This window comes from Triturus cristatus, chromosome 5_1 (assembly GCF_964204655.1).
Source record: "Triturus cristatus chromosome 5_1, aTriCri1.1, whole genome shotgun sequence".
Taxonomy (NCBI): domain Eukaryota; kingdom Metazoa; phylum Chordata; class Amphibia; order Caudata; family Salamandridae; genus Triturus; species Triturus cristatus.
In genome coordinates, this window is record NC_140587.1 from 741,648,345 (window position 1) to 741,792,523 (window position 144,179).

Sequence of the window (144,179 nt, forward strand, 5' to 3'; positions counted from 1 at the left end):
ATGATGTCTTTTATTCGTTGAAAAGGCTTTGGGCCAGTAATATTTGAGAGATGCCGCCAAATAATATAGTCTGATGTTTGGTAGTCCAAGTCTGCCTCTTTCCGCTGGTAATGTTAGAAAACAGTTTGCGCGACGCGTTTTTTTAAAAGACCAAATGAATCTCGCTATCTCTCGTTCAATCTGCTGGAACCATATATTATGTATTTCCAGAGGTGTTGTGCGGAAAATATATAATAGTTTCGGCAGGACTACCATTTTGATCAGATTGCATCTCCCAATAATAGATAGCTTCAAGTTGTCCCATCGACCCATGTCATTCTTAATTTTATGGATTATAGGGGTTATGTTTGCCTCTACTACCTCCTTAGTTTGGGCCCTAACTCGGATGCCGAGATAGATCGCCTCCTCCACTATTCTATCATCTGTAGAGATCATAAATTTATTAACTACAATCTGGGTTTTCTCCCTATTAAGCCTATAGCCAGATATTCGGCCAAACTTCTCGGCCAGCGTTTTGACTTCGGCCAGTGTAGTGGGTAATTCCGTGGTGACAACAGCGACATCATCGGCATAAGCCAAGATTTTGATATCTATATGATTTAAGCTGAAGGGGGATATATTCTCTGAGGCCTCCAGAAGCCTAAGAAATGGGTCCATATATAGTGCGTATAGCAGAGGCGAAGATGGGCAACCTTGTCTTGTCCCTCTTTCTATGGGGAAGGTTTCAGAAAGGCCTCCCATAATGTGTAACTGCGCTGATGGTTTATGATAAAGAGCCTGCATTGCCCTGATGAAGCCTTCTCCTAAGTTATTAGCATTGAGGCATTTCCATAGGTAATTCCAGGAAACACGATCAAATGCCTTTTCGGCGTCTAGGAGAGCCACAGCTAGTGGGAGTTTTAAGACATCAGAGGCATCCAGCATTGTAATAAGTCTCCTTATATGATCCTCAGTCCCCCTTCCCTGTATAAATCCATGCTGCCACCGAGAGACCAATCGCGGCATAACGCTGTTAAGGCGAGAGGCAAGGATCTTAGAATATAGCTTGGCGTCGCTGTTTAAGAGTGTTATAGGTCTGTATGAGCCCATATTTAATGGATCCCTATCTTTTTTTTAAAATATGACTATATTTGCCGAGCCCCAGGTCGTCGGTGGTGCATCTCCCCCCTTAACAGAGTTAAAGAGATCGAGAAGCTCCGCACTAACCTCCTTGAAAAAAGTTTTGTAAAATTCTAACGGTATTGCATCGGTACCGGCGGCTTTGGATGATGGTAGGTCGTATAGTGCTTTCTGAAGTTCTTTATCTGAAAAATCTTCTTCGAGATGACACGCCTCTTCGTCTAACAATTTTACTTTAGGCAGAAGCAAAGGGTCCCAGCCCTCACTAGGAAGCGGATCTGCAGTATATAGGGCCCTATAGAAGTCTTTAAAAGAATCTCTGATCTTGCCCTCGTCTGATATTAAAGCACCATTCATATTTTTTATTTGACTTATATGTCTGGCAGAAGTTTGTTGTCTGGTCCTGACTGCGAGTAATCGCCCAACAGATTCGCTATATTCATAGCATTCTTGTCGTCGCTTGACTAAGTATAATCCTGCAAGCTTATTTAAGTAAAGATCGTTTAGAGTTGATTTGGTCACTAAGATTGAGTCTAGAATTGCGGTTGGTTCTATTTTATCTCTTATATTTGCTAGTAATTCAATTTCAAGCTGGGAAAGTTTCTGATAATAGCTCCTCACCTGCTGGATATATCTCTTCCTTCTAAACGTTCCAAAACTGATAGTCTCCCCTCGTATCCAGGCCTTAAACGTGTCCCAGACCACTCCTGGAGATGCCGTACCCTTATTAATACTAAAAAATTCGCCAATCCTGCCTCTCATATAATTTCTGTAATCTTGATCTAAAAGAATAGCCCTTTCGAATGACCATTTTTTATGTTTATTTGCCATACCATCAATTAGGAATTCGAAAATCAGTGGATTATGGTCAGATAGGACCCTGGGGGATAATTCAATTTTGGCATCCTTTACTAACGATGATGAAACCAAAAAGTAGTCCAGCCTGGCACATTTCTTGTGAGGGGCTGAATAATAAGTGAAACCTGGGTCCGTACCCCTTAATTTAGGCCAAACATCGGTGAGCCCCACATCAGTTATTAGATCGTTTACTGCCCTGCGCACTTGTGGTTTACGGTCCGTAGTTCCAATGCTACCAGCATTTTTAGCCCCGTTAATGTTTAAATCCCCACATAATATGTAAGGCTCTGGCCAGGATGGAAGCTCACTAGATAGGAATCTCAAAACTGATGGATCATCTAACACTGAGGAGTATACTGAGCCCAGTGTAAGGTAACCCGATCCGCACTTGATAACCATGAATATCCATCTACCCAATTTATCCACACTTTTTCTATCGCACCTCACACTGTTATTTCTAGATAGCACAGCGACTCCTTTTGTCCTACAGTCCTGAGTGGTATGCGCTAGTCTCTTAAACCCCAGAGTATCTAACAAATTACAATCTTTATTAGCTATATGCGTCTCTTGTAGACATAACAAGTCTACCCCAAGAAATTTAAGGTCTTCCTGTGCCCTTCTTCTTTTGTTCTTATCGTTGAGCCCACATATGTTGATAGAAGCTATACGGAGATAAGAGCTAGCCATAATTTATTAACGTTGCTTTCCTTTAATATAATATAATAGAGTCTTTCTGATATAGTTCTTTAAATTCCTCCCAGCCTGCATTTATTAGAGACATAAACATAGACAATAATCCTACCAATTTTGGCATTCAAGTAACAATATAGAAAAAAAATCTTGCCTCCATCTAACTGTACTGTGCTTGCGTAACTTGCGAAACTTACATCATTTGAACTAAACAAGAGATTGTATTTTCCTCCCCCCATCCAGCCCCCCCGGCCCCCTCTGCCCCCCGAACCACCCTGAGCAGACCCCCTCCCCACCCCCCACCCCTACTCCCTCCCCATCCCCTTAAACATGGGAAAAGGACCAGTGGGTCCCTAGTGGTGTAGAGCAGGGGGGGCTCCCCTGTAGATATCCCAAAGAATACTCGATATACACCGGCTCGTACATAATAACAAAACTTGACTGGACTGGCCAAGATAAGAGAAAGAAAAGAAAATGTGATAAGTTTCAAGTCATATAGTTGTTGGCATTAAAAGTATACACCCTGGAACAGAAAGGCCTTTTATAATGTATTTAGAAATTCTTTAGCCTGAATTTCTGATAGAAAAAAAGATTGTTTTCCTTGATGCAGTATTTTTAGCTTTGCAGGATTGAGCAAAAACACTTGTGCGCCTTTCGCCTGGAACAGGGGCATCAGTGAGCGAAGCTGCCACCTTCGCTCGACTGTAGACTGACAAAAGTCTGGCCTAACAAAAAATTCTTGACCCTTTCCCTTTCTCTTCCGGTTAGGTCTGGCTGCATTATAAACTGCTTCACGGGCCAAAAAATTATTGAAAGAGATCAGGATGGCACGGGGTAGCGCATTATCTTGGTTTGGCTGTTGTCGCATCTTAAAGGGGAAACGATGAGCTCTTAATATTTCCGACTTCCAGTCCCAGCTCTTTAGATCCGGGAATTCTTCCATGAATAGCTCTACCACAAACTGACGCACATCTGACGTTTCTAGTCCTTCCGGTATCCCAAGAATGCGAAGGTTGTTCCTTCTCATTCGATTTTCTAAGTCAATGAACTTCCAGGAAACATCCTCCCTCTGATTTTTCAAGCTCTCCGTAACCCCTCTCTGTACACTCAGTTCATCCTCGAGTTTTGAGACCCGTTCCTCGACTTCGCATGTTCTAGCTGCAATATCTGCGCACGTTTTGGCGACTCTTTTGATTGAATTCTGTAGTTTGCGGCAGGCACTTTGGGCCCTTGAGCTTTCTGCCCTAGTCTCTGCTCTGTGCGCCATGATGAGCTGGTAGATAGAATGAAGAGTGACTTCCTTAGGGGCCTCCTGCTCCCCGCCAGGACCTAGAGTATCGCCCCCTTGTTCGGTAATTATATCAGTAACATTGCTAGAAAATGAGTAATCCCAGGCTAATGGTTCCTGTATATTATTAGCGAAAGGCTCCCCCAATAACCCATGTACCTTAGCTTTCCGGATTGTATCAGGTTCATACGGTGTCATTTCTTCCGGGTGATTTTCATCCTCAATAGAAGAGATACTATCACTATCCTCTTCATGCAGTTTCTTTTTGCTCTGGCTGCCGTCTTCAGATGATGTTGAGGGATCAGACATTGAATAGAATTTGTCCCCAGTTTCCAGCTCCTTGATGTGTTCAAATCCTGCAGCTGCTGAAGCACCCCCAGAAAGAATGCCTCCGACTTGATTATTTGTGCCACACAGGTTGTTGCTTTTAATTTTCTCAGGTATGATCACGAAGTCCGCCGACAAAACTACAGGGCCCACAATGCCTCTGCTGTGCTCAGTATCGTGCTGTCTTGGACCACAGCTCCCGACCTCTTTGACCTCTTCGACCAAGGGTGGAAACAATCCGAAATCGGCAGCCGGTACAGAGAGTGTCCCCCCCGCTGCTAGATCAGACGCGGTAAACTCCTGCACGGTTGCCGGTTTTATATCCGGTTTCGAGCTCTGCGATTTGAAGAGCGGGTGGATGCTTGTTTTGGTTCGGGCAGGCTTAGGTGTCGGCTCCGTCGAGATGCTATTTATTTTCTTAACAACCTTGGCCGGGCTGTTGGTGCCGCCTGCGGGCTGACGAGGCTTGGCGTTCTTAGGGAGAGCTTTCGGCGCCATGCCGATTGAAACTGACCAAGCCACTGGATTTTTCAATTGAAAAGCGCAGAGCGGGCTAAAAGCACTATGCAGGGTCCGCGAGTCTGTTTGTAGAGATAAGGCCAGCCGCCAAATCATTCCGGATCATTTTGCCGGTGTTTTTTTCCCGTTACTGTCAGCTAAAAGGCATTAGCAGGGAGCGTTATCAGGAGAGCCCGATGAACCTGCTCACTCGGCTGACTGACCAGCCGCCATTTTGCCCTCGTTGAAAAGGCTTTGATGTGAAGTGTGTCTCTGTGAAGTGCACTCTCTGTCCCGTATAGGTCATTGCATTCCTAAGGAGCAGCAGGGCAAGGCCCAGTGAAATTACTGATCACCTGGCTCTCTAATATTTATTAAAATTGTTGCTTTGTCTCATTCGTTTGAATTTGTGTAGTTCTTGCTTAGCGGCAGGGCTTTAAGTGGGCCGGGTCCTGCCGTGCTCAGCACTGGCAGTTCTAAAAAGCAGGTGCTGACAAAGGTCCCTATCTGGCTCTCCATTTTTGCCCTCACCCTAAGGGTGTAAAACAGATCTTAACTCTGCAGCAGTACCACCCTTCACTGCCTCTGAGGTAACTTCAAATAGACTCCTTATACTACTTTCAGTCTCCTCATGTCAGAACCGAAGGATCCAATGTTATATACAACGAAGCCGTATGTGGTGCTTATTTATCATATGCACCTAACAACCATTTACAAAGCCAATAGTCGTGGTCTGTTGTAGGTGTAATGGGCAAGGCCGAGCACTAGAATAGCGCGCGCCGCCATTATGGCGGTCGCACCGGTCCCCGGGGGCTAAGAGGAGGTAGGAGCACTCCCACCTCCTGTGAGGGTCCCACAGGCGGTGTACGGAGGGGCGTGAACCGGAAGCACTTTAGTGCTTCCGGTTCACTAGGGCGCCCAACTTTGGGGGTATGACCGGTTTAGTCCGGCCTGGCCCTTGCCTCCCCTTAAAAGGGGGGTGCGGGGAGCAGAACTGTCTCTTGTTCTTTGCTCCCCTCTGGTACAGCACCCAGGCCACCAGCGGCCCGTAATTTGTTTTCCCCACCCACCATCCCCTAAGGCAGGCATTTTTAAATATGTTTCTCGGTAATGTATTGGCTTTGTTCTTTTAACTTTCATTGCAAGTATCTCAGGAGAGAAGATTGAATGTAAATATGATGCTTTGGTGAATTTGTAATAAAAGTGTCGATATTTGTAATTATGTCAGTACAGGATTTTTTAATGCAGACTCTAGGTAGCTGAAATGTGTAACATTTATTAAAATCTCAGTAAATTAATTTTGGTTTCAGGCAATAATGTCGTATTTAGTTGTGTGTGTTTCCGGTCAGGCAGTAAGGTCATTATTGGTAAGCATAGTCTTCGGTCCTTAGAGGTCAGAACCATGTCACTCCAGGGGCAGTGACAGCCGGTAGGTAGGTTGTCGGGGTGCGGGGGCCGGGGAGACACTCTTCCCAGTGGGCCTGTGGCCACCCTCGCACGCGCATGCGCATCAGGGCGCAAGTATGCAGAATTTTGCAGCCCCCGTTTATGGAGTTTAAGGCACAGGGCATAGGGGGGGCCCGGGGGAGAATATCCGCCCGATAAGCTTTACCCCCTGCGCATTTGCAAGCCTTCTCCGGCAGAGTAAATTGTAGTTTGCTGTGATCTAGAGGCTGCCAGTCATTGACCTTGCCGTAGACTCTAGAGGGGAAACGCAGAAAGCGAATATATGCATTGTTAGATTTACGGTAGGAGTGTCGTGTGTATTAGCGTTTAAGGTTAGCCACGTTACATCATCTGTCTAACAATGTATCCGGGCTTTCTGCGTAATTGTACGTAATGTGAATAAATTATGTTTTTTAATTTTGTAATAAATACGGCCGGGGGGTTACACCCCCTAATCCAAAAAGTAAAGTTGGTGTGGTCTTGTTAATTGCCTTGAAGGAGGGAAGGAAACCCCATCCGTACAAGGGCTGCGGGTACAAAAGGTAAATAGGGGACTCGGGGTGTACCAGGCCATATGTTACTTGTACTATATCTCTGGATGTAATGACAGCAGCAGCAAAATACAAGTCGGGCGAAACAAATGCTAAGCACAGATTTTTAGCTTATGTGTTTTTTAAGCCACGTTCTTAGTTACATAGGCCCCTTTCAGAGTTTTTTCATCCCACTTAAAGTTCTGCTTAGCGGGTTAGGCCTTGTGCATCCAGTCCAGCAATCCTGTCCTGCAACGTGATCAGAATCTGTAAAATTAAGTAACCAATGGATGTTAAACATCGATCAAGTCGTTTTATGGTAGGATTAGTCTTGTCAATTATACGTTGATTTAGTTTGTTTTATTGTGATTGTTTGTGGAGTGTTGAACTATCGATGGTAGGAAGCAAGCACTGTAAATGCAAAGCCCCGATGGACGTAATGGCCAGCCAATCAAATACGAGAGAATGGATCAAAATAGATGCACCAGATATACACAGCATTGGCTGGTATTACCATGGAGCCGCGCGAGGTGTGTGCGTGTACGTGCAGATAATAGATTCTATAGAGTTTCATTCGTATTTCATATGTGAACTGCGCTGTTTTTATCATCATAAATCATTAATGTTTAAATATTTATTTCCTGTGAAATTAACTGGGTAACGACATTTCATATTTTTGTATGGGCTCACTTTTAATTTGGAATACATGTGTCAAATAGATATTATAAAACTTTAAGTTGTGCTAGGGAAAAACATGTTCAGTTTATTTTCTTTCTGTATTTATTTATTTACCCTCTATTTCATGCAAATTGCTCATATGTCGAACGGTTTTACGAGACAAGTCACTGAACTCGACTTGTTTAACCAATTTACTTTACCTAACTCTGTGTCACTGCAGGACCCACGTGAGCCCGACGGGGCTCTTTGCTACTCTACCTCAGACAAATGCATTTTACATGAACAGTGTGAAAGACGCTTTTTAGTACATAGTTATCAGAGGATGCACTTTTTAGGCAATGCGGATGCAATGGAACTCGTTGAATATGGAAATAAACGCACACAGCACCACGGCGGAGTGCAGGAGCGGCAGCCCGCGCGCCGGTTACCTCACCGTGCACGCGGCAGACATGAGCGAGAGTGGATTTATGAGGCCAGCCAGCTGTGAGAAGTTAAAACGAGGCAAATGAGAGTAGACAGACACACAGAGTCTGGCAGCAAGACTGACACGTTAGTTATTGCCTGAATTTAAATTAAATATACTTCTTTGTCATGTCTTCTGAAAAATGTCAGCCGGGTCACAGTTATATAAATAAACTTTGTCAAACGGCTCATAGGGAGTGACATTCCCTGCATCCTCTTGATCTGGGGTTGAGAACGCAGACTAATTGTCGTCCGCCAACAACATTACTTCCAGCCCTTTCAAAAACAAACCGTGACCGTGATGTGAAAATGATATAGACTGACAGATGCAGGGCACTAAATCTGCCATATTAAAGCTGGCGTAAGAAAAACACTGCTGAACAACCTCGCAAATGTGCACGGCTTGATGGGTTTTAAGTTTCTGCTAAAATATTTAGTGAGGGGTGATGAGGGAATTGTGCTGATCATCATGTTTGGGTTCATAATGGTGATGGTTGTTCATTTTTGAACAAGTTTAACCAAGGTTCCAAGTGAAGTGACTTTTTTTTCTTCCTCTTGGTCACAGAGATAAGAAAGAAGCAGAAACGTCCATACTTTGAATATTGATGATGTTAGGGACCTTCGTGCTATTAAACTTTAGTGCTATAACACCCTCGTCGTGTTGTTTTTATACCGCTCCTTGCTTGGTGCATATAGTTTAGTTCCCTTAAAAGCTACAATTGCATGGTTAGTGTATTTAGTAGAGATCTTCACTGATTTTCCATTTTGTTTGGTGGACGGTCATTTTTCCAAGTCTAAAATCATGCCTTTCGAAGGTGCCCACAATGCACTGCAGCTCATGGCTTAAAATGGTTTGAGCTTCTCGCAGACGGGCCTGACGCTAATCCATGCAGCCCGGGTTCTTGGCAGATCTCTGCTTCCACATGTATTCTTTTTCTTTGTGTTTTTTAGTGCTAACCATGTCACTTTTTAAGGCATATCAGAACACATTGTGGTGAACATAAAGGTTCATTGTTGCAGTGGTAGACGTTTGGTGACCCAGCATTATCAGCAAAGTGAGTAGTGTGTCATGCAACAATATGTTTTCCAGGAGGAATCTTGGATTAGCCTACTGGAAATGAGGGGGAAGCAGCCGTCAAAGATTTGTGTCAACATGCAGTTTTGATGGATTTTCTAAATTGTGGGTGTTTGGACCCGGGTTGGGAATTAGAAGTGTGTTCGGATTGTCACAGGTAACCAGTAGAGAGATTTTAGGGTGGATTCAGTTAATGTTTATCTCTTCATGCAGATGCTCAAACTAATCAGCGGCGGCTCCTCCGCTATGGCGGAGGAGCGTCGCCCCCGTTAGCACTTTAAAGTATAAAAAAAATAATAATAAAATGGTTTTAAAACCCGTTTTATTATCGTTTTATTTAGTTTGTGCCGGGCTTGGGTCGGGGTCAGGGTTATGATAGACTGGAGGGGGAGTGGTGGGCTCTACCTACTGCACATGTGGTTTTTGGCCTGTGGTCTCAGGCCGGTCAAAAACCACATGCGCAGTGAACCATCCCCAATCCCAGCTGCATTGCTGGGGCTGGAGAGAGCAGGCACAGACTCCCAGTCTGTCCTGGAGCGCACATCATAGGCGCTCAAGCCAATCTTGAAGCTACTCTCATGTGAGAGCTGCTTCAGGATTGGCCGCAGGGCAGGCTGCGAGCCTGACTGCAGCAGCGGAGAGGAGCGGAAGAGCATGACCTGATGCTGGAGGGCAGAAGCTACGTTTTATTTTTTATTTTTTAGTCTTTGTTCTCCCTTGTTCCCCCATCCCTGCCTCTTTTGTAAAGAAAAATGTATATCTCCGTTGTTCCTTGTTCCCCCCTTTCCCCTCCCCAGCCCCCTCCCCCACTCTGCCTCTTTTCCCCAATATCAGCCGGTCCTGAACTAGACGCTTGGTTTTGTGCACCTGGCAAGTGTTCAATTTAGTTTTTTTGTATGAAGATTGGTTATGTTTCCACAGTTTCCATGTCGGAGTATGTGAAGCTAGAAATGTTGAAATGGTTGCGATTACATTCAGATTATAATGACAAAAGCAAAAGTAGAAATTTGTTGTCACAAGAAGAGAAAGCCATTTACTCTTAAATAATATATCTAAATCAAGGGCTCTGTCCCCCAGAAAATCCAACAACTCTATCAGGATACTGTTGAAATTCCTCTTTCATTAGGCTAAAACTACTGTGTCCGAAGAATGCCTGAATGTTGTCCAGGGTGATATGACTGCACTTGTCCTCCTAGATCTGTCTGAGGCTTTTGAAATAGTTCTTCACCATATTCTGATCAAACGTTTAGGGGACTTGAGTTGGGGGTAGATAGTGCTAGCATTGTTCACCTTTTTTAAAAAAGCATTAAAATCAGTGATGCTTCCACCCTTTCATTCGTAATTACAGGAGATTCATTATACAGCCCGCCACAGCTCTCTTTTGTCACCTACACTGTTTAACGTTTACAAGCACCCTCTGGTAGCTCTGATCACATCCTTTGGAAGCACTGATGTCTCAATTGCTAATGACATGCAGTTGATTATAAGGCTGGACCAATGTGCTCCAGGATTCGCACAAAACATAACAATATTTCTTACAACAGTAGAATCTTGACTGTCTGTTAATATGGGAATATTGGTAAAATCCTACCATTGCATCCTAAACCTCTGCATGTGCAGGTAGTCTCAGCAATTTTGCTGTCTAGATTAGACTACTGCAGTCTAATTTATCTAATCCTAGTAACTATCTTTACAGAGAATTAAAATCTTGGCAGTTAGAGATGTATGTGGACTGAGAAAACATAATCACGATTCACAGGTTAGTGTCCATTTCAAATGGCTTCTGTCAAGCAAGTTCATCAAAAAGTGATGGAATGCACACCATTTCTCTCGCAATTGTTCATTTCATCTGTTCATCAAAATATGCGTGCACACTGGGCAAGCGCTTTGCCCCTCAGCACTAGTTAATCAAACGTGCTATGTGGAGCGAAGTAACACCCCAGACCCAGTTGCACATCCAAAGTAGATTTCTGTCAAGCAAGGCCATCAGTGATGTCATTTGAAATGTCATGAGTGATGTCCCTGACCATGTCATGAGTGATGTAATATGTGAGGTCATGAGCAGTGCATCGCACGGGCATAGTTTATAGTTAGCTCAGGTAATTATAACTTCTGAATTTCTTTGGTTTTGTAAGTGTACAATCTTAGCTTAACCATATGAACCCTGTAACCTTTGTTTTTTTCAGTGAATTTGTAAGTTTTTTAAAAATTCTGTTTTCTAACTGTAACGTCCCTGCAACCTTTGATTTTTTTAAGAGAATTTCTGTTTTTTAAAATTTTATTTCTTAACTATAATGTCCCTGTAACATTTGTTTTTTTCCTGTGATTTTCAAAGTTTTTTTTAAAAATTCGATTTTCAAACTATAACCTTCCTGTGATTTTTTTTTCCACAGGTATTTCTAGTTTTTAGTAAAACATAAAGTAATATTTAATTTCCATATGTTAATTCAACCGCCGCAGCGCACAGCCTTTTGCTGTTCGTGGTGGGGGAGGTTGGCCGCAGGGGCTGTGGCCAACCTCATGCAGCCCGCTTTCCCAGGGCCCAGCCATATTGTAAACGGAGAGGGGGGACATGCAACCTCCCTGTCCAGGCCGCATTCGGCCCCAGGGCCCCAATACTCCAGCCCAGCACTTTTTGCAAATGGAAAGGAAGCATGCACCCCCCCCCCTCCCCAGGCCGATATCAGCCCTGGGGACGCAATCCCCCTTGGCCTGAACAATGATTCAAGGGGGACGCAGGGCTCCCCCTGGTCGATTTTGCCCCAGGGACCCCATTCTGCAAGGCCCACCGAGTCATTATTTGGGAAGGGGGCACGCAGTATACCTTCCTGGGACGATATCAACCCCAGGGTCTACATCCCCCAGGGCCTGGGCAATTATTAAAGTGATAGTGTCTGAGTGGGTCTGTGAGTGAGTGTCTGAGTGGGTCTGTGAGTGGGTGTGGGAGTCTGTGAGTGGGTCTGTGAGTGGGTGCGTAAGTATGTGAATGGGTATGTAAGCGGGTGCATGAGTATCTGTGTGGGTCTGTAAGGGGGTTCTGCGTGTCTGTGCGTGGGTGTATGAGTGTCTGAGTCAGTCACTGAGCATCATTTTAATTTTTTTTAATTTATGGACAAATTTGTGGTCTCACTGCAATTTTACACTGGGGTCGTGCTGCGGATCACAGCTTATCCACAAAGTCCTACAAATGTAAAACAAAATGCTTAAAGGCCCATTTCCTTTCAGTCATGTGTCACTCTAACACCCCTATATTGCACACTTGAGGTCACAGTACGTCTACTCCAATCCCTTGTAATCAATTTTTTGTAAATTCTCAAAACCGTTTACTGTTCCATGCTATCTAAAATGGTGGCCGCAACTTTGCAAGTGGGTGCATGAGTGTCTGAGACTGTGAGCGGGTGTATGAGTGTCTGAGCAGGTCTGGTAGTGTGTGTGTGACAGTGTAAGTGGATCTGTAAGTGGGTGTGTGAGTATGTAAGTGGGTCTGTGAGTGGCTGCATGAGTGTCTGAGTTGGTCTGGAAGTGGGTGCATTAGTTTGTGAGTTGGTCTGTCAGAGGGTTTATGTGTGAGTGTCTGAGTTGGTCTGTGAGTGGGTATGTCAGTGTGTGAGTGTTATACTGTGAGTGGATGCATGAGTGTCTGTGTGATTTTGAGAGTCGGTGTCTGAGACTGTGGGTGGGTCTGTAAGTGGGTGTGAGTATGTGAGTGGTCTGAGTGGGTGTGTGAGTGGGTCTGTAAGTGTGTGAGTGTCTGAGTGGTTGTGTGAGTGTCTGGGTGGGTTTGTGAGTGGGTGTGTGAGTGCCTGTGTGGGTCTGTCAGTGGGTGTGTCTGTCTATGTTTCGGCCTGTGAATGAGTTTGTGAGTGGGTCTGTGAGTGGGTGTGTGATTGTCTGAGTGGGTCTGTGTGTGGGTGTGTGAAAGTGGGTTTGCAAGTGGATGTGTGAGCATCTGTGGGGTCAGTGAGTGGATGTGTGTGTGGGTGTGTGAGTATGCCTCAGTGCATCTGTTAGTGGGTTTGTGAGAATGTGGGCGGGTGTGTGAATGGGTGTGTGAGTGTCTGAGTGGGTCTGTATGTGGGTATATGAGTGGATGAGTGTGTCTGAGTGTATGTGTGAGTGGGTGTGAGAGTGGGTCTGTGAATGGGTGTGTAAGTGGGTGTGTGAGTGTCTCAGTGTGTCTGAGAGTGGGTGCATTAGAGTGTAAGTGAGTCTGTGAGTGGGTGTGTGAATGTCTCAGTCAGTCTGTGAGTGAGTGTATGAGTGTCTGTGTGAGTCTGTGTCTTCATGTGTGTGAGAGAGTGGGTCTGTGAGTGGGTGTGAGTATGTGAGTGGATATGTGAGTGTTTGAGTGTGTCTTTGAGTGGGTGTGTCAGAGTGTGAGTGGCTCTGTGTCTGGGTATGGGATTGAGTCTTTGAGTGGATGTGTGAGTAGGTCTGTGAGTGGGTGTGTGAATGGGTGTGGGAGTCTGTGAGTGGGTATGTGAGTGTCTGAGTGGGTCTTTGAGTAGGTGCATAAGTGTCTAAGAGGGTATGTGAGTGGGTAAAAGAGTGACTGTGTGGATCAGTAAGTGGGTGTCTGAGTATATGAGTGTGGACAAATGAGTATCTGAGTGGGTCACTGAGTGGATGTATTCTTTTTTAATTTAGGACTGGATTCACCACAATTTTAACCAGGGGGTGAGCTGAGGGTGTGGCATATCCACAAATTCCTACACATGGAAAAAATACTTATAGGCCCATTTCATTTCAATCATGGGTCCCTCATACACCCCTACAACTAATGCATACATGGGGTCAGGGTACCTCTGCCCTAAATCTTTCTATTCAATTTTGTTTAAGTTCTCACAACCAGTAACCGTTCCCTGCTATCTAAAATGGCAACTGCAATTTTTCTCTCAGGTTGTGGCCAATCATGACATTGTTGGCACACAAAGCTACGTCCCTAGATTTGGCCTGACCTTGCCATTAGCTCAAACAAACAAGGCATTTTTAGCTAAAAGGGCCCTCCCTTGCACATGCTACTGAGGTTTTTTTAACTCAAGCAGATTTGCTCAGCTTTAATGCAAAAGTACGAAAAGATGGTTACGGAAACTTTTTATTTCCTAGTCCAAACAAGTAGAAACTGAGATTTGTTTTTGAGACACATCAAACCAAACCCCTCGACAGAACACGTGAAACAAGAATTGCAAAAGGAAGTCTCAGACACTCAAATACCTTCCTGAACATATGTTAAAGAACCAAAAACACATTTATCAATATAATTAACTTTGTAGAAAATAGGAATTGTATTATGTTATCTCTTGTCATCCTGAAACCCCCAGACAAAAATATGACAAATACAAAAATCTGTTCATCTCATTTCGATATTTGTATCCCAGGAAGAAACTGCAAATGGTACTATGTCACAGATGCCTATTTTACTTTCAGTGCAAATATGCCACTCATTTATCACCCTACATTATCTTTCTTACTTTCTTCATTCCACAAGCACATAAGTGCAGGAAGTTTCCATTTCTTGTGCATTCCACAAAGATGCTTTATCAAGAAAGAACATTTCCTGCTTAAGCTTTTGGACCTGTGCAATGGCCTTTCCTATAAAATGCAGTCGCCATATCGAACACCACAAGGACCTTGGAGTATAGCGCTGTATTACCCATAAAGGGACGGAAAGATGTAAGCCAGCATCGTAAAAGTAAAGTGTGAAAGGGACGAGTCAGGATGAATGCTGGAAGAAGGAGAACCCTTTCCAGTGGTGACTCTGAGAAGGAAGAAGCTGGGCATCCATGTCTCCTATGGAGTTCAAGGGTCTGGATCGCTCCATTCCAGCCTGCATGATGGGGCCTGGGCTGCTCTTCTTGCCTCCTTGGTGGACTCATCTGGATCCCCCTGGAGCTGGCATACTAACTCCTCTGCCACCTTGGCTCCTTGGCCAGCACATTGGCAGCAGTCGCGGCCGGCATTAATCGCGGGGTGGGTCGCGCGGGGAGAGGTGTGGGGGGGTTAATATACAAATCAATAAAAAACGTACCTGTCCGCTGGCCGGACCCCGCATTTTCTCAGTGCCAGTCCTGCACGGCGCCTGCTCCTGCTCTCCTGCCAGGAACAGGAAGCAGGCAGCCTCCCTCCCCCCCTAAGCCAATCACAACACTGCAATGGCAGTGTTGTGATTGGTGGGGATGCTGCCCAGCCAGGGGCTTATGGGGAGGCCATTTTCTCCATGTAGGCTGCATTGCAGCCTGCATGGAGAAAGGGCAGAGTCCGCATGACTGGTTTTGGCTGCCCCGGGGGGCTGACCAATCCAGTCATGCATGCTCAGGAGTGGGCACACCACTCCTCCCCTGCCCAGCCCTGCTCACAGAGCAAACCCACTACCAAACCCTTCTGTTCTGCTTTTCAGCAGTTCGAGAAGTAGAAACATAAAATGGTAGTTATTACCATTTTATGTTTCTGTCTTGCACTCAGAGAAAGCAGTGGAGCGGCGCTACTCCACCCTAGTGGAGGAGCCACCCCAGGTTGGCAGCCTTGGGGTTGTGGATTCAGATGCTTTGCAGGACCCCACAATATCTTACGCAGTGTTCTTCAGCCTGTTTGAGGGATGAGCGCTAGCTGGCTCCATGCAGAGTCACTCCTACAGTATCAGTTCCATGGCCCATTTAAAAGAGAAATAAACTAAAATATCCACCTTAAAATATCAGGATGATATATTTTATCAATAGATACATCACCAGCTTTTTTGTGTTTTCATCGAAGGAATTACATATGAGACAAAGGGCACAGTTGGTTACTCTTCTTTAGAGTGGTGATGTTTTACAAGTAATGTTATTTTATAAAGCCTTTGACTGCCCCGAAGAGTGTCCTGGCTGGGTAACCACGAAGGCCTACCCAGACTGAATACCCTGCGCTTCGTTCCATCTTCTTAGGAGAGCTGCAGAAAGCTTCCAAAAGATCTGGTTAATTTATTCCAGGTATCACTTGAACTGCTTCCTAACAAGAGTCAGGCTCACAGAAGATATTTAATTTTTTGACACATTAATGGAGTTTAAGCTGACAAAAGTGATGCCGCTGATGATGAACAACATTATAATAATGAGGATGATGATGATGACACAAGGAATATTCACAGGCCATTTCAACAATGTATTTTTCATTTAAATACATGGAGTGCATAGATCCAGGTTAAGGGCATTGCATGAATACTGGATTTTCGATCTTGGTATTCACTGCAGGTGCGTAACAACAGTGAATATTCAATCTTGCTTTTGCTGATGTAACAACACATGGGGAAGTGGCCATTTGTCCACTCCTTGCCTGCATATTATTGATCTACAGAGACCTGCGAGAGGCAGTAAAAGGGCAGGCATTGATCCACCTCTTCAAGTGGGTCTACAGACACCTCGGGGAATGGTGGGATGGCAGATCCGGGGCTGCTATAGCTGAATCTTACTTTGCCAACTGATGGAGGGAGAACAGGAAAACAGTGAGCATGAGACCAATTTGCATATGGCTGGGTACAAACTGAGATGGCATAGTGAGCAAAAGAACGATGATGAGTTGGAGTGTTACCCCGAGCTATTGCCAGTGGTTAGACTTATTGTAAACAGCCTCCCATCACCTTTTGTGTGTTACATGTACAACGCTAAATGGCATGGGTATGCCCACACATGGGTCCCATTCACACTGTGTCACTGGAACTAAGCTGTACCTGGCTGATGAGCACATAACTAGGGTGAAACAGGTATTGGGTTTTTTGAGTGCCGGTTCAGTGAGGACCTGACTTGGCAGAGTGGGCTGGACTGTTCCTATGAGGATCAGCGTCAAGACTGGTTTAAATATGGCTGGTTCCATAGTTAGGTGGCATAGTGAGCAAAGAACAATGGGTTTGAGTGCAACCCCAAGCTATTGCCTCCTGGTCCTCTCGGCCGACTTCGACACCACACCCTGTGCACATGCCTCCACGACGCAGGGATCTGTGGCAAAACCCTGGACTCGATCCCCTCCTATCTCACCGTCAGAACCCAGAGAGTCCGCCTCCCCCATTCCGATCCAAAGCCACCACAATCACCTGCGGCGTACCCCAAGGTTCATCCCTCAGTCTGACCCTTTTCAACATCTACATGGCACAGCTCGCCAACATCGTACGAGCACACCACCTCAATATCGTCTCGTACGTCGACGATACACAGCTAATCCTATCCCTCACCAAAGACCCGGCCATCGCCAAATCCAACCTCCGCGAGGGAATGAGGCTGTCGCAGACTGGATGAAGACCAGCCGACTAAAACTGAACTCAGACAAGACGGAGATCCTCATCCTCGGCTCCACCTCCTCCGAATGGGACGACTCCTGGTGGCCTACCTCGCTGGGAGCTCCCCCGACACCTACTAACCACGCACCCAATCTAGGTTTCATTCTGGACTCAACGCTCTCTATGACCCAGCAAGTCAAAAAAGTTTCCTCCTCCTGCTTCAACACCTTCCGAATGCTCCGCAAAATCTACAGATGGATCCCCACCAAAAACTGGAGAACAGTCACCCAAGCACTCGTCAGCAGCAGCCTGGACTACAGCAACGCCCTCGATGCAGGAACCATGACTACACTCCAGAAGAGACTCCAATGCATACAGAACACCTCCGCATGCCTCATCCTCGGAATCCCTCGCCACAGCCACATCACCACCCACCTAAGAGATCTGCATTGGCTCCCGGTCAACAAGAGGATCACCTTCAAACTCCTCACCCACACCCACAAAGCACTCCACAACGCCGGACCATCATACCTCAATGAACGACTGTCCTTCTACACCCCGAACCTCCAGCTCCACTCCGCCGACCTCGCCTTCGCCACTGTCCCACGCATTCGCTGAACGACCACGGGCGGCAGATCTTTCTCCCACCTCGCCGCAAAGACATGGAACACCCTCGCCACCCATCTGCATCGGTCCCAGGACCTGCTGACCTTCAAGAGTCGTATATGAATCAGGGGGAGGGAGAAAGAAGGAGTTGCGACCCACTCAGCTTCTTTAACAAATATCTGAAATATCAAATGAGAGTGGATCACTGGTCCTGAAAGAACCAAAGTAAGCATCAACAGTTAATAAACTGTTAAGAAACCCTCAAGCACGTTTTCTGCAAGGTGGTGTTATAGCGGTATGTTCGATTATCCGCTGTGCTTAACAACGTGACAGCATCATCATTGGGTTACTGTGTGCTTCCTCCACCCGGAGGTTCTTGCCTCTGGTTTTTTCAGTAGTGATCATAAAAGGTGTGTGATAAAGGCATCCCAGTGAGTGTAGGTTAAAAAACTCGTAAAACCAGTCAAAAAATGTTTTAATAGGACTGGGTTCGGGTTTGGTTAAAAAATGATTTATGTGCAGAGTTAGACACTTTAGGGTCTGTTGCACTTGGTGAAAGTATTCAAAAAAATGTGGTCGACATGTTTCAGCCCGATCTAGTGCCCCTAAGGGTCAGGTGGGCTTTCTTCAGGACCAAATGTGATAGTGGAGGAATCTAAATATTCATAGGACTCCTTAGGAAGGGTGGAGTGAATAGTCCAACCAGCACGAAAGAGTTCGTTTTGAACCTTGTTTTCTCTAGTTGCGGAAAACCTTCGGGGGTAGGAGGCTAAACCTTGCTCTTGCGCATAGGTGTTGTCGACTTGTTCTGCCGCTGCCTCTTTTTCCCCGGTAAGTTTGCTGATAGTACCGGGTCAGCGTTTTAAAGGGGCAGGGTCGTCACGTGTGCAAATTAGATAACGGGGAGGTAATTAGGAGACTGGTTCTGGTTAAAGCTTGTTTGGAGATGTTATGAGATTTACACATCTATGTCAAAAAATATATATGTTGCTTAACAGGAAAAAACAAGGAAAAATATATGATACATCGGGCGATGCTTGTTGTTCATCTGCTGTCTCAATAAAATTATTGTCTCAATAAAATTGTTGTTCATCTACTGTCTCAATAAAATTATTATAATCATAGTAGCGCACGCCTCGAACTTTGTAGAGATTTTGCCATGTTGCACGCTCAATGTCTCTATAGAGATATAGTCAAATTCATAATAGAGGGGTGCTGCAGTTCTTTCAGGAATGTATTCGAAAACGTTAGTGAAGTGATGGTGTCATAATGTGAGTGCGCTCTCAAGGAGTATTATTTAGTGTGTTATGGTCATACTTGAGAGGATAGTTCTGATCTATCTCATCTTGGTTGGGGTGTACATTCCTCTGCTTTGATATAGTCAATGTACAATTGGCGCATCGTGGTTGTCATTTGTTGATGCTTAACCAAGGTATATTATCATTAAGTCCCTGTATATGGGTGCGAAGCCGGTGGACCCATCTTTGTTCTTTTTCAAAAAGAATTTTCTCGGCGTTGTGATTTTTAACAGTTAGGGCTTCTAGGATGACCCACTGGAGATGGTTAACTGTGTGGCCTTTTTCCAGATAGTGGCTACTCATTTTTGTGGTGCTCTTCTTGCATTTCACATTGCTCCTGTGTTCGCAGAGTCGTTGTTTTGCTTTTCGACAGGTCATTCCGATGTAGCGTAATTGGCAAGGACATGTGATCATATAGATCACATGGGTGGTATTGCAGTTGGTATGTGCTCGGATAGTCCATTTTAAGTCTGGTGAGAGTTGCAGAGTTTTTGTTGCCGTGGTGAGGTGACAAACGGAACACGTGCCACATGGATAATGGCCAGTAACTGGTGTATTACTCCAAAGGCTTAGGGTTGTTTCCAGAGTTGATTTAGGTGGTGGTCTTGTATGTACCAAAATATCCTTTAGATTACGTGTCCGCTTGTTTGAAAACCTCGGTTTTGGCCATTTCAAGGCTCCTGACGTGAGAATCTTCCAATTTTTGTTGACAATTTTCTTTACCTCATTGGACACTGGACTGTAAGTACTGACACAGGTGACTAGGTCTGTCATAGGCTCTTTTACAGTTGTTTCTAAGAGAGCCTCTCTCGGTTGATTTCTTGCCCTCTTTTGACATTTTTTGATGGTTCGGGGGGGGTAATCTCTGTTCTTCAGCTTCTCGCTCAGATCTTGCGCTTGTTCTTTATAATCTTGAGTGGTACTGCAGTTGCGTCTGAGTCGGAGGAACTGACCGTACGGGAGGTTCTCTCTCATTGGGCGCGGGTGGAAGCTGTTAAAGGAGAGTAAACTGTTCTTTGCAGTAGCCTTAAAAAAGCTAATTTCGTACATACTCCTACCAACCCCTTTATAGACCAGATCATCTTCTGGAAAAGGTATATTGACGATGTCCTGTTAATCTGGGAAGGTGACACAACAACATTAACTGAATTCCACCAATGGCTGAACACCAGAGACGAATGGCTGAAATTTACATACACATCAAGCCCAAACGAACTTGACTTCCTAGATGTCACCATCTTCATTGACCATAATACCATCCAGACTAAGACCTTTTTTAAGGCTACTGCAAAGAACAGTTTACTCTCCTTTAACAGCTTCCAACCGCGCCCAATGAGAGAGAACCTCCCGTACGGTCAGTTCCTCCGACTCAGACGCAACTGCAGTACCACTCAAGATTATAAAGAACAAGCGCAAGATCTGAGCGAGAAGCTGAAGAACAGAGATTACCCCCCCCGAACCATCAAAAAATGTCAAAAGAGGGCAAGAAATCAACCGAGAGAGGCTCTCTTAGAAACAACTGTAAAAGAGCCTATGACAGACCTAGTCACCTGTGTCAGTACTTACAGTCCAGTGTCCAATGAGGTAAAGAAAATTGTCAACAAAAATTGGAAGATTCTCACGTCAGGAGCCTTGAAATGGCCAAAACCGAGGTTTTCAAACAAGCGGACACGTAATCTAAAGGATATTTTGGTACATACAAGACCACCACCTAAATCAACTCTGGAAACAACCCTAAGCCTTTGGAGTAATACACCAGTTACTGGCCATTATCCATGTGGCACGTGTTCCGTTTGTCACCTCACCACGGCAACAAAAACTCTGCAACTCTCACCAGACTTAAAATGGACTATCCGAGCACATACCAACTGCAATACCACCCATGTGATCTATATGATCACATGTCCTTGCCAATTACGCTACATCGGAATGACCTGTCGAAAAGCAAAACAACGACTCTGCGAACACAGGAGCAATGTGAAATGCAAGAAGAGCACCACAAAAATGAGTAGCCACTATCTGGAAAAAGGCCACACAGTTAACCATCTCCAGTGGGTCATCCTAGAAGCCCTAACTGTTAAAAATCACAACGCCGAGAAAATTCTTTTTGAAAAAGAACAAAGATGGGTCCACCGGCTTCGCACCCATATACAGGGACTTAATGATAATATACCTTGGTTAAGCATCAACAAATGACAACCACGATGCGCCAATTGTACATTGACTATATCAAAGCAGAGGAATGTACACCCCAACCAAGATGAGATAGATCAGAACTATCCTCTCAAGTATGACCATAACACACTAAATAATACTCCTTGAGAGCGCACTCACATTATGACACCATCACTTCACTAACGTTTTCGAATACATTCCTGAAAGAACTGCAGCACCACTCTATTATGAATTTGACTATATCTCTATAGAGACATTGAGCGTGCAACATGGCAAAATCTCTACAAAGTTCGAGGCGTGCGCTACTATGATTATAATAATTTTATTGAGACAGTAGATGAACAACAATTTTATTGAGACAATAATTTTATTGAGACAGCAGATGAACAACAAGCATCGCCCGATGTATCATATATTTTTCCTTGTTTTTTCCTGTTAAGCAACATATATATTTTTTGACATAGATGTGTAAATCTCATAACATCTCCAAACAAGCTTTAACCAGAACCAGTCTCCTAATTACCTCCCCGTTATCTAATTTGCACACGTGACGACCCTGCCCCTTTAAAACGCTGACCCGGTACTATCAGCAAACTTACCGGGGAAAAAGAGGCAGCGGCAGAACAAGTCGACAACACCTATGCGCAAGAGCGAGGTTTAGCCTCCTACCCCCGAAGGTTTTCCGCAACTAGAGAAAACAAGGTTCAAAACGAACTCTTTCGTGCTGGTTGGACTATTCACTCCACCCTTCCTAAGGAGTCCTATGAATATTTAGATTCCTCCACTATCACATTTGGTCCTGAAGAAAGCCCACCTGACCCTTAGGGGCACTAGATCGGGCTGAAACATGTCGACCACATTTTTTTGAATACTTTCACCAAGTGCAACAGACCCTAAAGTGTCTAACTCTGCACATAAATCATTTTTTAACCAAACCCGAACCCAGTCCTATTAAAACATTTTTTGACTGGTTTTACGAGTTTTTTAACCTACACTCACTGGGATGCCTTTATCACACACCTTTTATGATCACTACTGAAAAAACCAGAGGCAAGAACCTCCGGGTGGAGGAAGCACACAGTAACCCAATGATGATGCTGTCACGTTGTTAAGCACAGCGGATAATCGAACATACCGCTATAACACCACCTTGCAGAAAACGTGCTTGAGGGTTTCTTAACAGTTTATTAACTGTTGATGCTTACTTTGGTTCTTTCAGGACCAGTGATCCACTCTCATTTGATATTTCAGACCTTCAAGAGTCGTCTCAAGACCTGGCTGTTGGACCAGTAGCTGCCCCCCTACCCCTCAGCGCCTTGAGACCCTCACGGGTGAGTAGTGCGCTCTACAAATGATTGATTGAATGATTGATTGAGTGGTTAGACTTATTGCAAGCATTCACCTTCTATCACCTTTTGAGTGACCCATCTAATGATATCAGATCTCCATAGTGTTATCAGTGGTGCCTGTGGAGCTTCCAATCCATAGCTATTCTATGTTTGACCAATAATAGTGCCTTCCACAAACCTACTCATGTGATTTCCCAGCCCCTGTTCATGGAAACAAGTCTAATAGGCACCCTTCAGGAGTGACCAATAGTTGGCTGTTCAAAACCACAATGAGTTTGGCAAGGACTTTGGACAAAGTGAGGTAGGTGCGAGGAAGATAGGTATAGAGTATCAGCTTGAATCTTCTATTTCTAGAAGTTTGGGCTAGTAAGCCACTACACTATCTTATTCAACTACCCAAATTCCATGCCTATAATTCTTTCCCATCATATCCACAGCCAGTAAGTAGCTTTCCCAAGGTTTCTATTGTAAAACTGTATAGATGTACAATTATTCTCAATCAATAGCTAGTGGGATTTCTGTTCATCCACCCAAGAATCTCAGGGGCAACTTGGGACACACAGCTTTTCTATTCAACCCAGCCATAGACGTGTATTGCATCTGTACTTAACTGTAGCAATCACATTCAGCTTGGAAACAGTGTGCTTCTGGGTGAATATCCCCATACAGGAATAGTCTGGGATGAAGGGGACGTTTAGGCCACATGCTGCAGTACTGGTCATATCTTTGAATACTTAGACCTTGCTTACACAGTGTAAGGCATAAACTAGAGCATAACCAAGAGGCATGAACAAACATGGTCCAGTGAGATTCGAGAAGGGGTCTCCCATATGTCTAGTCTCAGCTTTGTGCATAACTCGGTGACACTTATGCAATTATGATCAAACTCACTTTCCTCCTGGGTGGGCAATAAAGCAGGGTTTAGGGTCAGATGTACGATCCACCAATTTATGACTCACAAATTGCATCGCGTTTGCAACTCGCAATTTGCCACTCGCAAATTGGGATGTATAACAGTGTCTGAGATACTGTTAACGATTCCTAATGGGGTCGCAAATTGCATACCTCATGAATATTAATGAGGCTGTCACAATTTGCACACCCATTAGGAATGGCTAGCACTCCCATGGATGGTGGCCTGCTGGAGTAAGCAGACCACCATGTCTGGGACTGCTTTTAAATAAAGCAATCCTTTTTTTTTAAATGCAATGCATTTTCATTAAAGGAAATCAGGATGCATTAAAAAAATAAAAATAAAACCTTTCAGTTTCATTGTTTTAAGGGCAGGCAGTGGTCCCTGGGATCACTTCCTGCTGTTAAAAATATTTTCTCTCATACTCTCAAAGGGGAAGGGGTCCCCTAGGGATCCCTTCCCGTTTGCGAGTGGTATACCACCAACTTGAAGTAGGTGGTAAACTGCGAGTGTTTTGCGGCCGTTCATGCTGTCGCAAAACATTTGTACATTGCATTGTGACTCGCTATTAGGAAGGAACGCCCCTTCAGTGACTCGCAAATTAGCATTTGTACATGCCAGTACCCTTTTTGTGGTCGCAAACGGGAGGCTCTCCCGTGTGCGGCTGCAAAAGAGAATCGTACATCTGGCCCTTAGCGTATTACACCTCTTTAAAGAAACTTGGGGGCATATTATCAAGACCGGCGATAAAATTAACGCCGCTTTAGCGACAGAAAACTGCAGCTAAAACGGCGATAATGGGCTTGATAATATGCTCTATGGAATTCCAATTGAAGCCCATGTTAGATGTGAAGGACATCTAACATGAGCTTCAATTGGAATTCCATAGAGCATATTATCAAGCCCATTATTGCCGTTTTAGCGGCAGTTTTCTGCCGCTAAAGCGGCGATCATTTTATCGCCGGTCTTGATAATATCCCCCTTAATCTTCAAAGCAGGTTAAGCAGCTATTGTTCAGTATGAGTGTGAATTATGAGAATCTCAATGGAATGGGGCACCATGACAAACAGCGGGTGGGCCATCATGATTATTCCGTATGCTGAATGCTTAGCCTGACTGCTGCAACTGCTTTGAGACAACCAGACAATGCTGCAGCTACTGGATCAAGAGTTGAGGAGAAGTAGGCAACTGGTTGTTTGACCTCTCCATGGGTCTGTGTCAACGCAGATAAAGTACACACATCTTGCTCATGGCAAAACAGTATGAAGTCCTTGGTGTAGTCTGCAATTATAACAGTGGATGCACTGCAAAGTAAGTTTTTGAGCCCCAGGAAGGCTTTCATGCTCTTATCATCCCATGGTACTGGGCCATTGACATCAGTGTGCATCAGCCTCAGTATGGGGATCAGAGCAGACTGGGATGTAAATGGGCTGTGCAGAGCTTGTTTAATGGGTTGGAAATTGGGATATCGGGATTCCCTCCTTGCATCTGTATAGTCACAAGGGGATTTGAGGGAAAACCTGGTTTTGGACTTCTTGAGGTTCTCATTAGGGGTTTTGTTAACAGGGGAAGTTCTACTGCATCACAACCTTTGAGGCCGGGGCATCAATTATTGCTCGGTCAGGATTATAGTGGCAATCCCGCTTCCAGTGGCCAACCTTGCTGTATATGCGGCCTTTAAAGCACTTATGTTGGTTCCAGATATATTTTCCTGTCTCCTTCCCATTCCTTGGGTGTTTCCTCCATAAGACATGGAGACACCTTGCATGTTTAAACCTACGCTGGGATCGAGGTCTCTCCCTCAACTAAGCGTTTGTGACCCCTTTACAACTCTGTTCTGGGCCACGGGGTCTGGACCACCTTAAACGTTTCTTTCAGCCCTCTCCGTTTAGCATCTAACATGTTGCTGCAATCCTTTGCATATTGCAATGTCTCTTCTACAGGCTTGCTTTGCCCATAGAGGACACCTTTTATGATCTGATCTCTGATTTCAGGTCACAGTCCTTGCACAATGGAGGCAAAATAAACTCCCATGTTATGTCCAAGTGGGTCATTCAGACTGCTATGCTCCCTATACACCTGCATTAATATCAGAAAGTATGCATGTACAGATGCTTTGTTCTCTTGGGATGTTTGGGAAATCTTGAGCCAATTAATTTCCTTTTATGGAACCTTAGTCTTAAGGTGAGCAATGACTGTGTCATATTTAGTTTTAAGCAATGGAGATGGTGCTTTCGTATTTCTAACTCTAGTATGTTCCTGTCTCCGCCAATCCACAGGTCTGTTGCATTCTGCCCATCAATCCTGGAGCACATCCAAGTCCTCCCACAAGACCTTCAAAATGGTTACTATCTGCTCTATCAGGGTGTACCACTTGTCAGGATTTACCCTTAATTTGGGCAGAACATTTGTGAAATGGAAAAGGTCTGTTTGAGACCAGGAGACATGTACGTATGTTCCTCCCTCAATCTCGCTCAAATAATTTTCCTTTACTACTCTCTCCGTGACCTATCCCTCATCATCCTCGGTAGAATTGTCTTCTATTTTTCCTTTGACCCTTCCTTACTACACCACAATTCACAGAATTTCTCCACATCAGTCTTCTCCCTGATGCTCTCAATTAGTTCTTTCATGCCCACCTTCAATCCCTTTGTTTTGAACAATCTCAACTCTTTGTCACCCATCACCGTCCTGACCTTCTTTTGCAATTTCTTCCTTTGCATCAGATCAAACCCTCATTTGTAATCTACTTTTTCCATTTTCTCATACGCCCCTTGTGCACTTCCTTTCATCAGATAAAACATTTAATTCTGCTTATAATGTCCCAAGATATCCAATGCTACATTGCCCTTTATGATCTCTTCAAACGTGGTATTCAGTTTTGAAAATTAAGTCTCCAAGGAGTCTGTTCTCTGTGTTGCAGGGTGATGTTTGGAGTCATGTTGGACATGGTGCTTCCTGTAATAGAAGTTCGTAAGGCCTCTCTCTATCAAGTGCCTGAACCTTAAACACTGACTAAACCTATTGATTTCGGAGGCACATGGGGATTTTGGGGCAAACATGGACCCGGGTGGGTATGACTACGTGGCGTGTTAGTGATTGTGGTAATTGGGGCGATACTTGGGTTATCGGATGATTGTGTCTTACCTAATGCAATAGGTCTTGTGCTCTGGACAGGGTTTGAAATGGTAGTCCCAATGTATTTTGAAAGTGAACTAGCTTCTGGAATGGTCATGGCGACAGCACTGTTCTTAGCAGCTGTCTAAGCTGTCGCACCTGGTGCCGATGCTGCATTATATGGGGTATTCCTGCTATGCGGATTTTGTCTATGAAGGTGTCTTCCTCCTCACTCTCTACTTTTGTCTCATCCATTGGTTTCTTTTTATCTATAGGTTTTTCCTTCTATGTGTCTTCACTCTTCACCTGAAGGTAAGCTCCTGTTGTTTCAATCACTCCCACCCTCCATCTATTTTGCCTCTCATTGTCCTGTGAGCTTTTTCACAAATAAGCCACACTATGAACCATTTATGCAAATTACTTTCGCTTTTCATTTGTATCCTGTTCCCAGAGATTCAGGCCTGAAATGTAGGTGTCTAGGCTGGGCTCTTAAATAATACATTCTTCTTCTCAAGCTTACTATTCTCGGTATGTGGAAAGAGCCACTTAGTGGAAACTGTAATTTCCCATCCTTCACTGCGTATTTGTGCCATTGGCTCAGCCACATGCAGGTGTGTAACCCTTACTTTGACACCATTTCCCTAGCTGGTGTGCCTTCAGGTGGAAATTTATCTTCCTTATTTGCATCGTTCTCTGTTTTTTCAGAAAGGGATTTCCCATTCTATTAATGTTCTCAGTCACTCCTTCTTCCAATTTCACACACACTCTACACCACTGAGTTTGCGATTTTCCTGCCAATACCAGTGCATCTCAGTCAAAGATCACCTTACAGCAGTGTTGCTACGGCGGTCGCCACCCAATCCCTACATGGAACCTTATGATGTGAGCACCCGTCTACTAGCAGCTTCTCCTGAACTTGTTCTATTTTTCTCACTGTTAACATTTGTCTTCTACTTCTAAACAGAACATTTTCATGAAACAGAAGATACTATTCACTTACACCCAGTAGCAAATTCTCAACCTGCTGGAGTCTACCATACCCAGTGTGTTTACCCCAGTGCAACAAGAAATGAACAACCACCAAGTTTGTTTAGTACATTCACCCAGTAGAAATGCTTTGTCCCAAACTTGGTGTTACAGATAGTACCTCACTGTACACCTCACCTTAGCAGACAATTTCAACAACTTGACAACTTAAACTTCACACTATCGTTCTTAAATGTGAAAAAAATGGTCAAAAACTGCACCCATAAGTATAAGAACTGAGGCAATGTAATAATTGAATTCAAAATATGTCCACCGCATTTCACAACAAAAACACTGAAAATGCCAATACTGATAATCCTTTCAAACAAGTTTAAGCGCGGCTCATGAACACTCATCAATGTCAGCCAGAACTATTAAATAGTTTTTACTTTAGATTATTTTTTTCATTTCTATTGTTTTCTTTTTTGTAGATCACATTTCGACAAATATATACAACGTTACGAAAACACGGCCATAATTCTTAAGTCAACCTACAATAACAAAAGATCGCCACAATCTGGACTCACCTCACCAATCTTACTCACAACAAATTCAAGCATCCACAAACATCATACAATACTAGTTACATACCACACTCACTCGACACACACAACATACCTCTGGTCTCGTACCACATTTCACAGCATTTCAGTCCCAACATGTACTGCTTTATCTCGCTGCTCATTCGATTACCGCAAACATGCAAATCTCTATTGATACGTAATTCTTTCTGGGATACCAAAATAGCCACCTCATCTCCCCTTGATCTTCAGAAACTAGGATTGGGTCGGGCTGGGTCAATTCGACTCTCAGGGCTAAACTCCCTGAACCACGAAGGAGCAGTGATCGGACTAGGTCAAATCAGTACCGGACAGATCCACTCGGAGTCATGTTCTCTGCTACCAGATCTGTCAGTGCTCAAACCTGTGTCTCATCCTACTTGCCTAATGCACTCTAATAACTTGGACCGGGAGTGATGTAGTCCCTATCAAACTTTGCTACTCCCCAATGGACCTATCTCTAGTTCATTAAATCTCATACACTAGAATGAAGCTGTAGACATTCTTAATAGGAAATGGACAAGGGATAACGTTTACAAGTTTACTGAAAGAATATAAGTACAGAAATACATGAATAAGCTGGACCATCAATCAAATAAACATATACGTAATTAAATAATAAAATATAAAAAGAACTCGGTAAAACTCTACCGAAAATCCAGCATAGATTCACCATCTCAGAGAGGGTAAGGTGAGAGCAGTGGCGTCACTAGGGGGGTGCGGGGGGTGCGGACCGCACCGGGTGACACCCTCACATGGGGTGACACCAAAGGGCCGGTGTGTGTGGCAGTGGCTGTGCAGAGCAACGCAACCGCGGCGCAACGCAACCTAACCTGCTTTCAGGAGGAGGAGGTGCCTGTGCACAGTCACAGTACGCACTGTCTCCTCCTCCACCACGTCTGCGCGCATCGGCATCGTCACTAGAGGGGTGCAGTCACAGTGATCGTAATTTTGAATCCGGCCCAGGCCGGGAATCCCGCATGCGCATTGGGCCCTAAGTGCGCGTGACTAGTCGGCATCACGAGGGTCGAGGAGGAGGTCTCAGCAGGTTTGACCACCCGCCATAATTTAATTTTATTCTAAGGAGCCAGGCTTAAGGCTAGCCACCGACCGACCGACGTAGTTCCCCCCCCCCCCTGTCTGCCACCATTGCCAACTCAGCAGGTGAGTGTGTTTCTCCGGCACTGCAGACCGGGCGGCACCAATTGATTAAGCCATGTGGGTCAGGTGGCGGTGGGTGGTGGTCAAGCCGCGGTTATGCGGATCTCCGCTCGTGTCTGTCCCTCGAAGGGTGTTATACTGTGTGTATCTCTTCTTGTTGTAAATAACTTCAGGCCTCAGTCTCGCCTGCTAGCGCGGCAGTTCTTCTCTAGTCTGACTCTTACTGAAAACAGTGGCTGCCTGCAAGACGGGGTTCTCACTCTCTTTCCTATCCTTTCTTTTATTTGCACCCCTGTGAAATGGATCCAAAAAAGAAAATCACTTTTGCTGGAAATCAATGTCGTATTTTTCTGACATTTAATTCCAAAGGGCAGCATCGTGAATAAATGTTTAAAAATATGAAAAATGAATAACTAAATAATGTAAGACAGAGTGGTAGCAAACTGGCCAGATTTATTGTATTCACACCCAAACACATTAGCGCCAGTTTTACAGAGTTTGCCAGTGAAGCGCTATTTTTGTTGTCTTGGCTTTGTTTTCCCTGGGCTTGGAACTAGTGCACCAATCCTGGAGGTACTGCAATGTGAGGATTGAAAAACAAAATTTGTACTGCTGCTCTGCATCTAGGGATGTTGTCTTTTTTTACCATACTGCTTACGGTTTTGTAAGGATATAAACAATGGCCATTGAAATAGGTCCATTCAGGGCCCTGTAGTCATGTCCTTAACTTTTCAGACAAAAGCACTCACTGATTTCTGAACAGTGAGTGTAAAAACGTTAAGGTAACCATGTTGTTCCTGCTTACATTTCACATGGTTTGTGAAATTTTGCATCCCCTATGATTGTTTGCTTTTTCCAGGATGCTCTCACTTTTTTTTGTTGTAAATGTAGGCCACATATTGCTCTTGCCCAGTGTGTAATTTCAATTGAGCCGCATCCAGGTGTTTATAGCTGGCAACAATTGGGTTGTAGTTGAAGGCAGTGTGAGTTTTTCTCAGTGGGGCAGAATGGTGTTCAGTGTGGGGGAGAGGATGTGGCACTATGGCCAGAGCTGCTGAATTTGGAACTGGGGAACCAGGTTCAGCCTTCATGACCAGTCCATCAGACCACTCTACTGAGAGAGCACTATCTCATGCTAGACCTTATATTAGAAGCCCCGGTGTCGTAGCACCAGCAGGGAGACCATAGCATGACAAGTGTAGGTTAACTTTCAAGGCTTGTCCACCACTATTCATACTGAAGTTCACCTCCAGTCTTGAGGGCAGGCCTATGAAGCAGCACACCCTAGAACAACAGTGACCCTGTCACTGAGATCACAGGACCCTTGATAAGGGCCAGCTCTAGGGTGGCGCAACCACTGTGACCGCAGCAGGTGCTGACTTTAGGTGGAGGCATCATTTTTGCAAGTATATTATGGTTTTAAAAGTGCTTGCTGCCTCCTTCCTGGCCTCCAGTAATTTTCGGTAACAATAAAAATGTCATGATGACTCTGGTGATTAATGTTCTATGTAGAGAGAGATCGGAATTTTGTCTAATGAAAAATTTGACTCATGGAAAGGTAGCTCAGAGGGTTAATGTATCTGCTGCAAAGAACATGTACCATGCAGATCACAAGGTGCACATAATGTAAATAGGCCAGTGGGCTACTGCTTTTGTCAGAGAGATCCTTTTGTTACTTGCAGTTTATAAGTTAAAATCCTAACATAGAACAGTGAGCTATTAACTGTCATCTACTCCGCAGCAACACAAGTCACATTTTTTATTAACTTTTGATACGTTGGAGCTACAAACATTTTATTCGTTTAAATGGTCAGATCATGCTGCAGATCTTGCATTATGAGGCAAATATGGCAGAGCCATTATTATTTAGAAAACATTTGCAAACTAGGATTTTTAGCCATTCATGTTTGAACTGCTGTTGTGGAAAAGGGAGAAGTGCTGATGACAGAAACTCCATGGCTCGGAGACAAATGGCTTGTGCTTTTTATCGTATTTGGGGACATTCTGTGATTAGAAGTATATCCCACTTTGTGAATACATTTTTACTGTCAATAACTCATTATAACCTTAAATAATCATGTGTATCCATTGGTTGATTAAACTGGGCAGTCAAACCAAATACAAAAAATAGGGATGTTTGCGCATTCTGGCCACACCTCTGGCTCCGCCACTGATCCAATCCTTGGGTTATTCCTGCCCTCTGATTCTCCACCCACAGTTCCCCTACTTTTTTCCCCCCACTTCGACCACTGATATATCATGTTGCCGGATAGTGGGAACACCACACCAGTATAAAGTACCAAACCTATGATATTATAAATTCCAAATAAACTGTTGACTAGCAGGTAGTCCACTGTACAACCTGATTAATGAGTCATTATCACACTGTTGTTAACAGGCATAGGGGTCTTTGTCTGCTGAGGCACGGCTGGGCGCTCACTGTCTACACAGATTTGGGTGGTAGAAGAATAAATTGGTTATATTTAAATTCATGTTTCATGCTCGACATTTCATTTTTTAGTGTTCTCTGTAGGAATGTCTGTGATTTATGACTGGATATCCTGGTGCTCTATAAGGTAATCATTTACTATGCTTTAAAAGTTAATACAATCTAATATGTAATGATCAATGTGTTGAAAAATGCTTTGTTTTGCCCTTTCTGTCTCCCAAATTTTCTTGGGGTGGAGAAGTTCAACCCCCCAAACTCCCCCAAGTAGTGGTTGCTCACTGCGCTTGCTCGCTACACACCATGTGGGGGCTGGTCTCACTTTTACTTTGTTCCCTCTGATTCACTACTTGTGTCTATTTTTGGTGCTTTCTGAAAGAATGTCTATGGGTACATATGACTGGGTGGGTAACCTGATGTTCTTTAAGGTCATCATCTACTATTTACTGTGCTTTGAAAGTTGATACAATTTGAATATGTAATGAAAAATGTGCTGTAAAATTCACTATCATGTGACCTGGTGTCCTGGCAGCCATCTGTAATTTGAAATGTGAAGACGACACAAGGGGTGAATCTGTGGCGCTATCATTTTTCAGACCGACCATTTACTTCTGTCACTCCTATAAGAGTACAGGAAGGGGGGCGGGGGCTATATTTGGCTGCCCTTTATTGGGCATTTATGTGCTATTGATCTGAGACCTTTATTTGGAATAGCTTGTAGGAGCACCTCCCCCCGATGTCCATGCCTGGGTGGGAGGCTCAACTACGGTGTCATTGTCACACGACTCCACCATGGTGGAGAGCTGCCTGGCAGAAACGCATCCACCTGTTAAATCTGGTTAAACCGCCAGGCACGCCCTGAAATGAGGGGGAAGCCGGACTCGGAGCAGAGGAGGTCCATGCGGTAAGTCGTGAGGGGGTGACACCATGAGTTACCCGCACCGGGTGACACCAACCCTAGTGACGCCACTGGGTGAGAGCTAACCACCAGAAAATGCAGGCCTTTTTAAAGGACTTTAGACAAATCATTTAATTAATTCACTACACCAATGCATGGTTTTCAGAGTGCGCAGCGATGGGAAACAAGCAAGAAGAAACATTTCACCACAAAATACATTCGAAGAGTCTCTCATACTCCTACTACATTAGATTCAGATGTTCTCAGAGTCTATTCAAGTGACATGACTTTATACATAGAATACAACTTCGTCTGCGACAACAAGGTTGTCCTTGATTAGGTACATCACATTCAACGTGAATGGGAAAATCTCAGTCTTTCAGTGTAAAGACTGCGATTGTTTATCATAGCAAGGAAAATAACAGCGACAGTGATCCCAGGATACATTAAAATGTCACTTTAAAAAGGGAATTAAGCCAATTTGACTTAAGATAGCATGCGCTTGAGTTCTCATGCAAATAAATGAACTAAAAAAACAGATGCCACACCAGTGCTCTCTGTTCCTTTCCTTTTTCAGCAGATGTGTGCTGATTGGAGCACATCAAGGCAACATCTAGTACCACTGTGTTTATTTTGACCTCTAATGCCATTCTTGTCTCCTTTATTGTGGTTACAATATGGTCCAGGACATATGGGAGTCAGCAGCAAACCTTGTGACTATCTGTTCTTTTATATTTGCCCATTGTCTGGTCTCGTGGGAACATACAGGTGGTATTGATGTATCAGGACTGAAAAGTCCAGGTGGTTTCCTGCCACTCTGTCAGGTGTCCCAGGCTGTGATGGGTACATCCACAGATTCTCCCAGGTTGGAACATCTGTAAACTCTTTCAGGTTCAGGATTGTGTGCAGATTGGTTGCCCATTCCAACCCAACCTCACATTCCACAGACTACTCAGGCAAGTACCGATCTACGGGAGGGCATGTAGAATGTGAGCAACCAGTGTTCATTTTGGAGGTTGTCCCCACCATGAGAGAACAGCTTTCAGAATCTTCAGTTACTGTGCCACCCCTTAACAGGAGAAATGGGAAGAGGAGGATGAGGATGAGCTGGGGGGCATATGAAGCAAGCTTCTCTGCCTCATATCCTTCTGAGTGAGGCTCGCCATCAATAAGGTGCACCCATTGCTTGTCCACCCACTTGCAACCATGTTGACTCCTGCTAGACTGCTGCCCCTTACCAAGTCTCAATCTCCAGTGGTACACCATTGACTGAGCCACATCCGGGGCCATAGCTTTTGGTGAAAACAATCCTGGTGTCCTCATTTACAATGACCCACTTGGTCAGTGGTAAGCAGGGCTGTTGTTATATCGCAGTCGTGGCAGCCTATGTGTGACATGCTGTTGTCACCACCTTGCTGCCACAGGGCTTTCCTCTCAAACAAGCCCCACTCAAATAAGGAAAATGCCTTGTTTGGGTTTCATACTAGAGTTGTTCTAACCTCTGATAAATAAGAGCTATTGACTCATTAAAAGGAAGATGGTTAGTTTCAGCACAGGAAAATGCCGGATCAGGGGGTGGGGTGGCAGGCAGCAGTTGTTGAAAGCCCATTTCGCCGGCAATGTTGTTGGCTACGCCCCTACCTAGTGACTACTTTGAACAATTTATGTCACACTTACACTCTGATGTTTTGTGTAATGCATGTTCAGATATTTATATATTGCTTTACGGTTGCGATTTGGGGATTGATGTATGGCTGGCAGTAACTACACCTGCTGATTTGTGGTGGGATGCGTTCGTCTACTGATGGAAAATTCTCCACCAGGTGAGAATCACCCAGCAGAGTCACTTCTGGCATTCTATCCAAATGGCAGCTGTACTACTGCCAGTAGGTTCCCCACTAGCCAAGAAGCTGCCAAAAACAACTTTTTCTCGTTTGTCATAAATACCGCACCCTTCTTAATAAGCTTAGCGGCATATTATCAAGCGTGGCGTTAAAATTATTGCTAAAGCGGCAAAATTGGGCTTGATAATATGCCGCAGAGAATTCCAATAGAAGTCCATGTTGACACCAGAACATGGGCTTCCAATGGAATTCTCTAGGGCATATTATCAAGCCTATTATCGCCGCTTTCGCGGCAGTTTTCTGCCGCTAAAGCGGAGATAATGTCAACGCCGTTTCTTGATAATATGCCCCTTAGTCTTTCTCTGTGACAACAGAGCAGAGGCCTGCACAAGTTTTACGTCTCAGTCCTCCATTTCTGCTAATGCACATCACAGTGTGATAAAAGAAGGAGTTTTTGCCTTGTCTATAGACTGGAGAAAATGTAATACAAGTAAAGGATGTCCAACAGAGGGAAATGGATGTGGACTATCTAACTGGCCTGGAAGAAGAGCCGGAGCGAAAACGGCTGATTTACAGATGTGAGTGAAGGATACAACAAGATGCATTGTCACTGACAAAGGGTGGGCGCCAGGCGAACCTCTTCCAAATAACCACGCACGATAACATCGCCAATGTGATGGTAAAAACAAACACGGAGCGAGGTAACCTGTGGTTTTTATAAAGGTTGGATTTTTATGCTGCTGGAACAGAAAGAAGATAAAAACTAAATACTTTGACGGAGATATATACTTTTTTCTCGGAAGGTTTCCTTACTTCATATCAGCTGGAGGGATGACACACAATCGTTCTTATAGCAAGCTATCGGCTGTGCTATGATAAACAAAGGTTTGCTATTTGGTACTAAGTCGTGACATGACTTTAACCCCTCTAATGATGACAGGCAGGATTGCAAAAACTGCCACAGTCTTATTCATCTCCTCGAGTTGTCAAACGCCTCATCACAATTGTGGTGAAAGTTGGAGTCCTTACCTGCCTATAGATTGGAAGTGTGGAAAATTAAAATGTAGAATGCTCAACATAAGAAAGGTGATTAGGGTTCACTATTGGAGTGGAATTAAAGAGGAAATTAGAGAAATATTTTAAAACCATGCAATCGGGGAGAGGATGTGGTCTAGCCGGATAGGGCGGTCATCTCAGATCTGGGGAGCCGGTTTCAAGTCTCGGCAATGAAGCTCGGCATCCTGGGATTCTGGCCACATCACACAAACCTTCCTGTGCCTACCCCCCCCCACAATAAAAATGAATGTGTACTTCTGTAACATAACTAGGAGCAGATTTAGTTTTCGTGACATACTGGTGGCGCAGGGGGCTCCTCCATATTTACAAGGACAGGAAAAGCCACCCTGCGTGACTTTTCCTCTCCTTGTAAATATGGGCCCTTTACACGCAGCACTCTGCGTTGAAGGGGCGTTCCATGGATGTTGCTGTGGGTGTTCCCACGCAACACCCATGGAACCAGACACATTTCCAGATTTACGAGGAATCGTAAATCTGGAGATGCGTCTGAATGCTACGGCACCCTTGAGGTGGCAAAGCGAGGCGCAACGAGGAAAAATGTTTTAATTTCTCCTAGTTTTTTTTCCTCTCTCAATGCGTGCTGCATTCTACAGCACGCATTGAAAGAGGAAAATGCCTGTAGTGATTGTTTTTGTGCTGGAAGGTGCCCCTTCCTGCACAAAAACAATCTCCCCACGCGGCAGGCATCCTTGCACCATGGTACAAGGGTGCCTGCACCAGCACATGGCTGCAGTTTGTGCGTCAGTGCAGGAGAAAGCACAGAGATGCGACATATTCTTGTAAATATGTCGCATCCCTGTGCTTCGGAAGTGCTGAAGCGTGGAACAGCCAAAGGGCTTGCGGTGCCATGCTGCGGCACTTCCTTGTAGATCTGCCCCCTAGTGCTCATTTAAAGCGCTCCAATACCTTCGGGTCAATTTCTCCCTCTATAAAACCCCGAGGAAATAAAACAAAAATTAAGAAGTCACAGAAAATGAGACCATAAAAACAACTTAAGTCTGTTTTCTTTGTAGAGTGTACCAATTTTAGGAATCCATGCATCTTGCTATTTTCTGTAATTATATTTTTATACACTTTGTGACTACAAGCACCCTCGAGCAACTACTGCGATGACATACAGCAATATGCACTTGCAACAACATAACATCAAAATCAGACAAGAACATTTTGGAAATTCGTGTATCATTTTGTTTTTCACAGAGGGAACGTAATTTCGTTTTTATTTACAAAGTGTACAAACTGTCCATGTAAAGGCATACAGTATTTTTTTTGACAAAGTAGGAACACCTCATGCAAAATGGAATGCCGTGATGAGATGCATGTTGACACCTGAGACTGCGGCCTTGTGGGAAAGTTAGAGCTGATCCTGCCGCCGTTGTGAAATAATACAGGTCTCCTTTACTTCTTTGTAAGTAATTAAAATTTGTGGTCAGTATTTCGCAGGTACAATCCATTTTTAATTTGTTTTCCATTCAAAATCTTAACGCAGCGGGATCCAGTGAGTCTTCACTAAGCTGGCAGGATGGATTTAACATGTTTTTTTTTGGGGGGGGGTTTCATATAGCACAAACTCGACCCCATAGTGTCCTGCTGGACATGTTCTAGTGTTCACCCTTGTGCTATACCCACATTTTGAACTCACCCATCACAGACGTCACTGGTCAGGTGACCCTGCTAATAAAAGGGGCTGGGGGCACATGCCCTTGCCCAGTTTTGCCAGTACTGTACTACAGTGTCTGAATTCCTTATTTGCAAGTATATGGGCCGAGAGTCCACTACTTTACAATGGAAACGAGGGAGCCAATCCCCAGATGAGCTGTCGACTGCTTGGTGCTTCATCATGAGGGGAAGAATAGCCTATGTCTAGGGCAGCCCCTGCAGCATCTTCTGCCAGCTGTCGAGAGATGAGTAAGGTGGAGAAGCGTTGCAGCAAGTACCGCGCTCGAGGCGTCTCGGCGCTGCTGACCCTCATTGAATGAGAGGAGGAATCTTCCTGAGAAATCCAAGCCCAGGATGCTCCCTGCGGCTTACACGGATAGCCGCTGTGCAAGTGAGGCTTGTCCCTGACCTGTGGAGCAGATCTTCCCAGTGCCGACTACTGGATTAGCCCAGATTCACACGAGTATTACTTTTATACACTACATATTATCATATTCTGACCAATAGGTATAGCATAAAATAAAAATTTGCCAAACATTCAGAGAAATAACCACCATGACACCTCATGGGCACTGTAGCATTTGCTTCCCAACTATTCTTGGTCCCCCAGCTGAGTATCAACATTCCTCAGCTGGACCACACAGTCTCCCCTTACCACTCCTCTTGATATTCCTTTCAATGATTTTGTTAAACTTGACAGCCTCAGGGTGGTTTTCCCCCCAACCTTTTGCCTTCACTCCTGTTTTGCTGAATTCATTTTTGCTCTCACCTTTAAACATGGTAAAATTAGCGTACACCCGATTAGCACATTAAATTTACTCCCAAGTCCCTAGTAAAGTGGTGCTACAGTTACACAATGCCTGTAAATTAAATGCTACTAGCGGGCTTGCAGCACTAAATGTGCTATCCTCTTAAGAAGCCATTATAACACGCCCCAGGCCTGCCATGGCAGCCCCGGTGCGCAGTTTTAAACTCCCATGTCGACCTAAAAAAATAAACCTTTCAGAAGGCCAAAACCTTCCATTTTAATACTAACAACTCACACCTAGTATAGGCCCTAAACAGCCCAGAGGACAGGGTGCATTGTATTTAAATATTTTGGCCATGTACTATTAAGTTTTCCATGTCCTGGTAGTGAAAAACTCTCAAATTCCTTTTCCACTACTGCAAGGCTAACCCCTCCCATTGGATAACTTTCGGTTACCTTATTACATTTAATAAGTGATAACTTTTGATTGGGAGCAGGTAGGAAAGTCATGTTTGATGTTTGAGAAATTGCAATTTAAAACCTTCTTTAATGGGAAAGTTGGCATTTTCTGGTCCTAACCATTTGGTGCCTGCAAACTGTTCCTGGGTCACATGACTAAGTCTAGTTGGCAGTTGGCCATTGTATATTCCTCCCAGAGAGTAGGAGTATTATATCTGAGGGGGTTGGATGTTGGCAGAATGGGAATTCCCTGGTAGGATGGGGGCGCAAAGCTGTCACCTACCGCACCTGCACCTCAAAAGCACTGACTCAGCTCACACTGAATGGACTTCACACTAGCCTATTGTGCCCCCAGACAGACTGGTACCTGAACAGGGATGCAGGAAATACCAGACACCACTGTAGGAGGAAACTCCAGAAGCTTCTCCACTTTAAAGTGGGCACCATGTATAAAAAGGGGACCCTCAAACTCACTCTTCAGCACACTCCTTGACCTGTGGATACAACAGAAGAAGGTTCCCCTGCTGCCCGGCTGCCCTAGTCCTGCTTGCTGAGAAGGTAGACTGGACTTGCTCCCTTCATCCCTGGCTGAGTGGCTCCAAGGGTCAGCTGACTGACCTCCTGTTCTCTACGGGGACACAACAAGCTCCAATGGCCTCCCTGAAACTGACCAGCTGACCTGTTGCACTTTACCTGCCTGGATCTGCCTGGACCCTGCTGTCCTCTCCTGGAATGAGTTCCTGCTCCCTAAGTGGTGCTTCCCAGGTTTTAGGGACTTGGTTAGCATCAGAAAGAGCTCCTCCTGGCCAACTGAAGGTCCCAGCAAATCTGGCACAAAACAACATGAAGTCCTGGAAAGCCTCGTAGCGCAACTGTAAGCTTTATTGGAACCAGTGCAAAGCCCTGCAAAGCCACATCTCACAGCTGCAAGCTTCACATGCAAAGTGATGCAAAGCCCCAAAAAGCCTCACCTCATGGCTTCCAATCTCTTTGTAATCGATGGTGAGTGCCGCACAGAGCCTTGCCACCCCATTGTCAGTCTCATCAGAAGCAACACAAAATTATGCAAGGCCCTGCAAAGCCTCAGAGCTACGCAAAGCAGTGCCTCACAGACCACACACCAAGGAAATTTGGTACAATCCTCAGCCAGCCAAACTTGGTCCTGTGGCCAGCCTGCATTCTCTTAATTTGTGACTCTGTCTCGGTTCATTGTGACCAGATACCATCAGTTGATTGTGCTCTTTGGCAATACTTTAATCAAAATCGTTAAAATTGCATACCTCTAGTTCAACAGATTGGATTTTTGACGCTTTAGTCTCATATAATGTTTTACATTTTATTTTTCTAATTTGTTGTGGGATTCTTCTAGTGCTTTGTTTTTACTTTATTACAGTTTGAGGTACAGCATAAATATTTTACACCTTGCCTCTAAACTAACCTGACAGCTTTTATGCCAAGCTACCAGAGTTTTAAGCACAGGTTAATGTAGTGGCTCTTGCGATTCATTCTGACAAGAATTGGTTCTTGCTTGAAAAGGGCTCACACCCCTTCAAACAACAACCCAATTTCTCACATTGGTGTTCAGTGGTGGGATCCAGTTCTTGTGTTTGTGCAGCACTATACAGTGATTTGTGTGACACAAAGATGCCATATAAGTAATTGTATAACAGATTCAACATATTTTTTAAATTCTACTTGATTGGCCACTTTTGCTTTTTCCTAACTCACTCCCACTCTGCCTGACTGTGCCTGTGAACCAACCTGCAAGTATGGAGCTTGAGCTCAGCAATCTGGAGAGCTACACTGCAGCTGAGCTCAGAAGGTTCATTACAACATTCTCCATGGAGTGTAGGAAACTCACTAGGATTTCTCAGAAACATCAGGGTTAACTGAAACTAGATATGGAATTAGACAAGTTATCCCGGAGAAACCTCAAATTACATTTAGAAAAGTCAAATCTTTGCAAAGTATGTTAATCCCTATTGACACCATCAAGTATCACGATCCCTCGAAACAATGTTGCTTACCAATGGTACCTGTGGATTTCTTTAAATGTTGTTTTGCATTCATAACAAAAGACACTCTATTGCATCATTCATGAATTGTAATTCAATATTTTCCATGTATATAGTGTTCTGTTCCTGTGGTAAGATACATTTGGGTTCCACCAAAAGAACCAAAGCACAGGGATGGAGCTACTGTTTTACAAGCTGTTAAAACTCCTCCTAAATAAGTTTCAGAGCTAATATTAAAGGTCAGATCTGTTCCACTCACTTCTTGTCACTCCTTAGTGTAGTCCTTTTTCGTGACCTCTCTTACTGCATCTGAACTTTTGGGATTTCTATATCATAACTATTATTAAGGTGATCTGTCATTTGTTTCTGGAATTATTTTACTTCTGCTTGATTTGTTTACAGCATATATACATATATCTATAGATAGATAGATAGATAGATAGATAGATAGATAGATAGATAGATAGATAGATAGATAGATAGATAGATAGATAGATAGATAGATAGATAGATAGATAGATAGATAGATAGACCGTGCACAGCAAAACAGGAATCTCCTTTTTTAGTACAGCAATGTTCACCACAATATATAACGTTCTGGATTTCAGATAGCGAGAGGACGTGGTTTATTTGTCACCAAATCAAACAGATAAGTGGACAAGCTTTGGTATCAGAAATCTTGTTCAGAAGAGGTCCTCATATACGTTTTTATCCATAGTTAACCACCACATTATTGTGCATGACTTAGGTAGGAGAGACATGGAAAACATTATGCAAATATTCATAACTTTTGTTATACAAGTGTTTTTATGCTTATGGCATATTAATGAAAATCTGTTAAATAATTCTATAAGCATATTGACCCAATCACCTCCATTTTTGGATTTATGAAGCATTAATGAGTCATAAATCAACCAATAATGAATGACAATTTATATAGGAGAATCACGTTTTTGCCCAAGTGTGCTAGGTAAACTGTACATTAGAATTCTAATAGGTCAATTAATATCACTGCCTCAAAAGCAAAAGAACAGTAACAGATATTGTAGTGTTCCAAACTATCCATACTTCAAAAGCAGAATATTAAATGTGAACAATATTTACTTCAACTAAACCAAGTCTGGTGGACAAAAGAGAGGGTTAAACAGAATTTGCTGTTCATACCAATTTTTGCATTATTGAAATGATTACAGTAAGATATTAGATGAATCTTCGGGGTGGGTGTCTACCCACATCAAGGAATAGTCACAACCTTTGACATGGTCAACCCCAAGGGTCACTGAATTAACCTGAGATCATTCCCCTACTAGCTATTGCACAGGCTTAACTTAGGACATTGTATAAAGTAATTATGCAGTATCAAAACAGTAATAAAGTTGCAATGAAAACATTAAAATTCCCAATTTTGTTTAGGGCTTGGTAGGATAGGCATGGCTTGATTATAGGATAGGTGTCGGGCGGAGAGGACAGCACCATTCATCAATGGACCAGCTCAGTCCAATTGCTGTTTTTGGGTGGTGGGGTTGGGGTGGGGGGAGATGGAATGAGGGTGGGAGGAAAGTTTGGGCTAGGGGTGTGAAAGGAAGCATCAATTCAGAGGCGAGGAGGCAGAGTTGTGTATTGCTTAATGGTATATCAAGATCTTTATTTTCAGGGTGTCAGGAAGGTGGACTGTGGCAGACTTTTGTCAAACAATAAGATGGCAGGCACAGAAAATGGAGCCTGGGAGGGTAATATCGGGGCATTCAAGGTTGCATAATGTGGTAAGTAAGGTTATTTTGGGTAGGAATCTAGGAATACGATATGGGGGTATGATAAATTATCTGTCGCTACACTTAAAATATGTGGTTTAAATGACAGCTAAGAGACACCAGGCATCATTAGCATTTACGATGTGGAAGTTTGATATTATGTGTCTTCAGGAGACTCACATTCCTTGGTGTCAGAGAAGTGTGTTTTCTGACCTCGGACTGGACCTCTTGGGTTGCACACAACTAAGGGCCCGATTCCGATCTTGTTCAGAAAGCATACCGACCGAATCGGTTCCGGAATGCTTTCCGTACAACTCGGATCGCTAGAGTCCGACCGACCGAGTACAATGCATCTGTATGCATCCGGATCCGATCCGGTTGGACTCCCATTAACTTCAATGGGAGCCTGTGTTCCAAACAAGAACACAGGCTCCCATTGACAAAAGGGGTAGTTGGGGAATACCTTGCACCCTTTGGGGGGCACCCCATGGTGCCTGCCACACTGTGCATGATTGGGAAGAGGGGAACCATGGGTACCCTCACGGGCCTGATTCAGAGGGCCTTGGGTGAAGGGGGGCCTGCTACAGGCACCCAAAGACCCATTCCGGCAGCCATTTCATTCTGGGCAAACCTAATCGGAAAGGCTGTCCGAATCGGTCATCGTACTCTCTTGCTCTAAAACCGAGTCCATAGAGCTGTACGAATCGGCCCTGGAAAGAGTTGGTCTGTCCGAATGCCTTTTGGAACCGATTCGGTCAGCCCTAACGGTTTCTAGGCATCGTACTTGGTCGTTCTGAACTGGGAATGAATCGGCCAGAAACAAGGGCTCCGGATCGGATTCAGCAAACCTAAATCCGATTCGGAGCCCTTCCGACCGACAACAGAATCGACCCCAACGTTTTACATCTAGAGGGGTAGCTATACTTGCCAGACAGTCAGGTTGCACAGTACTTCGGAAACTACCAGACAAAATGGGTAGGTAGGTCATTATAGAATGTAAGATCGGGGGAGGGTGGTTCACGCTGTGCTCAATTTATGGAGCTAATACGGACAATGCTGATACTCTAGATTTCCTGAATGTCGAGCTCTAAAAATGTCTGACTCCATTGATAATATGTGGGGATTTCAATATACATTTAGAGGTGGATAATAGATGAGATTCCCCTCTAGGATATGCAGGAAGAAGGTCTATGCTACTTAAGGCACTTAGCCGCTTGGTCAAAAGTCACAGGCTTGATGATATATGGGAGAAATGTATGGCCCCCGACCCAGGATATACTTTATTCTCATGCCCTCATAATAAACTAGTTAGACTGGACTATATTTTTATGTCTAAGTCGCTAAGTAAACAAACTACAATTGAGAGACATCCTAGGGTGCTGTTCCATCATAGCCCTTTGATTATAAAGGTCTTGATGAATGAATGGGGTTTGCAAACCACAAGCTAAATGGACCAATATCTAGAACATATGTGACATTGGACGGCTCAATTTTTGGAGATTAAAAGGGGCTCAACTAAAGAAATAGTGGTTTGGGATACATTAAAAGCTGGGATTCGGGGGGAAACCTTGTGCTATACACTATATCAGGAAAGAAGGAAGCGTAGAGAGATCCAAGACTCCCTTAATGAGTTATCTTCCCTTGAAGAGCATCAGATGTGGGCAATATCCCAGAATATAAGCAACACCAAAATCCAACAAACAATTGCAGTTGCTAGAGCTAAGATAATGCCATTCTTCAGCCAGGAAGTTGCTGCCAAATTCCATACATGAAAAATGGAGTGCTATGAATACGGGGAGAATGCGGGACGCCTCTTGACTCTCCAAACCAGGCAAAGGAAGGTGGCTACAGGGATTGAGTCAATTGAGGATGAGGAAGGTCTGAAACATGTAATACCATCTGAAATGGTGAAAGTCTTTAAAGATTTTTATGTAAAATTATACACAGAAGATGGAAAGTCCGTGGCCGGAAATAATGCTGAGATAGTTCATTCAATTGATGGGGTCAGGCTTAGATTGGCAGATCAGGCTATCTTAGAGCAACCATTCTCTGCAGAAGAAGTGGCTGTAGTTAAAGGATAGTTAACCACCAGGAAGGCTACGGGGTCAGATAACATTTCCCTGGAGCTATATAAGGCACTGCTAAAAGAAGTCATTGAGGATACACTTGATATGCCTGTGATGTTTCAAAAAGCACTAACAGGGGAGACACTATCTTTATGGGGGAAACGCATATAGTTGTATTAAAAAAAATTACAACCCTTCCTTAAATCCAGGACCTTACAGACTGATAACATTAATTAATAACATTAATTAATTGTGACTCTAAGTTGTACTCTAAAATCTTGGCAAACCGCTTAGGTAATATAATAGCTAAATTAGTATCCCTTAGACAGCATGGGTTTATTACTGGCCAAGGGACAGTAGATCATATTAAAAAAGTGATCACACTTTTCAACATCACGGAAACCACCCGGGGGAAATGGGCTTGATTCTATTGAATGCCAAAAAGGCATTCAATCGAGTGTCTTGGTCCCTTTTATGGGCAGTGCTAGAAAAATATACTTTTGGCCCAGGATATATAACAGCTATTAAATCATTGTATTCTGACCCTAGGACCAAATTGTGGAGTATGGGGTTATAATCTGAAGAGATATTTATTTCTATGGGGACAAGGCAAGGGTGTCCATGTTCACCATTACTCCTTGCGCTGTACATTAACTCCTTGATTGTAAAATTGGAAAGCAATTGCCAGATTAATCCAGTGGTAATAGGACTAGTAGAATATAAAGTATTAGCAAATGCAGATGATATAGCGATAGTCTCAACAAACTCCCAACAAGCTCTGGTTGAGATTGAGGAGATGGCAAAGACATTTGGGGTCTCCTCGGGGTATAAGCTAAATCAGGGGAAAATGCAAGCAGTCTGTACTAGCAATATTGGGCAGTACGACCCCCGGGTAGTGAGTGAGACAACTGACTTGGGGATGTGTGTCTCTTTAGTAGTGGAAGAGATAGTAGACTTAAACTTGAACCCCTTGCTACATTCAATAGAACAAGATCTTAGAAGATTGAATCACCTATTCTTGTCATTGGTGGGAAGTGGGAGAGAAATAAAAATGACGTTTTTTCCTAAACTATTATATTGACTTAGAGCTATTCCTTTAAATGTCAATCGTAGGTGGGTAACAAAACTTGAAAGCTTATGTTATGGTTTTCTCTTGAGATTTAAAAAGACAAGAGGAGCCTCTAAATTAATGATGCTGCTAAAAAAACGGGAAGTGTGGGGGGTACCAAACAGAACCATGTATTATTGGGCATGTGTGCTACAAATTATGGGAATCTTGATTACTGGAATCACACACATGCTTAGCTCAGCAGAATCTCCTTCAACTTCTGAACCTATAATGGGGAAGAATGATTTGGAACCTACCTACTATAAAAAACCTAAATTCAAGGTCTTGCTAGCCGCATTTCAAGTATGGCGACAATGTAACAAGAAAATAAATTTACCCAAATAAAATATGTGGGACACTGATGTTATCAGTGATATTCCATGACTCAATAGTAAGCAATTGGTCACATAAAGGAGTCCTACTGTTGGGAGGTCTATTTATATAAGCTCATTTGGGGATCTTCAGGAGGAATTTGGGATTATTAATCAGTAGTTCTTTAAATGTCTCAAAATTTGTGATTTTATGAATAAATCGGTCCAATGCCTTGTATGCCTATTATCAAGGCATTCGATAAGAAAGCTAAGATTGGTGTTATTTATGATGTATTGATGCAAAACCTACCGGAAGATTCAGAATTTCAGAATGCTAAATCAAAAGGTAGGTTGGGGACAGAAGGGTTGATACTGCAAGAATCCTTAGATATCTGTGATAAGGTATTATTAACAGCTGGCCTTAAGAGGCAACACTTTAAAACTTTCTTTGATCTGTATTTTACACCAGAGAAATTGGTTAAATGGAGCAGGAGAGATGATGATCGCTGACATCAATGTGGGAATTCGGGTGCTGGAATTGTATACATCTTTTATCTTTGTCCAAGATTAGGGCCTCTTTTTCATGACATGGGTAAAGTTTTAGAACAAATCATCGGGCCAGATAATAATCAACCCTACATTGGCGGTATTATGGGTAGTAGAGGACTCAATGGAAAATTAGTTGACAAGAATATATGGTTATATGCTATTTATTGCTATGACAGGGGCACAGATGTGCATTGCCACAAGCTGGCTTAACCCAGAACCTCCTACGAGTCTAGATCTGGATTTTTGGCTACTTACAGTTTGGACACAAAGCTGTATGAGTGTAAGGGGCGAAAGGCTCAGAAATGGGGGATCCGGATATGGCAGTCAGTCTCTCAATGGATAAATGACAATGAATTTTATCCATAGATAATGCAGTTTTAATAGTAATGTCTTCAATCTTGTAATTCACTGCGATATTGGTATTGTGGGGGTAACCATATACTATACGTCTATTTTTTAAATTCCCCTTGTTTTGATGAAGAGATTTTCTCCCCCTTCTCTCTCTCTCTCTCTCTCTCTCGATTTTTAAGCTTGTAGCAAAGCCCTTGAATGATCAGGTATTGCATAAGCACATTATCTTTGATCCTAGTAGCATTGCACCAATCTGTGTTTTGTATGGCTAATTTGCACAGTCTCCATTTTCTATGTGAACAATATCTAACTGAATAATCGATCAGCTGCTATGTTTCTTTTGTCTTCCTTGAGTTAATGATGAAATTGTCGGGTCAGTGGACCTCTGATGTATGCTCCTTTTATTTTTTTTTAAATGCAAATATAATATATACTTTTGTAAAAAACAAAATCAAATTAGAAGAAGAGAATTAAAGCTAATAAACAAAATGACAAAAATCCAATAAGGGAACAGAATTATGAATGTATAAATTTTAAATAGGAATAGTGCTAAGAAGCATAAAGTAGCAATAATTGACAATGTTGCAGTCGACCAGGATCTAGCTGCAATTTGACGCTGACTGCAACGGTGCACGGGTTGAATACACCAACCAGGGTTGGCCTGGTCAAAGATTCTACCTTCTGACTTTAGTCTTTTCAGTTGCAATTCACTCCTAAAGTCCCTCAGGACCTTATGGGAGGCACTTACAGACTCATAAGGTGGCAGCCAGCGGCCAAACAGCAGGGTCCAATCTGGGTCCCGTTGCCTCTGGTTAGCTGTGTAATAGCAGGAAAAGGGCTTTAGTAGCTTGTTGTGTCCCTGTAGCTTTAACAAGATGTAGCCTTATGACGGTGGAGTCCACTTTTTCATCCTGTTTACTAGAAAGAAACAGTTTCAGGCCTTTGGGACCCCTCTCAGGTCACAGACTGAAGCTCTAGTCCATAACATAGGCTGGCACAGGATGCGAGGGAAATCTCCTATTTGGCCCGCTATTTGTACAATCACTCCCTGGTACTGATGTGTTTGCGGAGGGGGCATAGTCGCCTAGTGGTCCCACTTTGGTGAACCATAGAAGAAGCCCTTACAAACCCCCCATCTTAGCTGCAGGTGAGGGAGGTGCTATCACATTACTTTGTTGAAAACTAGGGAAGCACAGGAGGCAGGGCCCTTGACTGGGAGGCGCTGAAGGTAGTCATTAGAGGTGTATGCCTCAAGACTTTGTACGGCCTCAAGACGTAACTGGAGCAGGACCTGGGCCACCGACAGTCATGTCTGGGTCAGCTGGAAAGGGAGCTGCTGACCCAGCTACTCAGACTTGCAGTATAGAAATAAACACCTATAAACCTGTTAGATAACTGGGGCAGGTTTGAGAAACATGTTTATCTGGTGCACAATCAGAGGTTACAAACAGAGAGGGATAAAATGGAAGTGATAGTAGCCCAGTTTATTAGACAACAAAAAGGACTTGACACAGTGCTCATGCTTCGGATCAATAAAGGAATCTTACAGGCACATGCATCAAGCTAGGATTTTGCGAGTCCATAATTGCGAATATTAAGGAAGCGCAATTAAGGACTCGCAAAATGCTATGCATGTAGGAATCGTTATAATAATAGTGATTCCTACACATTCCTTATTTGCGACTCGCAAATTGCGAGTCGCAAATAAGGAATAGCTTCCCATTCATTCCTATGGTCCTGCAGGCCCATAGGAATGAATGGGAAATTGCGCATGCAATTTCAAGGGTGCAAGGGAGTCAAAAGGACACCCTGTTGCACATATGTTGCGCACACACATGTCCCAAGAACATGTGTGTGTGTAACCTACAACTGTGAAAAATGCACTTCAGTGCATTTTTCAAAGTTTTCGCTATTTACCATGTGGTATGATTCCATGGTAAATAGCGGGCCCAAATAGCGAAATCGCTATTTTTAAAGGCATCTTGCATTGCATTTAAGGAATCGCAATTTGCGATTCCTTAAATGCAATCGCAATTTAAGAAATCGCTAAAATTTGTGATTTCTTACATTGCGAGTGGCAAGTTGTTTCATGCATCGCAAACGCCCGATTTTTGCGAATCTCACTGTTTGCGATCGCAAAAAGCTTGTGCCTACTAGTCAACTCCCAGATGGCAATTAACAACTCCTTCTGGGCCCACCTCAGTACAACATACACAGCATGGGGGAAGACACAAGTGATCATGGGGTTACCTTTCTGGCTGTAATAGACCTCCCACGCTTGACTGACAACGCCAGGGTTTCCCTAGAGGAACCCATTTCCAGAGAGGATGTTTGGCTGCCATTAAAAGATTGAAAGACTGAACACTGCTAAATCACCGGGAGGTTATGAATTCCTGGCTAAATTCTATAAAAAATACACAGACTCAGTCGTAGAGATAATACTGAAAGTATATCAGGAAGTCCTTCAGAAGGGATGTCTACCAGACACCATGTGGAAAACCCTTGTAGTACTGATACCCAAGCTGGGGAAGGACCCACTGGGCAATTCCTCTCATAGACCAATCTCACTTTTAAATGTGGATGTAAAAATCCTTGGCGGCATATTGGTGGCACGATTGTAACCACATCTTCCAGCATTGATACTTGCTGACAAATGTGGCTTTATACTGAGGAGAAGTACCATGCATAACCTTAGGCGCCTGTCGCATATATATCATGCCACACACCTGGAAGATAGCGACTATGCCTTTCCCATTTTAGACATTGAACAAGCATTTGACTCTGTAGATTGGGAATACCTCAGGCAGAATCTAGTTAAGGTGAGACTTGGCCCACAATACATAGCCTGGTTCAAACCGCTATATACTGATCCGAGAACTAGGGTACAAACGGGAGGAGTGGTCTCCAGCAGATTCTGACTATATAAGGGCACCTGTCAAGGCTGCCTCTTGGTTATGTTGGCCATGGAGCCACTGGTGGTGTTAGCGCATCATACTCTGAGACCCTGGGGTATCACAGTGGGTGATACCACCCACTCCATTGTATGCAGATGATGCCCTAGTGTACTTGCAGAGCCCAGAATACTCAGTCCTCATACTTTTGGGCATCCTTCAAATGTTTGGAGAAACCTCAGGCCTGCATGCTAAAATATAGAAGTCCCAGCTATTCCCGTTGGGACATCTGGTTGGCACCCCGACTGAAGCTCTCCTACTGGTCGGTCTTGTGTGGAGTCCAGAGGGGATATACTGTCTGGGGGTCAGAATGGCTCACTTATAGTGGACCTTTCTCGAACTCAATTTTGGCAGGGTAGTGGAAGGTCTCTGAGCTTTGTTTTTCGATTTTGGAGATACCTTCCCCTATCCTTGATAGGTGGAACTGCAATTGTGAAGATGGTGCTTCCCAAGTGCCTGTACGTGCTGCAGGGCATGTTCTATGACATTCCTCTGCGCTGCTTTGTTAAACTAGATCGACCAATTATAGACCTCCTGTGAGCCCATAAAAGAAAGAGAATTGGATTACACATGCTCAAGCAGGCCTGGGGATGGGGCGGACTTATGATACCTAATATAGATCTATATTATATGTCAGCATATGTACAACATGCTCCCACTGATTTGACCCATTGGATAACTGGGAAACGAGACTGCTGGGTGGCTCCCATGAGACCAGCCGCTTCCCGCTCTTCTTATGAGCAGGGCATTGGTGCCATTAGACATGCCCTTTATAGTGCAACAGGTGTGTCGAATATGCAAAAGAAACTGTGGTCAAAAGGGTGTTATGGCGCACCTCATATGCAAGGAATATGCCGATATGGTTCCTGAAACTGTTTGCACAAATTGCGGATGTAATGTTTGTACAGAAATGGAAAGATGAAGGTTGTGATGTGCCTGGAGATTTATACCTTGAGGCCAATTTATAACTCAGGAAGACGCGATTGACTGCTTTGCATTAGATACATGGCAATACTTACAATATGCATACATTTCTGAACAGCACAGGAGATATGGCCATGCTTCCGAGAGGAGCCAGAACCCACACAGAGGTTGATAAAACCCCTATCACTGGCAGAAGGGTGCAGCTTGATTTCACATATCTACTGGACACTAAGAGAAGACTTGCTTAGAATAATAACAAAAGCCAGTGCAAGGTGAGAAGAAACCTTAGGGGACCCCCCCCCCCATTCACCTAGAGGTGGAAAAAGGTCCATGAAAGAGTACAGATGGTCAGGTAAAATGCACATTTTAAATTAATTAAATATAATTACACACATGAGGCATATCTGTCCCCTAAAACCTTAAATAATATTTATAGTACCTGGACAGACAAATGTGCCCGTTGTGGAAGCCTAGCAGCAGATTTTATGCACGTAGTAAGGCCCAGCCCATCTCAGGCACAATATTGGTCAGATATAGTAGAGAACCTGTATAGGGCCACTGGGTGGTACCTGCAACTCACACCCCATACCATTCTGTTAAGCCTGATACCAATTACGAAGTTTGTGGTTGGAACATAAACCACGCGGTCATTCCAAATCATTTACAATTGGCTCTCGGAGTATCCATGTCGGTCAGACCCGCATCGTATACCCCTTTGAACAGTGTTTCCGTCCTCGGGATTACGATGTTGGTTTCCAACAGCCATTCCGTGCTGGCTTTTCCGACACGAAAGACTGTCGGAAAGTGACTTTGGGGTCCCCATGCATGGCCCCCTTCAACCTGCGGCCTCCAGTTGGTGGCTGTGGGGATACCGAAGGGACCCCCTGTAAACCCCGGCACTGTGTGGCAGGCAGAGTGGGGTGCCCGCAACAGGGTGCAGGGTTTTCTGCACACACCCCATTTCTGAATAGGAGCGTGTGTTATGATCAGTTGTGACAAGCTCCCATAGGGAACAATGGGAATCTGACTTAAGTGTTCGGTCGCATCGTAATTGGGCAGGTAGAACCATTGCCCGCAAGTTGGTTGGCCCTGATTCTGAGACGTGTCGGGCAGAGGCTTTCTGCCCGACATCGTAATCGGCCCCTTAGTAGGAAATTTCTTTTACTGGGCTTTCTGCTTGCAAAATGCTGCATTGCAATACAATGGTTAGTGGCTAATCCCCCAAAATTCCCAGACTAGCTCCGAGATATGTCAGAATGGGCAGTAGGAGAGGAAGTACTGATGAAGTATGCACAGCAAGATTAAAAAGTAGAAGATGATTTGATTGCATGGGTGGTGATGATGGATGGCGTGCTTGAAGACCTAGGGTCTGGTGTGAATGTTGGGGAGATGGTGAGCATGGAACTGGTGCCTTAAACACAGTGGAGACTGCAGAGTAGACATGCGTAGAGAATTGATCAGGATCATGGCTCTCCAATTATGTGGGATGAGTGAACAGTTCGCTGTCATTGAGGGGGGAAAATTGGGCTCATAATGTTTGTTATGCCTCAACGCCAATGGGTACCGGTTTACAGATCACTATTGAAGGACAGGAGCAGTGGGGGTTGGAGGGAATTGGAGGGAAGTGGAAAACTGTTACTAACGCTGTACTCTTTCTGAATCAGATACGTACTGAAAAACTGATGATCCAAAATGTTGTGTTTATATCCTGGTGAAAACCAATAAAGAGTACATTAAAAAAATTTAAAAAAAAGAGGCATGGATCAAAAAGCCTCTTTGAGGAGAAATGTGCAGAGCCCAGGTAGTGACCATCGCTTTAATTCTGTCATGAATAGTGAAGAAAGTCGTGGGAAGAATAAACAGTCAGAGACGCCTGTCAGTCAACAAAAAACAAGATAATTTTCTTGATAACTCTGGGAATGGGATGATCATAATTATCAGCAAAGATTATTAGAAAATGAGAACACTGCTCAACAAACACAACAATATTAACGTCTACCAAACCACTGAAACTAAAATGATCTGCAATTAAGCCCCGTGCGGTCCCTTCCTTTGTAAATCATTACAATGATCAAACATGTGTTTGTTGGGATGCCTGCCACTAAGAGGTGACCAGACTACTAATGACATTTTGTTAGCCTCAGTTCTAACAAAGCTATTTAAGTTAATTGTTATCCTTCTGACGTACATAAAATGAGAAGAAATTTTATTTGGTGAACCTATACTATTACATTTTAAACCACGTTTTGATATTTGACACAAGTAAATGCACAATAAATCATGATTATTGTTATCATTATTATTGTTATTATTATTACTATTATTAATATTATTATTCCTCACCGCAAAATTACGTTCTTGAAGATCAGACACTCTTTTTCATGTATATCTTGTATTGTGCTATGTTTGCTTTTATTGTTATTGTATTACATATGCTATTGTCTGTTTCAACATTTTTGTCCCAAATATGCCTGTCTCCTTTCTGCACAAAGGTAACCAAAGCAGACAGCTTTTTCTCAATGCTGTGGTAAAGTAATGTTTATTGTAATGCACTGATATTAATATAGCCCTTTCCATAACACTTGCGAGGCCTATGGCACTTTCCAGATGGTCCTGTACCCAGCTACTTTATAAGTTATGCATGGGTGGCACACGATTATTTTGAGAGCTGTGGGAAAAGTTTGGATGTCCTAGATGAGACTGAGTGGCCCCTATTAGTGGTGAATAGATGCTCTCAATCACAGTGTGTAGAAGAAAGACGTGTGAGGGTAGCAATCATGGCATTTATAATTTCTGGGAAGTTGGCATTCTGTTATAAGGAACAGGGTTGCCCCATCCAGGACTGACAGTAGGGCGCCTTAAAGATGACAAGTGGGAAAAAGTGAGCAGACATTGGATCTCTCTGTTGCCGACTTGTTCTGTCTAACGTTTATGCATTAATTCGCAGAAATCCGAGTTATATTTTTTTACTTTGTACATCTCAGAAGTGCCACTTAAGGAAATTAAGGAATCTGACCTATGCCAATATTTTCATGAAAACTCATGAATCCCTTTAACCTAATAACTAATTCGTAGGGACATCACAAATCCTCCTTTTTTTTATCCATCTATTGGACCCAAAACTTTATCAAACTATGTTTGCCTTTTGCCAAGCACAATGAAAGTCAAGATCTTGGCAGTGAATTCTGCCTGCCCCCACTGAGTCCAGAGTATGTTCAGCATTCTGAGACAAAATAACATGTGTTGCCTGCCTACATAAATTCAAGTTGACCTGTTGGTACTGGTCATTTCTAACGGACCAAAAATGGAAGAGGCACCCATTCACTTAACAGAATAGGACTGAAGAATGAGGAACCAGTTCTAAGGATAGAAATTTCATTCAAAGCTGTACTGCTTTCAACACTTGGGGGGAAAAAAAGACTTCGAGAAAACTTACCCTGAAATACCAGATGCAATCTTCCAACTATCCCTAAAACACAATCATGCATTAAGAATGAACAATTAATGTACTAAGGCTTTCTGTCAACTACTGGCAGCTCAAGATGAAGACATTGTTTTACTTATTTGGCTGAGTCCACTTCAGCCATTCGTTGCTATGGTGAACTTGACATTTTAGATCCACCAACTGAAGTTTGCAGATGTTTTCATTTTCTAATGCAACAGTTTGTTTTGGTAAGTGGCAAACAAGCATTGGCAAGGCCAATAGGTCTCCCCTATGTGAGAGCTATTGATTTTGGTGGAGTGGAGCAGCATGGAGGTAAGTGGTAATGTGTGAACTGGGGTGGCATTGAATGAAGTCAATGGAGTTGAATTGTGTGCATTGTGTGGAGTGGAATTGTGTGGCATTGTGTGGAATTGTGCGAAGTAGAATTGTGTGGGATTGTGTGGCATGGAGGTATATTGTGTGGCATTACGTGGCATTGTGTGGAGTGTGGTGGAGTTGAGTGGAGTAGAATGAAGTGGAGTGGTGTTGTGTGGAGTGGCGCTGTGTGGAGTGGAGTGAAATGAATGCATGTGTGTGGCACTGTTTGAAGTGGGGTGGCATTGTGTGGCGTTGAGTGAAGTGACATTTCATGGCATTGTGTGACATGGTTTGGAGTGGAGTTGAATTGTGTGGTATGAAGTGGAGCAGAATGGCATTGTGTGGAGTTGAATGAAATTGTGCTGCACTGTGTGGAGTGGCGTGAAGTGGAATTGTGTGGCATCATGTGGATTGGAGTAGGATTGTATGGCATTGTGTGGAGTGAAATTGTGTGGCATTGTGTGGAGCGGAATTGTGTGACATCGAGTGGAGTGGTGCTGTGGGGTGTTAAGTAGAGTGGGATGGAGTGGCTTTGTGAGGTGTTGAATGGAACTGTGAGGCATTGTATGGCATGGAGTGGAGTGGGGATGACTTGTGTGACATCGTGCGGTGCAAAGTGCAGTGGCATTTTGTGGAGTGGAATGGAATTGTGTTGCATTGTATGGGATGAGGTGGAGTGGAATTGTGTGGAGTGAAGTGGAATTGCGTGAAATTGCTTGGTGTGGAGGTGTGTGGCATTCTGTGGAGTGGAGTGGAGTGCATTGGATTGGAGTTGAATTGCATGGCATTGTGTAGTGTGGAGTGGAACTGCATGGTATTGTGTGGAGTATAATTGTGTGGAGTGGCATGGAATTGTGTGGCATTGTGTGAAGCAGAATCTTCTGGCATTGTGTGGCATGGGGTGGAGTGGAATTGTGTGGCATGCATGGGGTGGAGTGGAACTGTATGGCATTGTGTGAAGCGGTGTAGAAATGTGATGTCTTTTTATCACAGAAACATGGGCTAATGATCACTCCGACCCTGACCTGCTAATAGCAACTCCACAAAGCTACTCATTGATAAGAGCTGACGGAGTTGGAAAAAGAGGTGGCGGTCTGGGGATAATTTATAGAAGTTACTTCAAAATTAAAATGGATTCCATGCCTAACTCAGAATGTGTAATGTTATTCTTCATCCTTGCATTAACTTGCAACTACTCCTTTAAAGGCCTGCTTATTTATCGCCCCCCAGGCACTAGACATGATTTTCTTCAATCAATTCACACTCTAGTTGAAGGGGGGCCTGTAAGAGCGACTATACAGTACTTGGAGATTTCAACATCCAATTACACTGTATTGAGGATAAATACACAGAAGCTATTCTGGATATTATGAATGCTTTCAACCTCCCACAATTAATACATCAGTCTACTCACAACTATGGTCACATTCCGGATGCGATTAAAAAAAAATAACCATTTCATTTTGGTCAAAGAATTACTTCCAATTACATGGTCTGACCACAAAGCAGTTCTTTCTGAACTGTCTATCCCCTATCTACTCAAAGCAGGAATATAGATTTCAACCATTTGCCATTCTATCTCTGGTCAAAAACGAATTTCAACATTTTGGAACAACACCGGTCCCAGGCAACGCCTTCCCAGTTGCTCGACCTAAATCAGGCCACAACGGCCAATACCAATTGGCTCAAATTGGCCATCTCAAAAGCGGTTACAAAAAAATGCAGCAATAAACACAAACTTAGACAATCCGCACCTTGGTTTTCAGACGCTCTTCTTCTTCAAAAACAGAAGTGTAGAAAATTGGAAAGGATATGGAGATTAAATTACAATCCCTCTGATTAATATATAACCACTCCCTGGCCAACTATAAAGCAGCCATCATCAGGGAAAAGTCATCCTTTTTTACACAGCAAATAGAAGCGTCCAAGAACTCTGCCAGAGAACTCTTTCAGGTCGTAAATAAACTAACTAAATTCCCAGAGACTAAAGGTAATAACATTAGTCAATCTTTTTGTGAGGCAATAGCTTCTCATTTTTGTAACAAAGTAGAACAAATCTACAACCAGTTCTCTGCCTTGTGAGACATCAACCTGAGCACCAGTCCCATGACTGTCCAAGCAGCAGCCAGTATAAGTCCTTCATCCAACTTCAACCAATTTGCATCTATTACCTCTGCAGATGCCCTTTACTTATTCAATTCTTCAAAGTCAGGATCACCTTATGACCCTTGTCCCCCCTCCATACTAAAACAGATTTCGACTCCGATCAATACACTTTTAGCTAGTATCTTCAATGGGATGTTTAGCATCGGTACCTTTCCTGATCTTTGGAAAAAGGCCTCTATCTTGCCACTCCTAAAGAAACCCAACTTAGACCCTGACAATCATCCAACTATCGTCCTATCTCTAGGCTACCACTCCCAGCCAAAATAGTGGAAAAACTGATTAATATACAACTGACACTGTTAATTCAGAAAAATAATCTGATGGATCCTTCTCAGTTTGGTTTTAGGGCCTAACATAGTACTGAGATGGCATTAATAAAAACCACAGATGAATTAAGAACTATCCTGGACAAAGGAGGCTCTGCAGCACTTATTCTCCTCGACCTGCTAGCTGCCTTCAATACGGTTGATCATGTCACTCTTGTGAACTGCCTCAAAAAATTGTGCATTGCTGATAAAGCCCTAGCCCTACCTCAATCATTTCTAACTGACAGAAGTCACTCAGTTATGTTGGAGAAATTTTCATCCAACTACTTCTCTCTTCCATGCAGGGTTCCCCAGGGATCTTCTCTAAGCCCTCTGCTCTTCAATGTCTATGTTTCAGAATTGGCCTCCCTGATTAGATTTTCACCTACATCTTATGCAGACGATGCTCAAATCGTGGTATCGGCCTCCAACAATACAGAAGTCACCATCTCTCAGTTTCACAACTGTATGAGAGCTGTTAGTGACTGGATGGGAGGGCATTGTCTCAAACTGAACTCGGAGAAAACTGAGGTGATACCCTTTGGTAATAAACCACAATTTTGGAGCCCAGCATGCTGGCCAGCAGAGTTGGGAACCCTCCTAACCCCAGTCCAAACAGCAAAAAACTTAGGCATAAACATAGATGACAAACTGAACTCTAATAAGCACATCAGCTCAGTTGTCTCTACCAGCTTCAACACTTTGAGATTCATCAGGAAGATTCTTCCTTTTATTCATCTCACCTCTAGAAAAACAGTTATTTCCTCACTAAGTCTCGCAAAGCTAGACTACTGTAACAGACTCTTTGTTAAGCTCCAAAAACAACATGGGAAGAAACTCCAAAGCGTACAGAATGTGGCTGCCACGCTTATTTTTGATCTTCCCAATTTCCACCCAGTTTCAGCCTCCGTTAAGGAACTTCACTGACGTACGCTAAACAACCGCATTAAATTCAAGGCATTATGCCTCACTTATAAACTCTTGCATGATCTAGGTCCTAGTTACCTCAAACAATCCCTCTCCTGGTACATACTAAACAGAGACCTACATTGCAAAAATTCCCTGATGGTGTCACATCCCAGTTTTAAGAGTCTCAAATGGGGAGGCAGTTGTTTCTCCTCTGAAAGCCCAGTTCTAAGGAACAGCCTACCTATGAACATTAAAGCAGCTCCCACACTTTTGAGTTTTAGGAAACTAACAAAAACCTGGCTTTTTAACCTGTAGTCACCCATTGCTTTCACCTTACTCCTATCCAATCAGCGCCAAGACACCCATGGGTATTCAAGTGCTTAAGAAACATTTTAACATAGCATAACATAGCATTGTTTGTCATGGAGTGGAACTGTGTGGAGTTGTGTGGAGTGTGGAAGAACTATATGGTGTGGAGTGGAATTGTGTGGCATGGAATGGAGGGGAACTGTGTGCTGCTGTGTTAAGTTGAGTAGAATTGTGTGGAGTCAAGTGGAATTGTTTGGTATTGTGTGGTGAGTGGGATGAAATTGTGTGCCATTGTGTGGTGTGGTGTGGACTGGAGTGGCATTGTGTGGCGTGCACACAAATCTATGTCACCCTCTCTACCCATGTAAATTGTACTACCTCTCTCACATATCAGCTGCCCAACTATCATCATAAACAGCAGTCAGTGCCTCATGCTGTTTGGCAGAGTTTGCACAGGCTGGGATGCATACTCAGGAGCCCTCAGCACTATGGAGTGGAAGAAACAGACACTGAAACAAGCCGGCCAGAACATAACAAAACTGGTATAATGACAGGGGTTTACGCAAGCGCTGTAGTCGACTACATCTGACCTTAAGAGACATAACGTTAAAACATACATGCTAAGTGAGTCTTGTTTGGACGATATGCATGCACTTTCAGGAACAAAAAGGACAATTTAGCTGCAATTTACTTTAAAGGATTATTGAAATGCCTTGCAGCAAAAGGTTTATGTTGGGCCAACATTTCCTTCTATTTTTTAATTCGTTCATTTCCAACAGCAATGCAGTGTGGGGATGAATGTAAAAGAACTTTGCTGAAAGGATGTTGTAACTGGGAAAACAGGTTTAAATCTGCTTAATTGAAAACAGATACAAAATACGGCTGACCAAGGTTCAGCACCTCAGTTCCAAAGTTTAGGAAAACAAATAAAAAGTCTGTGCAACTGCTTCCGGAGTCCGCCGCACTTCCACTCCACTGGAAACCAGATAAATCGATTTGTACAAAGAAGGAAGGTGCTCCAGGAAATAGTCAGTAACCTTCAAATCAATTTGAAAATATATCCTTTATTACGCTTGTAGTGTTAAAATTGGTCATCAGCCAACGAGTTTCGTTCCAAAGGAACTTCATCAGGGCTGAAAAGATACATAAATAAAAAACAAAGACATAACTTGATGACAACATATAGACAAATTACATACCACAAATATAAAAGCATATATATATATATATATATATTATCTACTGGCGGTCGCCAGTAGATAGTTATAGTTAGGACCGTGTTTCCATAGGAAATCCGCAACATTCTATTTGGAATAACTTTGGCGCCGGTCGACGAATCCTCGTGAAATTTTCAAAACTAATGCGGCGCTACGCTCCGCTCCTACCCTGAAAGTCTCGGGGGATTCGTCAAGCGGGGGCTGAGAAAAAAGGGGGGTCCCAAAACGCGTTTTCCCCATGCATTTTCCCATAGGACCTTTAGTCCGAGCTACAGCCCGAACGGCTGAACAGAATTACTTGAAATTTGGCAGAGAGGTAGTCCTCAGGTCAAGGATGTGCCTTTTGTAGGTCTGGTGTAAATCTGTTCAGTAGGTCCTGAGAAAATAGCATTTAACTCAATATATATATCTGTAAGCGCGCTCCGTGCGCTTACCGTAAGCTTACCGTACGCGTACGGTGCCGTGCGCGAGCTCAATTCTGATTGGTGGTTACATGACTGTAAACTTTCGAATCGGTCGAAATCAGGAAGTGTCGGCCGCCATTTTCTGTCTCTCGCACTGAGAAACAAAGGTGGGGAACGTGAAAAGGGGGCAACGAAGAGAGTTGCAGACCCCCTAGTGTTTGTCAGGGGGTCCAAGAAGGACCCAAAAGTACGAAAAATACATTTAATAATTTTAAAAAAAAATCGCGGAGTGCGCGTACGGTAAGCTTACCGTACGCGCACGGCAAACAAAAAAAAAAAAAAAAAAAAAGAAGTAACAATCACATTTATTAAATAAATTAAAGGACCCACAAGGGAGAAAAAAACAAATGTTACTGTGTAAAAAAAAGCAAGGTGTGCACGGGATGGACTGCGCAACGTGGGCGCTCGGTGCGCGAAGCGTACCGAGCGCCCACAGCGCGCGCACGGTGCGCGAAGCGGACCGTGCGCGCAGGGTGTGCGCACAGTGAAAAACCAGAAAAAAAAATAAAAAATAAATAGATAACTTAGCATTTAAAAACAACGTACAAATTCACTGAAAAAACCATAGGTTTCACACACGTTATAGTTAGGAATTATCATTTACAAAACCTTGAAAATTCACTTAAAAAACCATAGGTTTCACACATGTTATAGTTAGCTGTACATTTCACTCGTAAAAAACCAATGAAATTCCACGTTATAGTTAGATCAGGTAACTATAACTTGCGCGACCGCAATCCACAATGTGTAATTTCAGATGTCATCATTGATGTCATGAGTGATGTCACTGACCATGTCATGAGTGATGTAATATGTGACGTCATGAGCAGTTTATTGTGGGCGCGCAAGTTATAGTTACCTGATCTAACTATAACGTGGAATTTAATTGTTTTTTTACGAGTGAAATGTACAGCTAACTATAACATGTGTGAAACCTATGGTTTTTTAAGTGAATATATATATATATACAAACTTAACACATTACACAATTACATCCATAGAACGGCACAGAAAAAGCCAAAGTCACAAAAGAATAAATACATCACAAACAAATGACCCAAAATAGACCGCACAACAATTATATATAGAAACAAAACCATTTAAATGTTTAAACAAGGCATAAATAAACACATCAACAATAATGAATACCAATTAAGAACAAATTATCTCACATAATGTGTAGTCATATGCAGATCAAATAACATCAGAGAGACATGTATAAGGAAAACAATGTGGGTTCTTGCATAATCTGAACTAGATGTAAAAGGTCCCTGTACTCAAGACCATAATCAATTCAAATAAATGTGACATATTAGTCTCAACACATCAGTAAGGAAAGACACGGAAGGGAGAGAACAGCAATAAAAAAACAATGAAAACGAAGGGAAAAGGCAGAAGAAAAAGAGCGAAAAGAGAAAATCTATAGATATGACTTAATAAAACAAAACAGCAATCACGATCCATTTAGAGGTCTCACCTCAGATATTCAACTATAAGTCCAGTTGACATATATATGCGGGTCAATGGATTCCAATTTATGAATAAAATGTGTAGAAAGAGCAGCTTTCTAATAAAAAAAAAAATAACAAACTATATAACATCAACATTAGTAATCAGGGCGGAAACAGAGACTAATAAACCCCACTAAAAAAAACAAAAAGTCCCCAAAGGATAAGTTATATGTTTCACCATGAGTAAAAAACAAACCATATGGTTCAAGAATCCTAAAATCTTCCAAATTATATAGACCTCCAGTTTCATCCAAAGTCTAATGCAAACCAAAGTCAGTGCTATCCATTATTCCATGCTTCTTTAGCTATTGCACGCATTAATATCCTTATTGCGATATTACAGAAAAACCCACCGAAAAATAACCCGGCGGGCAATAAAATATTTAGTGAAATGAGAGGTCCACAATGAAATCTTACCTCTCCAATATTTAGAGAGCGCTGAATAATCACAAATTAGTCCCCCACAATTTTGCTTGATTCCCAAAGTTAGTATAGACGTCAGTAGTCCTAAAAGACATATATATTTACATATTCTTTTATATACTTAATATGTATATAAGATTAAAACTCAAAGCTCACATTATTACTATAATCATCATAATCAGCAAACAATAAATCTAACCACATTACCAGCAAAAAGCCTCCCCGCGTGCAACATGTTCAGAATCAGACTAAACAGACTTGAAAAACATTTATACGCATATCTCCTATTTCCCCACACTATACAATCAAAACTGTGTCACCAAGCGGGATCCTTCGTCAAGGAAAATGCATATTCAGCGCCTAGTAAGTGGTAGCACAAGTGAACCTCTTTTTTTTTTAAACTCGGACAAACAAAACATTGTCGTTGTGTGGATATATGGCTGGTATAGTATCAACTACGAACCCAAGACTTCAGAAGCAGAAGCCATGATTCCTAAAACACCATCATATCCCATAGCACCAAAACGTCTAGTCCCTGATCAAAATGACAATACTTTATTAATGCAAAGCTCATATCACATGGACTCACAGAAAGTTTCCCTCACCTGATAAACATCGGTAAATGCGAGAGGAATCCCTCGTCCGGAGTTTCAAAGAGACGCGCCATTTCTGGGAGCTTTAAATAATGAAGCCAACGACCTACGTGTGCGTGATGTACACGTATCGCGTAATCTACTCAATCTGCATAGAAATTCAATAAATGGGCACGTTCGCCATCTTGTAGCGGTGATCACTATATTTACAAGTACCTCAAATATGTAAATAATATCATGTGTGTTCAAGATGGTATTTCACCAACTCTCCAAAATAAATAGAATGGTCACAGTGTAAAAGTACTCGTTTTTTGACCGCTAAAGAACGCTACTTCTGCATCCCTCAAATAACGATCCTTTTCGTGAAACACAATAATTTATAAATAATATAAACAATTCTGTTCAGTAAATTGGGTGCAGAAGTAAAGGTAATGCCCTAATTTAAAAACAGATTTACAATCCCAGCTTACTCAATATATATTTAGCGATATCGTCAAAACAGGCGCCATCTTGTAAATGATCGTCCTCAGTCAAACCAAGTCACCCTCCGAAAACACCAGTCTATCAGGATCAATAAATAGAGCTATGCTAAAAAAGCGCTTTGGTCAAATACAATTCAATTTTGTTATATATGAACTTGTAAATAATCTAAAGTACAAATACCCCAAAGATTAATGAACTCCAAAAACAGGGGCAATTAATAAGCAAACATAAACACCACACAGTACAGACGCAAATACGCCAATTCATTGGCCAATCCCTAATATTAACTAGTGTAGTCAATTTAAGATATAAAATACATGAAATCAAAAAACGAAATCTCCAGGTGACTAGAATGGTCGAATCAAAGTGCACAATAAGCATATAGGAAAATTAATATCGCCAATTTGAAATGCACACGAATTTAGTTCAAACTACCATATCCAAAGGTGACTGATGAGATAGAGTCAAACGACACAAATACCAAACAAGAAAATACAATTAAGGGGTCAAGAGATATACACGATGGAACTCGTAATTTACCTTCTAAATCATGATAAAACAATTAAACAGATATGTGTAGATAACAACATCTAAGGCATCAACCCATGGACAGATTTGGTTCTCACAATTTAGGGGGTCCCAAAGGTAAGGACAGAAAATAGTAAATTATTCTATCCCTGATCCAACATAACCACAAAAACTTCTATATTGTTTTAAAGGAAGTAATGCATCTCCCCATCTGTGTTGTGTCCCAGACTAGTTGCCCTCAAGCGACATATCTATCTAGACTCCATCTGCCTAAGTAACAGGTCCCTGTTACCTCCTCTGTTTTTAACCGGAACATTATCTATCGCATGAAACCAGAATATAAGGTTAATTGGGTTGTATACTAGTATAGTGATTCATGATGGGATATCTATCATCCCTGGTTTTAATTGCCCGGCGATGTTCCTGAATTCTCAACTTAAGGCAGCGTGTGGTACTGCCAACATAGATAATGCCACACTTACAGCCAAGAACATATACTACATGTGTGGTATTACAATTCAAAAAAGTATCTATATAGAATCTTTTGGTAGTGTTGTAACAAAAAGACAAAGTCTTATTTCTACCTAGTGGGCATATATTACACATACCACATGTGTAGAAGACTTTCGGTTTGGCCGGTAGCCATGTTTGTGTTGCCTTGGGTGTAGTGACGTAACTAGGGCAAAGAGTATTTCTTAAAGCCACACCCCTCTGGTATGTGATGGATGGTCTGCTCTCAATGGTATTCCTGAGGCCCGAGATTTCTGTAAGTAAGCGCCAATGTTTGCGAAAGATGTTAAAAATTGAACCACTATGAATAGTGTATTGTGTTACAAATCTGGCTTTCTGACCTGTTCTGTCTGTGACAGGTTTGTCCATTAGTGTGTCGCTCCGATTTAGATTGTGTATTCTAGATTCAGCTGTCTAGTGTTCTCTGTGTATAGACTCTTTTGGTGAATCTGTTTTTAGAGGCACTAATGTTTGTTCTAAAAGTTTCCTCTTCACTGCAGTTTCGTCTTATCCTTGTCATCGCGCCAAAAGGGATGTTATTTATCACAGAGCTAGGATGTGCACTATTCGCGTGTAATACAGAATTACAAGCCGTCTCCTTCCTAAACAGGGTGCTCTGTATCTTCTCTTGTTTGATATAAAACTGTAAGTCACGGAAATTGATACGCTCTCTGTCATGAGTCATAGTAAACCTGACATTATAAACATTGCTATTTAAAAATGTCAGGTATTCCTGTACCTGTTCAACAGACCCACACCAAAGACAAATAACATCATCAATATACCTCTCCCAGTACACAATGTAATTGGTCCAGGGGGAGGCCGCTTTGCCCCAAGCATGCTCCCTCTCAAACCACCCCATAAAGAGGCAGGCGTAGGAAGAAGCAAACTTGGAGCCCATCGCAGTTCCATGTACTTGCTGGAACCAGCGGTTGTCAAATGGAAAATAGTTATTTGTTAGAATAATATTCATCATAGAGACCATCATTTCATTATAATCAAACAGACTAGCATCTTCCCTATCTAGGAACGATTGTACTGCTCTAATCCCAAATTGCAAATCTATACACGTATAAAGGCTTTCTACGTCAAATGTTACAAACATGAGGTCCTCAGACCATTCAAAGTCCTTAAACTTCATAAGGATGTCCTTACTGTCCCTAACATAAGATGGCAAGTTAGGGACAAATTTCTGTAACCTCAAATCGACATATTGAGACAATTTCTCTGTAGGTGAACCCACCCCAGAGATAAAGGGTCTACCCGGGGGGAACTGTCCGCCTTTGTGTGTATCTTAGGTAGAATGTAGATACACAGAAAGGTCTGACAGTCCACCCACAAGTACCTACACTCATCCTCAGTAAGGAGGCCAACTTCCTTCCATTCCAGTAATTTGCTATTGATAGTGATAGTAATAGTCGGGATAGGATTGTGTTGAATATCCCGATAGTACAAGTTATTGTTCAGCTGTCTCATAATTTCATGCATATAATCTTTATGATTCATCACAACAACATTTCCCCCTTTATCTGCTTCTCTGATGACAATAGTATGATCCTTTTTGAGTCTCATAAGAGCCATTCTCTGAGAAGCCGTAATGTTGTGTGAGGACCTAAAGGTAAACCTATTAGGGGTCTCAAGATCATATAGCTCTTCCGTTACCTTCTCATAAAAGATATCAATATTCTGATGATAAGTGTGCATTGGTATAAACTTAGACTTTAGTCGAAGGCCACTATCAGCACCCTGGTTTTGAGAAATATCAAGATCTCTAAGTAAAGAAGGTATATCTTGATTCTCCTCATTGTCTAAGATCAGTAGACAATGTATATCCCGAACATCTCTGATAGTGTGTATCCCAGGGGGTTGTACAACTGTTGTCCCTCCTGGGTCATGTGGCCTGTTAGCAAAGTAGTCTTTTAGTTTAAGGACCCTGATGAATTTAAAAAGATCAATATGTATGTTGGCAAAGTCCCCTTCTTGGGTGGGGCAGAAATTAAGAACCTTACTTAGAATGTCAATTTCCTTAGTATTTAGCACTTTATTTGATAAATTAACAATTTTCGAATCAGCATCAGTAGTTTGACAAGCAATTGGGTCAGAAAGAGTACATGTCCCTATTGCTGTATTCTCTTCGACTTCGTCCCTGGATTTGTCTTGGCTGCTATGCTCCCTCTTGTATCTACCCTTTGCCCTCCTCCCTCCCCTCCTTGTTTTGGTAGATCTCTTTTTTGTTGTAGATGGCTGCTTATTCTTAGCTTTGCTAGTTCCTTCTGGAAGGAAGAAGCCCCTTCGTCTAAATCTGCTTAATATCCAGTGATTCTGAGCAAATCGCTGTGCCGAAAACAATGAAAGTGTACTTGTAGAATGTATTTGGGGGATTTTAAAACACTCCAATACCTTTGGTTTGAGTGTGTGCTACATAAAACTGCACAGAAAAGTAATATTGTGGAGGGTGGGTGTGGTGAGATTCTGTGGGCAAGCACAAAAAGAAGGAGACCAATTGACAGACAATAACATGGGATAGCCTTATATGAGTGAGTATAAGGGGAAAAAAATGCCTCAACCCAAGCATGAGCAGCAGTGTAAGGACTTTAATCAAAAGCAATCAGTCTGTACTTGGTCCATGCTCCCAAGGAAAGAAGAGGAAGTGAAGCTGGCAGACTGCCAAATTAGGAGGCCGAAAATGCGAGTGACAATGAAGCGGATAAATAATAAATCAGTCTTATTTTAATGAAATTGATACTCTACTTAGGGAATTCATTTGGGGCAAGAAAGCTCCAAGGGTCAAATTAAGTGTGGTTCAATTACCCATAACACAAGGAGGCTTAGCACTACCCCATGTGAGAATTTATTATGAAGCTGCCTTCCTAGACTTAGTATCTGGTTCGATAGGATCTAATCTTTTCAATGACAACTTTTTTATAGATAAAATGACCCAAGAAATCGGTTCTCTAACTCGAGTGTTTTTAAAAACTTCCAAACTTCCAAAGAAAACACGTTATAAGACTTTAAAGGACTACTCTTTTAGACTCCAGTCTTTTTTTAAAAAGATGGGTTCATCTGGTCTCCAGTTTTTAAAATTAAGAGAATGTACAAGCTTCGGCCTACAGTTGCAAATGAGATATATAAGTATTTGGGAAAGCTGTGGATTCTCCGAGTTAAGGTATTTTGTAGTCCAGAATAGGCCGATCTCCTGGGAAGAAATAATGGTAAGGGTGGAAGGCCATCCAAAGCCTACTTTTCTTGAATATCTGCGTGTTGTTCATTTCCTAAACAACACCAGTGGCTTCTTTGACACCCCTAATCAATTTATGCTAGCCCTGTATGGGGCCAACATTAAAGGGGTGGGTAACTGGTATAGTTTGCTGCATAAACATGGTCAGGCTCCCGTGATAGAGATCCATCTTGACAAAATAACTCGTGAAACTGGGTGTAGGCTGGCTACTAAGGAGTGGGAGTCCATGTGCCTTCTTGGAAGTAAATCTTTGCGTGCCGCAAATTTCAAAAGGATGGCCTTCCTATCGCGTTGGTTATCTTATTTAACTCCGGCCGCCTTAAATAAAAGATTTCCTGGTGCTGAAAATAGGTGCTTTCGCTGCCAAACAGATGGTGAGGGCGGATGGCACCATATTTTTTATACATGTCCAGGACTTAGGTTTTTTTGGGAGAAAGTTTTTTCGGATATTGGGCAAGCAATCGGTAAGAATATTTTGTTTGAGGCCGAAGCTGTCTTATTCGGTATCTGTAGTGACAAAAGGTTATTATCCCAACCCGAAAAGACTTTCCTATTCATTTTGTGTATGGTGGCCCGTTCCCTAATTTTGCAGAATTGGAAATCCCGGGAAATACCTTCCCATCTGAAATGGTTCAATAAAATGAAAAGAACCCGAAAATTTGAGGAAGCTTATGCGAAGAGGGTAGGGGCCACCCAAAAATTCGAAAGAAACTGGAAGTTTCTTAGTGAACTGGAAGAATTTAAAGAGAGATCATAGCACTTGAGTTGGTTAACTAATGTAGCACTTTTAAAAAAAAATGTTTTGCATTAGCACTTTTTTCTATTGCACTTGAAAAGCACTAGCACTTTAGCATCTCTAGCACTTTATAGAATGCTTTTTGCACTTTGGTTAAAGATATAAGAAATCGTTACAGTTATAAAGGAAAAAGGAACTAAAGCATACTAGTAGTTTTCCTTAATACTGAGGTGCCTTTGGATAGATTTGGCACTTGTTCTATGAACGATAACATAATTTGCTGCTTTCTTTTTTAGCTTATTGCCTTTTTTCTTTTTGTAGCTGGTTTTTAATATCAGTGAAAATGTTTTTCAATCTATGCTGTATTTCTTGAACCTAAGGCTCTGCTCAATAAAAAATTAAAAAAAAAAAAAAAAAGACAATGAAGCGGATGAATGGTAAGAAATGGGCGAGTTCCAAACCTCTCGCAATATACAATATCTCTCTCAAGCAAAAGCCATTCTAGTACATGCACTGTCACAGGTGAGACCTAACTGTCACAGGTGAGACCTAAACATGGGTTTGTTTCTGTCGCCTCTTTCTTCAGGGCCAATGGCATGCCTTGAATGAGCGCACACATAGCAAAACTGATATTAATGCTTGCAGCTGCTCTTCATTATTCATTAAGACTTTATTCGGTTATAAAACAATGATAACCATAAAAGTACATAAAAAGACATATTATATCACATTTCATAATCCACAATTCAAATTTCAAGTTTAAACATTTTACACTTCAGATGATTTCATGTCAATAATGGTAAAATAAAATAAGTGTTAAAAGGCACATGGGCTCTAAAATACATTTAAAACAGTATCGATTTTCTTAAATGGAAAACATTTCTAAGAAATACAGAAACCGAGGCGACTGTGAATATATCCTCAAGTTTTCGTATAATCAAAAAGGCAGGTCGGCATTGTCTAAGATTCATATATTTTATGATTGGCTTAATCCACCTTTCCCTAGGTATAACATAATATTTACAAAAGAATAAAATATGAATATCCGATTGGGAGGAAATATTATCACAGGGGCATTTAATAATTCCAGCTGACCAATCATTCTTTACAGGAAAACTCACAGACCTAAAAAGAAACCCAAGTCTAAAACGTATCAGCAGGAACTTTTCATGTTCCGTCAACCGCAGGGTTAAATATGGTTGGATATCCTGCGATATTAAAATCAATTGATGGGACATCACAGTTTTTTTTGTCAGTTCCGTTCGTTCTCTTAACTCCTCTAGGTACATAATGCATAACCTTTTCAATTCCTTCCTAGAGATCGTTGCCATAGACTCAGGATCATCATAAAATTCCGGGTGGTTAATGTGGCCGCAGAAGCTTTTAATATACTTCAGCCATTTTATTCGGTGCACATTCTCCAGATTTAGGGTATCCCTCAATATGAGGCGATTCAGATGACACTCAATTGTAGTCCAAACCCTATACCACAGGAGGACAGGTTGAATTCTAATGAGGTCCTCAATATATAACATTCCAAGCTCAGCATGGACGTTAAAAGTGGATGTGCCTTCTGGGGTAGCTAAAAGAAATTTCAAAAAGCTATTCTCTGTTAGCTGAATACTAGCTACATTTGAGTACAACTGGATTTGTAAATACACAATAACTCTTTCAATGGTTTCTTACCCATCTTTTTACTAAAAAGTTTAAGGGCCATTATGGACTTAGTGAATTGCATGTTTCTCCCCTTAACTGCAGCATTCCACTGACCTGAGCATTCAAACATAATTCCTAAATAGGTGAAAGTAGAAATATGTTCTAATGGCTTAGACTCTATGAACATAACTTTTTTCCTCTGTTTAGTTTTCGTGCCACAAATCATGGATATTAATGCTTGCAGCTGCTCTTCATAGTTAAGGCGAGACTGTGAGAAGAGAGTGTCTCAGTCAGTGCTGTCAATTTGCTGCTGAACCTCGTCATGGTTTGCTAATGAGCTGCCCCAGTTTGCCTGTACAATATGTGTTACCAAAGGGGATGATAGACGGAGCGCTTGAGCAAATCAAACACTCAACCCCTGTCAACTGATCTGGGTTTAATTCATCATCATTCTTTAGCTCACTCCAGTCAAGACAGATTTGCATATGGCTGGGTTCAAACTGGAATGGCATGGTGAGCAAAAGAACGATGGATTTAGGTCCAGATCTCTGTACTGGGGTGAATGTATGACATTGTTCTGCATTCTGTCCATCAACTGTTGTTTTTGCATTTGTACAATATGTGTGGCACTCCTTGTAATAAAGCTTTCTTTCAGGCAGCCTAGAGCTCTCTCAAAAGGAATAATAGATAATACCACACTTCCTCCCAAAGACATTTGTACCTAGTCCACTCCCGCATTACAGTTGAGCACACAACTAGAAGTGATTGACATACTGTTTAATTGTGAGATTATCAACAGCTGTATTTTTATGTCACTGTCTTATATGTGTTTCTGAACTTACGTACACAGTTGTCACAGGTCCACGGCCTGTTTGGCTTTTAACCTAATTATTGTTGACAGTTGCTACATTTGATGGTATCATCATATATGTAGCACAAATATTCAGTCATGTTATAACATATATATTTTTAAGTAAATTCTACAATATCTGGAGATAGATTGCTTCTGGTCTCCTCCCGGAAGGCACCTGTGTTGCTCACACAGACCCTGTACGATGGCATCAGTGTCCGATGCCCTGCCCTTTGTCCCCACCATTTGTTTCTGACCACTGCCATGTACTTCCAACACTCCAATATGTTGCCAGGTGGAGCCCAACTCCTGCATCACCTCCCACAGTACAAGTCCCCATTAAGGGAGGGTGTTTGAAGTTGACACAGCCAATCGACCTTTAAGGTGCTACTGTCAATGAAGAAGCAGTACTTGCTCCATCAGTCATAAATGACACAATTGAGAAGTCCACCCACTTGTGTTAAAGGAGGTTCCTTTTCCGGATGTGTACTGTGCTCTAGTGTCCACAAACCAAAGCAGCCTCAAAATGTGAGCTCCAAAATGACTGTGGTTCACAATAAAAACAACATAAACAGTAAAGGCCCTGCAAAACGTAACTGCAGTATGTTACCAGAAGTGAACTGACTTACAGAAAGGAACCATCTGGAAGATGAAAAGGAATTTGTGACCAAAAACACAATACAACTAGCTTTGTTTTGCAAATGGCAAAATGAAACTTGAAAATCATTCCTTTCAGTAGTGTCTCAAACAACTGCCCAGATGTGCTCGACTGATATTAAGTGCCTTACATATTGCTTTGTCATAAATCACTTCCTGGTTGTTGCTGCAGTTTCATCATGCATGTGACCCATATTGATCCCAGCTGGGCCTGTGTTCTTATTCTTCCTGCCCCTCGTGTCTCTATCCTAGCATCGACACAACCGATTATAAAATGGGGGAAGTATACTCCTGGGCCGAAATTTATGCCAAACGGAGACAAAACAAACCTTATACCATCAATACTGAGACCTCATCCTCTGACAGTGATCGCACCCAACCACAGAGAAGGCCTCCTATGAAGGACAGGACACCTGCTACAACATCAGTAGACACACCATCAACGTCGACCACCACTCTGAACAGCGAAGAAGCTCCTTTTTTAGGGGTAGGCCCGACAGGACAAGACGACCCAGGAGGAGTCGCAGAAAAAATCAAGGAAAAGGACAAAGACCCACCACAAACTCGTACTACCTTACCCAAGAGGGACCGCACAAAGAAAACCAACCAATAGACAATCTAGTCATTAACATCTCTGACTACCACTTCAGCGATATCGAAATAAAAGTCTTACAGAAGGGTACATCTTTTGTACCGACAGCTGAAAGCAACCTGCTTGAACTACACATCAGCTTCTACAAACTTATGAGGAAACTTAGACTTCGCCACTTTTTTGACAACGTTATGACATCTACAAAAGAACAAGAAGAAGATCCCCTAATGGGTTTACGGCTTAAAAGCACTTTTATGGCACCAGTTAGCCACAAATGTCTAGACCTATTTGAATCAGTTGTAAAAAATGACCTATCCAAACTCAACTACAACAGAAATAGATCAAAACACAGCAACCTCACCAACAAAGAGATAGGTATTTTAAAATCCATTGCACACAATCCTGATATCATCTGCACTAAAGCGGATAAAGGTGGAGCACTCGTTGTACTCAATTCCAACTATTACAACTCTCAAATATCAGCTCACGTCCAGGACTCTGAAACATATATGAAATTGGAAATCAATCCCACAACACAATACAGAGAAGTTTTACAGGCCATTGTACAAGCTGCTGTTGATAACGGCACCATCAATGAGAAAGTTCAAAAATTTCTCATCCAACCAAACCCAAAAAGTCCAACCATCTTCATGGTACCCAAAATTCACAAACACCCCACTAAACCTCCCTGCCGACCCATCGTTACCACACGAGGAAGTCTTCATGAACCAGTTGGCAAATATCTAGATCGTCACCTCCAACCCAGGGTTAACTCCATGAAATCATTTCTCAAAGACACCACCGACTTCCTTATCAAACTCAACCAAGTAACCACATCACATGACGAAAACATCATCTTATGTACAGTGGACGTTAATTCCTTATACACCTCCATCCCTCACCAGATGGGTTTGGAGGCTATTGAACAGGCATTATTGCACTCGAAACATCCACACAACTTGCAGGTCTTCCTAATGGAATTAATGCAATTTACCCTCTTTCACAGCTATTTTGAATACAACAATGAATGGTATCAACAACTAACGGGCACGTCTATGGGAAATTGCGCAGCTCCAGCGTACGCCAATATTTTCATGAATCAATTCGAAGAAGACCACATCCTCACCGTACCCACATGGATTAGCCACCTAAAAATATATCTCAGATTCATTGATGATATATTTATTATATGGAAAGGTTCGGACCAAGTTCTCAAAAATCATCTTGACAAACTCAACCAAATTGACCAACGATTACAATTCACTTTCAACATTCATCCAGATACTATCACCTTCTTGGACGTTGCCATCACTAAAACATCTACGGGATTTGAGACTGACCTCTATAGGAAAAGCACAGACAGGAACAATACCCTCCATTACCAAAGCTTTCATCCGCCTCCACTCAAACAGCATCTCCCATTTTCTCAAATGCTTCGAGTGAAAAGGATTGTATCCAACCCCATCAAATCCCTGGATCAACTCAACATCCTTACACAAAGATTCAAATCTCGTGGTTACCCTGATCAGGTACTACTAAAAGCGAAAGAAAGATCTAATACCAAGAATCGGAATCAACTTCTTACCATACAACCCAAACCAACCAGTGACCAAATCACGGTAGTTTCCAAATATTCCACCATGAGCACAAGCTACAGACGAATAATCAAAAAACATTGGCAACTGCTTAAATTAGAGCAGGACTTCAACCACATCTTTGACGAGGAACCAATTTTTGCTTATACAAGAAACAAAAACATCGGTGAAATTCTAAAACAACAAAACCAACCGCTTGCACATCTTTCAATTAAAGGAACCATCCCTTGTTTGAACTGTAACAGCTGCAATAACATTATAAAAGGCGACCACATCACACATCCTATGAAAGGACATAAAATCAAACTGAGAACAACGGCAACCTGCGACACATCTAACGTCATTTACATGCTTAAATGCCCCTGCGGCAAAGTTTATGTCGGACAAACCGAAAGAAAGATGAAAGTAAGACTCAATGAGAACAAATCTAACATTAGGACTAAACAACAAAAATCATCAGTCGCTCAACACTTCATGGAAGCCGGACATAATGTTAGCCAACTAAAATTCTGTATTCTTGAAATTGTTACAAAGAAAGAAGGGAGAGACAATCGCAACTTCATGCTACAAAGAGAAAACCACTGGATTTATTTTTTAAATTCGATGAAACCGGATGGTTTAAATGATCGCACCGAATTTTCATGTTATCTGTGACTGTATATTCTACAACTTGTATTCATGAGACTTTATTTTTAATGTATGTTCAGTTTCTCTGTATACTAGATCTACCACCGATTCACTAATAACCAAGTACCACATATCAACTATCACTGCACGACACTCATACCTCATTCTTGGTTTAAACCCACCCCCAACATCCCTCACCACTGACACTTCTGTTCTCTTGTGTTCTGACTTCTACATACTCCAACTCCTTTCATGGCATCCCCATCTCCACTATTTACGTTTACACCCACACACGCACTTTTTTTCACTTTTTATTAACGATAACAGATCAGCTATATCCTGCCGTTTTTTTCCCCTCTGAACTAGATAGCACCACCAGGGTGGTCCTTTTACCGTTTCTACATCACCACAGTCTTATGTCCATACTCATTACTACCCCCCTCGTTGGACGTCACTAACGTCAGTTTCCCAGCATTTAAACCCGTTCGCACACGAGCCTAGATGCGGAACATCACACACGGACGACACGATGAGGCTTTCAGCACTCGGTAAGAACATTTAATATGTCACGATTTGTACGTTTCACAGTAGTCCTCTAGCACTCTAGTAGTTGATTATTAAGATCCGGTTGTCACGCACTCTTTGGAAAGTATCCCCATGGGTCTCCCTCTTACGCATATCACTTTAAAACCCATTAACACGGAGCCGCATGCTCACGGGCATTTACCCTTCACTACGAGTTTGTTACTTATATCCCCACGATTCATTCTTCGTCTTTTCATTAATCCACGTTTTCACTTTATTATTCGCCCACCAAACTAACACCACTCAGTGCAAATAATCGCCATGTGATTCACTGATCCTACATGCAGTACTCATTCATCCTCTTTACTAATCGTAGATTTCCCCTGACGAAGGCTCATGCCGAAATGCATTGGGAGCTCACTACCTACGCCATTGCCACCGTAATGTGATTGAAATGAACGCTAAAAAAAACGACAAATAAAGTTTTTTCAAATTGATGAACTTTCAAGCTTAATCCTTTGACAAACATTTGAAACCTCCACGAGAGGACAACAACTGTGCCCGAGGGACACACCCCAAGACTTGGGGAGTGCATTCTATCCTAACATCCACAGCTTCTCTTCCTCTGTCCCATGCAGCTTCCACCTCCATATAATCCTCAGCCCCCCATTTCCATATCACAAGCCTCACTTGTTTTGTCCAATGCACCCCAGTCTTCAATTCTACTGATGCATTAGCCCTTCTTTTTCTCTAATTGTTTACACGTTACCTTCTCTGTGTTCCCCATGCTGCTGCATCTCGGCTGTATTGTGTCTCTTGCTCTAAATGTAGACCTCTGTGCTTCTGCACATCCAGTGCCAACTAGAATACTGTTTTATCCAGCTTTACCTTCATGTGCTCCTACAGTTGCATCTCCAAGGTGCTGTCCTTCACCTCATCTTTTACCTTTTCCTATTACTCACATATGGCCTGATTAAGAGCTTGACGAATGAGTACTCTGTCACAAATGTGACGGATGTCCCATCTTTTAATTATAAGGGTATTAAATTATAATGATGTTGTAATTTGGCAGACGGAATACCCGTCACAAATGTGATGGATATCCTGTGTTGCTTAATATAAATGCAGAAGGATAGAGTGTAGTCGGAATTAGGCAGACAGAATATACATTATATTTGTGACACAGTACTCATCTGCCAAAGTCGAAATCAGGCTCCTAGTAGAAGGTAAAATCCACCTTTCACAACAGACACCCTCCTTCCACAAAAACCAATTTCCTCTCTTCTCTGTTAGAACATATACAATGCATTGTTACCTCTAAGACTTCTTAGAACTTTAACGTATAATGTCTGAGGTAATTCATGCTTATATTTCCTATGACCAATCACGGCACAAATGGCGTGGGGCCACTGATGACCGTTGTTGACTAGGTCATTGATGACAACTGTTCATGTGCACTGCTTCGCAATACCTTGAAATGTTGCTGCTCATTACTGTGTGCCATCATGAAGGCATATGTCTTGGGACTTTTTGGGGGGGAGTTTTTATATAGCGCAAACTCGACCGAAGGTATAGAGCGCCTTACATGAGCACCAGTTGCGTTACAAACAAACGCAGTCATTTTTTTTTTTTTTGTAAGGCACGGAGAGAGTAAGTGATTTTCCCAGAATCATAGGACTGCAGACTCAAACCTAGTTCCCAGCTTCTAAGTCGACCGCTCTAGCCCTCAGGCCACATCTTCTCCCCTTTGTACATATTGCTGTCTATCAACGGATCCCTCATTGTTGCTACCATTTAATAAAGCCACAGATGAGACAATAATTCTACGCAGTTCCTAGTGGTTATGACTACTGGCTCAGGCATGAGGTTTCTGATTGGAGAGCCCACTGCTAATCTGTTCCTCTTTTTTTACAGCTCAACTCAGCCAATGAACATTAATCAAATTGGTTGTATCTATGTAAGTCCGTATGTATGTGCTTACGTATGTGCTATGTATGTAGCCCAAACCAAGACGAGAAGAATTGAAGTACTATACTGGTTACAGGGCAAAGACACAGTCAGCATGTGATTGGAGAGACAGCTATCTTCCAAGGGCAAAAGAGTACTATTGCTACTCCATGTTGTAGTGTTCTATAAAGAGGAGTGTGTGTCTCTTTCTTACCTTGAAACTGGGCTGTGGAACTTGTAAATTCTCCGTAACTGTAGACAATGAGCTCAGATTGCAGGATATCGAATCATGTGAAATAAGACCCCCATCAGATGAAATAATGTAGCTTTAGATCTAAATGACATCTTGAGATATAAATGATTCAAGATAAATCAGTCACTTTTAGATTTTTTTGGACTGTTGCCGGGATTAACGTCAATAACATGTATTCAGCTGTAAACAGATTATTACAGTTAAATGCTGTTAGACAGTGACTCTGATAGCTACTGTGGGCAGGTATTTCAAGGATCTACACGCCCTTCAATTAGCTGTTGGTAATTTTCTTCTCGTTTATAGAGTTTGCTTTCACTTTTTAACCGGATTACTTCGCTGCTTCCTCAAAACCAGTAGGTTCTTTGCAACTATTCTGTAAACTGAAAATGCAGTACTTTTCTCTTAAATTAGCAGGACTGGCGAAGGTTCATTGTGATCACAGATTGCTATGCTTTTTAATTTGCACACCTGCATTACTATTGCCCGTGTGTTGACAGGGTTCTGTTAAAGTACAAACAAAAGTTGCTGACCTGTTTCGTTCTGAGGGCTGCAGGATTGACATGGAGTCCGCCCACAGAATTGACATGAAGTCCGCCCTCTCACTTACGGTTCTGCAGTCTTCAACACAATATTTAGTGCATTAGAAGAAGACTACAACATAGCAGGGTAAAGGGAAACATGTAAATAAATTGAGGATCTCTCCAGTTATGGCTTTGAAATACACTATAGAAAGAATGAGATCTAACTGTGTAAACCCTTAATTACTAAAGATTTTTTTACCCACAACGTTGGTTGTGACAGTTGGGTGTATTTTATTGTCCTTTCAGAACTCTCTACTTCTTTTCTGTAGTTTATTCATTTGTCACCCTTGCTGATAATTCTCCGTTTTTTCTCTCGATTACTCTGTTTTATCATTTAGGCTTCTCTCGAGTGCTTTGAGTTCAACAACTGTTCTAGTGCACTACAGGGCTATAGGGGGAGCAGGTTAGTTAGAGCCTTGGCTCCTGGGGTCTTCAGGCTAGTTTTGGCATTTTCTCTCAAGATGTTACTGGTTTTTGTGCCAAACCACCAATTGTAAGTTTGGGCCTTGTGAGAGATGGGTTACAGCTCACATCAAGATTATGGCCTATACCTTCCATAGCTAAAAACTCCTTTTTCCATATGGCAAGTATTGCCCTATTTTTTTATCTTGCTTATATTGCACGACATGCAGCGCATATCTCCACCAGGGTGTTTACCGGCTATTGTTTTCCACTGATCTGAGTTAGGACATTCTACAAATTTAAAATAAATTCACTGGGCACATGCCTGGAAAGGTTCAGAGACATTTTAATGCATAGGCAGATGGGGCTATTAACATACATCAGCAAACTTTCAAAGGGCCCATTGAGAGGGTGGGCCCCTGCCTCCCTCTATCTCACCTCTGTCTATTTCTTTATTTCTTCCTCACTCCCATCTCTACTGTCATCTTAAAGATTTTTGGGGCCCCAGGCAAGAAATATGCGAGCTGGTTTATGTGACCCCATTCCTGGAGGCTTCATTTATACATTAATACTTGCATGCATTTGTATGGGATTCCATTAACACATAATGGGTAATAAAATGCAACAATGTTCCAAACGAAGGGCTACGAAATATATCATGCCCTGGGCCCCAAAACGCCTTAAGATAACTCTGGAATGGCTGCTAAATATTCAGAATTGCGGCCTCCCATAGGCAGTCAGTTCGCTCCGGGAGAAAGCGGTCCCTTTCCAAAACAGCGTTTCAAAATGTGATGCTATAACATTCTGTCTCTGATCATTCATGGAAATAATAATACTCACACACAAACTGCCTGATACATTTATATTTTAGCTAGAAAAAAATAATCAATGTGTTGGTCAGTTCGAGTTTCTTTCTTGGCTTCAGACTGCGTTACAAACCTTCGAGATGTCTGCTGCTTCCCTGGCTCACGTCACAGATAACCATACGCTGTAGCCTTAAGTGGCACAATGCCATGTCTTCGACTCTTGTTTGCTTTATTTCGTTGGCTCATGCTGAGCTAACCACTTTTTATAAAAGAAAATCCTGTAACACAGCCAACCCTCGAAGGTTTTTCTTGCCTAGATAGACACAGAAATGCTGGACATTTGCCATTTTTGCCTAGAGAAATGTAATTCCTGGTTTCCCCTGCTTCCTCTGCTCCCTAGTTCAAACTAAAGAACAAACATCCCTTATTCATCTTTCCTGATTAAACTGTGTTCAAGAATGACATTTTTGGCAACGAAGTTAGTGTATCCTTGAGGGGAGCATATGCAGATCATGAAAAGACTCAGAAGAAAAGTGCCAACGTGAGGCTGGCACTGTTCCTCTTGCTTAGTCTCGACTTGCACCCAGCCCATAGGCATGACAATTTTATAATTATTCTGCATTGGTTTCTGCTCAACACCGTTGTCAGAGGTTTTATGCAGACTATCTGATTCTCCACACTGTTCCTTTTCATCAGACCCGTATTTTGTTTTTATGTCATCGTTTTATTTTGTTTGCACTTCTATACTTTTTACTGAATAAAAAATGGCACAGTGCCATTTGAACTCTCCCCGCTATTTTGAAACACTCCGCATTACTCTAATAATGTTTGGGTGAAATGTGTTCTTTGATTGGGCCCATGTAGTAAACACGGAGGACCTCATCCAATTCATAAAGAAAAGTGGTCAACTTCAAATAAATAACTCACACCTCCATACTGTAGAAATTGCAATCATTTACCAGATTCACTAAATGTCAATTTATACCAGTGGCTTACGTCTTGCTTAAGTTTAGGATGACAGAGAATGTGGTTCATAGAGAAAAAAGCATATTAAAAAATGTGCAGGATACCTCTGCTCATTCAGAAAATGTACAATTGGCTACATGAGTGACAAAACGTAAGTGGTTTAAAATGTAAATTACAAAACAGCAGGAATTGCACACGGATTCTCCTTCAATTTTGGTGTATATGTCTGCCAAGAATATCATATTTCACCTCCAGACGCTTATATTTGCTTCATATTCAATGTTGTTTTACATTAGTAGGTATTACCCTCTCCAAAGAGAGGTGACCACCTATTCATATAATTTTCTCTACACCCATGCATACAAGCAGCTACATGCTGCTGCTACGCAGCTTGAGTAGTCTCTGCTGTGCACACTCGGTCACATGAAAAACGAAAATAAAGAGTAAAAAGTGTTCCCTTGATGTGGGCTGTGAAAGGATACAAGTCATCCAATCAAAAGGGGAATCAACAAACACTAAAAGAGAAAGGAAAGCCACTGAATAAGAAGCAAGCAAATGAAAATAGCGAAAAGAGTCAACCAACGATGTTACAGGTAATTAGAAATTCACTGATTCATTTTTCACCACTGTGAGACCTGCCCCTCCCATAGAATAACATTGGGCTACCTTAGTACATTTATTAGAGTGATAACTTTTGTTTGGTAGCAGGTAGAAATGTCATGTTTGGTGTCTAAAGAATTGTAATTGAAAACCCTTTTAATGGTAAAGTTGAATTTTACAGTCACTCAATCAATCAATCAATTAATCTTTATTCGATTTCTTGCGCTAAAAGCCTAAAAGCACACATAAATACAAATGAGAAATTCCTTGATGAAAACATGCCAGTAAAAATAGTAACCTAGGCTAAATGTGAAAAAAAAGAAACAAATGTAACCAGGGTCACGCAAGCGAGAACACGTTAAGAAAAATAACCCAGTTTAAAACAACTAGTCACATCCAATAAAAACAATTCAGCAGAAAAGATGTGCTGAACATTACAAAGTGCATCGTGCCATAAATAATATGTTAGATACACGCTCATTAATCACAACTGGACCTAAACCTAACTGCATATTTTAAAAAGCTAAGCATATAGAAAACTGTGCTACCTGTGAGCATTAATAAAAAATAGAAGCAGGGCCCACTTGCCTAAAATTAGCCTTTTTCAAAATCAGAATGATAAAAGACTTTCTTGGTAGGTCATAAAAACTGCAAAACACCAGAAAATGGAGCATGTCCTGTGGAGACTTTCTGTCGCAGCCACAGGACAACAGACTCTGTCCATTGTGCTGCCCCCTGCGGGCAAGAAGAAGATGGAAGGGGTCAAACCAGAACCTGGTCAATAAAAAACAATCGTACTAGTTCACAAATTCTAACAGGTAGGACTCGACCGTCTGCATAGTTCTTAGGATAATAAAGCCACGAACACTGGTCTACTAAAGCTCCTTGCCTTCCCTGGCTGCTGACTACTGTTTGAAAAGGCCTCCTTGATACCGAGCAGGTCCTTCTTATTACTCGACTCTGGGTTAACAAAAAGATCTCCTCTCCCCAGGTTTACAAGGCGCTGCCAAATGTATTTAAGCCACGGAATATGGGAGGCATGATCGAGGGTCATGCAGTCTCTTAGGATAATTTTTTTTAATGATGTTTCCTTGCAGGTCCAGATATTTAACTATAATGACACAGGGTGAAAGGCGAACGGATCGGTAAGATAGGTCATACCAAGTTCTTCGTGTTAAAAAAAAAGTGGAGGTACCCTGAGGTACGGCTAGAAGTCGTCTCAGAAAATTGTTTAAGGCAATGTGGAGATCATCAAGAATGGGATAGCCCCAGATTTCACTGCTGTATGACACTTTTGTAATGCATTTGGCCCTGTAGAGCTGCAATATTGCCCCAACTGGTCTTTTGCCCAATCTAGAGGTGAAATTAAAAATAGCCGAAGTCGCCCGGGTAAGGTCATTCTTCTTACAAATTTTTAGGGGCCCCCAGTTCATCATGGAATCCAGCAACACCCCCAAATAAGAGAATACACTTGTCCTAGGGACCGGGATGGGCCCGACCTCAAAGGTGTAGGGCATGCTTGAGGGGGCACCCACTTGCATCACATAGGACTTTGAGTTGTTGACCAACAGGTTGTGATCTTCCATGAATTAAGCAAAGAATTTAGCAGCAGCGTTTGCAAACCCCTCTCATTTTAAGTCACAATTCGGAAAATGCCATTTTTTAAAAGTTGGTATATGCTTGTCCTAACCATTTGCTGCCAGTAATCTGCTTCCTCGGTCACATAACTAGATAAAGTTGGCAGTTGGCTTTTGTGTATTCCATTCAGACAGTCACATAACAGGGGGACTAGGTGTTGGCAGGATGGGCCATTCTGACAGAATAGGGAGGGCGGAGTTGTGGACCACCCCACATGCACTTCAAAGACACTCCCTCAGCACATACACAAAGAACTTCACATAAGCCTCTTGTGATTCCAGAAAATATGGGAGCAGAGTAGGTAGACAGCAAATTCCAGACACTTCTGTAGGGGAACAACTCCAGAGGTTTTCTCTATTTCAAAGCTGGCTCCAGGTATAACCTTTCCACCCTCAGACCCATTCTACAGTACACCTCTGGACCTGTGGGTACTGCAGAAGAAGGACTGCCCTGCTGCAAGAGGACTGACCTGCTGCTTGAGGCGTATCCTGCTGTCTGAGAAAGAAGACTACTGCCCCCAGGGTAAGCTTACTGACCTTCTGTTCAGAGCTACATAGACATACCAAGCTCCAGAACCCCCTGTATCTGTCCAGCTGACCTGCTTATCTGGAACTGCCTGGACCTGCAACTGGACCTGCCTGAAACTTGCTGGCCTCTGCTGGAGTGAGTTGCTGACCCCTTAGTGGTGCCAACCAGGTCCTGGACTCTTGGATTGGCATCAGTTAAGCTCCTTCTGGAAGAAAAGGAGTATTCATGAAGTTTTGGGTGCTTTGCGACTGTGAGTGTGCAAGTTCATGTCTAGATCTTGTCGCCTGAGATGACTGCCAATTCGAAGCTCCAGTGGACCTGGCTGTTCGCGCTACTGCGACCACCAGTGATGACTGACAACATCAGATCTGCACTTCACACTACAGCAATGACAGCTTGGGGTGATCACCAACATGAAGCTCCAGCAATGACTGTCTGCGATGCCTAAAAGGATTTTTGAGCTACAGCAACTACCGTAGGCGATGCCCGGCCTGCTCTACATGCTAATATAACGGCAATTTGCAATGCTCTCGTCATTCCTCGTGGCGTCCTCCACTGCAAATCTGGACACTTCTCACCGGAGTATCAGAAGGTAACTTTTTCAACAGGATATGCCTGGCCCCTGTATCCGGTCCATGCTCCATGGCAGTGGGCCTGAGCTTGTGACTTTCCCCCAGTCTATAACGCCCAGATGACTGCAAGGGGCGCTATACACTTTTAGGGGCTATACTTACCTAAATCTTTTTAATTGAATATTTCTATTGATTTATTTTTTTGTAATTTTGGTATGTGATTCTTGTGTTGTACTTGTACTTTATTGATGTTTAAGTGCTGCATAAATATGTTACAAATTGCCTCAAAGTTAAGCCTGACTGCTTTTGTACCAAGCTACCAGAGGATTCAGCATAGGTTAATTTTGTGACTTTTTGTGGTCCACCCTGATAAGAATTGCAGCTGTTGTTTGAGAAGGACTCCTTCCCACCCACAACAAACAACCCAATATCTCACTCCTGTCATGTGTAATGAATGAAAGGAGAAAGGGGGTAAAGACGCAATGCCTTTCAGATGCGAGCATTTAAATTCCACCTATAACTTTTGTTGTATTTTTTTATATGTATTTCTAATTTAGTGTATGTGTTGTTTTTTTTTTTTTAAAAGACTTTCACTATGAATTTAGCCAATCTCGCCAAAAGTAACGTATCCCTATTTCATATTAGTGCTAAAATAATTTCAGTTTCGGTGTCACTGACTGTGCATCAGAAAGAGAACTATTCTGCATCAACAATGTTGAATAAATGAGGGCCCTTTAATAGCTTGACCTTATATTTCATGTTGTCATGCTACGTGAGAAATCAATACCATGTCCCTGTATGTTGAACTGATAAGCTCTTTATGTATGTGTGCATTAGTGAGAGAGTGGGGTTGACTATACAATACTGAAGCATCCAGTGTCACCACAGATGCTTGGTAGGAAGCCTCAGAAATAACAGCCCTGTCCACACAAATTCCACATCAAGCCAAAAGTCTTAGCTGAGCAGTTGATGTTTGCAGATTCTGATTTTGAACCTGTGAGCTGAAATTCAGCAACCACAAATCTGCAATTTTCAGCCCTGAACATCGGAAGATTAAACAGAGGACCCAAAATAAGAGAGTTTGTAGGCCGGAGTGGCTGAAGATTTAAAATGTTTCTCCTTCTGAGATAGCAAATCCAGCTACATACATTCAAAGAGCATGCACAGTACTTATTGAACATTCACAACTGCCAACTATACCTAGTCATATGACACTAGAAACAGGCTCCAAATGGATTGGACAAGAAAATGCTAACTCTATAAACATGGCATATTCAGAATTGTGACTTAAAATCTGACTTTGTCAATGAAGAGGCTTTTAAATTGCAATTTATTAGAAACCAAACATAACATTTCTACCTGCTCCCAAACAAAAGTTACCACTTCTTGAATGTAATAAGGGAACCCAATGTTATCCTAAGGGATAGGCAGTCCTCATACTAGTGAAAAACAAATTTGATTGTTTTTCACTACCAGGACATGTAAAACTTAAAATTATATCTCTCATCTTCTACTAAAGAAGATGAGCTCTTGAATTCAGATTTTAAAAAGGGCTCTTCTGGTGCATTTAGAGACTTTGACTTCATTTATACAGTCAGGCTTTTTCTTTGTGAATTTTGGCCCATCTAAGTAAGAGAGCCCTTAAGTCGCTTGATCTGTTTATTGAACCGTAGGCATACCTGGGGGCATATTTATGTGAGGCTTGCACCACTGTTGCTCCACTATTTTTGATTCAATGGTGGTGCAAGCAGTACTCCATATTTAAAAGATTACGCATTTATCCAAATGCATCCATTTTTGGAATCCTGCATCAGAAAAAAAGCTGCGTCTAAAAAGCTGCACCACACACAAATTAAAATATGCAAGGTTGGCATTCCCCTGCAAATACTTACCCAAATCCAAAGCAGTGATATTTGTGTGAATGACAACGTTTGATGCATCATTGGCAAGTAGTGCACAAAGGCTGAATGCCTAAAAATCCCTGTGCATTGGCAACCCAGGCGTAGGAAATGACACATTGGCTGTGGTAGAAAAAGATGTACCACACAAAACAATTTGGCAAGCTCAACTATGCCATGGAGGTGGCCATTCTGCAGTTGGGAGTTGCAAGGAGACCACCATGTGGGCAGCAAAGGAGAAGGGAGAGTGTGTTCTGGCAGCGCATATCCCTCATTGACCTCAGGGAGGATGAGGTCATGAAATTCTACAGATTCAGCAGGGAGTCTATTATTCAACTGTTCCACAAGATTGGGACAAGTCTCCAGCCACCAACTGTCAAGCCAAATAATATCCCTCCACATCTCAAATTGATGTCAGTGCTCCACATGCTGGCATCTAGTTCCGTCCAGATGGCAACAGCCAGAGTGGCAGGAATATCACAGCCATAATTATTTGCCTACCTATCCTCTGTCCTGGATGCAATCATCAGGCTCACACCCCAGTACCTCCTCTTCCCGATGACCCAACATCAACAGATGGACACCAAGCAAGGCTTTTATGCCATTGTAGAGTTTCCCCATGTAGTAGGTGCCAATGATTGCTCACATGTGCCATTGGTTCCCCTCCCCAAAACATCCCACCTGTACAGCAACCGGAAGCACACTTACGCAATCAACATCCAGGCAACCGTGGAAAATCTGGGGTTGCTCGCCAATGTGGTGGGCAGATTCCCTGGAATTACGCATGATGTCTACATCTTCCAGCACAGTATCACTAATGAGCGCTTCCAGAATGGTCAATATGGCAATGACCTACTTGTTGGTAAGGCAATCTGAAGTATACAACATACCAAATATATTAATCATCTCTGTGCCTGTCGAAGAAGCTAGGGACATATGTATGAGAGGCGTGACTCATACTTGCAGCATGCATCGTAGTATATGTGTGATGCAAACCCTTAAGTCCGATATGTAAAGTCATACAAAGCTACTTTGAGTGGCTATGATTGGTGTTTCAATCTGGAGTAATGTAATGCAGCAGAAAATACTATGTTGCATTACTGTGCATAAGGGAGGTGTTCCATGGGCATTGTGTCGATGTATCCATGCCAGTCCCATTATTTACAATGCATGTTATCTATACCAAACCAGGTAAACATGGGAATGCTTGAAAAAAAAATGCCCCCCCAGGTGATGTGTAAAAAGGGTAAATAGTGTAAGTCATCCAAGTCACTTCCACTTCCTATGTGCTCTGCATTCTGTGGCACACATAGATAGAGAAATATGTCTCTAAGGATTGTTGATGTGCAGGAAGATGCCCATCCTGCCCAGAACAATCCTACATGCAACACAGGTACCCCTGCACCATGGTGCAAAGGTGCCTGTGTTTGTGTTAGGCACCCAGTGAGTGCCAGTGCAGGGTGAAAGGATAGGAGTGTGGCGTATTAACTAAATACTGTGCACTTCTCCCCTTTCCCAGTGACGCAGTGCAGCACAGCTAAAATATATGTATTACATTATAATATTTACACATTTTACATAATTAGTTATCAATTAAAATATTAATTATAATTAACTAATAACAAATGAATTATATTTAATTACCTCCTCACTCTTTAACCCTACAAATACAACTGACACATGATATATAACACAAACAATATCTTAATTACACAATTTGCAAAAATAAGTAACAATTAACACATTTTCATGTATCAACATTAATTATATAATATATTTAATTTCCGGTACACCCTTTGCACTTACAAAAACAACGAACTATACAAAAGAATTAGTACGCTATTTACATAATTATGTATCAATTAATAAAGTAATGATAATAAATAATTATTAATTAATTATAATTAATTTACTTCCCAACCTATACCCCTACAAAACCCACAACCTGCACTATAACTTACATTAAAAAAAATGTAACTATACAATTAAAATGACTAATTATGAATTAAATAATTCATATTAATTGAAAATGTATTAATAATTAATTATAATTAATTTACTTCCCACCCTCTACCTCTACAAAACCCACAACCTGCACCTAAAACTTAAATTAAAAAAAATGATTCAGTGAATATTAACAATGATCAATTAAATGATTATTAATTAAAAGGTAAGTATTCATTAATTATAATACATTTACTTTACACCCGCTACCCCTAAAAAACCCACATCCTGCACAAACAACTTAAATTAAAATAAATAATGCTTATACAATTAACTTAAATAATTATCAATTAAATAATTACTACTAATAAAAAGGCACAGGCTCCTATGGAGAAATGAGTATGTGTGTAAAACCCTGCACCCTGTGGCAGGCACCACATGGTGCCTGCCACACAGTGCAGGGTGTTACAGGGGAGCACCCTATGTACCCCCTCGACCACCAACTGTAGGCCACGGAGGCAAGGGGGCCCTGCTAGGGGACCACAAAGTTGCTTTCCAACAGCCTTTCTGTGTCGTAAATGCCGGCACGGAAAGGCTGACGGAAACCGACATTGTAATCACTATGGTGGAAAAGCCATCCATAGGGGATTACTTTGTGGTTCCGACCGCCAAAAATACTCTGAGAGCCGGTCAGAACCGAGTCGGAATGACCGTCTGGTTTACGTTCTGACCGCTGACACCATAATCGGGTGGACGAACTTCAAACCAACAGAGTCGGTCAGAAACCCTCCGACTAGCGGTCGGAGCCTTCCCGACTGATATCGTAATCGGCCCCTCAGTGTATACACAAAACTGAACTTGTAAACAGAATATTGTGGAAGGGACAATGATGTAAGTCAATGTGTATGCAGGGGCAGTGTGTGCAGGTCCACATGAATCATGCATCTTTACCTGTTGTGGTGATGTTTGCTCATTTACAGTTTGGATGCTTATGGCACATATACCATCATCAGGGACTAAATCTGCAGATGGTCCACGGTTGTATTGTTTTACAACCAACACAATAGCACAAACATTCCAGTCTATGGTTCAGCAAATGTTTTCGGCAAAGAGGATTGAGCTAGGCTGAGCTTGCCTGCACACGGTAAGCTTGCCGATGTCCATATTTGAGTATGACACTGGTGCTGATGAGGTGGAACGCATTACCCAGACAGTGTTGTCAAGTTTAAACATTATGGTCTCATGTAATCAGATTTATAGTAAGTGCTTGTCCAAATGCCAAATAAATATATTTTTGTTTGGCATCATACTAAAATGTTTTGAGACCCACACCTGTTCCAGTAGCTATGGGTGAAATCAAATGTCCAAATTGGAAAAACTTGTGTGATCGCTAGTCATCACAAACAAACAATCCATTTTTTCCTGTGATAGATGCATAAAATGATGCTGTGATAAGGCAAAGTTATTCCTAATCATTGATTTGAGTCATGAAAGAGGACATATGGTAACTCAGCATGTGTAGATGTAAGAGTGTTAATACATTGTCAGTAGGTATTTTTAAAACTATTTTTCTCATCTTCTACAACCTATAACCTGAGGTATGGCTGCTGTAAACTCAGGGAGACTTATGCATCCCTCAGAGTAGTCCTGATCATACATATGTGAGATGGGGTGACCGAGGAACATTTACACAGATGACATGGAGGCTCCAAGGATGTAGGCCTGCAACTCTATGTAACCATGGTGTTGGGCAAATCGTTACCAGAATGCATGACTGATGCACATTGTCAGTGTAGATGGCCACATGGCTGGGTATGGACATATGGCTTGACTGGTCATTACAGGATATTAAGAATCCCACCTCAGTGTAAATATAATATTTTGGAGGACACTGGGCACATATTATCAGTCTGCACATTGAATTGCATTGAAACGCCAAACTCATGGCCTCATATACCCTATGTCCTATTTCATACACTGCCAGGTACTTGGAAAATTTGATGCAATAAGAAAAAGTCCACATGTAGGGATGCACTGTGTCTCCAGCACACAGCCCATTACATTGCTCAACTGCTGGTGGGCTGACTCCTACTGCCTTGCAACAACGCTGTCACCCTTGACTCATGGTGCAAGGTTACCTGCAACATACACCACAAAGTACTTGTGCAGATGTTAATTCCAGCATGCATACAGACACTCACATGCTTTGACTATTTCTTCATGTGCTGCAAGGAAAACAGCCTTGGGGAAATGTGTGTACAGGCAATAGAATATGTCGAGGTCACCATGGTATTGCTACAACTGTAAACCAGAAGCTATATGGTAGATTTCCTGGTATTTTCATGAGTCTATAATGGTGAGGTCTACAACAGTTATGTCTTACAGGGGGTAGCTACCCACTCTCCATCTATGTTTTGACTACCTGGCACCGAGTCAGTCAAGACAGCAATGTTTGTTACCTTGTGTATTTACAGATGAGTAAAGCAATGCAGAGGCATACTACCCGCACTTGCTTGATGTAACTCATTTCACATATGTTAATGAGCAAAAGACAAACCCAGTTGCATGATGCAATACCAACACCAAAGTCTCCATATCGGGACCATGTGTCGTATTCCATATGGAAATGTCATCATGGTTGCGATTCATTGTCTGGAATGATATGGTTATAAGTGCATTTGTGACTATATTGCCATATCATATAACTAACCTGCCAACTTGAGTCTGTGTGGCTTGTTTGATAAGGAGGTGTATTAGCACAGAAGGTTAATGGAGCAAGTGAGTTTTAATTCAAATCCCAGAGCAGCTGCTAAAGGAGTGACTACAGCCAGTGGGAAACCCGCAGAACCAGAGCCAAGATCCAATTCACCAGGAGCAGAAGCATTCCACGAAGGTTTGTAAAATGCATTCAGAAGCAATGGCAAATGCAGGGGATATCTATACAAATGGGCCTTAAAGGGGTCCACCAGTACTTCTACATCCAGAGGTCTAACCGGTTGTGTTCCTAAGCCCAAGTTCAAGGCACACTCAAAAGTGCACAGCAGACAGCAGAAAATAGGCTGCACACAGTGAAGCCACACAGGCCAAAAGGACAAGAACCAATGCTCATTTAGTTCCTGGTGCAAAGGTGTTCCAAAGTATTGTACCATGCATTTATGGCATAGCGCAGCATGTGGTAGCGCCAGCTCCTTTCAATCTTGAAATGGGACATCTCTTTCAGATTAGAAAAATTAAAATCATAGTCCCGCCAATCAGGAACTGGACCAGAATAAGACCTCCAAAGACACTTAAGAGCATGGAATGAATAAATGATGGAATAACTCCAAAGACTGTCTGAAAGGTGCCAACAAAACCAGACCCCAAACTTTAAAAAAAAGAGCGCTACTCCCCTCAGTATGAGACATATTAAAAATGTGATGCACTATTTCTCAAAAATGTGGGAAATCAGTACGGAGTGGCAACTGTATTTCAGAAGAAGACCTTGCAACTTGAAGATCAAAAGTCACCTTTGCAGATGTTAAGGCTACATCTTTTTGGAACAGTAAGGCTTTCAGTCTGGTCAAGGCTTCAAAGTGCACATTTGAAAGTTCTATCGAAGGTCAAAGTGTCGCCTCTCTAACTGTACGGGCAGGTGGAAACAAAACTTGCGTACAACAAGTCACAACAGAAGAAACCGTGACAATATAATATATAGCAGGTCTTATTCTGTAGCAACCTTGATGGTTCAACATCAAATAACTCCCATTCGAGAACAATCAGAAAGCCAAATGAATCATGGCCACTGGGGAATATTTCAAGTAGCAAGATTAGTATTCTACAGAAGCATTACAAGACTCGTGGAGTGAAACCTCCTTGCACACTAAAGAGTCACTCAAAGCATTCTCGCAGCCGGAGCCACTGAGAGAAAATGCAGAGTCTTTAGTCCGACACTGAAATTTGAAAGGTAAATCCCAATACTCATGTGCATATCCTTCCGCTAATGCCTCATCTCTGCCCACTTGATTGTGGTTTAAGCAGTATTGGAAATAAAATGCTGAACTCAGCAGTGTAATGAACCTGTGGATTATCCAATTGGCGAAGGGTGTTTCAGCAACAATGAATGGCAGTCTCTCTAATCTCTCTATGTGTAACATGGTGTATGTTGCAGCTTTGCGTGCCATGAGTATTTGCAGTTATGTCAGTTGGTAAGGTGAAAACAGGTTTGTGGCATTAATATGGTGCCATGGTACGCAACCAGAACGAAGTATCTGAAGCTTCCAACTCAATAGCAGGATGGATCGAAGTTTCGATTGCCCATATTGTAATGCAGACATGTCATGTTGCATAATGTCTATTGCTGGTGACACTATGAAACCCAGAGAGTATATTCTAAAGGACAGGGTTGTTAAACCATTGCCAACTACTGCTAGAGCCTTTCCTAAATCAGCCCTGACAATTTCCCACAGTTTTTTCTATCAGCTTCCTGCTGAGAAACCCTCCATATTTCATTGTATATTGCATACAAGAAGTGTGTTGATGTGGTTTGCGAGGACCTACCAAGAAGTCCTGTAGTTCCAGGTCATCAGAAAGAAGAGACAAGTGCTGTTTCACCTGGGAAAATGTTGAGGTTTTAAGCCAATCAAGGTATAACTTCCCAACACTGTAAGTTGTCACCACCCCTAAGTGTTCTGTCTGCACATAACACAGGTGAGGCCTGCTGATCTTAAAGTCCTCAGTGTTACCCAAGAACTGTGCTTGACATTCATTAGTATCTAATGGCCAAATGAACCATCCCCTCCAATTGGTGTCTGATGATTTGTGCATGCCAGGGCATAGCACAATGTCTAGAGTTTCCTCCTTGTTTTTTGTGAACCGCTGGCAGTTTTCAAAATGTGCAAACGTGGGAATGCATAGTGTGTTCAACTCTTTTATCCAAGACATGACATTTGTTGCACAGTTTTATTCAGGAAAATCATCTGCTGTGGTATAAGGCAAGCTCTTAACAAAGCCTCATTCCCCTGAACCTGCCAATCCATTGTCCCCCAAATTGACTTGACACCAATTGTGTCCCTCCAAATGCCGAACTCTTTTGGGGACAAGTAGGAAATAAAGTAAGCAGAATAAATTAGCTTGGTGTTTGTTAGAATATTTTTCTTTGCAGGTGATGTTGTAAGCTTATAATAATAAGAGTATGGGTCTAATGCATCATAACCAAAAGCAAACTTCTGCACAATTGTTTTTGAGCTACCCCGTGGTGGTTTAAGGCAATATTCCCATTGTGTATAGTTAAAAACAGCATGTGGAGTACTTGCTTTAGGCAGGAAATGGTTATTGTAATGTTGAAACCAGAACATTTCATCATACTTAGATGTACCTTCGTACAGTACATCAGATGAGAAAACAATAGAATGGCCTACATTTTCTGATTTTTCATGCACTGTGTCTACATTCCTATCATTCAAGATAGTACTCGGATGACAATGTCATTCATTGAACATTTAAACATATATGGAATTTGCAAATGTTCGGTGGGGCCATACACATCATACAATACCCTACCCAAAGCAATACCATCAGGAACCGGAACAGCCAAAATGTTCACCAGGGAAAGTTCTCTGTGTGATGACGAATGTGGTTTGAGAACCAAGTTCACCCGTTGTATTGCAGAGCGTTCTGGGGGATAGTATCCATTTAGAAGCAGGAAAAAGACTGTCAGAAAATCCATCCAAAGGACCAGGAAAAGTAATGCAATTGTAATTCAAAGGTGTAAACATGGAGAGCCAAACAATGTCTTTTTCAGCCAAAGATAGAAAATATTCTGCCTCAGCCGAAATGGTAGAGGTGGTAGTGAATTTGATGAATCTGAAGAGAAGTCATCAAAGCTGATGAAGCAGCTAGATGTAGTCCGATCGTTTTTTGACAGCTCTGCAGGTTTCGTAAAACTGGGAGTTGACTCGATCTGTGGTGCATTGATGTACACAAGATTCATGTCAGGATTCCGAATTGAAATCTGTGTTTCTGTAGTGGTTGATTGTACAGTAGTTGTAGTAATTGGTAAAAGGAATACTTCATTGTTGTTTACTGTTTTCTCTCATTGGAAAGGGGATGCTTTACCAGTAATTAAAGCTTCCATCCAAACTTCCTGTATGGTAGTGAGAGGAGGCAGGTAACTACCTAGGATTCCACATGGCCTACTGTAAAGAATCGTCCACATAATTTGGTTTGATCAGATCAATGGAGACAAATCTCTTGTTTTTGCAGCCGGCAAGAAGTTGAAGAAGTACAGTTCTGGTACCCTCAACAGCCGGGACAGGCGCTCTGTAGCGAGGCCCAAATTCTTTCTTGTCTACAATTTTCTCCCTGACCAGATCCCTAATCTTCAGGATTCAACCAGGCCTTGCCGGTACTTCCTTCACTTCACCAGTGGTGGTGCATTTTACTTGGACATGGCTTTGTTCATCCTAAAAACTTTTCAATTCCTGTAAAACAGCCAGATGTTTGTTTAGATCAAATGGATTTTCATCAGCCAGTGTGCTGATGCTGTTGAGGTCAGTGACCCATATTTTAACCCCAAACAGAATCTCATGGGAAATCCGACCACCCACGGATTTTCTAGGCAGATTGTTAGGTGCCCTCTGGACCCCATATAGATGATGGACCCAGCTGTGACCTGAGCCTAGTACCCTTACTGTTAAAGACTGCTTTAAGTCCCATTTTTTCTCTTTGTGACCGTATTTTCATTGGGATGGTACAGGGAGGAAAACCGCAAGGTCACACCCAAACGTCCCATGGCCTCTTTGTAAGTCCTGGAGGCGAACGCTGGACCTTGGTCAGAATGTAGCATGCCTACTGGGTATGTCCTGAGGAAGACTTACAGACCCTTTATAACAGTTCGGACATCAGCCGACCACTGTGACCATACCCATAGAAATCGATAGCAGGAATCCACTGCAACCATGATATTCCTGAAAGTCCCATCTGATGACAAAGGGCCACGTTGGTCCGGATAGACACAAGCCAGATGTTTGTTTGAAATCAGTGGTGGACATGCCATGGTAGAACCCTTCATCTGCTGGCACATGTCAAATTTAAGGAAACAATCTTGGTCTGTTTACCGAGACCTGGCCACCAGTAGTGTTGCTGCAATAGTAAAATTGTAGCAGCCACCCCTGCATGAGCAGATGCAAGACCCTCATGTGCAGCTAGAATTAACTAGTTAACTGTGGTGGTGCAGCCGTTTAGCGGAGTGGGCGGGGACGCGTCGGTCAACGGACGTGCAGAGCACTACGGAGGTAGTGCTCGCGACGGCCGTTGGCCGACGAACACACGCAACGGGTTAATGCTAATATGTGGTTTGAATTTGGCATTAATCTGTTCCCAACTCCAGGAATGTGAGCAAATGGTACTTGTAGGAGTACTTGTGTGAAAAACCTTACGGCAAATGGGTGTCATTGTTAGAAGCACTGACACCCATCATAATCATGTCATTGTCTATTCTCATACTTGAGCAAGTTATTACAGTGACTGCAGCAGTTTGCACTGTTGCTTTTGCGGCATCATCAGCCATGGAATTCCCTGCAATGTGTACACAAGCACGCTGATGGCTCAATGAGTGTATTACATGGGTCAGTGGCCAGCAATCTTTCAGCTTTGCCACCTGTTCCCAAAGTATCCTGTTCTTTATTATGCACCCTTTTGAATCTCTGTATACCAGTAGTGTAAATACTCATTGTATGACTGAACACAATAATACGAATCACACATTATGAGTGTGGGAAATCCAGGATCTGTATTATCTAGTGCCGGTATTAGAACCCTATGTTCAGCCAACTATGGAGTGCAGTCACCAAGTGACTGCATATAGGCTTTTTCTGGATAAAATTCTCCATCCTGCATGCACCCCTTCACAGCAGTGCACACTGCTGAATGTTGGTTCTTTGTCTCTGTGGCAGGTTGTGCAGAACCATCAGTAAGTATGATGTAATCATACTGATCTAAAGGTATGAATTCATCAGGCTAAGCATATTCTTGTTCATAGTTCAGAAAAGCTTGTGTAGAGTCAAATCTGTAGTGTACATCTGTTGCGGTGAGTTAGTTAGCCTATTGTATCCAACATGGATGTAATGCTTTTGCATTTGGAACACTTGCTCTTGAGACGGCCTCTGAGGTTGGCACCGGGGTCACAACTATAATTTGTTTACCCTGAGCCAGTGCTCTCTCCCTCACCACAGCAGTCTGTACCACAGTCAGTATCTTTTCTGTTGGTGCAAAACACATTTCAACATTTGTATATAGATGCAATTTATATGCAATGATATAGTACCATCTTCATTGAATGTAACAAAGGTTTACCCTGATGCCCCCGCGATAAGGCAGATCACCAGGTTGTTGTGTTTACACATGTGTGTAAGTGTTTCAAAGCTAGCATGTCAGCTGGTATGAAACACAAAATATTTGTGTTTCTATGTCCAATGTGTACTTGAAATGTCTGGACGTATGAGGTCGTAAAATGGCTTAATCCATTCTGCATAATCTGGAATGTAAATTCGGCAAAAATTTAGGAATCATAATGTGGATTTTAACCTTTTCAACATTGAACAAGAAGTGCATCGCAAGGCTTTTGCCTTCACTTGACAACTCATACACCAGAAACAGGACATTGAGGTGGGCAAGTTTTGATTTTTTAAATTTAGATTTGTAGCCCATGTGAGCAAATCCCAGAATTATGCGATCTTCTCTTGTCAAGTGTACAGAAAGGTCATCATTCATCAAGCATATGTCATCGGCATAGGACAATGACTTATCATCAAATATTTTCTAATATACTCTGTTACTCTGGCTGAAAACACCTCAGGGCTGTTCTTATACCCTTGTGGCAATTGACAGAATTGTTTTTGAGAGCCGAGCGTTCTCAATGCAGTCAAATACCTGCCTCCAGGCACTATATTTTGACAGAAAAATCCATTGAGAAACCTAATGTTTTGTATTTTTTACACATTATGTTGTTCATTTGTGCCGCACCTCTGTGTGTGTTATGGTCTGCAAATGTGCATATCATCCCTCGGTATTCATTTCACCTCCACCAGATTTTAGACCATTTACCTGGACAGCCCCTACTTTCATATATAGTCTTCTCTGCCACCATACACCAGTCCATATCATATTTCCAAGCATTCAGCGTAGGGACCTTGACTGCTATCCAGAGTCTAGCAATGTTGAGTTTGGCCTCCATGAATCCCAGTGTCACCCAAAGACACTCTTTAGTTGTGAGAGTTTGTCTCTCCCCATATGTTCAACATACATCATTTTGGTGATTTAGGTGTGTCTATAGTGTGGACTTAATGCATACAGGACAGTATCGCCTCCCAGCATACCTGTAACACTGGGCATCCTCATATCATGTGAAGAAAGTTGCCTTCATGACCACATCTCCTGGCACACAACAAAGAGTCCGCTCTTCCCATTTTTACTAGGGTGGTGCAGGTAAGGTATGAACTATGCAATATTTTCAGCTGTACTAGTCTTGCATGCAAATGTATGGCCACTTCTCTGGGGAAGGCTAGGGCCTCCTGCCATTACTCATCATTCAGTTGGTCTAGCTCTTGTTTCCAATGAGGGAAATTATTCATGATTTTGCGATATACCAGTGAGATCGCCTTTCTATCTAAATGATCATCTAGCAATCTATCTTCCAATGGAGAGGACTCCTGAAGTTCTTCTCCTTTTGACAGCACCGCTCTCAGAGCATGGCAGACCTGCAAATTTCGGAAAGTTTCCATTTGTGCCAATCAAAATTCCTGTTGTAGGGTCGTAAATGGTCGTAAGTCTCCCCCAACCAACATGTCTCCCAAACCTTGAGAGACCAATTATATCCTTTTAGTCCTAATCTCACAGAGTTCCATTGCAGCGTCATCTATGTACGTTTGACTCACCATCCGAGAGCTCTTATCGCCTCCCTTCAAACCTGTAGTGTGGTGGAGGTTGGCTCTGAGATGGAAGTCACCCTATCCCCCCATAAATTGCTCTTAAATAGTCCCCTGGTTGCATATTTCAGCTGTCCATTTTATCCCCGGGTCTTCCTGGGGATAATGCACCCAATGGTTAACTACTGTAAGCTGGGCTGCCCAGTAATATTTTCGGAGACCTGGTATCGCCACCCCACATCATACCAACCTCTGGTTAGTCTCTGGAGGGAAATTTTAGGTGAGCCTTCGTCCCATAGGAGCAGATTCAGCGTTGCCTCAGCCGCCTGAAAGTATGCTAGGGGAACCAGATAAGGGGTGTTGTGAAGCACATAAAGGAATTGGGGCAGGGCCATCATTTTGAAAAGTGACGCTCTACCCAGGAGAGACAGTGGTAGGGATCTCCAGTGCTGTAGATCACTGCGTAGACCCCAGAGTGGGGGGTCGAGATCATAAAAAGCTTTGGGATCTCTGGTGACAAAGACATCCAGGTATCAAAACACTTCAGTCACTATAGGTACTACGCAACCTCGAGGCAGGGTCAGTGGACTACCCCAGAGCACATATAACACTGACTTCTCATAGGTTATGGTGTAAATGGAGTATTTATGATATAATTCAAAATATGCAAGATCCTGTGGAGTGTAGTCATACGTATATTGCGAGATTCTATCTTCCCAGTCTGGTGTTCATCTCAGCCCTCGGATTAGGCGGTACCATCGCATCCATACCACCAGGGGCTCCAACACCAGCACGAATATGAGTGGTGAAAGGGGATACCCGTATCCTACCCCGTCTCAGCAGAAAGATATTCAACGTCCCCTTACTAACAGTTACTTGGGCCAGTGGGCCAGAATGCAACAGCCTAATCCATGCTAAAAATCATCATGGCCCAAAGCCCTGTTTTTCTAATACTGCATACATGAAGGGTCATTCGATCGAATCAAAGGCCATTAGTGCGTCCAGTGAGACCACCACCGTATCTTCCCTAATACTAGCCGACCTACCCAGGACTCCATGTATATGTCTCAAGTTGAGTGCAGTGCTTCTTCCCGGCATAAAGCCAGGTTAATCCGGATGAATTAGAGACTGTAGGACGTTACCAGCAATTTGGAACGTATCTTCACCTCTGCATTTAGAAGTGAGATTGGTCTGTAGGAGGCACAATCCTCTCTGGGTTTGCCCATTTTATGGATTACTACTAGATTAGCAATATGCTGGTCTCTTAGTAATGAACCTAGTTTGCAGCTCTCCTGAAACATTTGTAGGCGTAGTGGAGCCACCTTCGATGCCATTAGTTTATATAGCTCAATGGGTATGCCATTTGGGTCCCTGCCTTTCCCGACCTCATCGCCCTGATTGCCTGAATTATTTCAGTCTCTGTTAATTCCTGTTCGAGGAGGTCTCTTTCTTCTGCTGTTAGCCCTGACACCTGGAGGGTAACCAGCAGCTCTCACACCTCTTCTATTGTGGTAGTAGTCAATGGTGTATTGAACCGACTATAATATTCCGTGAACATATCCGCAATGTCTTGCCCTTGTCAAACCATGGTTCCATCTTGCCATTTAATCTCGTACACCCATCTCAATGCCGCCTCTGATCTATCTAACCACACTAATAATTTACCCTTCTCTGTCTCCAATTACGTAGAGGTTATGTTGTGACACGCGATATCTAGCCTTGGCCGCCTGTTCGGCCACTTCTCGAAACTTCCTCTGCTTAAGTGTTAGGCAATGTTTTATCGAGTCATTGTTATTTAAGACCAGGCGTGTTTCCAGATCTTTTAGCTCTTGCTCCAGGGTCTCTAATTTGGCCTTCTTTTCTTTCTTATGGCCTGCAACTAGGGTGATACCCTGTCCCCTGATCATCGCTTTGTAGGCCTCCCAAAGTGTATTGGGCGAGTTTACAGTTCCCATGTTTTCTTTGATATAATGGTCTGTTGTTTCTTGGAGTTTAGCCCTAATCTGTGGTATTGAAGATACAACAGGTATATCCCCCACTGGTTTGAACAACAGGGAGTGCCATATTCGTAACACATACATACTGGGGAGTGGTCCGAAAAACCACAAGCCAAATGACACCCATCATGAATGCACGGAAGTTGATGAGCAAATGTAAAGATATAATCAATGCATGATAAGGTGCCATGGGGCCCTGAGTGATAGGTGTACTGACGTGTGGTAGGGCTGAGTGCCCTCCATGTATCGGTGAGGCCTAGAGCTGACAAAATATCGCCTGACTGTTCCTGTGGGCAAGTGGGCCAGTGGTCAATGTCAGATGACAGGGCCTCATTACAGTCTCCCCTGGCTATCATGATGCCCTCTGGAAGATTGAGAAGAAGGGCCCCAAAATCAGGGAGCTGCACCAGTACTGTGGCCCGAATATATGGCGAGATTATATTAAATTGTTGGACCTCTCAGCTACATCTAACAGCCACAAAGTTCCCCATGTCATTATGTGTGACTTTTTGAATTATAAAGGGAAAAGAGGATCACATCAGTATACCCACCCCTCTAGAGTCTCTAGTATATCCTGTGTGGGCAACCATTCTATTGCCCCGCCTATTTAATGCTTCATATTGTATGCCTTGAATGTGGGTCTCTTGTAGCAAGACCATTTCGGGGGAGTATCTCTTTAAGTATTTTAGAAACATCCCTCTTTTTATTTTGTCTCCCAAGCCGTTCACATTCCAAGATAGTACCCTAAATATTTTGGTTAATCCCATGTCTAGTTTTTAACTTGTCCCACAAGATGTGGGTATGAATGGCAAGGTTTTTTTTATTTCTTCCCTTTGGGGTGTGAGGGGAAGTATATACTCGCCTCATGGCCTCTGCTTATGAGGGCTATTAACAAGATCCACAATTCTAGCCAGTAATCGGGGGGGGGGGGTTCCCTCCCTCTGGGGCATGTAACTTTTTATTTATGCATAGCTGCTAGTAGTATGTTAAACAAATTCCAATTAAGCACAACAGGTCGCTACCACCTCCCTGCATGACAGACTTGAAACTGCCTGCCCCCCAACTATGCAGAGTGCCTTTACATCCAAATCTAAACCTTAACATAGGTAGGGTGACGTAAGACCAACCCTCCCAATTTCCACTGCTACCTTCAGATCAGATATGTTGTTTGTTACCATTGCAGAGTTATTAGTGTCCAGGCAGGGGTTGCCATGTGTCCACTGAAGCTATTATTCTCAAGTCTACTCTGAGGCATCTTTTCCCCATACCATTATTGGCATTGCTATGGAGGATGCCCTCAGTTTCACCGCCGATGTTGGGTATCATACCCGTGCCAGGGCCCAGAGACCCGCTCCTCGTTCAGTCCGATTCCTCCACTTGGTCTATGGCTGCATCACCGCGAGGACCGGTGGACTCTCAACAGGAGCCTCCTTTGTACTTTTTTTCCTTGTTTTTTTGCTTTTGATTGTTCTCCAGCCATCTAGCCGGCTCCACACTTCATCCAGTGCGTCAAAAAACCAGGTCTTCCCATCTGATATCACTCTGAGTTTGGCTGGGAACAACATTGCATGCTTCAGAACTTAGTACTTTTTTGACTTCCAGGAATAAGCATCCCAATTCCTGAACGTGCATAGTAAAATCCGGGAACATTTTTATAGTGCTATTCTCCCAGCTTATTGATGGCACAATGTGTGCAGCCTGCAGAATACACCTCGGTCTCTGTAATAAAAAATGCGAGCAATGATGGGTTGTGGCGGGGCACCAAGTTTTGTCGGGGTCCCAGGAATCCGGTGTGCTCTCGCCACTGAAAATAATTTTGAAAGGCCCCAGGGTTGTAAATGTTTAAGTATTAGATCTTCCACGAAGAGGTCCACTGCTAGGCCCTCGGACCGCTCTGGCACACCAATTATCCTTACGTTATTTAGGCGTCATCTACCTTCTGAGTCTTCCATTATGGCCTCTTTTATTTTAACTGTTTTCTGTAGGTTCCCACTTGGGTTTGCAGCGTTTTCATTTCCGTATGGAGGGATTCTATAGAGTCCTCTGCTTCTTTAACTCCGGTCTAAAAGAAGGGAACTTACGAAATGTGTACACATAAAATGGCATTGAGTCTTCCCAGGCCTAACCTGGCCACGTGACAATAGGTAGTGTATGTTTAGAATGTGGTAGTTGTCTGTGTTGTGCTGATCTATGTGTATTGAGGGGGGTAGATGTTTAACTTGTCATTTCTGTATAGTAGGTGAGATAGTTTAGGATAAGTTAGGATAACGTAGGGTAGAGTTAAGGTTAGTTAGGATAGCTAAAATAGTGTAGGTAGTTTAAGTTAAGTTAGGATAGTGTAAGGTAGTGTTACGGTTAGTTAGTTTTGGCTAGATAGGTGTAGGTAGATTAGATTGTTATTGTTATATATATATATATCCAAACGAAAAGCTGCTCCCAGCATTGAGGCGCCTCACACTTCGTGCATCTTTTGTCATTTATTAGCGATTTTCACAAGGTCACAACTGCATGCATAACAACACAAAATTTTCAAGCCTTTAAATGCATATATATATATTCACTGAAAAAACCATAGGTTTCACACATGTTATAGTTAGCTGGACATTTTACTGATAAAAAACCAATGAAATTCCCCCGTTATAGTTACTGTAGGCAACTATAACTCACGCGACCGCAATCCTCTGCTGATGCTAATACTGTATTTAGACACTTATTTGCCCATATCTTCTTCCATTAAATTTTAGCTATACATATATTACAAATATTTTTTTTTCATAAAGACACATATGTCATCAGCAGAGGATTACGGTCGCGTGAGTTATAGTTGCCTACAGTAACTATAACGGGGGAATTTCATTGGTTTTTTATCAGTAAAATGTCCAGCTAACTATAACATGTGTGAAACCTATGGTTTTTTCAGTGAATTAGCAAGGTTTTTTAAATGCTATTTCCTAACTATAACGTGTGTGAAACCTATGGTTTTTTCAGTGAATTTGTACGGTTTTTTAAATGCTAAGTTACTTTACGCCATTTGTGGCGTGCGCGCCCACTTAACGCAGTTCGTTCCGTGCACGGTTTTTATCAACTTTAATAAGCCCTGTACATTTGGTGGCCTTTGGCCACCAAAAGCACAGGGGGTGAGGTCAATGTGGATAGTGTTTTTTTTATTTCGATTTTATAATTTCATGTTGCCAAAATTACGTTTTTTTTCTCTATTAATAAGCCCTGCACATTTGGTGGCCTGCGGCCACCAAAAGCACAGAGGGTGGGGTAAGTGTGGATAGTGTTTTTTTTATTTTTATTTTTTTACCGTAAGCGTACGGTAAGCTTACGGTAAGCGTACGGTAAGCGTACCCCGCGAAATTGCCGAAAAAAAAATAAAACCGTTTTTGCTCTTGGGGGATGTTTGGGGACTCCCTAAACATGACTATGTGGGAGGGAGTTGTCAAAACAGCCCCGTAACATGTTTTTGGCCATCATGTTTGATAAACAACACTCAGTGCGAGAGACAAAATGGCGGACGCCGCTTCCTGGTTTCGGCCGATTCGAATGTTTACTAAGATCTAAGAGCCAATCAGAATCGCGCTCGCGCACGCCACCGTAAGCTTACGGTAAGCGTACGGTAAGCGTACGGTAAGCGTACCGTAAGCGGGCTCAGATATATATATTGATTTAAAGGCTATTTTCTCAGAATCTACTGAACAGATTTACACCAAACCTACAAAAGGCACTTCCTTGACCTAGGGACTACCTCTCTGCCAAATTTCTAGTAATTCTGTTCAGCCGTTCGGGCTGTAGCTCGTTCTAAAGGTCCTATGGAAAAATGCATGGGAAAAACGCGTTTTGGGACCCCCCTTTTATCTCAGCCCCCGCTTGACGAATCCCCCCGAGACTTTCAGGGTAGGAGCGGAGCGTAGCGCCCCACCTATTTTGAGAAATTCGCGAGGATTCGTCGACCGGCGCCAAAGTTATTCAAAATAGAATGTTGAGGTTTTCCTATGGAAACGTGGTCCTAACTATAACTACCTACTGGCGACCGCCAGTAGGTAATATAGATATAGATATATATAGATATATAGATATATATATATATCATAAACACGGGGGTATCAATGCAATAAGGCCCTGAGTGAGCCCCCGGTAGCTGTTGTTACTTTAATCCATGCTCCTGGTCCCACAGAATGAGCCCCGTGTATCAGGGCTCTGTGGCCCCGCTGTGAGGAGTGGTGCTACTCCGCGACCGGACAGCCGCAAAACATCATAAACACGGGGGTTGCCAAAATATGGAGTCGCACTCGTACCAAGAGAAGCTTTCCCCAAAGCTTTAATCAAATTCAGGTAGCAGCAGCTTACACCAGTTAATCACAGTATGCGCCCGCTGCCTTGACGCGTTTCGAGTAATCTCTTCTTCAGAAGGCTGCGCGGACTGAGAGCGTAGTTTGTGGCTTCCACTTCCGTTATAAGCAGCTGCATCACATGTCCATAATTGAACGCCCTGGATGGGGCTCTGTGTTGCATCATGGGAGTTGAAGTCCATAATCTCACCCAAATGGCAACGTTCTCAATATCAATGCAATAAGGCCCTGAGTGAGCCCCCGGTAGCTGTTGTTACTTTAATCCATGCTCCTGGTCCCACAGAATGAGCCCCGTGTATCAGGGCTCTGTGGCCCCCGCTGTGAGGGGTGGTGCTACTCCGCGACCAGACAGCCGCAAAACATCATAAACACGGGGGTTGCCAAAATATGGAGTCACACTCGTACCAAGAGAAGCTTTCCCCAAAGCTTTAATCAAATTCAGGTAGCAGCAGCTTACACCAGTTAATCACAGCATGCGCCCGCTGCCTTGACGCGTTTCGAGTAATCTCTTCTTCAGAAGGCTGCGCGGACTGAGAGCGTAGTTTGTGGCTTCCACTTCCGTTATGAGCAGCTGCATCACATTTCCATAATTGAACGCCCTGGATGGGGCTCTGTGTTGCATCATGGGAGTTGAAGTCCATAATCTCACCCAAATGGCAACGTTCTCAATATCAATGCAATAAGGCCCTGAGTGAGCCCCCGGTAGCTGTTGTTACTTTAATCCATGCTCCTGGTCCCACAGAATGAGCCCCGTGTATCAGGGCTCTGTGGCCCCCGCTGTGAGGGGTGGTGCTACTCCGCGACCGGACAGCCGCAAAACATCATAAACACGGGGGTTGCCAAAATATGGAGTCGCACTCGTACCAAGAGAAGCTTTCCCCAAAGCTTTAATCAAATTCAGGTAGCAGCAGCTTACACCAGTTAATCACAGCATGCGCCCGCTGCCTTGACGCGTTTCGAGTAATCTCTTCTTCAGAAGGCTGCGCGGACTGAGAGCATAGTTTGTGGCTTCCACTTCCGTTATAAGCAGCTGCATCACATGTCCATAATTGAACGCCCTGGATGGGGCTCTGTGTTGCATCATGGGAGTTGAAGTCCATAATCTCACCCAAATGGCAACGTTCTCAATATCAATGCAATAAGGCCCTGAGTGAGCCCCCGGTAGCTGTTGTTACTTTAATCCATGCTCCTGGTCCCAAAGAATGAGCCCCGTGTATCAGGGCTCTGTGGCCCCCGCTGTGAGGGGTGGTGCTACTCCGCGACCGGACAGCCGCAAAACATCATAAACACGGGGGTTGCCAAAATATGGAGTCGCACTCGTACCAAGAGAAGCTTTCCCCAAAGCTTTAATCAAATTCAGGTAGCAGCAGCTTACACCAGTTAATCACAGCATGCGCCCGCTGCCTTGACGCGTTTCGAGTAATCTCTTCTTCAGAAGGCTGCGCGGACTGAGAGCGTAGTTTGTGGCTTCCACTTCCGTTATAAGCAGCTGCATCACATGTCCATAATTGAACGCCCTGGATGGGGCTCTGTGTTGCATCATGGGAGTTGAAGTCCATAATCTCACCCAAATGGCAACGTTCTCAATATCAATGCAATAAGGCCCTGAGTGAGCCCCCGGTAGCTGTTGTTACTTTAATCCATGCTCCTGGTCCCACAGAATGAGCCCCGTGTATCAGGGCTCTGTGGCCCCCGCTGTGAGGGGTGGTCTACTCCGCGACCGGACAGCCGCAAAACATCATAAACACGGGGGTTGCCAAAATATGGAGTCGCACTCGTACCAAGAGAAGCTTTCCCCAAAGCTTTAATCAAATTCAGGTAGCAGCAGCTTACACCAGTTAATCACAGCATGCGCCCGCTGCCTTCACGCGTTTCGAGTAATCTCTTCTTCAGAAGGCTGCGCAGACTGAGAGCGTAGTTTGTGGCTTCCACTTCCGTATATATATATTCACTGAAAAAACCATAGGTTTCAGGGGCGTTATAGTTAGCTGGACATTTCCCTCGTACAAAACCCTAGAAATTCCCCTGTTATAGTTAGTTCAGCTAACTATAACTCGCTCCCCCGCAATGCACTGCTGATGACGTCACATATTACATCACTCATGACATGGTCAGTGACATCACTGATGACATCACTGATGACATCTCAAATGACATCACTGATGACATCACTGATGACGTCATCCATGTGATAAATTAGTGCATCTTCTCACACCCTAATATAACCTTTGATACACCGACTCAAAATTTCAAACAGCCATTTTGACAACCATAGATACTCCAATACCAATAACTACACACCCACTCATTGACTTTTAGGTCTACATACATGTCCACTCACTCACCTGTACAGTCACTCATGCTTACAGTCACTCTGTGCATTTATACACCTATATAGACACTCACACACCGCCAATCATCCATTTGAGGTACTGACACATCTAGTCAGTCATGCAAATAATTAATCCCAGTCCAATTTACTCACCTATACAGTTAAACACACTCAAGTTCACTTACTCATAAAAATACTAACACATTCTGTGTCTTTCTGCGGAAAAACACTGCGTTTCACATATGTAGTTACTGACACATGTACTGACACATGTACAACTGAGACATACATTCAATCACTAACACACCCATACATACACTCACCCAACCATACAGTCCATCACAGATGCACTCTTAAAACCATGCACCCACTGAATCACCCACTCACACATCTAGTCACAGAGTCACACACACCCTACCCACACAAACACTCAGGCACCCATACAGATACTCAGACAACCAATCAATAACCCATATAGACACTCATATAGCTATTCACAAAACCATGCAGCCACTTATTCACCAACACACAGACACATACAGACATTCACACAGTTTAGTCACTAGTCTGCAGTAAGATACATTTAATGACTCACTTATAGAGTCAGTTACACACCTAGAAAATCATCCATTCACACACTTGTACACCCACTTATTTTTCAACAGGCCTTTCCCTATATATATTAAACATATTAAAACTGTTCAGAAACACATACTCAATGGATGATGTCATCAGTGATGTCATTTGAGATGTCATGAGGGATGTCATCAGTGATGTCACTGACCATGTCATGAGTGATGTAATATGTGACGTCATCAGCAGTGCATTGCGGGGGCGCGAGTTATAGTTAGCTGAACTAACTATAACAGGGGAATTTCTAGGGTTTTGTACGAGGGAAATGTCCAGCTAACTATAACGCCCCTGAAACCTATGGTTTTTTCTGTGAATTTCTAAAGTTTTTTTAATGCTAATTCCTAACTATAACGTGCCTGAAACCTATGGTTTTTTCAGTGAATTTCAAAGGTTTTTTAAATGCTAATTCCTAACTATAACGTGCATGAAACCTATGGTTTTTCAGTGAATTTCAAAGGTTTTTTAAATGCTAATTCCTATCTATAACTTATCTCTAAATATACCATGAAAAGCATTCTTTTTTAAAAGTAGGGTGCACATTAGTTTTATAGAAAAGCATCTTTGTGATTGGTTAAGAAAAAGCAGTTTCAACGTGGAGTACATATCATAGGATAAAATTTGCTCAGCTCAACCACACCTGCTACTTGCATTTGGAAGGCACTGTTGGAACTTAAAACAATCGTGAACTTTTAACCTGCACGTGTCGTTAAATGTTCAAGAAAATGTTGCAAAAAAATATCGTTACGTTTTAAAAAATTGATAAACTTTTAACCTGCACGTGTTGTAGAATGTTCTAGAAAGTGTGTTGATAGAATACGTTGCACTTCTGACTTGTGTTGTTGAATATTAAAAAAACGGTTCATATGGAAAATTAAAAAGAAACCAATAGAGAAGTTTTGAAACCTAAAAGAATCAAGGAACTATTCTAATTTATTCTTTACATGTATTTATGTGTGCAGCAACAACATTATAGACACAACAGCACTAGGAAGAGGAAGAAGCAGGGAGTGGGGGGAGGGGGGAGAGGGGCAGAATGGCACACATGCACAATTAAGTACAACACACATATAGACTAACAATGGCCAAAATGAAACACACCAACAAGGAGCACAAGTCACACAACCCACCAACATCACACCACTAAACGAGCATAGAAGTGAAAACCACGCTGCATTCATACAGGATGTGTACAAAGGCCAGTCGTTGGTGTTGTGGGATGTCTGCGATCGTGGTCATTATGGATGAGATGCCCGGCGTGTGGCACTTGGTCGAGTTCACTGTGTGTTATGTTGCCAAACGGCTGCTCCTCCCTCCCACGAGCCCCCACACTTTTGTACGGTGCGCTGTTGTATCTTGTGCACTCGTACGGCACACCATTGTAATGCCTATTTGCGCATGTCCTGCTACATTCCAACTACACCATCACAGTGCCGTTTGGAGGTGGTGCATGCCACTTTACAACATCGACTGCTGTGGCTCTTGTAGCAGGCCACACCAGAACACAGAGACACACTTACCGCACTTCCTGTACACGGACATGTCCGAGACTCCCCGTTCCCCTTGCTGGATAGGCACACCCCTGCACTGACCTGTGAACCCCAGACCAGCACACGCCAGTTGTGCATGCAGAAGGATGTGTGCGTAGCTACACGTCCAGGCTCACTGCCAACGCTGAGGTGACAGCACACTGTGATGTTGCAGGGCTCGTGGCTATCATGCTAAGACAATGGCCACAGGGACACACTTACTAAGATGTGGGTTTGGGGGGCATTGGCGGTCCTGGAGTTGTTGAGATGAGTCTTCTGGCCCTCATGGGTATCCCTGTATCATGCTCATTGACTCTATGGCACCTGTGGGTGTTCTGGTGTGGCTCTTGGCTGTGTTCCCTTTCATGGTGCAGGTAGTTGTCCTGCTTAACACCAGCAGAAAGCAGGTGTAAAATCCCTGGTGCTAACGTGTCTTATCGCTGGAATTTGTTTCACATTGCAATTGGTGTGAAAGTTGTGATGTGATTTTTTTCGTGTGCAGAACAATATACGAACTGAGCAGTGTATCTCGTCAAGATCCAGCACCTGACGCACTATTCCCAATCAATTTAAATACAATGAGATTTCTTAATAGATTTTGTGTGTACACTGTAAGTGCAGCCAATACCTCAGTGCAATCAAAACAGGATTTTAGTATTTAAAATAAATTGGAAAGGTGCACCTCGTGTCATTTTGCACGAGAACGGCTAGTCTCCATTTCATTATCAGCACTTTAATGGAAGAAAAGTTGAGATAAATCTAACACACTATTCAGAAGTTGGTGCAAACTGCAGATATCACCAGTATTCCAGCGATAAGTGCCCCAAAATTTAACACCATGGTGGACTACATCAAATAACAGTAATAAGAACAAGAAAGAGTCACACAGCAGTTAAGAGAACAACCAAAAACGTTATTATTTTTTTTTTCCAACTTTATTTTTTATAATCATAAATATGTAAACGATAAACTATTTTCAAACTTTATTTTTTTATTAATATATATATGAACGATAAACCAATAAACAAAATGTAACAACAATAATACAAAACAACAAGGCAGAACACTCCTGTGGAGACCATGGATGTTGACGACAGACCTGGAAAATCAGAAAGATTGTTAACAAAACAACATGTTATTCTCAACAAAATACCACAAGAAACAAATCACAGATATATAAAATGCATACAGCTAACAACATTTTATAAGTTTAACTTACAAAAACGGTAAATGTTGCCGCTTTAAAATATTTACTGGATCTGAGGAATTTTTTTTGCAGAAGGCACCACGCCCACAACGTTTTTCTTCAGTGGTGAGGAAATTTTTTACTTTTCCCAAGGAGCAAACAAAGACCAATGCCACCTTGATCACGTGCAAGATTTGCAAAAGAGTTCTCTCACAAGGGGATCCTAACAAGAAATACTCGTACGGCAAGTATGATGAAACACCTAAGGACCCTTCATCTGAACAATCTTGCACGAGAAGAGTGCAAACAGATGAGAAACACTCCTATTCTGTATCTGTAAAAAAGAATCCCAAATAAATGTATATTAATAACTTTCAAAATTATACTATTCCATTACTGTACAAACACATTTTATGTAAATACTGACTAAGAAACTATGTCCCTGAACCACAAGTGTGACGATGGTTAAAACACTACATGCATAGTGCATACTACTTTGAAGCAGTTCATGCCCTAAAGCCTACCTCACTAAAACTCTACATTCTAACTGACTAAATGATTACAGTACTATAAGGTGACACACTGTGTGAGTGACAAGGTGTTTGCTAGAAGAGTATGAATACTAACTAGGGAATTGAAGGTATGAAACACAACTGTGTAGGTGATTAGAGGACTGCATCCATACTGCAAAGGCATTTAAAGCAGTCCATGTGCTAAGGCCTGGCTCACTGCATGACTACTTGGGTACTGACTGAATGATTAGAGTACAGCAAGGAGAGTGCCTAGGTGAATTTATAAGTGCTAGGCTTTTCGCACAGGAAATGGATTAGTACTTGGTACTGAATGGGTCACTTGAGGAGTGCAAAGGCAGTGACAAATGCTGGACTGTATGGATATTGACTAGGAAATTGAAAGTGTGAAAGACAAGTGTCTAGGTGGTTAGAAGAATGCATGCATAGTGCATAGGGGTTTGAAGCAGTCCATGTGCTAAGGCCTGGCTCAGTGCATGAATACTTAGGCACTGAGTGAATGATTAGAGTACTGCAAAGATAGTATCTTGGTGAATTTATAATTGTTTGGGTTTTAGCACAGTGAATGGATTAGTACATGGTGCTGAATGGGTCACTAGAGGACTGCAAAGGGAGTGACAGTGTGTTTCCTGGAAGTGTATGGATACTGACTAGGGAATTGAAGGTGTGAAAGACAATTGTGTAGGTGGTTAGAGGACTGCATGCATAGTGGATAGGGGTTTGAAGAAGTCCATGTGCTAAGGCCTGGGTCACTGGATCAGTACTTGGGTACTGACTGTATGATTAGAGTACTGCAAGGAGTGTGCCTGGGTGAATGTATAAGTGGTTGGGTTTTGGTGCAGTGAATGGATTAGTACATGATGCTGAATGGGTCACTAGAGGAGTGCAACGGGAGTGACAGGGTGTTTGCTGGAAGTGAATGGATACTGACTGGGGAATTGAAGGTGTGAAAGACAAGTGTGTAGGTGGTTAGAGGACTGCATGCATAGTGGATAGGGGTTTGAAGAAGTCCATGTGCTAAGACCTGGCTCAGTGCATGAATACTTAGGCAGTGACTGAATCATTAGAGAACTGGAAAGAGAGTGTCTTTGTGAATTTATAAGTGTTTGGGTTTTGGCACAGTGAATGGATTAGTACATGCTGTTGAATGGGTCTCTAGAGGACTGCAAAGGAAGTGACAGGGTGTTTCCTGGAAGTGTATGGATACTGACTAGGGAATTGAAGGTGTAAAAGACAAGTATATAGTATGTTAGAACACTACATGCATACTGCATATACATTTCAAGCAATCTATTTGGTACTTAGAAACTAACTAAATATTCAGACTACTTCTAGGACAGTGCTTAGGTAAAACTTTAAAATTTTCAGTTCTGCCACAGTGAACAGAATAGTACATGGTACTGCACCTTAGAGTCAAACCCTGACTCATTTTATCAATACATAAGCAAAGACTACCTTCGAATGCTACTAACACTTGACAACATGACAGGTTTTAACCCTTTCGATGCGCATGACGGAGCGGTTCCGTCATGCGCGTCGGTTGCGCTGTGCGCCTGACGGAACCGCTCCGTCATGGCCCCGCCCGCGCACCGAACCTTCAGCACAGCGCGGAAATCCGTGCCGTGCTGAAGGGGTTAAAAGAGTTATCTGCAAAAAAATAAACGATGTTACCAAATGCTTCTCTCACAGGGCTTCGCAAATGCACACAGACTCACAGTGTGATTCTAGACAACAACCACTATACCTAGGAGTTTACCAAAAATCATTCACTACAGTGGAAGTGGTAAGGGAACTGCACACAATCTTCATATTTCAGGACTGCACTATTATGTCAAAGCCTGACTCATTTAATCAAAGCATAAGCAAAGATTGGCTTCTAATGCTACTAAAACTTGACAAAATGACCGGTTTTAAAACAGTTATCTGTCAGCAAATACACGATGTTACCAAATGCTTCTCTCACAATCCTTACCCAAATGCACACAGACTCACAGTGTGATTTTAGACAAGCAACACTATCCTAGGAGTTTACCAAAACTCATTCACTAGTCTGGAAGAGTTAATGGTACTGCACACAATCTACATATTTCAAGTCAAGTCAAGTCAAAAGGGCTTTATTTCGATAAGGACATATCATAAAAGCTGGATATAAAAAGGGATAAAAAAGCTATTTACAACAATCTCTAAATTCATTGACTTTAACAAAAAATGCATAAATTCTGTACAAGTTAAAAGGATCAATATAGATTATTAGTTAAAACCAGATTAAACAATATATTTAAGTCTTTTACTTCGAAGATACCAAGCCCATGATAAAAATTTAGAAAGGCCACAAACATATAGTGGACGCGAATCTGACATTAGGATACGCAGAGCCTCAATGTGGGACCTAGTGCCTAACAGTCGACACAATGCTTTAAGCCACTTTTGTCTTGGTTTCATGTATTCCGGACATTGGAACATGAAATGCGCTATTGTCTCAGGGCTGGTTATACAGAAAGGACAAAGTGCAGTTGTCTGAGCCGGGAGTTTCCAGCGTGCTGTGAAAGCTCGTAATGGAAGAGTCCCAACCCTAAACTTGAAATAAAGAGCCCTATCTAGCGGTTTCCCAATAATATCCAGATAAAGTTCCCGAATAGGTTAATCCTTGAACTTTAGGAAATCCTCCGAAAGTTTACCCAGGGAATGATTGGCGTTAGTTCGAGACATGACCCAGTTCCAATACATGGTCTTTAGTGCTGCCTTTGGTGGAGAGGACCTACCAGCCCACGCTTCACTTAGTCCAAGATCACCAAGCAAAGCTTTTACATCTTTTAACCACTTTATCTTGTACCATCCCGGTAGTGACATTATTTCCCTTTTGCATATTTGGCCAATTCTGGAACTCGCCACAGCCGGGCCCACAAGAGCAATGGTCGAAGTTTTGCAAGATCGCCAATCGGACGACAGCCTAAGTCAAGCATCAACGGTAACATAGGCGTGCCCTGAGGAAGTGACATCAGCGACCTGCTAAATTTGTTTTCTGACCTTGACAACTCATCTATATTATAGGTGCCCCATAGTTCAGCCCCATAGAGGGCAGAAGTAACTCCTCTTGCTTTGTAAATATCAATAACAGGGGCTATTGGTCTTATTGTACAGAGACACTGTTCCTTTAGCAGAGCCCCGGTTACCCTCTTATGGGTTAGGAGCATTTTGCATAAATGCGGGGTCCACTGCATGGTATGTGATATGCGTATGCCCAAGTAATCAAATACCTTCTCCCTACCCAAGTGTACAGAATTCAGCACAGGAGGACGTGCAAGTTTTTTGGGGGGATTCATCACTAAATATTTAGTTTTGTCAGTATTAATTACCAAACCCCGCTCCATACAAAAAATCTGAAAGTTATTAAGGAGCTTCTGGAGGCCCATTGGGGACTTAGACAACAAGAGCGTATCATCCGCAAAAAGGAGGGTAGGAACACGCTCGCCCACCAGGGATGGTTCATCTGAAGGATCTTTTAGCAGATGCTCAACCACACCATTAACATACAAAGAAAAGAGGGTGGGAGCAAGAACACATCCCTGGCGGACCCCTCTATCTACCGGAATTCTATTTGTTTTCTCGCCCTGTGTGCCCCATCTAATTTGGGCAAAATTGCCTTCATGGAGCCTCACCAACATTGAAAGAATATAACGTGGGAGGCCCATTTTAAAGAGGACTCCCCATAAAATCTCCCTAGGCACAAGGTCAAAGGCAGTCCTTAGGTCGATAAAAGCGAGATAAAGACTGCCTTTGCCTATAACCACAACCTTCCAGTAAATTAACATTAGTCTAAATACTTGCTCTATCGTACCTGTACCAGCTCTAAACCCTGCTTGATTATCGGCGAGGATATCATTTTCATCAATCCATTGTAATATCCTCCCCAATAGAACCTTCCCAGCAACCTTCTGGGTTGTATCTAATAGGCTTATGGGGCGGTAGTTAGAGGGATCGTCCCTTAAACCTTTTTTAAAAATGGGGACGACCTCTGCTCCCTTCCATGACTCAGGGATTGCGGCACCTTTATAAATAGCAACGAGCAGGGAGTGGATAAGCTTCCCCCATTTTAGGGTGTCAAGGCGAAGCAAGTCGCCAGGGATGCCATCACGACCAGCTGCTTTTTGGGGCAAGATAGTACTAATGGCACACTCCACTTCCTTGATAGTGAAATCAGGCTCAATTGTGTCACCCTCCAGGACAGAATAATTAGATACAGCTGCAACGCTAGGCCCTTGTTGACGGGTTTACAATTTAGAGAAGTGATTAAACCATGCTTGACTGGTAATACTACATGTGATGTGATTACTATCTGGTCTGTTCCTAGCTCTAATTGTATCCCAAAAGCGTCTAGCATCTTTACCGGAACTGGCCTCCTTTAGAGTGTGCCAGTACTCATCTTCCCAGTCCTTTTTGGCACTAGCTATCACCCGTTTATAGTCCTTTCTAGTATATTGTATCGAAAGTTGTGACTTGCCCTTAATTGCCTTAATTGGGGCTGTTTTTGCCTGTCTACATGCAGGTGTAAACCAGTCATGTGTGCCCTTCGGCTTCAAATTCATTGCTGGCTTACCCCCACACGCTTACTCTAAGAATAATTCTCCTATAGTTTTAATTGTTTCTTCAAAGACAAGTGTTGCCCTACCAGATACAGAAGGAGATTGGGCAACAACGTCCAACTCTGACTGTGAAGTTAATAATGTTTGATCTATAATATTAAGCTTGACTTCATCAAAAGCTATTTTACTCCACTTCAATCGCCTCCCGCAATTAGATAGGGAGACTTTAGGGGCGGGCATATTTAAGTACAGCACATCAGTGTCAAAGCATGACTCATTTAATCAACGCATAAGCAAAGACTGGATTCTAATGCTACTAAAACTTCACAACATGACAGGTTTTAAAACAGTTATCTGTCAGCAAATACATGATGTTACCAAATGCTTCTCTCACAGTGATCCCAAATACAAACTAACTCACAGTGTGATTCTAGACAAGCACCACTATCCCTAGGAGTTTACCAAAACTCATTCACTACAGTGCAAGTGGTAAGGGAACTGCACAAAATCTACATATTTCACGACTGCAATTTACTGTCAATGCCTGACTCATTTAATGAAAGCATAAGCCATAACTGTCTTCTAATGCTACTAAAACTTGACAACATGACATGTTTTAAAACAGTTATCTGTCAGCAAATACAAGATTTTCCAAACACTTCTCTCACAGTGGTTCCCAAATGCACAAAGACTCACAGTGTGATTCTAGACAAACAACACTATCCCTAGCAGCTTACCAAAACTCATTCACTACAGTGGAAGTGGTAAGGGAACTGCACACAATCTACATATTTCACGACTGCACTTTTCTGTCAAAGCCTGACTCATTTAATCAAATCATAAGCCATAACTGTCTTCTAATGCTACTAAAACTTCACAACATGACAAGCTAAAACAGTTATCTGTCAGCAAATACACGATGTTACCAAATGCTTCTCTCACAGTGGTTCCCAAATGCACACAGACTCACTGTGTGATTCTAGACAAACAACACTATCCCTTGCACTATACCAAAACACATTTCTTCATCTAGAAGTAGTACTACATTTTAGTATAGAAACATAACATAACTCATTTCACAAATTCATAAACAATGACTGGTTTCTAATTCGACCAAAATATATAAAAAACACAGTTATCTGTCTGCAAACACAAGAAAAACACAAATGCTTATCACAAAATGGTTTCTACATGCACACACACTGTCAATAAGATTGTAGAGAAAAAAAAGTACTCCCTTCACTTTAGCAGGAGAAATACATTAGTCTGATTAAAATCAAAATAGTCTACATACATCCCCTCACAATTAAATAACTCATCTTTCAAGTTCTTTTGTAGATTAAGAAGTATATCAGTCACTCACCATATTTTCTTTTACAGAATCTCTGCACTGTACACCTCTCAGCAAAAACAAAGAATGGAAAAGTTCCCCTTTCATTTTCCACACATATACATGTAAACATCAAATCACAATCCTTCACACATAAACTCAAAAGAAAACACACATTTCTATTGGTTAAACATTTCAACCCTTTCCAACTGAAATACATTTCAACCCTTCCCCCAATCTGCCTTCTGCCTGTTACCATAGAAACAGCTCATGGAACACTGCACTGAGCTCACAGGTCACAAGTTCAGCACACAATGTCACTAAACAAGACAGGAAGTGTGCTTGACTTTAAAACATATGAGCTTATCATATATAATGTTCCTTACCATCTGTTTTTGTTAACCAATAAGAATCATACCTTTAAAAAACAGAAATATACACCCTACCTTTCAGTGTAGAAAGTAGTCATACAACCAATGATTTCTTGTCTTTTTAAAAAAAACATTGCCGTGGATCCGCGCACCCAACGCATGAGCATCTGTGCACCCAACGCGACAGGATGCGCGCACCGTGTGCGCAATTCGCTGTTTAAAAAAAAAAAAGGGGGCCCCAGCACCTCTAGAGGGTCAAAGTATGTCCACTCTGCCCCCTTTATATGTTTTACACACTTTTTCCACTTGCTTCTTCAGCCTCGCTTCTACCGAGGCAGAAAATGGCCGCCAACAGTTCCTGGTTTCGAATGTAGAGAGACTCTCAACAGCCAATTAGCATTCAGCGCGCGATCGGGAGGGTGCGCGCTCAGTTCGGGGAGGGTGCACTTACGGTGCGTGTAGGGTGCGCGGATCCTCCGAGGCCATAGATATTTATGTACTTTTAACTCTAATTTTCTCAGGAACTACTGAACGGATTCACACCATATATGCAAAAGGCACAAGTCCGAACTGAGAACTACCTCTTTGCCAAATTTGGTGTCATTCCGTTCAGCGATTCGGGCTGTAGCTGCAACAACAGATCCTATGGGAAATTGCATGGGGAAAACGCGTTTTGGGACTCCCCTTTTTTCTCAGCCCCCGCTTGATGAATCACCACAAAACTTTCAGGGTAGGAGTGGAGCAGAGCTGGCCAAAAGTTTGGAAACTTTCGAGAGGATTCATCAACCGGCGCCAGACTTATTTGGAATAGAATGTTGCGGATTTCCTATGGAAAATAGGTCCTAACTATAACTACCTACTGGCGACTGCCAGTAGGTAATACATATATAAATATATATATATATATATATATATATATATATATATATTCACTGAAAAAAACCATAGGTTTCACACACGTTATAGTTAGGAATTAGCATTTAAAAAACCTTGCAAATTCACTTAAAAAACCGTAGGTTTCACACATGTTATAGTTAGGTGGATATTTCACTCGTAAAAAACCAATGAAATTCCCCCGTTATAGTTAGTTCAGATAACTATAACTTGCGCGCCCGCAATCCACTGCTCATGACGTCACATATTACATCACTCATGACATGGTCAGTGGCATCACTCATGACATCACTGATGACATCATCCTTGAGATAGGGTGGCGGTCGCGCGAGTTATAGTTATCTGAACTAACTTTACGCAGTTAGTGCCGTACACGCAAGGTGGGCACGCAGTGCGCTACGCGCACCGCGTGCCCACGTTACGCACCGTGCGCACATGGAGGACATATTATGCGCTTCCTTGTGATAGGTAATCTGTTAAATTTAATTTGTAAGTGATGACAATAATATGCCATGCACAGAGAGTTTTTTTTTTTTATTAAAATTTTTAGCGTAAGCGCACCGTACGCGTACGGTAAGCGTAATCGGCGAAATTTTCAAAAAATAAAAATTTACCGTTTTTGGCCTTTGAGGACTCAACTAACATGGCTATGTGCATGGGCGCTGTCTAAACAGCCCCTTTATATGTTTTTTGCCTTTATTTACTGCCCCCCCCTCAGAGTGCGAAAGAGAAAATGGCGGCCGCCGCTTCCTGGTTTCGACCGATTCGAATGTTTACTTAGATGTAACAGCCAATCAGAATCGCGCTCGTGCACGCCACCGTACGCGTACGGTAAGCTTACGGTAAGCGTACCGTAAGCTGGCTCAGATATATATATTGATTTAAAGGCTATTTTCTCAGAATCTACTGAACAGATTTACACCAAACCTACAAAAGGCACTTCCTTGACCTGAGGACTACCTCTCTGCCAAATTTCTAGTAATTCTGTTCAGCCGTTCGGGCTGTAGCCCTGTCTAAAGGTCCTATGGAAAAATGCATGGGAAAAACGCGTTTTGGGACCCCCCCTTTTATCTCAGCCCCCGCTTGACGAATCCCCCCGAGACTTTCAGGGTAGGAGCGGAGCGTAGCGCCCCACCTATTTTGAGAAATTCGCGAGGATTCGTCGACCGGCGCCAAAGTTATTCAAAATAGAATGTTGCGGATTTCCTATGGAAAAGGGGTCCTAACTATAACTACCTACTGGCGACCGCCAGTAGGTAATATATATATATATATATATATATATATATATATATATATATATATATATATATATATATATATATATATATATATATATATATATATATATATATATGTATATATATATATATATATATATATAAATATATATATATATATATATATCATCCCAAAAGCGTCCCAATTTCGAGAATGCACTCAGGAACAGGCAGACTTCGTCATGCACCACAAAGTCTTTATTAGGCTGGACTGACTCGACATCAGGCTTTGAAGTTCTGCCCTACGCGTTTCGGAGCCCTGTGCTCCTTGTTCACGGGCTGTTTGTTGAGTGGCAAAACGAGCACAAACGTCATCCTTGTTAAATAATGCCCTCCAATGGGCGGATCAAAGGAGCCTCATGGGACTTGTAGTGCTCCAAATAAAATCCATGATGAATTTCGCCAAACAACAAAATTAATAAAAATCTCAGACCCTCAGTGGGCCCCCAATAGTGTCCTCAGTTCATGTACTGCCACCTCTTCCTCTGTTAGCGGTCGCCGTGTATCTGCGATCACAGTCCACTCGTTTAATGTGGCGGTGCACTCTCATGACCCGGACAGGCCGGTATTATATCATCCCAAAAGCGTCCCAATTTCGAGAATGCACTCAGGAACAGGCAGACTTCGTTATGCACCACAAAGTCTTTATTAGGCTGGACTGACTCGACATCAGGCTTTGAAGTTCTGCCCTACGCGTTTCGGAGCCCTGTGCTCCTTGTTCACGGGCTGTTTGTTGAGTGGCAAAACGAGCACAAACGTCATCCTTGTTAAATAATGCCCTCCAATGGGCGGATCAAAGGAGCCTCATGGGACTTGTAGTGCTCCAAATAAAATCTATGATGAATTTCGCCAAACAACAAAATTAATAAAAATCTCAGACCCTCAGTGGGCCCCCAATAGTGTCCTCAGTTCATGTACTGCCACCTCTTCCTCTGTTAGCGGTCGCCGTGTATCTGCGATCACAGTACACTCCTTTAACATGGCGGTGCACTCTCCCGACCCGGACAGGCCGGTATATATATATATATATAGATATATATTTCTACTTTTACTACTTCGTCATCATTTCATGTTCATGAGTACCTATCATGGTGTAAAGTGAGTTGAGTACGTGATGTAGCTATTGAATTGCAGGTTTTGTAGGTAAGTGTAGTTTTGTCAGAGGCCTATGGTGAATTGATAGTCTACCTGACAGTTGAGACAAGTGTGGTGCCATTTAAAACTTTAGACACTGTAAGTGGACCTCTTTTGTAAATTGTATTTACAATACTACACATGCAGCATACTACTGTTGAAATCTGTGTGAAAGTGATAAAGAATGTATAGTTGGTTTAGCTTTTCTACAACAGATGACAGATTCCAGGCTGTGGTGGGACACACTGGTGCCTGCCAGTACTACACCCTTGCACCAATGGGCAAGTGGGCCATTGTTGTGGGCTATTTGCAATTCGTGAATGCATCCACACCTGCCTGTAGACCTTCCTTCATCAGTTGCATTGACTACTTGGTAAGTGATTCAATATATGCAGTTCACTTTGGGTAATTACTTTCAATTATTCATGCCCATAAGGTGTCCTTGTCTTCTTCCCCTGATAAGGTGCTGCTTTGTGTCTGCTTCTGTGCTCTGGATCCATGAAGCAATATGTGTGTGCAATGTGCCATAGATGTAATGTGTGGTTACACTCGTACTCAAAACATATGAGGTCTCTAATAGGCAGGGGAACACATTTACCCTACTTACCAGCATTATTCAGGATATACCCATTGACATTGGCCCCAACAGGAAGGACTTGCATTTCTTGCATACTGACACACAAGGAATTGGATTGCCATTGTGCATCCTTGTGTGGCACAGGTATGATGGAAATTCATAAGGAGTTTGGACATGACTCTCTGTCTATCATTAGTGCATGCATGATAATTTATGTACTTTGGAATCTCTTGAGTGAGAGCATTGTGGCTATCATATGTGTTAGATCACGTTGTTATGTTCACTGAGCCAGAAATATATAGATAAGCGCAACAGTGTTATTGGCTCACATAGCTCATAGACCCCATTTTTAGAAGGTAGACATGTGTGTGTTTAGTTGGAGCTTCTCACTGTGTGTCAGTCAAGAACCTGAAACTAATTGTCACACTCTGACATTCCATTGTGAAGCAACACATTCCTCATTATGCCATCACAGTGGATGTACTTGTTGTTGCTGCATATCCAAAGAGAGCAGGTGCTAGTGACTTTTGCTCACTCTCCTTGAGATGCTGTGAAGTGAGCTATGTTAATTCACATCCACGAGTGTATGAGTGTTCCGTTCATCCACAAACATATGACACTCTGGTTTATATTAGTGAATTTATTTACAATATTTGTTTGCTCAGCATGAGCTTTTTTGCAATGTTTGGGGCAAAAACACCAACACTGATTGTGAGCAAAAGATGTCCAGACAGAGTCCAATTGGGATACAGGTCATGCGACATGTAGAGGTGAGAAGGATTTCAGTGAGGAAGTATAGAATGCCATTAGGGAAGGTTGGCTTCTTCAAAAGTCCACAAGTGGATGCGATTAACAGGTACACAAAATAAAAAGGTACAGTACTGGGTGGCAAAGAAGGTGGCCTGGTGACAGACACAGGACCACTAGGAAACAGGTCAGGGGGCACATACAAATGTTACCTGGCAGTTCACTGACGTGAACTGGTGAAGTCCACATCTTCCTCCCCTGATGGACGTTGAGCCTTCCCTGCAGTTGGTGGTGTTTGTGTGGGAGGCATCTGAGGCACACACCCACCAGGGGCAGAAGATGTGGCTCCCTTGTACCTGGCAGCATTTCTCAGTGCCAGCAAGGAAGGCAACACAGCACTGACAAGCGACTGGTGGCTTCTCAGCATTGAGATTGTGTCACTATTCAGGCCAGACGTTGTTATGTAGGAGTCCATCTTGCGCTCCATAGATGCCATAATGTTAATAATGGGCCTTAGCCTCGTGGCACCTTCACTGGTGTCAGAGGTTGGAGCATGTTGTTCTTTCATTTCCCTCATGACACCAGCAATGTCAGCCAGGGAGTCATTCACCCTTTAGAGCCAAGGGTAGGTGCCTTTAATTGCCTCAGATGTATCCTTATTAGGACTGAGGCAACTACAGACTCCCTCTAGGGTGATCACTATGGTCTCCATCCCTGTCCATACCACATCAACCATCTGCTGCTGGGCTACTATCACTCCCTATTGGAAGATAACTGTGGGGTCCTCGGAGTCTGCAGCTGGGCTTGGACTGGCAGATGGGGCATATCCTGCAGGTGGTGATTCCGCTGGAGACTCTGCAACACTGTCATCCCTTGCCATGACCGGAGACAGAGATTCTATGGAGTCCAGGAGTTGTTGGAAGGTGTCGTCATCCATTGGGGCAGGATGTCGTCACCAACAGATTGGACATCCAGGACAAGCTGCTGCACAGGAGGTGTTATTTGTCCCTCCGCAATGAAATTGAAATATGCTAATGATGATCTATGACAGATATTGACATCAGCAAATTGGGTGACAAACAGACTTTATTTTTATTCACTTTATGTTTCACATAGATGTGTGAACCATGCATTACTACAAGTGAAGGGCAAGTTACAATGGTTTTGCCTTTCACATGGCAATATCTTTACATTGTTCACACAACCTCTGTGTGACAAGGGGTCCTTTTTGTGTCATACCACACATTGCAATGCAGTTACACAGCTTGCTAGCCTTCGTTGCCTGAAAGGGTGAGTGTAGGTATTGGTACCATTTACCATGTTGCTTAGCTGATTGTATATTGTAAGTACTAGATTGGTGTAAGGTTCACTTATAGACACCACTGCTGAGGACATTGCACCATGTGACCAGGGTGCCTTCATTACCTCTAGGCATCACTTAACCCACAGCTCCAGACAAAGTAATGTTCTTTTGTCATTTATTAGATTTGATCCTGCACTCTAAGCTGAATCAGGTGGCTTAATGGACTAATGTGTCCACTTCAAGAGCCTGTGTTTGAGTCATGGTTACAGGTTCAAATCCTGGTGGGTCCACTCAGACTTTCATCCTTCTGAGGTGGATAAAATGAGTATGATTATGTTGGGCAACAATAAATATCTGTTATTCAGCGCCAAGATGCCCTTCTGGGTAAACGTGCGCTTTACAAATACACATGCTATGTGTGGTTAGACTCTGCCTTTCACACAGTACACCACAGCAATCTACCTTGCTCTGCAGTCATGCATGCAATATGTGCACCCACTGGGCAGAACAAATTATACTAATGTGATGTATGAGTTAACATGTGAGACATACCTGTCCTTTATCTTGCACACAGCACAGTGCAGCAAAGTGTGTTGCTTCACTGCATGACAGTTCTATCCACATTGGCCCTTGTTGACAATTACCCTATAGATCTTCCAGGTCCTTATTTCAGAACTGGCCTGTCCTTCCACCAACTCTGTTAGGATGAGGGACATCACCTGCTCCTCCAATGGGTCCAACTCCTCCTGGTCTTGAAGTCCTCTTCCAGTCCTCTGTGCTCCACCAGGTTCTAGGCCAGTTTCTCTTTGGTCCTGCGCTTCTAATCATGCCTGAGCTGTATGCACTCTAACACTGTCTTTTTTGTTTGGCCTGCACTGTAAATCGTATCCACTATGGACTGCCAAATGGCTTCCTTCTTCCCTAATGGCAATTTGGAGGTGACAAAGGGACAGTGTTCATTTTTTGTCACTTCATATATTAATATTTGGTTCTCCTTCTCAGTGAAATTGCTCTTCCTCTTCCCCTGGAATTCTGTCTGTACATCTTGGCTGGTGTTGGGGTTTTTGTCCTCACTGCTTGTGCTCGCAGCTCCCTCCATTTTTTACATTTAGTAAATTGCAAAAGTTGACCCTGAGGTATCAGAGCGCTTTACATGAGGACGAGCATTGTTTCAGAGCATAGTTACCAGTTACATAGTTACAAGTTACACAGTTTCAGAGCATAATTACAAGTTGCTGGAGCGTAGTTACATGGGTTAAAAACATATACGTAAGGGAAAAAGCAGGCAAGGAGAGAGGTTCAGGGGAGAGAGGATAGGAGCAGGGGAGGTAGACAAAGAATGAAAGAGGGAAAGAGGTGGGGGTTGAAGGAAACGCAACCGGGAGATGAGAGAAAACAGTGTCCAACATCCGGAGTGCTGTGATCCCAGTGGAAATGGTGTCATTCCCACACCTCTGCTGTGTGTGGCTCCCTTTACGCTGTGGACTCTCACAGAGGGGTCTCTGAGACTCTAGGGCATAAATACTGGATCCTTCCCCAACAAGGGGAGAGGGAGTGCTTTGACAGGGGGCGCCATTCCCACACCACTCCTGTGTGTGGCTCCCTTGACACTCTGGACTCTCTCAGGGGGGTCTCTGAAACTCCAGGGAATAAATGCTGGATCCCTCCCCAACAAGGAGAAAGGAGTGCTTTGGTAAAGGGCACACACCATGGTGGTAACTTTAGGGATAATGGCGTATTGCGTGGTAAAGCAGATTTAGAATGGAGGGGACAGTTCCAAAGTCTGCAGAATTGTCTCCGGATTGATTGATTATCTCTCTATATCAGTTTAGTGTCCTCTTAGCAAGTCTTGTGTTGTCGCCTGTGGCTTGTTCCCGGGCGTCTGCGGCGTGGGCATAGTTTCATCTTCCCCCTACACTCAGCCTGAAAGGCGGCCCCTCTTTTGTTGCTCAATACTCAGGGGTTCCATTTCCTACCCTATGTCGACCCTATGTCGACCCCATGTCTCCTCCTGTGGCTCCATTCATGTGGTCGGTTTGCTATCCTGTGGGGTTTAAAATGTTGTTCCTTTTAAAATGCTGTGATTGGGCGGGTGGTAAAGTGCCCAGGATCGGTGCCCGCCGAAGGTGTGCCCTTTCTTAGTGACTCTATTTTTGAGTTGCGGCCATTCCGTTTCCCCCTTCTCATTTCGAGGCTCTTGTCCCCAGCGGGCACCATCTTGAAGTCAGGCAAGGAGCATTTTAGTGCCGGGCCACTTGTACATTTGCCCCCTGCTGAGAGCCCCCATCTGGTGTCTACATTTCCCTTTGGTGTTGTGGCTGGGGCGCTGCTTCAGGGACTTCTAGGAGGGCATTTGTGGCTCCCCTTGATGCACAGCTCTACGGGTGAGGTGCCGTCCGCCACGTGCTCCGGGCCCGCTATCCCCATTCACCGGCACCTCTGAGGAGTTCGTTCCAGATCCTGCCGGTAGAGGAGATCCTTGATCCGTTATCTCCACTCATCGCGCGAGGGGGCCCCAGCAGTCCACGCATGGATTACTCCGCTCCAGTTCCCGGCTGGTTCTATGGCTGGGCTTGTCTCACTCCAGTCCTCCACCAATCGGCAGTCATCCGGTCGCCTCCATTTGTTCCTGAAAGTCACAGTTCAGTCTGCATTCTTCCCAAAAGGCCACCAGGTAAAAATCTGCAGATTTAGTGTCAGAGTTGCGGTGTTGTGTTCCTTTGTCTGGTGATCGGCAGCGGAGCCGTCGTGGATTACTTCCACACGGCCATCTTGACTCCCCCTCCTCCACATTGGGAGGTGATGCATCACAACACTCTGCCCCATCCTTCCCATCGATGTGTCAAAAAATGTTAACGCACCTTGGAACCTTACAACATAAGTAAGGTGTATCTTTGTGTCAAAGTGTCGTAATATAGCGCATCTTTTTCTGACACACTGCTGTGTTAATGCAGCAAAGTGCCAGTTTTCATAAATATACCTATAAAAATGTCTATGGTTCTTTGTCCATAGGGGATTCACAGGAGGTCATCCAGGGGCATGTTAGCATCATGGGCAGTGTTCTAGTGTGTTTCTCTGATGCAGTTTGTAAAACATTACAGGGTATTGTATGATGTTCAATTGCAATACGTTTTTGGGTCCACGGTACTCTCCACTATGGTGTAGTATGTAGAGCTCTCTTGGTTTGATTAAACATTCTGAGCACTATTTCGTTTTTCAGAATCCTTTCTTAAGTCTTCCTGTTTAAAGCTTGGTTATATGTCATATGTAATGAAGAAGACGAGTGAGTGGACAAATCGCGGAAGGGGACAAATGCTTTTCTGGGAGAAACCTTACTTTCAAGGTGACTTATGCATGGAATCAAATGGTACCGGTTTCTGAGAAAAATGTATTTCATTCATTGGAACAGAACCACAATCTAGGAGGTGGAAGGTTACGTCCTAAATGCCAATAGCACGACATTGAGAGGAAAAAATACTCCTCAGGGCGGATCCAAGATGTGATTGACAGTGTCACAAACCCATAGCCGAAGGGAGCAGCTCCAAGAAAGCCAATGGTTGAATAAGGGTTGACAACAATTGCACACTATATACTATATGTTGGTGACCTACGATTTGAGAGGACCTGCAAGGACGCTACGCTGTACCAAGGGGGAAGGCTGTTGAATCCCTCCCCTTCGGGACTGCGAGGACCACGGTGCTCAGCGCCTAATTCATTCGCCACACCTGGCTCCTCTTCCCGATCCCGCCTCCTTCACCCATACAACGCCTCGCGGCCCCCGCTTCGCGGGAGCCGCTCGCAGGCTTCGACAGTGCACATTACCGGCTGGGTTTTCATTCTGCTTGTGACCTACGATTTGAGAGGACCTGCAAGGACGCTACGCTGTACCAAGGGGGAAGGCTGTTGAATCCCTCACCTTCGGGACTGCGAGGACCACAGTGCTCAGCGCCTAATTCATTCGCCACCCTGGCTCCTCTTCCCGATCCCGCCTCCTTCACCCATACAACGCTTCGCGGGAGCAGCTCGCAGGCTTCGACAGTGCACATTACCGGCTGGGTTTTCATTCTGCTTGTGACCTACGATTTGAGAGGACCTGCAAGGACGCTACGCTGTACCAAGGGGGAAGGCTGTTGAATCCCTCACCTTCGGGACTGCGAGGACCACGGTGCTCAGCGCCTAATTCATTCGCCACACCTGGCTCCTCTTCCCGATCCCGCCTCCTTCACCCATACAACGCCTCGCGACCCCCACTTCGCGGGAGCCGCTCGCAGGCTTCGACAGTGCACATTACCAGCTGGGTTTTCATTCTGCTCCTGACCTACGATTTGAGAGGACCTGCAAGGATGCTACGCTGTACTAAGGGGGAAGGCTGTTGAATCCCTCACCTTCGGGACTGCGAGGACCACGGTGCTCAGCGCCTAATTCATTCACCACACCTGGCTCCTCTTCCCGATCCCGCCCCCTCTTGCCCTCCCACTCATCAACAAGGCCCCTCCCAAACGCGCTAGCGGAACGCGCGCGGGACGTAGCTCGGGGCGAAGACCGGGCAAAGAGCGGGCCGTTTGAGGCCGTTCGTGGACGGCCGTGGACGAGACGGGCCACCCCTCCAAGTTTGACTTTTATTTATTTATGTGATACAAATACTTGTGCAACTGTTAGTTTATGTTTTATCATTATCCGGTTGATAGCCGTTCGCAGTAGCTGCTACGTTATTTTAGTGTTTTACCCTAACGTGATTTCTGGTATCTGCATCATCTTGTATTCCCAGGTCCATTCTCACTTCCTCTGGCTACCCCCCCTATTGCTTGCTCTTTACCCTCGAGGATGACTTCCTTAAGGTCTGGTAGGAAGATTGTGCAGGGTAGTATTGGGGGTCGTGTAACAGGGACTCTTGATAACTTTATTACAAGAGCAGCTCGGGTCCTTGAACAAGAAATTATTTTAACAGAAAAAAGACTGTCTTTAGAAATCTCAGCTAACAGATCGTCCCTTGGTAACATCATGGCAGCCATTTCCCCCGAATGTAGGCAGCCCCAACCCGTTTCCGACTTGCTACTTAGTAACGTGCAAGGGTCGCTGGATATATCAGCACTGAGTTCTCTGGAAAACATTCCCGATATCATAAATATTTCTGAACCTAGTGGCTTACCCACAAATACTAGTGTTATTCTCTCACAGCCCACTATTGAGCAGTCACGCATAGACACCCCGACCTTGGGTAGAAAGTCCCAGTCTATCCTTGGGAAAAGAAAACGTGTGGGAGTGCCCTTCAAGGGTAGACGTGCAAAAGTGTCTAAAGTGTCTAAATTGTCCAAACCTGCCAACCCACGTCATGCTCCCCATTCCCATTTGCCTTGTAGCACTCCTCCTGTTGTTGGGAGTCTTATGTCATCTCATTCTCCCACTACTCTGCCTAATGTCAACTCCCTGCCCTCTGGCTTTTCCGAGCTTGTGGAGCAACTACTTAAATCTTTCTTCCTACCGTTATACGAGAGAGTCAATCGACTCTCTACTTCCATTGGGAAAATAGAGAGTATGGTGTTTACTAACACGTCCTTACTGGAGAAGATCATTGTGACTCCATCTGGCTCTAAGATTTTACCAACTTCTGATATAGCTGATAAAACGGGGATTGTTCCAAATGGTATTACTCCTTTGGTTAGTGTACCTTCCCATTCCCATGCTCATAAAGATCATGTCGTGGAAGTATCCCACACACCTGTTAGTACTGTTACGCCCAATGAACCAGCTAGAAATGCCGTTATTAATAAGAGTAATATCACAACCAGACAGCCCATTACTGAGGGTGATGGTCCTTTCTTAAAACTCCCATGTATTAATCTCCCTCCAGAGTCGCTGCCATATACTGTCATCATGGTAGGTGTTCCAAGGCTCCCCCAGGCAAAGATTGAGTCCCATAGCGAGCTGAAGAACAAAGTAATTCACTGGCTAAATGGAAATAGGCCACTGCCGGCTAGATTATGTGCCGAGATCCTGACTGTACGTAGGGTGAGCTGGTTGGGCAATGGGGTTAAGAAAGTGGAGGGAGATTGTGTGATTATTAACTTTCGGGACCCAAGGGTGTTGAGTCATATATGTTCCCATCCCAACACCTCGAGTGTCACTGGAATAATTACTCTGGATTTGTCATACTTCTACCCTCTTGTCCCATGTGTTATTCCCTGTGACATGTCTACTGGTTGGGAAAGGGTTAACAGGGGTTTCGTCGTCAGCCTGGATTTGATTTTCATCTCCCACTGTCTAATTTCTTTGCCCCCTTGAATACTTTAGAAGGGGTTGATTGACCGTCATCAAACCTACTCAATTTGGGTTGTGCGAGTAAGGCCCCTGCTGGCCCTGAATGTTCCGGGTTTGTAAGTTGGGGTGGGTCATGGGGGGTACACTTGGGTTCGGGTGTCTTGTATCCCAACTATGCTCGTGTTTTACAAAATGTCCCCCTTAGGAACTCTGATTCCTTATTACCAGTTTTGGAGTGTCTAGATAATCCTCAGGGCACTTGCCCTGTTAACTCCAATCCATCGAGAATCGAGACGGTACCCCGTACCCGTTTGTCGCATATCGACAGACCATCAACTATACACACTGATCCTTGTGTCCTTGAGATTGAGTGTATGGGACCTGGTATTACCGTAACCCACCCAGCCGTTCTGGGTTCCCTACCTGCCCCCCTGCTGGTTGACTCTACTAGCTCTCCCCCTGTCACTTTGGCCTCATGGAATATTGCTGGTCTCCGTAGTAAAATAATAACGGAAGATTGGTCTGCTTGGGCAACTATCCACGATATCCTTGTATTTCAGGAAACGTGGGCTGTGGACCCTATTTATTTTTCTGGGTATGTAAACTTTTATATGGGGGCTTCCAGTGGAACAAGGGGCCATCCTTCGGGCGGTCTCTGCATATGGGTAAGGCAAACTCTCAAGTACAGACTCACTGAATTGGCCATTGATAGCCCCGACATATTGATCATCTCATTGCAACTCAATGACGACCCTGACATCCTGATTATAAATATATATAACAGGGGCCTTCCAGGCGGGCATGGCACAAACACCTTTTTACAACTGGATGGGTTTTTGGACACCGTCAATACACGTACTAATGTGGTAATAGTGGGTGATTTAAATTGTTGTTTTGAGCCTCTGCATATTGCTTGGGATTCACTCACATTGGAAGTGGATGCAATTTTGAACATCCCACCTCTTGATCTCCCCCCTATCAAGAGGTGGACCGAATCTGCTATCCAGTGGATGAGCTTATGTATGGAGCGTGGTTTCAGGGCTGCCAACGGACGGACCCCATCCGATAAAAATGGCAAGGAGACCTTTTCTGATGGTCGTCGTCGTAGTAGTAGAATCGATTATGCCATAATCAAAGTGGAGTTTTGGTCCACATTATGCGATATGGTGGTTCTAGACCGCCCCGAGAGCGACCATAATCCCTTAGTTCTGAGTTTCATGTTTTGTCCAGCCCATAGAAACAAACCATCATAGATAGCGACTGCCGATGCCCTCCTAACTAACAACCAACGGAGAGTGCGCTGGGAAAAGGTTGCCATTGATAGTGTAGTACTCTCTGAGATCAGCTCAAAAGTCTCTTGTGCATTGGAAGACTTACAGTCTCTTCGGAGCCCTGAGGATGTCGTTGGTGAGTCTACTCACATACATGAAAATCTATTTTTTGGCCTTAAGTCTCTTTTTTCCAAACCTTGCAAGGTCAAGAAATCATTCACTCCAAAGCCAAATTCTTGGTATAATAAAGCTTGCCGTGAGTCTTATAGCAAACTGAAATCTGCTATTAAAACTAAAAATAAGGCTATTATTAGACTAGCCAGGAAAGACTATAGCAAGGCTAAAGTTCTGGCCAAACAAGATTGGGATAATGATCACTGGAATGACCTTTTGGCTGCTAGTAAACAAAGGAATTTAACTTTGTTCTGGCATATCGTGAAGTGGGACAACTCCCCGAGTACGCAGGTCCCTTCTAATCATGTACTCCCAGATATCTGGGTGTCGCACTTTGAGTCTCAGTTCTCGGATATCAATCTGGTTGAAGCGATCGCCTCTTCCTCTATTCGGGATTTGTCCACTTCCCTGAATTTTAAATTCGATTGTGAAGAGGTTGAGATGGCTCTAACCAAGGTGCCTAGTGGCAAGGCACCGGGTATAGACTGTGTTCCCGCGGATCTCTTCAAATTCGATCTTGGCAATTGGGTGCCTTACATTGCACTCATGGCAACTGCTATAGCCAAGGGGGCTGCCATTCCTGAATCTTGGAAGGGCGCTGAGATTCTGCCCATCTTTAAGAAAGGTGATCGCTCCTGCCCGGGGAACTATCGCCCGATTAGTTTAATTGATTCTGTTAAAAAAATTATTGCAAGAATGATCCTAGCAAGAATCCAGTCTTGGATCGAGCAGGAGGATATCATCTCGCCCCTGCAGGCCGGTTTCAGACCCTGCACTAGTACCATCGACCAGGCGTTCAAGTTTCAACTGATCGTCTGGAAAACGGTTTATCTTTGTGGTGGTACTCTATATGCTGCTTTTGTCGATCTTCGGTCAGCATTTGACCTAGTCAATAGGACTAAACTTTGGGAGGCATTAGCGGAGCTGGGGATGCCTGCTGATCTTTTGAACATCGTCATCAGGTTGCATGAAAATAACTTTGCACAAGTTCGATGGGGGAATCAAGGGCAGGTTACTGATAGATTCAAAGTTAGTAGGGGCGTCAGGCAAGGGTGCGTCCTTGCGCCCACTCTATTTCTGTTATTCATAAATAGAGTCGTGCAGTATTTTTCTTCTACATCTACGGATGCCCCTATGCTGGGTGGTACCAAAATCCCACTCCTCATGTTTGCCGATGACACCCTACTCCTATCCCAGACTTTGTCTGGGCTACAGGTGGCTTTGAATGTATTTGCCAACTTTTGCTCTGACTTTGACCTGTTAGTTAATGTTTCCAAAACCAAATACACGGTCTTTAACAAAGGGAGATGTGTGAAAGGCCATGTGTCTATGAATAATGATTTACTTGAACGAACCAATGTTATGACTTACCTGGGGGTAGTCTTCGAAAATAAGCTGAATTGGAGGCCACAAATATATGTCCTATCTCTTAAATTTGCCCAGCTCTCTGGGTGCTTGGTTAAAGAACAAAAGCAATCCCAGTCAAAAATGATAGGCCCTCCCATTCAAATTTACAATGCAAGGATTAACTCAGCGATCCTTTACGGCGCTGAACTCTGGGGTTTTGCCGATCTTTCCCCCCTGGTTAAGGCGCAACACAAATTTCTCAGGAAGCTTACGGGTCTCCCCTGTTCCACCCCAGTGAAACCGCTCCTGCTGGTTCTTGGCTGTCATTCTTTTGATGACATTGCTAGGTTTAAACCATTGGCCTTCTGGAGGAGATTATGGACGGTCCCTGAATTAGGCCCCTATGCAAAGGCATTTCTGGACGTCCGTTCCATCTTGGGAGCCGGTAACATCATCTGGTTCAGGCAAGTTAGTCAACTTTTGGAATCTATGGGACTTTTCCCTCCAAAAAACATTTTAAAAGCCTTTATTGGTCAATGGTGCTACAAAAACATCTATCCTTAGTTTCAGCTGAGTCCTTGTCAGGCAGGTTTCTTGAGCATAAAAAAGTCCCTCTTTTAGAAGCCTACTGGGACATTATTACCAGGCCCAGCGACAGGAAACTTTACCATCAATTTAAGGTTGGCACCTTACCAACTAAATCATTTACAAAAAAATGGAAGGGTGTGACCTGTGATTCCTGTAGCTGGTGTACTGACTGTGCTGATTCAGTAGGACACATATTCTTTGTCTGCCCGGCCTATGCTGCCCCCCGGGCCAAATGGCTTAAACCTAATTGTCACACATTGGGAACTAGACAGGGGTTTGAAGCCCTAAGAATTCTGAAATTTGATACTGGTGAATGTGTCGTAGTCGCAGTGGCCACATTTTTGGGTTGGGTCTGGATTATCAGAAATAGGAGGCACTAGATTTTTGAGCTGTGTTTACTCATGATTTTATTCTAATTGTGTTACTTTGGACTTGTTCTTAACATTTATCCTGTTTGTATTTTTTACTCTGTAATTGTCTTTTTTGATGAAATCTATCGATAATAAAGACTAACGAAACAAAACGACTATTGTATACACCAGGCTGTCCCACAGGACCTGAAGATGGTTAGCTTGCACAGCGAGTACTCATAATTTGCTTTTTGCCAAATAGGAAAAGCAGAACTCATTAAAATGTAGGAACTTGGTAGACAGTGGTTTGACATCTCCAGAAATCATTGACAGGCTGTATGGCTACAGATATACTGTGCATGCTGTTGAAAGGAAGAAAACTGATTATTCAATGGAATAGAATGCGCAAGTGTTGACCATTTCCCATTACGTGTTTTCCCTTCTGGACCGTAAATGAGCTTCCGGTTACGGAAAAACAAGTTTTCTCCTGCTCTGAGCTTCCACTCTGCCCTCCCTTCCACGCTTCTCACAGGAGCTCAGATGTTAAATGTTGACAGCGCTCAAGTACTTCCCCTCGCGCTACATCAATTCCTGCAGGAAACCTCAACTGTCTAGTTACTAAAGTGTTTTTCTTTTTTTCGAAGAAATGTATTTTGGTTCAAAGTTAGACCACATCACACATACGTGTGTCAGATTCTCAATTATATTTGAGGGCCTGCGCGGTACCATTTTCAAATGTAAAGCTCCAGAGCTCAGACGGGCTTTTTCTCAAAGCTACGCACGTCCCCCAGCTCGGCTTCAAATATAATTGTGCTATGAAACCATTGGGGTTACCCCCGCCCGCCCTGTCGAGATTTCTTTTTATTTTAAGAATAGCGCTATTTCTATCTTTTAATTCTTAATGTGAGTAAATAACGCTCATCTTCCCATGGGAATGGGGAGTGAAGGCAGAAAAACAGTGAGTTCATTTTTTTTGGAACTGGGTTGTTTGACCATCTTTTTTTTCTCTATTTACATGGCTTCTCTTTGCTTCTGCGAAGCTGTTTTGTGTTTACATGGTGTCAGCTCGGGGGCATGTAGCTATCCACTCAAGAGTGTGTCCCTGCAGCAGACAGACAGGGTTAAGAGATTCGGCATGAGTGCTTTCTCAAGGTGAAGCCAAGTGCACATGCATTCTCCCTTTACCCTTCTCGCTGACAGGAAGGATGTATTTTCCCAGAGTCTCTGCATCAGCAGGCCTCCTCTGCGGCACATCTCACCTCGTGTGCGAGGTTTTGCATTTTTTGTAAAAAAACATTTTGATGTGCTGAAATTACATTCCTGAAAAGCTGCTAGTTCAGCCGGTGCGCTCATTACTCACAGCACAGAGAGCAGAGAGATAAGCTATAAATACTGTGGAGCAAAAAAGTGCTCCATGTGCAGTAATTGGAAAATGCTAGGAATTAGCGAGAAGTTGGAGCCAGAACGCTGGCCTCAGTCCTGTCGCCCGAGTGGCTTTTCATCATGTGCAGGTGATTTCTGAAATGCATCCATAAAGTGGGGAAAAACAATGTGGCAGCTACAACGTCAAACAGTTGGAGGCACAGCAGGTGACGAGCAATGTTGTTCTGGTGTTAGACATCACATCTCCGGGTAACCAGCAGACTGGAATATATGGCGCCATGAATTATAAAACTTGTCTGACATCTTTGTCTCGCGAAAGTTCTACAGCACGTTGTTTGCAAGTAAATGAGCAAGCTTGGATTGCATTAAAAATTTACTGAGTGCATTTATTTTTGTTTGTATTTTAAAATATATAACTGTTAATAAATATACACACCCCACATATTTTAATATGCACATAAAAACACACAATAGATGTGCAGTTGGAGATAAAGTAACATTGGGTACCAGATACATCATTAAACATAAAATCCAATGTACTAAAATGCTTTTTTGTTCTTTTTAAATAAAGCTCTTAACTGTGGCATGTCGATGTTAGTTTGCGAAATGAGGGCTCTGAAGTAGGTACAATTATCATGTGAGAGCTGTAGAAAAAACACAAAAGAAGTACTAAAAGAAATTCTACGTTAATCCATCCTAACTAACAGGGACGTAGCTTGGTCACATGGAGGCATATCAGCAACAACCAGCGATAATTATCGGTAAGCGCACTTAGGGGCATATCAGCAACAACCAGCGATAATTATCGCTAAGCGCACTTAGCGCTAAGATAATTATCGCCGGCTAACGTGGATTTTTATCGCTGAGATAGCGTGCTATTAGCAACGCTTATCTCAAAAGCGATAAAAATCCTAGCGCTAACTGCCAAACGTGAGATTATCACTGGAAAACCAGCGATAATCTCACGAAGTTTGGCGTTAGCTTGATGATAGGGCCTCACATACTTAGCCATGATATCCACCCTCCATAGGATATCATGGCTAAGTCAGTCGTGAAGAAGGCGTAAGGAAAGTAGCGATAACAGGGGTTATCGCTACTTTTCTTGCCGCTATGCTTCATAGCGTGGGGCTTGATGATTGGAGAAATGTCGCTTAGCGACATTTCTCCAGGCATGTCTGGTCAGGAACGCCCACTTTGCATCTCATTAGAGATGCAAAGCTGGGCGTTAAGAATCCAGGTGCTAATGCAAGGTTTCACACGATTGCGTGACCTTGCTAATTAGGCGATAAAATTATTGCCGCTTTTCGCCCGAAAACGGACGTAAAAGCGCCGATAATTTTATATCGCCTCATTGCTGATATGCCCCTAAGGGGCATATTATCAAGAAACGGCATTAAAATTATCGCCGCTTTAGCAGCAGAAAACTGCCGCTAAAGCGGCGATAATGTGCTTGATAATATGCCCTTGTGAATTCCAATAGAAGCCCATGTTCTGGGGTCAACATGGGCTTCTATTGGAATTCTCTGTGGCATATTATCAAGCCCATTATCGCCGCTTTAGCGGCAGTTTTCTGCCTCTAATTTTAACGCCGTGCTTGATAATATGCCCCTAAGATTGGGTATGTGTGAGCTTCATGGCAGATGGAGTTAAAATACATTATTTTGTGTGAGCTTCAGATTTTCCAACAATCACACTGGCATATTATGTTAAAAACAATATTTTGTAAAGTAGCCAACATTTTTGAAGACTTTCAAAAACAGAGGGAGAGAGAGTGTATGCGTTTTATGTCGGTGTATATGGAAAACTTCCTGGTGAAATCCGACAGACACCTCACCATACCCCACTGAAAGCACTTGTACCCAACTATTTACATAAAAATACATTTATTAGGGAGATGTAACACCCAAAGCACCCGCCTGAAAGTTATGCCGCTGCTAACCAGTTATTCTTTCATGGTGTATATAGCACTTTAGTGTGGTGATAATGTGCAGGAGGGAGGTACGAGATACACTTTCATGCCGCATCAGATGATAGTGAGGCTGACGATATGTTTACAACTATATATGATACCTTTCAATCATCCTTCCAACTTTAGCAGAATATTATTGACCATCAATAGTGGCAGAAAATAAGGTCACCCATTCATGCAACATTAGTTTTAACTTGAACACTCTTGAAAGCCTTATTTGTTAAGAAGTAGCAATATACACATTCATTCTCAACATACAGAACACCATTTGTGCCAACAAAATTTTATTTACGTGCATGTAATATTTAGCATCAAAATAAAATGTACCAGGAAACTGAAGCAAATGACAAATGTGGGTTGTTCAGATATAAAACTATACTCTTTTGAAGATGTAAAATAATTTATCAGATGTTGTAAGATTATTGAGCGACAGCCAAAGGAAATCACACACATACTACTTGCGCATTTCCTTTCATCTGTTCACACACATTGGGCCTCATTACATTAGTGGTGGTTATCTCTGCCATCTGATAGGTGGGCCTAATGACAGGTAGATGGAATGACTCCAATACAGAAACAAGAGTCCAGGGGTTTTTCTCTGTCTAAAAATTCTGAAAGGGAGGCTACCTGTGCATTGTTGGGATGGCGTGAGCAGGTGGGCACTAGGACCCTGCACAGACCAGATGGAGAGGGGACTGGATATTGGACACCACTTGCGGTCAGGGAGGGGGGACATATACACTTGCAGGAAACCACAAAGGGAGAAGGAGTGCCTGCGTGCACCGTGCTGACCATCCGGAATAAAGAAGAGTTTTTCACACCCTTTCCGGTCTCCTCGTGTCATCCTTTGGGGCTGGGGCATGGGGGACAAGACTAGGGATGGGCGGAATTTGCTAAATTCACTTTCGCAAATTATCGCGAAAATGTTAAAAATCTCCGCAAACACGTGGAAATATCGCAAAGATGCGGAAGTTTTTTTCCCGCCCGTTCGCGGTATTTTCTGCATGGTCGCGGCTCGCCAACTTACCCATGTCGTTGCTCGCGGGCGCGGCCATCTTGTCTCGCGGTGCATGATCGCGAGAAGAAAGACGTGATCGCGCGACGAATGACGTCACTGCGGGCGCGAACTGTCACGAGACAGCGCAAATGGCTACCAAGAATCCAACATCTCATGGAGAACGCGACCAGATTGGGAAAACTTGTCGGCGAACGCGGGGATTCAGGTAAGGCGATCGCACGCACGCCAGAATGTATTATTTTACAGCGCGAGCAAGCAAAAAATTTCCGGTAAAATGCGGATTGTGGAAATGTTGACATTTTCGCGCTCTCCGCGGAACGCGAAAATGTCAAATTATCGCAATTTCCGCGACCGGAACGGAATTTTAGCCCAGGCCTAGACAAGACATATGGGGCCTCATGTAGGTAGCTAAATACCGGTCGGTAACGGCTGAAATTCGGTAAATATCCCGTTACCGACCGGTATTTAGCTATTTGAGATGTAGGAGGCATAATTTCAGGATTCGGTAAATTACCGAATCGGTAAAATACCGATTCGGTAAATACCGAATCCTGAAATCATATGTAGGGAGCACTCTAAAGACTGAAAATTAGTATTAAGAATTCGTTATTTACCACCAAATACAGGTTGGTGATAAATAACGAATACCTTGCAAAAAGTACTATTTTGCAGATTTAAGAGTGCCATGTGGCAGACATACATGCCCTTAGGGCATGTATGTGCACCACATGTGCACACATGCAAGATTCAGGGGTGCAACAGGGTGTCAATGTGACACCCTGCCACCCTTGAATATGCTCCCCCCATTACCGAATCGGTATTTACCGAATCGGTAATGGTGAATGGCTTCCCATTGATTCCTATGGTCCTCCAGGTCCATAGGAATGAATGGGAAGGGATGCATTATTACCGATTCCGTAAATACCGATTCTTAAATACCGATATTTACCGAATCGGTAATAATTACCGATTGGCTACCTACATTACATTTACCGATTCATAAATACCGAATCGGTAAAATTCGGTATTTATGAATCGGTAAATGTGATGCTACCTACATATGGCCCATGGTGACAAGGGTGTCTTTGGCAGCTTAAATATTTCAGGAGATAGTGCGAAGAGTGATAAGGTCTGTAAAAAATTGTCTGAACTACAGCAATGATATCCTAGTTTGGTCGCACAAATGAGGAACATGACAAGGCATTGAGGGAGGTATGCAATCATTTGGAAATTACTGGCTTAACAATGAATGAGGACTAATGCGAGCTGGCAAAAGGAGAACTCATTTTCTTTGGGCACATTTTCTCTCTGGAAAGAATGCGGCCAGACCCCAGCAAAGTAGAAATGCTCCACAAAACTTGGCCCCCAGTGGGTGTAGCAGAGGGGAGGTAATTTCTTGGGTTGGCGAGCTACTGTGCTCGCTACATTAAAGACTTTGCCACATTGAGCACCCCACTTTGTGAACTGGCTAGACAAGGGCAGCCATTCCTTTTGACCTCGAAGTGTGACAGAGCGTTTGAGGACATCTGGCATGTGGTCACAGCTGTAGACCACCTCGCCTACTTTGACGCATCCCTGTACACTGAGCTCAACGTATATGCTAACCCGTTGGGGTTAGGAGCCATTCTCGCCTAATATAAGCCTAGAAGAGACAAACCAAGACACATTGTTGCTAGGCACCGCTGGTTCAGGTAAGAGTGGTGAGGCAGCTGGGCATTACGAGGGGCGGGAGTCGACAGAGGTCAGAATCGCTAGCATAAAATATAAATGAAATAAAACCACTACCTTGCACTTGCTGCATCGCCGCGAGTGCAAGGTAAGTGGTTTTATTCATTTTTTTATTTTGTTTTACCTACTCTGTCGTCCGTAGACGTTCCTCCACCCCACCGCTCTTACCTGAACTGGCCACGCATGATTTTTGTGTCTGCGAGCAGGAGCCTGTGGGATGTAAAAAGGGCATACTCTCAACCAGAGAAAGAGAGCCTAGTGGTAGTATAGGCCTGCAAGCACTACCACATGTTCATTTACGGGAAGTCATTCACCATTGTGACAGACCACCAAGCACTGGTCACAATATATGGCAATCTGAATGAAAAAAATCCACCGTGCATCAAAAGGTGGGGAATACAACTGATGGACCATGAATTCAAAATAGTACACAAACTAGGGAAGGAGCACAACCCTGCCAACTACATGTGGCGGCATTCCCTGCTCCATACAAAAGAGACATCTTTCATAGCAGAGGAAGACCTCACTTTTGTGCTGTAACAAAACACACCAGCCCCAATCATGATAGAGGAACTGGTGCAGGAAACAACAAACAATGTCACTCTACAAGGGGTCAAAATACTCATAGAGTAACAGAGGTGGAGACGTGAAGAACAGCAGCCCAGTAAGTGACGGGGTAACAAGAGAGGAAATACTCGCATTCAAACAAGTATAGAAAGAGCTGTCTGAAACAGAGTGAGGAATACTGCTTTGAGGCACCAGGATAGTGATACTGAAGACCTTTCGACTGCAGACAGTCAGCCTTGCACATGAGTCTCACAGAGACATGGTGGTGACAAAAATAAAGCTGAGAGAAAAAGTATGGTACCTGGTACTTGACTGTCTGGTAAAGGACATGATCATGAACTGTCAGATGACGGGAAGAACACCAAAGCTAGAGCAACTACGCATGTCTGACCTCCCTCCGGCTGTGTAGACGACACCATCCGTAGATTTCTATGGGCCATAGGACACCGATGGCTACCTGTTGGTCATCATCAATGAATACTCTCGCTTCCCCATAGTGCACCAAGTGTCATCAACATCAGGAACTGACACCCTACCAATTCTGGATGACATCTTTGCAACCTTGGGTACCCCTCTGACAAATAAGACAGAAAATGGACCACCATACTCAGGAGAAGAAGTTCACAAGTTCATGGCCTATCTGGGAGTACACTGTAGGAAAATAACACCTTTGTGGCCACAAGCAGATGGCATGGTGGAAAGGTTCATGGGCAACATTAAGAAAGGTGCCCAATGAGCAAAACTGGCGCAGAGATTTGTGGTCTAAACACTGTGCCAAACACTTCAGGATTACTGCAACACCCCGCGCAGCTCCACAGGGCAGTGCCGGGCAGAACGGTACTGGGGAGAGCAAGCAGAGCCTGTCTGCCTCAATTGGAAGTCAAGGCCCCGTCTGAGCACAGTGACATTGCCGCAAGTGACCAAGAGGCAAATGGGAAGATGAAACGATAAGCTGACACACTGTTCCATGCCACAGCATCTGGACTAAAGCAGGGAGATCAAGTCCTTTTCTGTCAACGGCAGACACGAAAGTCAGATAGTCGTTTCTCTAGCCAGTCACTGAAGATAACAAATGTCAAAGGGCTCATGATCACAGCAGTGACAAGATCCTTCTCAATCAATGTAAACAGCTCTCACCTCAGAGAGTTCAGAACATCAGATGATGAAAGAGAGGCACACACCAGTGCCTAACAAAAGTCTATGAGTGACAACTCTAAGAAGTTGATGGAAGCAGCTGCTCACAGCAGTGAGGGACCTCTCCAGGCTGAGGCTGGAAGAGAAGAAAAGGGCCAAGGAAAAGAGAGTCCCTGCCCCAGGAGAGTGAGTCGAAAGCCCAAAAGCCCGATTGAACAACTATGATGAATAGGTTGAAGAACAGCTGTCTCGATATTCAGCCACAATGTCTTTCTTTCTCTCTCTCTCTCTCTCTCTCTTTCTCTCTCTCTCACTCTCTCTCCATTTCTCTCTCTCTCTCTCTCTCTCTCTAGATATCTCTACATATCTCTATGTATGTGGTGTATGGGTTGAGCATATAGCATATAACATGCTCATTTTCACCAACTTATGCAGGTGTGGGGAAGGTATTTATTTTGTCAACATAGGGGGAAATGTCAGAACAACGTGCGCAGGTGGGCACTAGGTCCCGGCACAGACCAGATTTGGAGGGGACTGGACGCCAGACACCACTTCCGGTCAGGGAGAGGGGACATAAATACTCACCTGAAACCAGAAAGGGAGAAGGATGTGCTTGCCTTCACCGTGCTGACCGTCTCAGAATATAGAAGAGTTTTGCACACCCTTACTGGCATCCTTATGTCGTCTTTTGGGGCTGGGGCACGGGGGATACAACATGCATTATCTTTGAAGTACAGGTTGGTGGGTCCTAATTTATATACAGCCGCTTCTGTGAAGATATGCTCATGGGTCATCTAGACTAAGGACGGGCAATAGTTTCACTTTGTCCACCAAGTTGTCCTAAGGTGGGAAGCCTTGTCCCCGGCAAGTGGGTCAATGTTTTCTGCCTTCACTCAAGGAGAAGGTAAACCCTTTCATGATTACAGCAAGATAGGATTTCCTTCCACTGTGTGTCCCCACAGAGATATTAGTTGGGAGAAGGCAACAGTGAACAATATGGGGATTGAGGCTAGGGCGCTGCTCCTAAGTGTGCAGCTCAAATGAGCAAGAGACATATTTATTAATGGATCACGCAGCGCAGCAAATCACCTTGCTGTGTGATAGGGAAAAGACTGTACTTAACAATATACGGTTCATTCCTGTCATTTCCCAGCACTGACGCAGAAGGTGCTGCCTAGCTCCAAAGCAAGCACTCTTGCACCATGGTGCAAGGGTGACTGCATTGTAAGCAGGATTGTTTTTGTATATGAAGGGACACCCTACTGTACAACAACAGTTCACTGAGGCATATTCCTCTGTCTATGTGTGCTGCAGAGTGACCAAATGGACCCCTTCATCAAGTGTAGAGATTTGCACCAGATCCTCCCATGGAGTACCAGTCAAAATATGTGGGTGAGTGAACTGGACTCAGCCTTTCTACCCACCCACCTTGGAATAAAGAGATTAATTTAAGTAATCTCAAAGAATTCTTTGCACATCTACTTTTCTTAGCGGCATATGAAAAATACACCAGAATGCAGTACACATAGAAAGAGGAAGTAATGAGGAGAAAGAAAGATGTTTCTCCTTGTTACGCCTCTCCTGGGAAGGAGTAACATTCTTATGTATTCCCAGGTCTACCAGCAAAGGTAAATCTGGGAATGCTTCAGAATTCATGGGTGGATGTGTGGGAACACCCACGCTTCACCCATGGAATGCCTTCCCAGGGCAGAGTAATGCAATGCTGCAAACTGCGCTGCATTACTATAGAGTCATCAAGCCACTCAGGGCCACTCAAGGTGGCCTTGCATGGCTTGATAAATCCTACTTAGGTTTTGCATTGCCTTTGCACTTCTTTGAGTGATGCAAGGGCTACGCAAAACCTACATAAATATGCAGCAAAGAGTGCAGGGCAGAGCGGGACAATATTTTGCTCTTTGGTCATGGTGGAGTGGGAAAAGGGTACAGGTGACATCTGTCATGTTGCACCATTCTTCCTGAGGCTGTCCCTTGTTTCACAAACGTCAGTTTCCTGCTGGCTGCTGCTGTGAACAGTTGCCAGTGCTAACCCTTTATTTATAAACTTTACAAGCTTCAGAGTCTGCGAAGCTTGTGAAGATTGTTCTTATAAAAAAAATTGCAAAATAGTAAATTACCTAACTGAACCATCATCTACCCGTAATTTAGACCATTGTTTAGTGACTTAATGTGGGAAGCATGTGCATAGTCCCAAAAAAAACTTCCTAAAACCTGGGAGGTTGGTGTACCCAACAGGTCCCATCATCAAGTGTAGAGATTTGGACCAGACTTTCCTATGGAGTAACAGGCAAAATATGTTTTTGAGCAAACTGGCTTGGCCTTTCTACTCGCCCATCTGGGAATAAAGAGATGAATTTAAATAATCTCAAAAACAATTCCTTTGCACATCTACTTTTCTCAGCAGCATAATAAAAATACTGATCCTTCAGAGAGCTGGTATTTTTTATTGATGAGTCCTCTGACCCCCACGTCTTGCTGTCGCATACTCAGAGGTATGTGTCCTCTGTTTGACTCACTTTTCTCTTAATGAATGTGTTCAATGTATTTCTAAACAATGAAACAGTGAGTGTGTTAAACTGCAAGTGTAGAAGATGCAGTATATGTGGCCATTGACAAAGCCATTTGGAATGAATGCTTTTTTGATAATGTCATTTTGGATGAGGCACTCACCAGCCTTAACAATGTTAACATGTTGGAGTTGAACATTGAGAGTAAATGCAACTTTCAGTGGAGCGATTCTCAATGAACAGCATAAGAACTCATGAGCTCCAGTGTCCTACTTTTGGTAGTTGGAGTATTTCAAATTAAGTGGAGCAGTGCTAGGGGTCATCTCGGGAACAGAAAGTACCTATCATGGTGTGCACACCACAGTAAGCTTGTAAACAAGCTCCACAATACTGTGCGCCAACAGCATGAGTGGGCATTCTTCAAGATGCATACACATGTATGGGCGGCAATCTTGTACTAAGGGGCATATTTACAAGGCCATTCTGCCGCCAGTGCTTCATTGATTCACCAGCAGCGCAGTGGGTTTCCCATATTTACAAGGCCATGTAAAGTCACAGTGCGTGACTTTTCATGGCCTCGTAAATATGTTTCCCTTTTATGCATATCTCTGCATGGAAGAGGCTTTCCATGGGTGTTGCTGTGGGTGTTCCTACGCAACATCCATGGAACGTGACGCATTCTCTGATTTACAACATTTTGTAAACCTGGGAATGCGTCATAATCCTACGCCTCCCTATGGGAGACGTAATGAGGCACAATGAGGAGAAATACCTTTATTTCTCCTAGTTTTTTTCTCTTTCTTTGTGTGCTGCAGAATGCCATTAATGATTGTTTTTGTACAGGAAGGTGTTCCTTCCTGCACAAAAACAATCATCCCCTCAGCGCAAGAACCCTTGCAAAATGACTCAAGGGTGTCTGCGCCGGCACACGGCTGCTGCTTGTGCACCGGCGCAGTTGAAAAGGACAGGAATGCGCTGTATCTTTTAGATGCAGCGCATTCCTGCCTTTTTATTTTGATGTACACAGTGCAGCGGAAAGGCTTGCTGCACTGCCGTGCATCAAAATCTTGTAAAGGAGGTCCTTAGAATTTTGTTAAAGAAAACCCATTCCAAGATGGCTGCTGATGCACACATATGCATTGTGATTCATGCGCATGTGTGAAACATCATACGTGTGTCTGTGTTGTGACATTGCAGACTTTCTTTATTGATATAACATGATGGACAACAACAGGGGTCAAAACAATTTATAAAAATACAAAAATAGGGAGTGGGATGGGCAAGGATGTGGGGAGTATTCAGAACTAGGGAAGTGAACAGAGAGTGCACATGGGGATAAAGAGGAAAAAGGTCAAGAGCAGGGAAATACATGCACTCCCGTGGAGTATTCAGTACTAAATATAAAAAGTGTTTACTTGAGTCATCACTGGAAGAATACAACTCATGCAATCAGAACACTATGGGGCCGAAATACTCCTGCACAGAACCAACTTAAGAATAGGGAGGAAAGCAATCAAATCAAGAGCAGACAACAAAATAAAAAGCAAAGCCATCCACACACAAGCAAGGGGCTGACCTAAAGCCCAATCCAAGTATAAGAAATGCATTAGAAACATTTAGGGGCATATTATCAAGGACGGCGTTAAATTTATCGCCGGTTTAGCGGCAGAAAACTGCCGCTAAACCGGCGATAATGGCCTTGATAATATGCCGCAGAGAATTCCCATAGAAGCCCAAGTTCACACCAGAACACGGACTTCTATTGGATTACTCAAGGGTATATTATATAGGCCATTATCGCCGGTTTAGCGGCAATTCTCTGCCGCTAAACCGGCGATAATTTATAACACCATCCTTGATAATATGCCCCTTGGTCTTTTACAGCTGGCTAAAGCTGTAGGCAATATCAAAATAATTCCCTATTGGTGTTATAACTTATCAAGAAACGATTGGTCTTATTTACACATAGGGCAGATAAGACTGTTAAAATAATGCAGAACATGGAGATTGAGAAGATCCTAGCATTTTTCAGGTTTGGCATGTGATCCTATAAATAATTCCAGCACTCAGAAGTTCTAAGTGTGAGTGATACAAATAACAACCAAAGTGATATTATATTTTACACTGATCATGATTCATGAGGGATTTTAGAATTTCAACATTCCTATTCACTGGTAACTCCCAAGGAACACTCCTAACATAACTCGGTAAATGAGCTGCAACAAAGTATACTAAGTGCTGTCATATAGTTGTCCTCTGTCCTAGACATACTTCAGTTTGGGCTTAAAAGGGGTTCACTCAGTGCTGCTGCACTCCTTCCCAAATCCTAATAGTCCATGATCCAAAAGTGATCATTAAACGCAAACCACAACAGAAGGACGCCATTAGCTTATACGGTACATGAATACAATGTTATGTTCTTGGATGTACCGAGCGCTGATGCTCCAATGCTGGTAATGGTGGAGAGGCTACTGGACACAGTTAAGAAAGTCTCAAAATGGTCTAGTCAGTGTCTAGGGTGCCAAACTGTATACAAAAACATACTGGTATGTTTCAGTGGGCACCATATCAGAATCACAAACACTGCTAGCTTGTTTCTAGTTCATTTGTGGTTGTAGCCTCTATTTTCTTATGGTGGAGTACTGACTAGGCTGGTTCTTACCACAAGGGACAATGTGATGTTCCTGTTAAGGTGTTGGGGGTAACCAGCGGTTCCAACCACCCTATCCCTGGAGCTGTAAGGCAGAGGGTGATGATGCAAGTTGCTCTGTATTTTGG